At 42.0% G+C, this 144,179-nt stretch overlaps 2 protein-coding genes across 3 annotated transcripts in view; one reads left to right on the top strand and one right to left on the bottom strand.

Moving 5' to 3' along the window:
* Positions 1-35,094, bottom strand: part of LOC129703188 (endothelin-converting enzyme 2-like) — a 311,584-nt gene extending 276,490 nt beyond the window's left edge. Inside the window, exon 1 of one of the 2 annotated variants that reach the window (XM_055645376.1) lies at positions 34,612-35,094. In XM_055645376.1, coding sequence (XP_055501351.1) covers positions 34,612-34,644 — 33 coding nt within the window. In that variant the 5' untranslated portion in view covers positions 34,645-35,094. Of the gene's footprint in view, positions 1-5,049; positions 5,449-34,611 lie in introns of those variants that run through there. The other variant, XM_055645375.1, reaches the window with a different exon arrangement.
* A 28,597-nt stretch (positions 35,095-63,691) lies between these two features.
* On the top strand, positions 63,692-126,736 carry psmd2 (proteasome 26S subunit ubiquitin receptor, non-ATPase 2). The gene is made up of 21 exons (XM_055645373.1): positions 63,692-63,863; positions 71,892-71,948; positions 72,298-72,462; positions 78,638-78,759; positions 82,158-82,382; positions 83,357-83,515; positions 86,075-86,219; positions 88,771-88,831; positions 94,245-94,391; positions 94,471-94,577; positions 98,152-98,279; positions 102,275-102,362; positions 102,794-102,956; positions 107,675-107,776; positions 110,909-111,054; positions 111,751-111,834; positions 113,184-113,352; positions 119,330-119,424; positions 120,291-120,417; positions 124,589-124,707; positions 126,313-126,736. The coding sequence occupies exons 1-21, from the start codon at positions 63,741-63,743 to the stop codon at positions 126,493-126,495; spliced, it is 2,715 nt and encodes a 904-aa protein (XP_055501348.1). The 5' UTR covers positions 63,692-63,740; the 3' UTR covers positions 126,496-126,736.
* The last annotated feature ends 17,443 nt before the right edge of the window (positions 126,737-144,179 follow it).

Here is a 144,179-nt window from a genome sequence, read left to right as displayed (position 1 = left end):
TCGAACTTGAATGGCTGTGACTCGGGCTAATGCCAGGGATTTGATAATTGACTGGTTTGTTGTGGCCTACTGCTGACATATTTGATGGACACATTTATTTATGAATCTCATTGAAATGAATAAGCAGGTCCGTACACACACAGTAGCTCAGCTCGCGAGAGTGTTGATCCCGAATGACCCATGACCTGGGCATGTGCAGTTGTAATACCGAACTCGCTTATTACAATCATGATATTGTGCTCGCAGTTAATTATAGTAATTAAACTTAAAGTTTCAGCTGATGTTACTTACAGTATCTAATTCTATCCTGGAATTATTTTACAGACACATGATTGAGTGAAAGGTACACCATGGCACCAGACCCTTCAGCCTACTGAGTCCACACAAACCATTGAATCTACACACCCATACATCTTTCGAATGAGAGGGGAAACTTGGATCACCTAGTGAAGACCCACGTGGTCACAGGGAGAATGCGTACACTCCACACAGACAGGCAGCAGCTCCACTCGCTGTGCCACTGTGCCCCCTACCTGCCTGTATCAATAGCCCAAGTATCTCACCCACCTGGAGCAATATGACTAAATATTTTCTTAAAAGTTGCATGATTAATCTTTCAAAAGATCAAACAGCACTTTTAAAATCTGACAGCATTGAATTTGAACTATGCTGCAAGATGATCCAAACACGTTCCGTAAGGGTATCAAAAACGAACAAGCAGTAGAATGGCAGGCAGAAATAGACACAAAGTGCTGGAGTAACTCAGTGAGTCCGGCAGTGTATTTGGAGAAGGTAGATTGATGACACTAAGGGTCATAGGCATTCCATTTGTTTTTGGCTTGTCAGGCCAGGATTTAACTGGAAGGCTACTGCTCCCTAACAACATGCAGATGTGGCCAATGCAGATACTTTTCAGCCCGACACTTAAAATGCACATTGAGGGTTGAACAGGTGTCAACGATATCACGAAAAATGAACTCTATAGCTTACTCATGTCCACAACAATTCATCATTCCAATAATTTTGCAGTAATCTCGAGTAAGAGATTCCTTATATAAAATACAATGATTCAGCATCAAAGTCCAGGCCACTACCCCAAATGTCACCCATCCACTCCCTCCACGGATGCTGCCTGACACGCATTTTACTCCGGCACTACACATGTAACAATTATTGGAAAGGAAATGCTGAGAGACCAGGTAGAGTTGGGATTGCCATAGAGGGAGTACAGAGAAGGTTCACCAGACTGATTCCTGGGATGTCAGGACTTTGATATGAAGAAAGACTGGATAGACTCGGCTTGTACTCGCTAGAATTTAGAAGATTGAGGGGGGGGATCTTATAGAAACGTACAAAATTCTTAAGGGGTTGGACAGACTAGATGCAGGAAGATTGTTCCCGATGTTGGGGAAGTCCAGGACAAGGGGTCACAGTTTAAGGATAAGAGGGAAGTCTTTTAGGACGGAGATGAGAAAAAAAAATTCACACAGAGAGTGGTGAATCTCTGGAATGCTCTGCCACAGAATGTAGTTGAGGCCAGTTCATTGGCTATATTTAAGAGGGAGTTAGATGTGGCCCTTGTGGCTGAAGGGATCAGGGGGTATGGAGAGAAGGCAGGTACAGGATACCGAGTTGGATGATCAGCCATGATCATATTGAATGGCAGTGCAGGCTCGAAGGGCAGAATGGCCTACTCCTGCACCTATATTCTATGTTTCTATGTGATCAGTATTTTGACCACTTCTCTCTTTGGTGTAGTTTATTGAACATGTCAACAACAAATTAGTTTGAATTTGATGCAACTAAACAAAGCTAATAAATAGAAGGAAAGCTATCTCCAAGTCGGTCCTGTACATGTACTGAATCTACTTTTTGTACAGTATTGAATGGTCACTGGGATTTTCAGTTACACAGGATGTACTTCCTGCGGCCAATCTGCCACAGGCAATGATGGTCCAATTCTACACGGCCATCGTAGAGTCTGTTCTCACCTTCTCCATCGTGGTCTGGTTTGGCTCAGCCACCAAGCACGACACCGGGAGGCTGCAGCGAATCGTCCGATCAGCAGAGAAGGTTATTGGCTGCAACCTTCCCTCCATTGGTGAACTGTACACTGCAAGGGCCAGGAAGCGAGCGGGCAAGATCACCTCTGACCCCTCTCCCCCTGGCCGCAAACTCTTTGAATCACTTCCCTCTGGAAGGCGACTCCAGATTGTCAAAGCTGCCACAGCCAGACACAAAAACAGTTTTTATCCACGAGTAGTTGCTCTATTCAACAGCCAAAAATCTGTAGCCTCCCTTTGATCTGGTATTTTGTTGGTTCACATGCTTGATCAATGGTGTTTTATCATTAATGTTTTATTATTATTAATGTTTAGTGTTTTCTGATCATTCGTAACTGTCACTGTATGTCATGTTGTTACTTGTGGGCAGAGCACCAAGGCAAATTCCTTGTATGTGAATACTTGGCCAATAAATTTACTTCCTTAATGTTGAACAGATGATTTAGATTGTATGAAATTAATATAATTTCCATGAAATTGTTTGAAAAGACAACTGATAGCAGTTATGTTATTGTATCTCAAGCATTATTTTAAATATCTGTATATAGAAACGGTTTTGTGCATGTTGCCAAGGAAACCCAGCATATAATGTAATGAAATTGTTCCAACCAACCCAAGATAATTCCCCGAATCAGTATCTGACCTCATGACAAAGCACATCACTGTCCTCTGACACTGTGACTTCAACAATTTGAAATGTGGCGATTATAAAAATAGCAAGTCATGTTTCAGCTGTATAAAATGTTGGTGAGGCCACATTTGCAGTATTTTGTGCATTTCTGTTCATGGGAAAGATGTTGAGGATTTGGGGACGGTGCAGAAGTGGTTTACCAGGATGTTGGCTGGATTATAGAGTATTAACGAAAAAGAGGTTGGACAAACTTGGATTGTTTTATCCGGCACATTGACTGCTAAGAAGTGATCTGATCATAAGAAGTTTATAAAATGATGAGAGGTATAGTTAGTGTAGAAAGTCAGAGCCTTTATCCCAGGGTGGTAATGTCACATGCTAGGCAGCATATCTTTAAGGTGAGAAAGGAAAAGTTGAAAGGAGGGTTACAAGGATAATTTAATTTTCACGGAGAATGGTGGGTGCCTGGAATGCACTGCCCGGGGATGTGGTGAAAGCAGCTACGACAGCAACATTTCAAGAGGCATTTAGAAACATGAGCAGGCAGGGAATTGAGGGATTTTGACCATGTCGGCTCCGAGATTGGGGAATGAATTGCCTCTGCACGTTAAACAGGCCCCTTCTCTAGCTGTTTTTAAGTCACTCCTGAAGACATATCTATTCTCCATGGCCTTTGTAGACCAGTGAGGTGTTGAATTGTTTATTAACTTTATTTGCTTGGTTTTGCTGCGTTGTTTGTACTCGTGTTTTATGTTTTTTAATTTATTGTTTGGATTTTTGTATGTAATTTATGCGCCTCGTGTTAGTTGTATGTTCTGTTGTTCTGCCTGTTTTATGATGTCTTGCTTGTTTTCTTTTTTCTGTACAGCACTTTGGTCAGCTTTGGTTGTTTTTAAGGTGCTTAACAAATAAAGTTATTATTATTATTATTATGTATGTGCAGGCATATGTGCAGTTTACATTGGCGCCATTGATGTTATGGATGCAAGGGCTAAAAAGCTCAATCCTGTGCTGTATTTTTCTATGTTCTATGAAAGGTTGTCAGTCTGGAAGGTTAAATCCATTTTTTCTGGCTCCACGGATCTTGCTTGACCTGCTCTGAGCTTTTCCAACATTCTCTTTTATTCCAAATTACAGAAAATGCACTGACCTATACTTTACATTTGAAGTGCTTTTTTCTTTCTGTCCTCATTCATTTCCTAAATTACACCTCTTCCATTCAGATCAGCTGTAACTAACAAGCCTTCGTCTCTGACAGCCGAGACCACCAGCATTTCCATTATTCAGTCTCTCTTGGTCTCCACACAGCATTCCCTTCATCCTGACAATTTAATACATGCAGTTGTAAAGATCATTGGCCCAAGCGTTTTGCTCAGTTTATCTTTCCACCGATGCTACCTGAATTGTTAAGCACTTTGAAAAATGTCTGTTTTGATTTCAGATTTCTATAATTCATAGTTTTTTGTTTTTTGATGTGCGTCAGTGTGCCAAAAGTTGTCCACCAATTTATGAGTACTCAGAAAGTTATCTTCAAGAGCTTATTGCCATTTGCTTAAGGAAGGCCTTAACAAGCCAAACTTAAAAGGTTTCAACATATTTTCAAATTGATTTCCAATTCCAGACTGCAAATGTTATATAGTCTGACATAATTCAAACATCCATGATCATCTTGGACATTGCATGTTGGAAGCCTGGACCGACCGATATTGAGGTCCATTGGTTGGCAAGATTTTTTACTCAATACTATAAAACTATTGTCTTTTAAATCATAGTTTTCTTTCTGAACAGAAATTAACCATATAACCATATAACCATATAACAATTACAGCACGGAAACAGGCCATCTCGGCCCTACAAGTCCATGCCGAACAAATTTTTTTTTCCCCTTAGTCCCACCTGCCTGCACTCATACCATAACCCTCCATTCCCTTCGCATCCATATGCCTATCCAATTTATTTTTAAATGATACCAATGAACCTGCCTCCACCACTTCCACTGGGAGCTCATTCCACACCGCCACCACTCTCTGCGTAAAGAAGTTCCCCCTCATATTACCCCTAAACTTCTGTCCCTTAATTCTGAAGTCATGTCCTCTTGTTTGAATCTTCCCTATTCTCAAAGGGAAAAGCTTGTCCACATCAACTCTGTCTATCCCTCTCATCATTTTAAAGACTTCTATCAGGTCCCCCCTTAAATTCTTAAACCCCGTTACTGGCCTTACAAAGGTGTAGCTGGTGAAATGGTGATTACTAATATCAAAACCAGTGGGGAAAATATTGGGATATCACAGCGCAAGGTCACACATAATAGGGGGGAAACTACCCAACCTCAAATAATTGTAAAGTTTGCATTACCATTAGCGGCTCCACGAAATGTTGTTCTGAAGACGGCTTCATCCGGAATGGTGCCGGTGAGATACGGGATTGACAGCGTACAGCTGCGGATTGTCCGCTGTCTTCCTGGTGACCATCAGAGTATCGAACCAATGTGCAAGCGGGGCGAATTCTGGCTGTGGGATTAGTCGGCGCGAACTACCATTGTGCAGGTTTTCAAAATGAAAATCAAATCCATTGCGGCAGATTTGCGTTTGTGGGAGAGGGAGAGAGAGGAAAGGAAAGGCGAGCAACCATTCCCCAATGCAACAAGCGGATTACACGCCTGCAGACACTGACTGCATTCCGCAAACATCCTCCCCGCTGCCTGCCGCATGTTTACACAGGTTCTTGGTGTGGGGGGTGGGTGGGAGAGACAATCTCATTCCAACAGATCCCTCCTCTTCCATTCACGTCTCAACTGCAGCAGCTGCCGGCAGACTAGGGCAGAAAAGTTGGACATTCACTGCCCTACCAAGCGGTGCCACATAATATCGCGCTGGCCGACCGGCCGGGCTGCTATTGTTCCCTCGGAGCCTCAAGCGGTTCGTAGACTTTTAACACAGACAGGCGGTGTGTTTGTTCAAGCTCAAGGATCACAAACAATTAGTACGCCCCAGCTGAGGGTGTACAAAGGGACAGAAGTAAATGCCAAATCTAGGATTCAAATATGTTTAAAATGAATTAAATCATTTGCCAGCCATGGTGCTTGGTCTTCATAGTTCCTATGAAAATCACTAGAATTAGCTGTCGCTACTTGTCGCCGAGGAGCCTCTAACAAACTGGGCAAGTGTCGCCTGATATAATAATAATAATAATAATAATAATATTTATTTATATAGCACTTTTAAACAAAATCACTTTAAACCAAAGTGCTTTACAGAGATTAATTAAACTAATTGAACAGATTAAATGTCAATAAATCCATACAAAATAAAAAAGAAAAAGAAAAAAAGACACAGAACAGTACACTATAGAAATAAACAAGAAACGTCCCCCCACAGCAGAATTCACTGTGAGGGAAGGCACTAAAAATAATTTGATATTCAGTATAATCCAGCGATTACATATAGATAAACACAGAAACATGGAAAATAGGTGTAGACACATAGAAACATAGAAAATAGGTGCAGGAATAGGCCATTCGGCCCTTCTAGCCTGCACCGCCATTCAATATGATCATGGTTGATCATCCAACTCAGTATCCTGTACCTGCCTTCTCTCCATACCCCCTGATCCCTTTAGCCACAAGGGCCACATCTAACTCCCTCTTAAACATAGCCAATGAACTGGCCTCAACTACATTCTGTGGCAGAGAATTCCACAGATTCACCACACTCGGTGTAAAAAATGTTTTTCTCATCTCAGTCCTAAAAGATTTCCTCTTTATCCTTAAACTGTGACCCCTAGTTCTGGACTTCCCCAACATCGGGAACAATCTTCCTGCATCTATCCTTTCCAACCCCTTAAGAATTTTGTAAGTTTCTATGATATCCCCCCTCAACCTTCTAAAATCTAGCGAGTACAAGCCGAGTCTATCCAGTCTTTCTTCACATGAAAGTCCTGACATCCCAGGAATCAGTCTGGTGAACCTTCTCTGTACTCTCTCTATGGCAAGAATGTCCTTCCTCAGATTAGGAGGAAGCCATTTGGCTCTTCGAGTGATCATGGCTGATCATCCATAATCAATAACCCGTGCCTGCTTTCTCCCAATATCCCTTGATTCCACTAGCCCCTAGTGCTCTATCTACTCTCTTAAATTCATCCAGTGAATTGGTCTCCGCCGTCTTCTGTGGCAGAGAATTCCACAAATTCACAACTCTCTGGGTGAAATAGTTTTTTTCTTATCTCAGTTTTAAATAGCCTCCCCTTTATTCTTAGACTGTGGCCCCTGGTTGTGGGAACATTGGGAACATTTTTCCTGCATCTAGCTTGTCCAGTCCTTTTATAATGTTATACGTTTCTATACGATCACCTCTCATCCTTCTAAATTCCAGTGAATACGAGCCCAGTCTTTCCAATCTTTCCACATATGACAGTCCTGCCATCCTGAGGATTAACCTTGTAAACCTACTCTGCACTGCCTCAATAGCAAAGATGTCCTTCCTCAAATTAGGAGAACAAAACTGCACACAATACTCCAGATATGGTCTCACCACGGTCCTGTACAACTGCAGAACCTCTTTACTCCTATAGTCAAATCCTCTTGTTATGAAGTCCAACATACCATGAGCTTTCTTCACTGCCTGCTGTATCTACACATTTACTTTCAGTGACATGTAAAAGGACACCCAGGTCTCGTTGCACTCCCCTTTATCCTAATCTGACACCATTGAGATAATAATCTCCTCCTTGTTCTTGCTGCCAAAGTGGATAACCTCACATTATCTACATTATATTGCATCTGCCATGCATCTACCCATTCACTTAACATGTCCAAGTCACCCTGCAACCTCCTAGCATCCTCTTCGCAGTTCACACTGCCACCCAGCTTTTTGTCACCTGCAAATTCGCTAGTGTTGCTTTTAATCCCATCATCTAAATCATTAATATATGTTGTAAATAGTGGCACTCCACTCGCCACGGCCTGCCATTCTGACAGGGACCGTTTATTCCTACTCTTGGTTTCCTGTCTGCCAACCAATTCTCTATCCATGTCTATACCCTACCCCCAATACCATGTGCTCTAATTTTGCTCACTAATCTCCTGTGTGGGACCTTATTAAAGGCATTCTGAAAGTCCAGATACACTTTCTAAATGTGATATGTCTGAACGTTAGTTTAGGTGTCTCATGGTGTGTCTTGTGTGGGGGGTGGTGAGGGGGGTAAACGGGGGAACCGCCTTTGCTCGCCTCCTCAACAGAGAGGCGACTTTTTCCATGTCGCCTCCCTCACGGCCTAACAGCTTGGATTGGAGCCGCCTTTCCCAGAGTTGGCCCCAGAACTTCAGTAGCAGATGCAGCGTGGACTTTTCCATCGCAGAGCAGGCAGACACTTGCCGGGGGTTGCCCGAGAGGAGTGCTCCGATCGCTGGCCTGGTGACTTTGGCATCATGGGGCTGTGGTCTACGGAGCTTGTAGCTGCGGGTGTGGACTTACCATCCGGAGTCTGGGATCCCTTGCTGGGGATGCGCTGTAGAAGAGTTCCGACCGCTGGCCTGTGGCCTATAACATCCTGAAGCCGCGATCTCCGGTAGGAAAGTGCCGATTCGGGCACTCCAAGCCACGGAGTATGTTTGACCATCCCGACGTCAGAGGTTTAATCATCCCGACGAGAGGGCCTGTACATCGGGCCATCCGTAATGGCGACAATGAAGGATTTATAGCCCCGACCACGGATGAACAAATGCGGAGGACTGACTGAACTGACAGTGAAGAATGCTGTGGTGGATATTTGTTTTAATTCTATTGTGTATTGTGTATCTTTTTAAGTGTATTGCTGCTGGCAAATTCATTTCACTGCACCTTTGGGTGCATGTGATGAATAAAATTGACTTTGACTACATCCACTGGCTCCCCTTCATCCATTTTACTTGTCACATCTTCAAAAAATTCCAGAAGATTAGTCAAGCAGGATTTGCCCTTCATAAATACATGCTTTTTTTTTTTTTTTTTTTTTTTATAAATTTTATAAGAAGTTAATACAGCACAAAACAGTACAGTGGCACCTAATTTTAGGTGCCAACTATGTAATACCATAATCCATTCTATGTACAACCTCTAGTTTTATGTTATAAGAAGGAAGTAAGCAGAACAAGAAAAAGAAAACAATAGAAAGGAGAAAAAGTGGAAAAATAGATGGTAGAGAGTAGAAAAACGTGAAGTGTGTATATAAAAAATAAAAAAAGGAAGAGAGAAAGTGGAAAGTAGAAATAGAAGAGAAGGCCCCTTAAAAGAGAATTTTTCAAATCTGTATTCGGAGATGTAGCTCTATCCGCGTCTTGAACTGAAATCGGCAATCCTTACAGTACCGCTGCATCACATGATTCCAAAAAGTCGATGAAAGGAGACCAACTCTTTAAGAATTGGTCATATTTATCTATTAGTCGGAGTCTCATTTCTTCAAGGCGTGCTATGTCCATCATATTCCTAATCCACATTTTAACAGTTGGTGTGGTTGTATTATTCCAAAATTTAAGTATCAATTTCTTTCCAATTATTAACCCATAATTAAAAAAAACATTTTGATCTTTATTTAAATTGGTATCTTCTCCTATTATTCCAAATATAATCCATTCCGTTTTAGGTTCTATTCTTGACTTGAAAATCTTTGTAAATATATCAAATATATCACTCCAAAATTTATTCAACTTTGTACATCCAGCAAATGAGTGTGTTATATTAGCGTTTTGAAACAAACATTTATCGCATCTGGGAGAGACGTTTGGATAAAATTTATTCAACCTCGTTTTTGAATAATATAGTCTATGTAATAATTTGAATTGAATTAAATTATGTCTTGCATTAATAGAACAGTTATGTGTATTCATCAAATACTTTTCCCATCTATCCTTCGAGATCTTTATCATTAACTCTTGTTCCCAATCTTCCCTTAATGCTTCTGTTGAGGGTGATTCTCTATTTAATATATTATTATAAAAGTATGATATTAATTTTTGTGAATCAGCCTTAATATTCATTGCTTCTTCTAAAGGATCTAAAAATATAGTTTGAAATCTATGTGTATATTTCTTCATAAAGTCACATACTTGTATATATTTAAAATATTGATTATCCTTCAATTTAAATTTTAATTTTAATTGTTGAAATGATAACAGTTTGCCCACTTCATACATGTCCCCTACTTTCCTAATCCCCAGTCTATCCCATTGTTGATATGTGTTGTCAATGAGAGAAGGTTTGAATGCGGGGTTGTTCAATAGTGGAGTTAGTACTGATAAATTATTTAATTTCAAGGATACTTTTATTTGTTTCCAAATTCTTATTATATTGTGAATAATTGGGTTCTTCTTATATATTATACTATTCAATTTTATCGGTGAGAGCAGGATCGTTCCTATATCGTGCGGATAGCACTCCTCTTTCTCCATTCTTATCCACTCCAACTGCTGAGTGGAACTATCCAGCCAGTATATTATGTTCTTAATATGCACTGCCCAGTAGTAATATATAAAGTTAGGTAATGATAAACCCCCAACTTCTTTAGATTTGCACAAATGCTTTCGTTGAATTCTATGTGTTCTGTAGTCCCATATAAAATTAGTGATAGTGGAATCTAATTTTTTGAAAAAATATTTTGGAATATATATTGGGATCGCTTGAAACAAATATATTAATTGTGGTAAGAAAGTCATTTTTATAGCGTTAATTCTACCTATCAATGAGAGTGGAAGCGTTTTCCAAAATTTAATCGTATCATTCAGTTTATTTAATAGTGGTGTAAAATTGGCACTAAATAATGATTTGTGTCTACTCGTAATTTGAATACCCAGGTACTTGAATTTTTCTGTTGCAATTTTGAAGGGGAATTTTAGTAAGTGTCTCGAGTCCTGTGGATTTAAAGACATAATTTCGCTTTTATTCCAATTTATTCTATATCCTGAAAAAGAACCGAATTCCTCAATTAGTGTTAATAAGGTGGGTATACTCGTTTGTGTATTAGTAATATATAAAAGCATATCATCAGCGTATAATGAAATTTTATTCTTTGAGTCCTTACTGTTATATCCGTGAATATTCGGGTGATTTCTAATCCTTTCGGCCAGCGGTTCTATCATAAGGGCAAATAGCAATGGTGATAAGGCACACCCTTGCCTATTACCCCTTGATAAGTAAAATTTTGGAGATAGCGTATTGTTAGTTAATATTCTTGCCGTAGGTCTATCATAAAGTAGTTTAATCCATCTAATAAAATTCTCTCCCATATTAAATTTTTGGAGTACCTTGTATAAATACTGCCATTCTACTTGATCAAATGCCTTCTCTGCATCCAACGTGACCACTGAGATATCTTCATTGTCCTTCTTATGAGAGTACATTATATTAAAAAGCCTTCTCAAATTATTAAATGATTGTCTTTTGGGTATAAATCCCGTTTGATCCGTATTTATTAAATTGTTAATATAATTATTTAGCCTTCTAGCTAGAATCTTTGCTAAAATTTTCTGATCCGTATTTAGAAGTGATATAGCTCTATAAGAACCAGGCTCATCTAAATCTTTATCTTTTTTTGGTATAAGCGTTATTGTTGCTTCTGCTAGGGTTTCTGGTAGTTTATTTTCAGTAAAAGCCTGCGTGTATAAGTTAAATAATCTTGGTACAATTGACTCCTGAAATCTTTTATAAAATTCATTACTAAAGCCATCTGGTCCTGGGGTCTTCCCATTTTTCAATGAGTTTATTATTTGTTTTATTTCTTCACTAGTAATCCGTGCTCCTAATTGCTCTTGTTCTAAACTATCCAATTTTGGGAGCTTGCAATTATCTAAAAAATTTGTAATTTTACTTACATCTGTCTTTATTTTGGATGTGTATAAATTATGATAAAATTGGGCAAACCTCTTATTAATATCCTTAGGCAATGTTAGAAACTCACCCTTGTCCGATTTAATTTTTGTAATAGTTTTTTCCTTTTCTCGTTGCTTCAGTTGCCTCGCAAGCAGTTTATGTGGCTTATCCCCAAATTTGAAGTGAGCTTGTTTTGTAATTTGGAATAATCTTATTACTCTAGCCGATAATATTCTATTGACTTTATATTTCAGTAAAGTTATCTTATTATGTTTATTTATGGTTGGGTCAGTTGCATTGTCCAGTTCTAGTAATTTTATCTTCTGTTCTATCCGCTGAAGTTCTCTTTAAATACATAAGTTCTCATAAATACATGCTGACGTGGAAGAATCATTTTACTGCTATCCAAATGAGCCGTTATTACTTCTTTATTAATTGACTCCAGCATCTTCTCCACCACCAATGTCAGGCTAACTGGTCTATAATTCCCTGTTTTCTCTCTCGTTCCTTTCTTGAAAAGTGGGATGACATTAGCTACCCTCCAATCCACAGGAACTGATCCTGAATCTATAGAACATTGGGAAATGATCACCAATGCGACCACGATTTCTGCTACACCTCCCATCTCTATACGTCCCTAAGCATTCCAGGTCTAGTAAATACAGCTACGTTACACTTGCTCAAATGGGAAATAATATTTCTTGCACTCTGCTATTTTCCCAGGAGATAGTCTGTTTTTTACCAAAGATAGACACCAAAAGCTGGAATAACTCAGGCAGCATCTCTGGAGAGAAGGAATGGGTGACGTTTCTGGGCGAGACCCTTCTTCAGACTGATATTCAGTGTAATCCAGCGATTACATGCATCCATGGAAACATCCTTCCCTTCAAAGGAAAGGAATGGAACGTGCACTGTATTGTAGTAATGATATATACCACTGAAGAAGGGTCTCGACCCGAAACGTCTACCTGTATTCATTTTCTCTAGAGATGCTGTCTGACCCGCTGAGTTACACCAGCTTTTTCTGTCTATGGTTTAAACCAGCATCTGCAGTTCCTTCTAACACAATAGGAGAGGAGAGCCTTCCTTTTCCCGGCTCATTGCACTGATCCAATCAGCTGCGAGGTAATGCACAGGTCCCGCCATCACACTCAACGCTCGCCATGCAGGGAGATTGCACTCGAGGAAACGGCAGCTGCACGCAGCGTTACGCATTCGAGAGATGGATAGCTCAGAAATAGGCAAAATGTCTTATGGTGTAAAAGTACTTTACTTACACCATAAAATTAGCAAAGACCAAGATATGAGCATTCCAATCAAATCACTTAAATCAAGTGATCGATATTTTAGCACAGTATGTCCATTATATCTTTTAATGTAAATGTTTAAGTGGGTTAGAGATTCTATTAATTCAGTAAAGATGCATAGTGATGTTGGACTATTTTTTGTTGGCATGCATCAGAGAACAAGGGTGTGAAACAGGGTTTTCCTCAGCATCACGCTTGGAGAAGTTTTTGGTCGTACATTCTGAGGAAAGGACATGAAAAAGTAAAATAGATGAATACAAACGATATGTAACCTAGATAAGGTTTGCTATCATTCTCAATACTGCACCTAATTCCAAGTTCCAGTCAATGATATCATATTAATCCCAGATCAATTATCCCAAAAACTATGATCAATTTGGTGCAACAATGCAATGCCCAATTCACAATACGTGGGAACCCTATTCCCTATTCAGTTAAATGATACAGTACTAAATTCCCTGTTCAATTCATTTTGTGCTTAATTTTACTTCGGAGTCACGCAAGTGACTACGTGAAGAACCCACCCAGTGCGCAGGCGCGGCATTACGCCAGCAGCGCAACAGCGGCGGCAGCTGGAGCCAGGCTCTCCAGCTGCAGGATAAAAGACAAGACCTCAGGTAAGTGAGTCTTTTGTATTACAGAGTCGCTAGCATGGCTACCCGCAAGCGACAAAGCAAACGGACTGCCTGCCCAACTCCCCCCGAGGAAGGGTCGACATCTGGGCGGCAGCCACCGGCGGCAGAGGAGCATTTTCAGCGCTCCCGTACACCCGACCCCGAGCCGCTCCCTGTGCTGCCGACTTCAACACCTCGCACAGGGAGGAAATCCACCCGTAAAACGGACCGGCCGGTGGTCTCTGACTCGTCGGAGGAACGGGAACATTCTCCACCGGCTAAACGGGGAGACAGCCGCTTAAGCTGCATGAGGCAGCTCCTCGAACAAATGTTCGAGCAGGAGATGCAGGCAAGGCATCTCCAGGGAGGACGGGCTGAGGCCTCCTCCAAACCGTCACCTTACCCCTCTGCTCCCTCCTTATTTGAGGTCAGCAAGGGAGGCCAGGACTGGGCTGGCTTATCGCAGGGGCAGGCGGACGACTGCACAAGTATGCCAGGGGAGCAGGAGGAAGAAGAGCTGCTGGGTGTGGTCAACAGGTATGCGGCGCCCCCGAAGGCCGGGAGAATGCTGACCCCAAAAATGGCGGCCAGCATAAACCGGCTATCCAACAAGCCTCTCCAGGAAAAAGTAATCCAGGAGGCTCTCGAGACATACACGGCACCCGAGAACTGTGAGGCGCTGCGGGTTAAGACCGTCAATGGCCAGATATGGAGCCAGCTAGGCCAACATATTAGGAGCCAAGAGCTGAAAATGCAGCGCATCCTGAAGCTCCATACCGCTGCCATCACCGCCTTTGCTCGGTCCGCAGAGCACACGGACCTCACTACACCTCAACAGGATGTCCTAGCTCTGATGTGTAACACCCACTTTGAGATGAACAACTTAAGGCGGGAAAACATCAGGCCTGCCCTCAACCCCAAATATGCGGGGCTTTGCAAAGCTCCTGCGCCAGAGAAAGAGGCGCTGCTATTTGGGGCTGACCTGGGAAAAAGGCTCAAAGAACTTGATGAGGCGGCCAAACCAGTAGGCCTCATGAGGGCAGGACCAGCGCCGAGCAGGGCGAAGACACCCAGTTGGCAGCACCCCTCGGCATCCACCAGCAGATACCGGACTGGTGAAAGCCTGGCTACCGCTCCTCACTACCCCCATAGCTCTTTTTTAGAGAGGGGCCCAGAGCGGAGCCGTGGGAAGATACGCCGCCCCGTGACAGCACCAACAAAAACGCCCGCGAGCCAAACCCACCAACGAAGACGCTCCCAAAAATGAACATGGAGGTAGGTGGGTCTGGTTCCTGTCAACATACAATAACCAAGGGTGTTTTACTAACAGGAGGGCGTTTACGATTATTTAAACATGTTTGGTGTACTATCACTAACAACCAATACATACTCAACAGTATTAGTGGATACAAAATTGAATTTAAAACAGGCATAATACCGCCGGTTCAGCATATACCCCAAAGGGTATTCCTTCCCACTGAACTAGAGAAGGAGGAAGGACAGGCTGAACTAGATAGGCTCATGTCTAAAGGAGTCATTGAAAGGACCAGACATGAGCCATTGGAATTTGTATCAAATATATTTATTAAAACCAAAAAAGATGGTGGATGTCGCATCATCATTGATCTAACATCACTAAATCAATCTGTTGAGTATCAACATTTCAAAATGGAGACATTTGTCATTGCCAGACAACTGATCTCCAAGGGATACTTCATGGCAAGCATAGACATTAAAGATGCTTACTATTTAGTACCCATTCACAAGGATCATTTTAGATACCTGAAATTTATCTGGATGGGGCAACTATGGCAATATAGAGCACTGCCCAATGGGTTAACAACAGCTCCCAGATTATTTACCAAAATTCTTAAAGTAGCCATGAAAATATTGAGAGAACAAAAATACCTAGTCATGGCTTATCTGGACGATATTCTCATAATGGGGAGAACCAAGGAACTAGCTGTCGCAGCAGTTTCAGCTACTAAACAACTCCTTGAAACGTTGGGATTTGTTCTACACCCAGATAAATCGAAATTGAAGCCGTCAACTAATATGGACTATCTAGGCTTCACCATCGATTCTACCCACATGACTGTTACTCTGCCAAGGGATAAAAAGGTTGCATTAGCGCAAGCATGCAACAATTTAATCGCAAATACACAACCAAGGATCCGGCATGTTGCCAGAGTCATTGGGAGTATTGTAGCAGCATTTCCAGCTGCACAATATGGACCCTTGCATTACCAAAATTTACAAAGAGCAAGGACACATGCACTACACCAAAATAGGGGGCATTATGACCGAACAATGTATTTACCCACTGAGGCCATATCAGAACTTCAGTGGTGGTCAGAAAATATTTGGCACAGTTACAGTCCCATTGCCATCACTAATCCTAACATAGTCATCACGACCGATGCCAGTGCTTTAGGCTGGGGAGCTACTAACTCTATATCCAGCACAGGTGGCAGATGGACTAATCTCGAGACATCGCTACTACACTCACTAGGCATAAATTATTTGGAAATGCTGGCCGCCTTTTATGGGCTAAAAGCATATTCATCCAATATGCAGCACGTGCATGTTAGGTTAATGATTGACAACACAACGGTGGTGGCCTACATCAAGCACATGGGTGGCATAAAATCAGTATCATGCGACAAATTGGCTAATATAATCTGGCAATGGTGTGTCGAGAGACATATTTGGCTATCAGCTGCCTATCTACCAGGTAAGCTAAACACAGTGGCAGACACCAGGTCACGAAAATTCAATGATAACATCGAATGGATGTTACATCCAAAAATATTTGCAAAAATTACTAAGCAATATGGAACGCCAGATATAGATTTGTTCGCGTCTAGATTGAATCACCAGTTACCCATGTATGTGGCTTGGGAACCAGACCCAGAGGCAGCAGCGGTAGATGCCTTCACGCTGGATTGGGGAAATTTCTTCTTCTATGCTTTCCCTCCCTTCTGCCTCATCAGCCGGGTACTCCAGAAAATACAGTCAGACTCTGCTTCAGGTATTTTGGTCGTACCCGACTGGCCTACCCAACCATGGTTCCCAGTCTTTCACGACATGGTGGTAGAGTCACCTATGGTCTTTAACAGTCATCCACAGCTATTGACTCACCCAGTATCCGGCATAAGTCATCCATGCCATAAAAAATTAAAACTCCTGGTTTGTAGGTTTTAACCAGGCCTTACCAGGAACTGGGTTTATCAGAAAGAACAATCACCACCATGTCGGCATCCCTGCGAGACTCAACCAAGAAGCAGTACCTGACATACATCAAGAAATGGGAGCAGTACTGCTTGGATGCAGGGACGTCGTATAAGAAAGCCACAATCACGGACGTGTTGGAGTTCCTGGCCCATTTACACCATGACCAGAAGATGAGCTACAGTGCCGTCAACGCAGCACGAAGTGCCCTGTCTGCTTATCTTATGCCAACAGGACACCATAGCATCGGGTCCCACCCGCTAGTCATAAAACTCCTCAAGGGGATTTACAATATCAAACCCCCTACACCCAGGTATACCCATGTATGGGATATAAGTGTCGTGCTATCACACCTCAGAGGATGGCCACCGGTGGGATCCCTCAGTCTAGAGCAATCCACGCTCAAGACCCTCATGCTAATGGCGCTCGTCTCTGCACAAAGGGTCCAGTCACTACATCAACTACGACTGGACAACATGGTAACTACCCCAGACTGCATCACATTTACTATGCCGGGGTTAGTTAAACAAAGCAGGCCAGGTATGTCCAACTCGCCATTAATCTTCCGGGCCTACCCTCCAGAACCTAGGCTCTGTGTAGTGACCCATTTATACAACTATGTAGACACAACCCATACACTTAGAGGGAGTGAAAAAGCCTTATGGGTCAGCCACAAGAAGCCTTTTGGACGGGTAACCAGCCAAACTATATCCAGGTGGTTAAAACAGGTCCTGAAAGCTGCAGGGATTAACACTGATGTTTTTAAATCCCATTCTATCAGGGCAGCATCTACATCAGCTGCGGAACGGATGGATGTTCCCATCGACCACATCCTAAGCACAGCAGGATGGTCAAGGGAATCAACGTTCCGGATATTTTATCATAAACCGCTGATGCAGAAAGACTTGTTTGCAGAGAAAATTTTAGAAACTGCAAACTTATCATTTTAAGCCCAAGGGAGCTATTTTTGTTATTGTTTAATAAACATTTTTGTTTTCAAAAAACAAACAGATTCGTTGGTCTTTAGATACCACTTCCTCCCTCGATAACTTCGGCAGCGAGTGATATAGCTGTTACACGGTTTGAAATCACAGATCTTTGAAGTCTTCACGTAGTCACTCACGTGACTCCGAAGTAAAATAGAGAGATTAAACGAGTACTTACCAGTACGAAGTTTGATCTGTATTTTATGAGGAGTTACGATGAGGGATTACGTGCCCTCCGCTCCCACCCTCAGTATATGGATCAAACTCGAGCTGATGTCTCTTTAATCTTTACTATCTTTACTTCATATATTGTGTCTACCTGTGATTCCACACCGCTGCTTGGAAGTATGCCGCGCCTGCGCACTGAAATGAAATGAAATGAAAAAAATGGGTGGGTTCTTCACGTAATCCCTCATCGTAACTCCTCATAAAATACAGATCAAACTTCGTACTGGTAAGTACTCGTTTAATCTCTCTATTAAATGATGATGTATTCAATTTTCAATTCATTTAAATAATACAGTACCTAATTCAGAGAACATAGAATAATACAACTTAGCAACAGCCCTTTCGGCCGATAATGTTCGTGCCAAACATGATGCCAAAGCTAACACTTACTTGCCCGCGTATAATCTATATCCTCCATTCCCTGTACAACCATATTGCACTTGGTCCATATCCCTCCAAACCTGTCCTATCCATGTACCTGTCCAACTTAATGATGGGATAGTCCCAGCTTCAACAACCTCCTCCGGCAGCTTGTTCCATACACACACCATGCTTTGTGTGAAAAAGCTACCCTCAGATTCCTATTAAATCTTTTCCCCTTCACCTTGAACCTATGTCCTCTGGCCCTAGATTCCCTGACTCTGGGCAAAATACTCTGTGCATCTACCTGATCTATCCCTCTCATAATTTTGTACACCTCTAAAAGATCACCCCTCATCCTCCTGCGCTCCATGGAAAAGAGACCCAGCCTACTCAACCTTTCCCTACAGCTTACACCCTCTAATCCTGGCAACATCCTTATAAATCCTTTCAAGCTTGACAATATCTTTCCTATAACATGGAGCCCAGAATTGAACACAATATTCTAAATGTGGTCTCACCAACTTCTTATACAACTGCAACATGACCTCCCAACTTCTATACTCAATACTCTGACTGATGAAGACCAATGTGCCAAAAGCCTTTTTGACCACCTTATCTACCGGTGATTCGACCTTCAAGGAACCATACCCCTGAACCATACTCTGAGATCCCTCTGCTCTACAACACTACCCAGAGGCCTACCATTTACTGTGTGGGTCCTGTCCTTGTTTGACGTCCCAAACATCAACAAACTTGCTAATCTTGCGCTGATGTAGATGACAAACAGTAACAGGCCCAACACCAAACCCTGAGGCACACCACTAGTCACAGGATTCCAGTCTGAGAAGCAACCTTTCACCATCACCCTCTGCTTCCTTCCATGGAGCCAATTTGCTATCCATTCAGCTATCTCTCCTTGGATCCCATGCGATCTAACCTTCCAGAGCAACCTACCATGCGGAACTTTGTTGAAGGCCTTACTGAAATCCATATACACAACATCTACAGCTCAGCCCTCATCGACCTTTTTGGTCACGTCTTCAAAAAAATCAATCAGATTTGTGAGACACGACCTCCCACGTACAAAACCATGCTGGCTATCCCTAATCAGCCCTTGCCCATCCAAATGCTTGTATATCCTATCCCTCGGAATACTCTCCAGTAACTTTCCAACTACAGACGTTAAGCTCACCAGCATATAGTTCCCAGAATTTTTCCTGCAGCCCCTTCTTGAAAAGAGGTACAACATTTGCCACCCTCCAATCTTCCGGCACCTCTCCTGTATTTAAGGATAACTGATAAATTTCAACCAGGGCTCCCGCAATTTCCTTTCTTGTTTTCCGCAATGTCGTTGGATCCATGCTTGTATCCATGCTAGTGTCTTCCCTCTACCGTTGTGCCACCGTTCCACAGACCTCCAGCCTGAATATCAGAGCTTCAAGCACAACCCTCTGTCTTCCATCAGTAAACCAGTTAGGAATCCGTATGACCAAGTCACTGTTAATCCCGTGTATCTTAATCTGGATCAACATATCATGGGGATCTTTATCAAATGCCTTGTTAAAATCCATGGAGACACCATCCACCGTTTTCCCCACCTCGATCATTTTTGTCCCCTCCTCAAAATACTCAATCAAGTTAGTAAGACATGACCTGCTGAGTCCAAAGCAGTGCTGACCATCCCTAATTAGCCCATTCTCTTCCAAAATTGCTTGTTTAATTCTAAAATATTATGCCCAATATCATACACAGTTCAATAATGCAGTATACAATTTTCAATTCCGTTCAGTGATAAAAACTACCAATTTCTAAAATATTGTACCAATTTTGTTTTACATAGTTTAATGAAACTATATCAAATTTTCAATACAGAAAACTCCATTCTTGGTTTAGTTCAGAAATATTGGACCTAATTCCCAATTTAATTAAATGATACTATATCTAGTTCTCAATTCAGTTCAATGAAACAGTACCAATTCCTTGCTCAATTTAAAAACATTGTAACCTATTCCCTGTTCATTTCAATGAAACTGTATCCAATTTTCAATTGACCTCAGTGATACGGTACACAATGTCATTTGTGAGAAAAGAATAAGCAACTATAAAGTAAGTTGAGAAAGGTTTCTTTTATTGTAAGCTGAGTCTTCAATTGTTTACGAAGGACCTGCAGATGCTGGTTTAAACCGAAGGCAGACACAAAATGCTGGAGGAACTCAGCGGGACAGACAGCATCTCTGGAGAGAAAGAATGGTTGACCTTTAGGTCAAGACCCTTCTTCAGAATGATGTCAGGGAGAGGGAGGTACATAGATAATGAAGTGTAAGGTGTGAAAACAGGACAAAGGGAATGGCGATCAAGGAAAATGTAGAATTTTCTGGGAAAAAGTAACAACAAAGCAAACAGAGATAATGTAGTCGGAGACAGTACGACTGGTCGGAGAACTGGAAAGGGGGAGGGGATGGAGAGAGAGGGAAAGCAAGGGTTGCTTGAAGTTGGAGAAGTCCATGTTCATACCGCTGGGGTGTAAGCTATCCAAGCAAATATGAGATGCTGTTCCACCAATTTGTGCTGAGCCTCACTCTGAATAATGGGTGAGGCCCAGGAAAGAAAGGTCCGTGCGGGAATGGGAGGGGTTAGAGTGTTTAGCTACCCGGAGATCGGGTAGGTTTAGGCAGTCAGAGCGGAGGTGTTCAGCGAAATGATCACTGAGCCTGCACTGGGTCTCGCCGATATATAGGATTCAACACCTGGTACAGTGGATACAGTAGATGAGGTTGGAGGATGTGCAAGTGAATCTCTGCCTCACCTGAAAGGACTGTCGGGGTCCTTGGACGGAGTCGAGGAGGGAGGTATAGGGACAGGCAATGCATCTCCTGTGGTTTCAGGGGAAAGTACCTGGGGAGGAGGTGGATTGGGTGGGAAGGGACAAGTTGACCAGGGAGTTGCGGAGGGAACAGTCTCTGTGGAAAGGGGTGGAGATGGGAAGATGTGGCTAGTGGGGACTCTGTCCCTGTTGGGTGAGGAAGAGCAGAGCTGCAGCATATCGAGGAAACACTAGTGAGGGCCTCATCTATGATGGAATCAGATTTCATCTGAAGAAACGTCACCCATTCCTCTCCAGAGATGCTGCCGGTCTCGCTGAGTTACTCCAGCCTTTTATGTTCATCTTCAAATGTTTTTCTGCTCTGTGAAATCTTATGAGGTTAATTATGTTACATATCATCCAGTGGGCAACCGTCTCCCCTCCGTAGCCGCCGTCCCAAGGACTGCGTGCATCAGTAGGAAGACTCCAAAGGTACAGTAAGTATTTGGGAGGGCCAATCATACTGCTAGTCAAGCAAGGGGTTTGAGCTTGTGGCAAGATGTGGCAATGAGGTATTTTGCCAGTTGAATGGAGCAGTCTGCTCAGGGAACCCTGCCACAGGATCTATGGAACCATTGTCCAGCCGTGTTTGCTGGATGTTCCGTGCTGACCACTGCCAGGTGGCTTCTTGCTCAAAAGTGTTGACCTGGAAGAACCTTTCCCACAACAGACAGGTGGTATGGTAATTTCCAGCCGTCTGGCACATTGCGTGGCATCTGTACCAGTCCCGTGCTTTGCAACAATTGGGACAGGTGGAACCTCAGCTGTTAATCACACTTAGTGCCCACTTACCTTGGGTCTATATACTGCCTGATGCAGCCACAGATAAAAGTAGCTATCAGGATGAGGGCAACATTGGGAATGCTTTTGCCCCCATTTTCTGTGGAGTTTCTAATTTGGAAACCTAAAATTGGGGAATTCAATGTTCATGGAAGCACAGGTTTGTAGGTTAATTGACTTCTGTGAATTGTCCCTGATGTTAGGATAGAACAAGTGTACGGATGATCGCCGGTCGACACAGGCTCGGTGGGTCACAAGGCCCGTTTCCATGCTGTATCTCCAAACCAAATATACCATTGGGTTGGAGCATGCCAAAGTGGAATATGACATGCTTTCCCTCCAGTTTGCATGTGGCCTCACTCTGGCAATGAAGCAGATCCAGGACAGTAAGGTCAGTATGGGAATGGGAAGGGGTTAAAATGGTTAGCAACTGGGAGATCCAGCAGGATTTGGGGCTGTCCAAGAGCAAGTGAGATACAGAGATAGTGTGGGGAAACAGGACTTCACTGTACCAAGTCCTTGCCGACCATCAATAACATGTACACTAGTTCTACGTTATCCCACTTTTGCTTCCTATGCACTGGGGGCAATTTACAGAAGCCAATTAACCTACAAACGTGCTCGTCTTTGGAATATGTGAGGATACCGGAGCACCCAGAGAAAACCCACACAGTCACAGGGAAATTCAGTGAATTTATATTAGTGTACTAGACTAAGTGGGTCCCAGCATCACAAGGGGAGGGCTGGTCCCCCAACGCAATATTCCATCTCTCCGCCAATTCCAATATTGGTGGCAAATGGAGGTGGGATGGGTGCTTTCTGGAGCGCTAGTATGGATGTTGTGGGCTGAAGGGACTGGTTTCCAGAGGGCTAGAATGGACATTGTGGGTCGAATGGATTCTTGGGTTGGTGGCTCAGTCACTCAAGCCTGTTGTGCTGGCAGCTCACTCACTCACGGCTGGTGGGCTGGCAGTTGACACACAGCTATTCCTTAAAATTCCATTTCAAGCAGGGTGCAAGGCCACCAAATTCAAGTGCCGTTTCATACAATTTCAAGCAGGGTGCAAGGCCACCAAAGACAGCGAGTCGTGACCTCTCCCTCCTCCATCTTGCAGAGACTGCGCCACGTCAACACTTCTGGGATTTATAGTCCTCCCCTCTCCCACCAGAAGGGGCGTGTCCTTCATGGCGTGATTGGCAGGAGAGAGAACCTCAACATTTTTTAAACACTAATAACTCTTTTATTTTTCATCAATGGGGAAAAACCCTCGGCACCTAAAATTAATATACAGCGCAAACAAGAAGTGGTCAAGATTAGACTTTTAATTATATAGGAGGCAAGGCAACTTTAGCATTCTCAAACCAACTTTTCAATTAGGCAAGGCATTCTAAAACCAACTTTTCAATTAGGCAAGGCGACTTTAGCATTCTCAAACCAACTTTTCAATTAGACAAGGCAACTTTAGCAGTCTCAAGAGACTGACAGGCACTCAACACTTCCAGGTTTTATAGTCCCTCCAGAAGGGGCATGGCCTTCAGGAGAGAGAATCTCAACATTTTTTAAACACGAATAACTCTTTTATTTTCATTGATGGGAAAAATCCTCTTGTCCTGCTCAGCGGACAGGGACTCTGAGTAAGACGGTCAAAAATCACAGCCGTAAGTGGCAGCGTTTTTTCTAAAATCAATTTACAGAACAACAGGAAGTAGTCAAGATCAGACTTTTAGAAATATAGATATTGACATTTTTACTGCACAGATATACGTTTCATGTAATTAATAAGTACAGCACATGTAAATCATCAACAGTGGTAATTCGTTACTTATGCTTAACATGAAATGTTGGGACCACATATAATCACTTTTGTATTGAAACTCTGGAGTAAATGCATGTTTCAATTGCAGGAGATTTTTTATGTCAAGAAAATTAGGACATTTTTTTTTAATGGTCTGCCATACTTGTTGCTTTGATTTCTATCACATATTATATTTCTATAACTATTTACATAAATACACAGAAACATAGAAAAATAGGTGCAGAAGCAGGCCATTCGGAACTCCAAGCCATTCAATATGATCATAGCTGCTCATCTAAAATCAGTACCCCATTCCTGCTTTTTCCCCATATTCCTTGATTCCATTTGCCCTAAGAGCTAAATTTAACTCTCCTGAAAACATCCAGTGAATTGGCCTCAACTGCCTTCTGTGGCAGAGAATTTCACATTCACAACGCTCTGGGTGAAAAAGGTTTTCCTCATCTGTCCTAAATTGCCAACCCCTTATTCTTAAACTGTGACTGCTAGTTCTGGACTCCAACGTCGGGAACATTTTTTCCTACATCTAGCCTGTCCAATCCTTTAAAAATTGTGTACGTTTCTTGAAGATCCCTTCTCATCCTTCAAATATTCCAGTGAATACAAGCCCAGTCGACCCATTCTTTCATATGTCAGTCCTGCCATCGAGGGAACTAACCTGGTGAACCTACGCTGCACACCCTCAATAGCAATATTGTCCATCCTAAAATTAGGAGACCAAAATTGCACACAATACTCCAGGTGCGGTCTCACCCGGGCCCTGTACAACTGCAGTAGGACCTCTTGCACCTAAACTCAAATCGGGGGGGGGGGGGGGGGGGGGGGGGGGGGGGGGGGGGGGGGGGGGGGGGGGGAAGAGGGGGTAGAGGAGAGAGGCCAGGGGAGGGGGGGACAGGAGAGGAGGGGGGGGGGGGGGGGGGGGGAGGGGGGGGGGAGGAGGGTGAGAGAAGAGGGGGGGAGAGGAGGGGGAGAGAGGGAGGGGATGGGGAGAGGGAAAGAAAGGGGGGGGAGAGGACGTACGCGCGCACACACACATATATATATATACACACATATACATATACATATATATATACATATACATACATATACATATACACATATATATATATATACACATACACATACCTTTCTGTCCTGGGCCTCCTCCATTGCCAGAGTGAGACTACACGCAAACTAGAGAACAGCACCTCACATTCCGCAGCACAGAAATAGTCTCATGGACTATTTGAAGGCTTATAGTACACTCCCAACAAGATGATCAGCCCATTTTTATTTCTCAGCTCTCCCCATATAGCCTCTCTGAACGAACCATCAGTGATGTTATCTCAGGCTACTGCCATGATGCTTTCCTTAGTCAGTAAAGCAACATCCTCTCCTCTGTTTCTCCCATCTCTACCTCACCTGTACACTGAAACATTAAGCTGCCAGTCCTGTCCCTTCCTTAGCCAGGATCTGTAACAGTTAATTAAGTCCCAGTCGTACATGCCAGACTATATCGCCTTCACTGTCAGAACTCTCGCTTGAAATAAATGCATACAGCAATCTGTCCTAAAAAAATAATTTGGTCACAGCAAATAACTACACCATCTCCACTCCCTTTTCCCTCTACAAAGTCCTTAGATGTGTTATAATTCGCCTAAATCTATGCCTATCCTTCCCAGAGCTCCTTTGTCAATCCCTCTTTGCCACCCATGGTACTATATTAAAACTGCCTTAACCACAGTCACATGAGATGGTGATTAAAGTAATCTATTCCTCCTCATACTTCACAATTTAATTTGCTGCCTCTGATAATATTGATCTCAAGATCCTTGTCCAAAGCCTTCCCACTGGACAACACTTATTTGGTCCCATTCTTATCTGTCCAGTTATAGTCAGAGAATCATCCATAAGAGCTATTTTCCTATAACCACAGCATTAACCTCTCAAGTCTCTCAAGAATATAACTTTAATATTTTATAACTATAATATTTCACAACCATGTGCTGGTCTTTAGATTCGTCATCCAAAAACGCAACATTGATGAAATTCTACTTTACCTTACATACCCCTCTCTTGACCCTGTATTGTCACTAAATTGTCAGACTGCTCGAGTACCTGATGAACAGAATTGTTCTCAAATTTTGTATTGCATGGCTTTTAAAAAACAGCTTAAATCATGCCAAGGATAATTTGAGGATATCAAAAAGTTCCACAAAGATAAAACAAACATGGCCTGTGCAGCAAATGGCATGATGGCTCTCGGTTGGAAAAGGATGCACATTATTTCTACAGTAGGGATGCTGTGGGGTTTGATCAAGAATTGAACCAAAAAACAAAAGAAAGGCAAGGTATGGAGCATTAATTATGTTTATTTTGGTGTCCCTGTAAAAAAAACAATTTATACTACATGGACTACATGAAATTGAAGGTCAATGTTCATACCGCTGGGGTGTAAACTACCCAAGCGAAATATGAGGTGCTGCTCCTCCAATTTACAGTGGGCCTCACTCTGGCAATGGAGGAGGCCCAGGACAGAAAGGTCAGATTGGGAATGGGAGGGGGAGTTGAAGTGCTGAGCAACCGGGAGATCAGGTTGGCTAACACGGACTGAGCCGAGCCTGCGCTTGGTCTCGCCGATGCAGAGAAGTTGACACTTAGAACAGCAGATGCAGTTGGAGGAGGTGCAGGTGAATCTCTCCCTCACCTGGAAAGACTGATTGGGTCCTTGGATGGAGTCGAGGGTGGGGGAGGTAAAGGGACAAGTGTTGCATTTCCTGCGGTTGCAGGGGAAAGTACCCAGGGTTGGGGGTGGTTTGGGTGGGAAGGGACAAATTGACCAGGGAGTTATGGAGGGCACGGTCTCTGTGGAAAGCTGAAATGGGAGGAGATGGGAAGATGTGGCCAGTAGTGGGATCTCGTTGGCGGAATGTGATCATAAATTTGGACAAAAAATTAATGCAAGTTTTGTGATATTGTTCTGCTTCCAGATTAAAAATAATTCTTGTCTGGTGAAATTCTGATTGAAATGTATTCCCACAATCCTTAATAGTAAAGGAAATTCAGCTAACAGACACCACCAGTGAAATTGAAAACGGCTTTTGAGGAGTGGCGTGCCTTTAGCACAGGCGTCATTGATGTATTTGCGATAACCTCCCATTACAAGCCGATCACAACAGAAGAACATGGCATTTGTTAGAGGAATTGCCAAATTCTTCAGTCAGCAAAGATTTGCTGAGCAGCACATATTGAGTCAAATTAGTGTTGGGTAAAAGTCCAGACATTCTAGCCACAGTGAGCTTTACAGAATCTTCCAGGATCAATCAATGACAGAGTCATTGCAAGATGAATTAACTTCTGGGGGATATCTGTCATTGATTAATCAATTTTCAGGAGAGGCACTTTTTGAATTGAGTTTTTGGATGCCAAAATATGGAACAAATTTATGATCACAATTATAATAATCCTATGAGGATTGATTTCACTGGTTGCTTAATGCAAGATGTATTTTTGCCTTCAATGTATAAAGTTTACTGTGCATGTTGTCTCGTGTTGTAATTCCAGCTCATCTTTGCATATGGCTAGTTTCTCCTTTGGCCTACTTTTCTACTTGCTTTAATTAACTATGTTTTGTCATTTGGTAAAGAGTGTGGGCGATACTATAACATGTAGTTATTAAAATATTCAAGATCTCTACTGTTCTAATGGTTCTTTTATGTGTCAGCGAAGGATAAGCAGCATGTTACTATTAGGAATGGAAATACTTGGCGATTTTTTCAGTGACTGCCGGCATCATTGACTGACATATCAGGTCACTGAAAAATTTGCGGTGTGATGCAACAATGACGGGGCGTGATGACGTGTGACCCCCGTGCAGTGTTTTTTCAAGTGTCGCAACATTTTTTTTTGTTGCCGCTGGATTTTGAAATGTTCAAAATCTTTTGGTGACACTGATACGACGCCGGCAGTCGCCAAAAATATCGCCAAGTGGGACAGGCTCTTTACAGTCCTTGAAATTCCAGCCTCTGCAATCGTTTGTGCTTCAGCAATTGTATGTGTAACACTACGTTACATAAATGTGATCATTAATCTGTACAAGCTCCTTGTCAGATCTTCAATTAACACTTTCTCATTACACAATACTTGTCCCAAATAGCCTATTCTCTCAATAGTTCCTCAATCTGAGGAAGGACATTATTGCCATAGAGGGAGTGCAGAGAAGGTTCACCAGACTGATTCCTGGGATGTCAGGACTGTCTTATGAAGAAAGACAGGATAAACTTGGTTTATACTCTCTAGAATTTAGGAGATTGAGAGGGGATTTTATAGAAACTTACAAAATTCTTAAGGGGTTGGACAGGCTAGATGCAGGAAGATTGTTCCCGATGTTAGGGAAGTCCAGGACAAGGGGTCACAGCTTAAGGATAAGGGGGAAATCCTTTAAAACCGAGATGAGAAGAACTTTTTTCACACAGAGAGTGGTGAATCTCTGGAACTCTCTGCCACAGAGGGTAGTCGAGGCCAGTTCATTGGCTATATTTAAGAGGGAGTTAGATGTGGCCCTTGTGGCTAAGGGGATCAGGGGGGTATGGAGAGAAGGCAGGTACGGGGTACTGAGTTGGATGATCAGCCATTATCATATTTAATGGCGGTGCAGGCTCGAAGGGCCGAATGGCCTACTCCTGCACCTAATTTCTATGTTTCTAAAATACATATTAAGAAATTAATTTCTTATACACTCTATATCTGCACTTTTACTGCCAATTTGGTTTGTCCAGTCTATGTGTAGATTCAAATCACTAATGATTATACTTGTTAATGTTTTGATTTATTTGTTCTACATTATTATTGCTATTTGTGCGTCCATGTACACCAATCTGTTCTGCCCCTTGTTGCTTCTTAAATTCATCCAAAGCAATACTGTCTGGATTTTCTGCAGTAATATCCTGGGATTAAGATGCCAGGTATCACCGTTGAGCTCTCTGGAGATGTTGTGGGCTTATCACTGAAACGTCAAAGAAGGAGGGTGCCTACCTGATGACCCCCATGACATACCTACCCTACCTTTCACCACTCCAATCCCACTGCAAATAGCAAGAGTGCCGACTTATTACAGGGATTGAAACACCGTCCTATTAGCTCTACTACTACTTCTTTTCTATCTCCATGATATATGACAACTAAGTTGCCTGTGATAAATGACAACTATGTTCACAACACGTAAGTGTTAGGCAATGAATATATTCAACATCTGAGAGTCTAATCACCTTCTCCTGATAGCAATGGCAATACTAAACACAGAGTAACATCCTTGATGCTACCGTTAATGAGAATGCTAATTGCAAGAACCACAACAAACATAAATACAAAAGCTGGTCATAGGCTGATTATTATACTGCATCTCCAAATTCCTCAAAGCATTCAATCATCTACAAACCATAATATTCTGATGGGGTGAGATTCAACAGCATTCAAGAGGTACGACATCACCTGGGATCTGAACTTCCTGTACCATTCCACTACTAGTCTATCATTGCAGCAGGTGCTATATTCATAAAATCCATAATATGCTACTGGAATGGATAGAACATTATTGGAATGAATTCTCTAGCAATATTTCTCTTTGCTTAGTTTCACATATTTAGCATAACTTCTTTATCAGCTATATTATTGGGTGAATTTCCTCCGTTTATATAAATTAAAAATATGGCTTATTCATTCTATTGAAGCACTGCTTTTTAATAGGTTGCTTTCAAGATTTTATTTCAATAAAAAATGATATATAAAATGAAAAATATCTATTTTCCCCAAAGTATTCCCTTTTGAGCCTTCTCCACCTCTTTAACTTGTTTTCTCATTTAAAGCACTGCTTTAAATCTCTTCCTAACCCTTTCATCATCAGGCCTAATATTAGACCATAAACATAGGAGCAGAATTAGGCCATTCAGCCCATCGAGTCTACTCCGCCATTCAATCTTGGCGAATCTATTTTTCTCTCTCACCCCCATTCTCCTGCCTTCTCCCCATAACCTTTGACACCCTTTCTAATCAAGAAAGTGTAAACTTCCGCTTTTCAATGTATTGGCCTGCACAGCCATCTGTAGTAATAAATTCCACAGATTAACAACCCTTTGGATAAAGAAATTCCTTCTCATCTCCGTTCTAAAGGTAAGTTCTTTCATTCTCAGGCTGTCATTTGGTTCTTGCCTCTTCTTTTACTGGAAACATTATTTCCATGTCCACTCTGGGCATTTTATTATTGGTAGGTTTCAATGGGATCCCCCTCATCTACACTCCAGCGAGTATGGACCCAGAACTTCAAACACTCCTCATACATTAACCCAATCATCCCTGGGATACCTCTTCAACACCAGCATATCCTTCCTCAGAAATGGGGCTCAAAACTGCTAACAATATTCTAAATGTGGCCTCACCAGCACTTTATAAAGACTCATGGGCCTGTCCCACTGTATGAGCTAATTCAAGAGTTCTTCCGAGTTTTCCCCGATTCGAACTCAGAGAACTACGGTAATAGTCGCTCATAGGTACTCGAGGCTCTCGTGGACATTTTTCAACATGTTGAAAAATCTTCACGAGTCTTCACGAGCTTACCGCGTTTCCCCGAGTACCTGCCGTTAGCGTTACGAGCCGCTAAGAGACATCCCGAGCTCCGACGTACCCGCTCCGTACATTCTACGTGCTTACCACGAGTTTGATTTTTTTTTAAACTCGGGAGAGCTCTTGAATTACCTCGTACAGTGGGACAGGCCCTTCAGCATTGCATCCCTGCGTTCATATTCTGGTCCCCTCAAGATGAATGCCAACAATGCTAACATTGTGTTCAGTTCTGGGCACAATTATAGGAAAGATGTTGTCAGGCTGGAAAGGGTACAGAGAAGATTTACGAGGATGTTGCCAGGACTAGATGGTCTGAGCTATAGACAGAGATTGAGGAGGCTGGGACTCTATTCCTTGGAGCGCAGGAAGATGATGTGTACAAGATCACAAGAGGAATAGATCCAATAGATGTACAGAGTTTCTTGTCTAGAGTAGGTGAATCAAGAATCAGAGGACATAGGTTTAAGTTGAAGGGGAAAAGATTTAATAGCAATCTGAGGGGTAACTTTTTCACACAAAGGGTGGTGGATGTATGGAATAAGCTGCCAGAAGAGGTAGTTGAAGCAGGGACTACCCTGACATTTAAGAAACAGTTAGACAGATAGGACAGGTTTGGAGGAGATATGGACCAAATGCTGGTAGGTGGGACTCGTGTAGTTGGGTGTAGCTTGTATAGCTGGGACATGCAGGCCGGTGTAGGCAAGTTGGGCCAAAGGGCCTGTTTCCACACTGTATCACTCTATGACTCTATTGCATTTGCCTTCCTTACTTACCACAGATTCAACCTGCAAATTAACCTTTTGGGAATTCAGCACCAGCACTCTCAAGTCCATTTGTACCTCTGATTTCTGAATGCTACCCCATCAACACTATCTGCCCCTACCCCTAAAATCTCCCTTGTTAAATTATGCTTTCCACCCCCACCCCCCCCCACCCCCCTCCACCCACCCCCACTCGACCCCACCACACCCAGTAAAGAAGCCATATGAATTGTTGTCGTTGGATTTACACACATAATTTCCAGGCTATCATCCAGTTTCAAGTGATTTTTACAATGAAGCTCCATTTTGAAAGCAGTAAAATGGAGCTTCATAAGAGGATAAAATGTTTTTGTACACTCTATTTCCACAATCATGATGAATTTATAGCTGTTATTCAAAAAAATCTAAAACTGTTATTTGTTAGGGTTTATAAATTAATTAATATTTCCATCAATTTATACAATACAAATTATAAAATAAAATATTTCCTTTTATGGATAGACATGGAAATGTTTCAAATATTGAAACATTTGTGAAGAATGTTGGATTTATAGAAATAAATCATGCTTATCCCCAAACCAGAAAAAAATCATACGCCATTTCCCCAAGCTTTAAATTGTTTCCACACCTATCTGTTTTTGCAATACTGTTTTTGTGACAACCAGGTAATTATTTACTATTCAAGATGCTCCTATTAAAGAGCAGATAATTCATGTATGGAAAGTATAATAAATGAAATAATGATTTGCAATATCTTTTCAAAATTGGAAATGGACTATTGAGAAATGCTTACCTTTGCATGATTAAGTTCAAAAGTGATACGAGCAGAATTAGGCAATTCGGCCCATCAAGTCTACTCTGCCATTCAATCATGGCTGATTTATCTCTCCCACTCAACACCGTTCTGCTGCCTTCTCCCCATAACACGACCCCTGTACTAATCAAAAATCTATCTGTCCCTTAAAGTCTCACAGCTTTCTGTGGCAATGAATTCCAGATTCGCCACCCTCTGACTAAACAAATTTGTCCTCATCTCCTTCCGAAAGGAACGTCCTTTTATTCTGAGGCTATGACCTCTGGTCCTAGACTCTCCCACTAGTGGAAACATCCTCTCCACATCCACTCTATCCAAGCATTTCACTATTCGGTATGTTACAATGAGGATCCCACTCATCCTTCTAAAAAACAGCGAGTACAGGCTCAGTGCCTTCAAATGCACATCATATGTTAACCATTCATTCCTGGGACTATTCTCATAAACCTCCTGTGGACCCTCTCCAGTGCCAGCACATTCTTCCTCAGATATGGGGCACAAAACTGCTCACACTCCTCCAAATGCAGTCTGACCCATGCCTCATAAAGCCTCAGCATTACATCCCTGTTTTTGTATTCTAGTCCTCTCAAAATAAATGCCATCCTTACTACCGATTCAACATGCAAATTAACTTCTTTGGAATTCTGCACTAGCATTCCCAAGTCCATTTGTTCCTCTGTTTTCCGAATTTTCTCCCCATTTAGGAAACAGTCTATGCCTTTATTCCTACTACTAAAATACACGACTCCATTCTTTGCTGCACTGTATTCCATCTGCCACTTCTCTGCCCATTCTCCCAATCTATCCAAGTCCTTCTGCAGAGTCCTTGCTTGCACTACACTACCTGCTCCTCCACCTATCTTCGTATTATCTGCAAACTGGCCACAAAACCTCAATCTCCTCAAGCAAATCATTGATATACATTGAAGAGTAGCGGCCCCAGCACCGATCCCTGCGGAACGCCACTTGTCACTGGCAGCCAACTAGAAAAAGCCCCTTTTATTACCACTCTTTGCCTTCTGCCATCGAACCAACCCGCTATCCATGCTAGTATCTTGCCTTTGATACCATGGGCTCTCATCTTCTTACGGCACCTTATCAAAGGCTTTCTGAAAATCTAGGTAACCAAATTGTTATTATTTGTGTTTTTATTCTGAGCAAAAAAAAAGCAACCAAATTACATTAATACAATACAAGGTTAGAATGTCTTTATATTACAGGGACAGTCAGTCAGTCTTGTGATTCATAGAAACATAGAAATTAGGTGCAGGAGTAGGCCATTCGGCCCCCTTCGAGCCTGCACCGCCATTCAATATGATCATGGCTGATCATCCAACTCAGTATCCCGTACCTGCCTTCTCTCCATACCCCCTGATCCCCTTAGCCACAAGGGCCACATCTAACTCCCTCTTAAATATAGCCAATGAAACTGGCCTCAACTACCCTCTGTGGCAGAGAGTTCCAGAGATTCACCACTCTCTGCGTGAAAAAAGGCATCTCGGTTTTAAAGGATTTCCCCTTTATCCTTAAGCTGTGACCCCTTGTCCTGGACTTCCCTAACATCGGGAGCAATCTTCCTGCATCTAGCCTGTCCAACCCCTTAAGAATTTTGTAAGTTTCTATAAGATCCCCTCTCAATCTCCTAAATTCTAGAGAGTATAAACCAAGTCTATCCAGTCTTTCTTCATAAGACAGTCCTGACATCCCAGGAATCAGTCTGGTGAACCTTCTCTGCACTCCCTCTATGGCAATAATGTCCTTCCTCAGATTTGCAGACCAAAAACTGCACGCAATACTCCAGGTGTGGTCTCACCAAGACCCTATACAACTGCAGTAGAACCTCTCTGCTCCTATACTCAAATCCTTTTGCAATGAAAGCTAACATTTTTATTCAAATGGCAATGAAATGGCAGCCATGGAAGTGGTAACCTGTTACACAAATTAAAAATGCATGCAACTTTTGAGCCCACCTTCACTTTACGAGGCGAGTTCTATCCTGAAAAACACATTGGATCAGGAAAGAGGCGAGCAGAGCGCTCCCAAAGGCATTAATGCAAAATAAATGCAACGTTAAGATGACTGTTATGGAACACGTCTATTTATCCCAAGCCCATTAACCTCAGACTTTCTGATTAGATTCGTTTATACACATACATGGGATGTAATTAAGATGCTTATTTGAATTATTTATTATCGTTTTGAACGGCATCTGTATGGATTTATGTAAAACCAAATTGACACTAGACCTTATATTTCTCTACATCGGATCGAGATCAATCTATTGTACATAGGATTAACAAGATCAGCAAAAAATGATCGACGGTATTGTTTACAAATTAGAATTTAATTACAAAAACACTTATTCCGTTTGTCCAATGGTTGACAACAATGACCTTCATCGTTTGTGTGAAAAGTAGAATTTAAAACGGAATTATTAAGGTACCTCTTCATGCCCAAAGCATAAACAACAGACCTGTCAGTGTTAATTGTACTGTACCATTAAACCTCGTCGGCATCTTTGTGCATCGGCATTATTTACACGCGGCAAATTATTTGCTAGATCAACGGGCAGCTGGAAATGCGCTTTATTTCTCCGGATATTTTCGGGAGTGATTTACTCTTTAGCATGCACGATCTCACAATGGCTATAGCCCGCGCCATTCACATTGTCTATCACATCACATACAAGGTGCCAGAAAGCCCGGTTGGAACTTACGTTATCGTTGAGATTTTGTAGAGCAACGTTCATCCTGGAGACGTATCTTGATCTATCAAGCCACTAGCATTCCAGCGATGTAAACATCAGTCAGTGGCATGGCTTCTGGTATAATTGCTCCCGGCGAGATGTGGGCTAGCATCTATTATATATACAAAAATAAATAGATATTAAATAAAACGGCGACGTGCTGCTGATGAGTGAAAATAGGGTGCACAGAATGAGGATGGCCGCGCCTTGGAGGCCCAGCGGTCTGCTGAGGTGCTCTTCCAATCACATATTGCGCACTGGTTACTATGACAAGAAATCTATTGTGGCTGGGAAGGAGCCGGCAAGATCAGGTGTGGCAAAGGCATTTGTGGTTTAATCTGCATCATTTATTCAAATGAAAACGCAGCTGGATTTTGCATTGAATTCATCGTCACGAAAGCTGGGTGCTAAATTCAGATGAGGTTGAGACATATTAGTTGAAGTGACCAGGGGTCGATCGCTAATTAGGTTTATGACACTGATAGAACAAAGCTCGGTCAAGGGTGAAGTCAACTGCTATATTAGCACCGGGCGAATATGCTATATTTTGCTTTATTTTACAAATAAGCAAGTTCAATCTGACACTCTGACAAAATAATTTGCAACTGTTCAGTTAAACCAACAGAGCAGTGATATCGAACCCACTATCTGCCATGTCCCAACATCATCACCATTTCAATAAACTAAGCTTACCTTTTTCCTAAGGATTACTAACTCTATATTAAAATCCATATGTAAATGCTTCACAGCTATTATTAATGTGAAGATTGCATTATAACACAGAACATTGTAACCTGCAGGATGAGGAGCCAATAGAAAAATCCAAGGAAGATTTGTCCCTACTTTGGGTAAAATGGCTTTGTTCTGTGCCGTCGTTTTATATATTATAAATACAGAAATCAGATTATTGCAGAAAAGCTGCTGTTATAATATATTCCAATTGCCTTCTATGCTGGAAGACTGGTTTCAAACAAAAGGGGGAAATGTACATACCTGAGTCTTTCAAGTTCTTGGGAACCATCATCTCCAAGGTCCTTAAGTGGGGGGCTACCATCGACTCCACAGTCAAAAAGGCACAACAGAGGATGTACTTCCTACAGCAGCTGAGGAAGCACAATCTGCCACAGGCAATGATGGTCCAATTCTACACGACCATCGTAGAGTCTGTTCTCACCTCCTCCATCATGGTCTGGTTTGGCTCAGCGACTAAGCACGACACCTGGAGGCTGCAGCGAATCGTCCGATCAGCAGAGAAGGTTATTGGCTGCAACCTTCCCTCCATTGATGAACTGTACACTGCAAGGGCCAGGAAGCGAGTGGGCAAGATCATCTCTGACCCCTTTCACCCTGGCCACAAACACTTCCCTCTGGAAGGCGACTCCGGACTGTCAAAGCTGCCACACCCAGACAAAGAAAAGTATTTATCCACGAGTAGTTGCTCTACTCAACAGCCAAAAATCTGTAGCCTCCCTTTGATCTGGTATTTTGTTGGTTCACATGCTTGATCAATGGTGTTTTATCATTAATGTTTTATTATTATTAATATTTCATTTTTTCTGAGTCATTCGTAACTGTCACTGTATGTCATGTTGTTACTTGTGGGTGGAGCACCAAGGCAAATTCCTTGTATGTGAATACTTGGCCAATAAACTTAAACTTAGTTACTTAAACTTACTTAACTGAAAAATATATGAACTTTCGGGTTGTAAACTTCATTTGCAGAACCGAGGACCGTGATGATAAATCCCAAAGAAGAGATCCCACTGAAGACTTATTGTTTCATTGAAATGCTGTCCAGTATTCCTTATGTTTAAAAAATTAATTCACTTTCTTATGAAATGCTGCTTTTTATATTTTAAAACCAAAATCTGCAGAGTATTGTGACTGCAGTGTGATGAAAAAGATAGGAGAAAAATTGAAAGTAATCAATGAAGGCCTTTGCAAGTTGGTGACATTTTAATGACGCAGTTTAAAAATGGAAAATTATATAATTGAATTTAGCAGCAACGACCTTAAGAAAGATTGTGAGTTGTCCCGCAGGCAATTCACATCACAGCAACTGGCTACGTTTTGCAGATTAATGCAGTGCTTAATGTTTCAAATTTACGAAATCCATGACAACCAATCTCGACCTTTAAGAATGTTTTTATGACAGACACAATAACAGATAGGCCAATATCCATCTTTATCGTATGTGGGTTTACAGTTCAGCCAAAACAGTATTACCTCATGGCAGTAGAATTTGGAATTAAATATTTTAATATTGATGGCAATGTTATCGATTGAAAAGTCAATACAATTAAGGAATATGAGGATATCGTGCATATTTTAGGTAGATTAATTATATCGTAATCATTTGTGAAATAAATTGAACTATTTAAAAATGAAATCATGTTTGGAAGTGATAAGCCACGCTCTGGCTGCAGTCATTGCTGACTAATTTAAATTTAAGTTTGGGGATAATCTATATTGGTGTAAAACCATCAGCTCCCGGTACTTCATAGAAACATAGAAATTAGGTGCAGGAGTAGGCCATTCGGCCCTTCGAGCCTACACTGCCATTCAATATGATCATGGCTGATCATCCAACTCAGTATCCCGTACCTGCCTTCTCTCCATACCCTCTGATCCCCTTAGCCACAAGGGCCACATCTAACTCCCTCTTAAATATAGCCAATGAACTGGCCTCAACCACCCTCTGTGGCAGAGAGTTCCAGAGATTCACCACTCTCTGTGTGAAAATAGTTCTCCTCATCTTGGTTTTAAAGGATTTCCCCCTTATCCTTAAGCTGTGACCCCTTGTCCTGGACTTCCCCAACATCGGGAACAATCTTCCTGCATCTAGCCTGTCCAACCCCTTAAGAATTTTGTAAGTTTCTATAAGATCCCCTCTCAATCTCCTAATTTCCAGAGAGTATAAACCAAGTCTATCCAGTCTTTCTTCATAAGACAGTCCTGACATCCCAGGAATCAGTCTGGTGAACCTTCTCTGCACTCCCTCTATGGCAATAATGTCCTTCCTCAGATTTGGAGACCAAAATTGCACGCAATACTCCAGGTGTGGTCTCACCAAGACCCTGTACAACTGCAGTAGAACCTCCCTGCTCCTATACTCAAATCCTTTTGCTATGAAAGCTAACATACCATTCGCTTTCTTCACTGCCTGCTGCACCTGCATGCCTGTTTTCAATGACTGGTGTACCATGACACCCAGGTCTCGCTGCATCTCCCCTTTTCCTAGTCGGCCACCATTTAGATAATAGTCTGCTTTCCTGTTTTTGCCACCAAAATGGATAACCTCACATTTATCCACATTATACTGCATCTGCCAAACATTTGCCCACTCACCCAGCCTATCCAAGTCACCTTGCAGTCTCCTAGCATCCTCCTCACAGCTAACACTGCCCCCCAGCTTAGTGTCATCCGCAAACTTGGAGATATTGCCTTCAATTCCCTCATCCAGATCATTAATATATATTGTAAATAGCTGGGGTCCCAACACTGAGCCTTGCGGTACCCCACTAGTCACTGCCTGCCATTGTGAAAAGGACCCGTTTACTCCCACTCTTTGCTTCCTGTTTGCCAGTTCTCTATCCACATCACTACTGAAACCCCCATGCCGTGTGCTTTAAGTTTGTATACTAATCTCTTATGTGGGACCTTGTCGAAAGCCTTCTGGAAGTCCAGATACACCACATCCACTGGTTCTCCCCTATCCACGCTACTAGTTACATCCTCGAAAAATTCTATAAGATTCGTCAGACATGATTTACCTTTCGTAAATCCATGCTGACTTTGTCCAATGATTTCACCACTTTCCAAATGTGCTGCTATCCCATCTTTAATAACTGACTCTAGCAGTTTCCCCACTACCGATGTTAGACTAACTGGTCTGTAATTCCCCGTTTTCTCTCTCCCTCTCTTCTTAAAAAGTGGGGTTACGTTTGCTACCCGCCAATCCTCAGGAGCTACTCCAGAATCTAAAGAGTTTTGAAAGATTATCACTAATGCATCCACTATTTCTGGAGCTACTTCCTTAAGTACTCTGGGATGCAGCCTATCTGGCCCTGGGGATTTATCGGCCTTTAATTCATTCAATTTACCCAACACCACTTCCCAGCTAACCTGGATTTCACTCAAATATACATTTTTCATATTTCATATACATATATTTCATATACATATAAAAACATGCTACGGGTATGAAGCCAGGATTTTTTAATATTCAAATTAGAAAGACTTGATTGGAACCAATTGTTGAAGAGACTTATCCTTTTTTTCGAAGGACAACCATCAGTGCACAAAGCTGTTTATGTTTGGAAGTTTTAACTATTTGTTATTCTCTTCAATGAAAATGCAGTAAGTTCTGAATATGACGTTTAAAACATTAATATTTATCACCGCGCATAATAAAATGCGTTCTCAGTTCGACTAGTAATTATTTAAGGATAATTACATAAATCTGATCTGACTTTCAACAATCCGAGTATTCCATGTACCCTCGGTTGAAAAAAAATCTCATTTACAACGAAAGTGTAGTATTTGAATAGGAAGAATCAGAGCAACCCCGCAAAAACATCTCGCACCATGGAAATTCACTTCTCGCCAAACTGAAGTTATTCAAGAAAGTTGACCGATATACAAGGTTTGAATAAATTCAGCTTGATTATTCTCTTCAGAAAACAACGTTAATAGATGAAGCATGTGTAGTATTTAGCGGTAATTCATTTTGATCCCATTTGCTTCATGCGTCTATTGAACTGTTATGTCTTGTTAAATGCAGCCCATGTTTCAGTAAAACCTGCAAAACAAAAAACAACTCGTCCTTTCAAGGCAATACAACGTCCCAAGAGCTTTGAAGTCTGTAAAGTATTTTATGTGAAAAAATGCAAGGAATTTCAAAAACCTAGATACCTGGCGCAATTGGAGTCTGAAGAAGGATCCTGACCAGAAATATTCCTTGTCCATTTCCCTGCATAGGTGCTGCCTGAGTTCCTCTTGCAGTTAGCAATTGAATATATTATTAATCCCTGTTTAAGTAATGATGCTTTAGAATAAATATTGGTCAAGACAGGAGAACATTTCACACGTCTTGAGAAATATCATCAGATACTTTATAACCACCTTGCCCCAAAAATGAGTAACTCAGCAGGTCATAACGTTGAAGTAAAGATAAATTGTAGTAAACCAGGCTCAAGGCAATAAAACTAATCATGAGAGAAGAAGGGTTTTTTATTACACCCATTTGTCATACAAATAGGAGGGTGTTTTTTTAATTAACTAAGAGGAAACAGAAAGTTGAAGGTTACTCTAAGAGAGAGAAAACAAGCATGAATGAATACCAAGAAATATTGATAACTGATGAATTATTTCAAAAATGTAATATCTGCATGTAACCATTGAAATACATAGAAAATAGGTGCAGGAGGAGGCCATTCGGCCCTTCGAGCCAGCACCGCCATTCATTGTGATCATGGCTGATCGTCCCCTATCAATAACCCGTGCGTGCCTTCTCCCCATATCAGTTGACTCCACTAGCCCCTAGAGCTCTACAGAGTACAGAGTACAGCTCCCACAGAAATACAGAGTCTGTGGGAGCTTGAAACACTTTACTCACGATACATTTTACTTCATTCATCTCTAACGCTTCCAATCCCTATCTTGTCTTCTCTATCTCCATCTCCAGCCCAGGAAGTTGATTAGTGACCAAGTGCACAGGTTTTCAAAGTTAAACCCCTGTCTCACGGTGCAAGTCCACGCACGAGTGATCCCGAGTTAAAAACAAATCAAACTCGTGGTAATCACGTAGAATTAACATAGCGGGAACGTCGGAACTCGTGGAGATAACAGCAACACGTAACGCTAACGGCAGGTACTCGGGAAACTTGTTGAAGTTCATCATGTTGAAAGATTTCCATGAGTCAAATTTACTCTTGAAGGAAAAATGTGAAACTTTTAAACTCGTTGTAATACCGTAGTAGCCCGTGAGTTTACCGTAATGACTCGTGAGTAACTCATGGGTTTGGCCTGAGTGCCAGAAGTGAAATGTTGTCAGATCTTAATGGAAATTTTTCAGTGAAGGAGCAAAAAGATCTGAGAAACAGTGGCAAAAAGAATGAACCATGCAGTGTGGTGAAAGCCGCATTGCGAGAGTTAATTTACATAGAAACATAAAAACATAGAAAATAGGTGCAGATGCGGCCATTTGGCCCTTCGAGCCAGCACCGCCATTCATTGTGATCATGGCTGATCATCCACAATCAGTAACCTGTGCCTGCCTTCTCCACTTATCCCTTGGTTCCGTGACAATAAACTAAACTATACATCTTGTATCTGTGCACTGTGGACGCCTGATTCTAATCATGTATAGTCTATCTGCTGACTGGTAAAGCACGGAACAAACAAAAACTTCTCACTGTACTCGTACGTGACAATAAAATAAACAAAATATTCATCACTGTGCTGATTTCAGAAATATGTGAAATCCAAAATACTGGCACTGTGGCCAGTGGTAGAGTTGCTGCCTTACAGCGCCAGAGACCCGGGTTCAATCTTGACTACCGGTACTGTCTGTACGGGGTTTGTACGTTCTCCCCGTGACTGTGGTTTGTACATTTTCCCCGGGAGCTCCAGTTTCCTCCCACACTCCAAAGACGTACAGGTTTGTAGGTTAATTGGCTTGGTGTCATTGTAAATTGTCTCTAGCGTGTGTAGGTGTGCGGGGATCGCTGGACGGCACGGACTTGCTGGGCTAAAAGACCTGCTTCCGCCCTTCCGCCCTGTATCTCTATACTAAACTAAACTAAACCTCAAGAGAAAAACTTACTTTGCTTTTGTAATGGGCAGAGTCTGTGACAGTGTTCACACTATCTTGTGTCTCTGTCCTGCTTTGTTTCCTTGCCTGTTAACTGGCTAGAATTTGCAACGGTCAGCAGTCAGGAAATACTGACTAAAAAGGAGGGGAGCGGGGATTCAGCTACCAGTCTATGATGTAAGAGGGCAAGTTTCTTTGCAGGTGCAACCTTCTGCTCCGAGCTAAACGCTTCAGATACTTTTTTCAAAAATTCAGGTTCATAGAAAGAAATGTGAGCAACTTTGTTTAGTTTAAGGAGTGTCAAAATGAACAGCAGATACCCGTTTACACTGAAGATACACACAAAATGCTGGAGTAACTCAGAAGGTCAGGCAGCATCTCTGGGCAAAAGGAACAGGTGATGGTTTTGGGTCTGATGAAGGTGTCTCGACCCGAAATAACACCTATTGCTTTTCTCCAGAGATGCTGCCTGGCCTGCTGAATTACTCCAGCATTTTGTGTCTATGTACAGGTTTGTAGGTTCTTTTGTTTATTGTAGTTTACTTAGTGTACAGTGAAAAGCTTTTTGTTGCATGCTATCCAGTCAACGGAAATACTATATATGATTACAATCGAGCTGTCCAGAGTGTACGGATACAGGAAATAATGTTTATTGAGGGGGAATTGGTGAGCTTGACTTTCAATTTTATTTCAGCATGGTACTATTGCATGTCTTCTATGAATAATATTTATAGACTATGTTCTATATTCTACCAAAGATTGCATTACAAAGTGGGTGAGCCCTGAATGACAAGAACCTTTTACTGATAACATGGCTTATAACTCACCAAAATGCTGGAGTAACTCAGCAGGTCAGGCAGCATCTATGGAGAGCATGGGTAGTTGACGTTTCGGGTCAAGACCCTTCTTCAGGAGGGCCTACTCAGGACTGTTTGTCCCAAAACGTCACCTTCCCATGTTCTCCAGGGATGCTGCTGCCCGACCCGCTGAGTTACACCCACACCTTGTGGCTTAGGAACTGTAGATGCTGCTTTACTTAAAAAGACACAAAGTGTTGGAGTAACTCAGCAGGTCAGGCAGCAGCATCTCTGGAGAACATAGATAGACGGATGACATTTTGGGTCGGGACCGTTAACGTAGAAGATAGAACAGTTCCTTATATCTGCATTAACCTCGGAGTTTGTTTGTGAAATGCCTTCAGATCCCCTGTAGAGAGAGGATATCTCTCCCATCTGTGCATCAATTATAATCACAGAGCTCACTCCCTCTCGAGGGTCAATATAGTGTATCTCCCACTTCATCAGTTTCTGCCCTCTGCCTCAAAGTGCAACCAGGCTACAAGTCATCCATGTTAGCTTTAACCCGTCCTCTCTCTCACTATATCATTGCTGTGACAGACATACTGGGTGAGTAGAGAGACACACACTGCTATCCCTCTGGTCAAGGACCTTGCTGTCGGGGGAAAAAATAACATTAATGTTCAATTTACCTAATCTTTTTGTTAGAAGTTGACCAACGTTTTGATGAGAGATATATTAAGGGAATAAAACAATCTTACTAGACACAAAGAGCTGGAGTAACTCAGCCAAGCCGGCAGCATCTCTGGAGAGAAGGGTCGAAACTTTTTTTCAGTCTGAAGAAGGGACCTGACCAGAAACGTCACCCATTCCTTCTCTCCAGATATGCTGCATGGCTCGCTAAGTTACTCCAGCATTTTGTGTCTATCTTTGATGTAAACCAGCATCTGCAGTTCCTCTCGACACAAAACAGCCTATGCCTTTCAATGATTGATACCAGACCTTGAACAAATGCAGTTCAAATGGACTTTTGAATGCAATTTTGGAAGGATTATTTCTTGAAACAAACTGCTCTAAAAGTTTGAAGGAAGGAATTGCAGATACTAGTTTAAACCAAAGATAGACACAAAATGATGGACTAACTCAGCGGGTCAGGCAGCATCTCTGGAGAAAAGAAATAGATGATGTTTTGGGTCGAGATCGTTCTTCAGGCTGGGTCTTTTTATAGTGTAAAAAAAACTGACATCATTTTTACCATGTGATGATTTTTTTCCACACGTCTGTAGTCGTTGTTTGCTCAAGAGTAACTCGGGAGAGGAACTTGGTAACTCGGGAAAGGAACTTGGTACATCGCAGAAATGAGAAGTAAACAGCAAACTTAGACATACACGTGGGAACTCGTTTAAACTCGTGAACATAAACTTGGAATCTCGTAGACAACCACGAGTTTGATTTTTTCTTTCACTCAGGATCAATTGTAAGTGAATTCACACTGTGAGACAGGACCATTACCTTGGCTACATTCCTTCTCATCCAGCTTCTGGTGACTCCACTTCATTCTCCAATTTTCTGTGCCTTCATTACATCTGTTCTGATGGCAACACCTTGCCCAGAGTGGCTCCTACCTATTTTTACCTCAACTATGGTTTCCCTTCAATCATTGTTGACAGGACTCTCAATGGTATCTCTTCCATTTTCTGTACCTCTACGCTTATCGTCTTTCCTCCCATTTGGAACAAAGACAATGTTCTCTTGCTTCCACCTTTATCTAAAGTCTACACAATCAGCAAATCATTCTCTACAAATTTTGATATTAACACTGGCCACATCTCCCCATACTTCCTTTCTTTCAGTAGAATATTTCCATACAATTTACAAACATGACCATGAACTTGTAGTTTCCTGTCCCCTTCATTCTCCACCCCACTCCCACTCTTACATCTATGCCCTTGACATTCAACATAAAGTTCAAGGGACGCAGCTTATGCTCTGACTTGGCACATTACAGCTTTCAGGGCTCAACTTTAAATTCATTAATTTTGAATAATCGTTATGGTCTTCCATATTTCCAGTGTTCAGTAATTTTTTGCCTCGCTCTCCTTTCATAATTCAACTATCACATCCCAATTACACTTTTTCCATGTATTTCTCCATTCTCTTTCATCTGATACCACCACTACTTGTGTCGACACAAGGAGGTGCACATACTAGTGTACAAGAAGACAGAAAGACACTGAATATTAGGAAACAAATCAAAAAACTCAAATAAAATATGACATGGCTGTTGCCCCCAGAAGAACAATTGCACTCAGAACCCCCTCTTTCCTTAAAAGACGCAAAGTGCTGGAGTAACTCAACGGGTCAAGCAACATCTCTGGAGAACATGGATAGGCAACGTTTCAGGTCGGGACCCATTTTCAGACTAATGGAGATTGAATTCTTGTGTCAATCTGCCTCTCTTGGCTCTTCTCTTTTATTTGAAACTTAAAACATATTTTTTCCCAGTTCTGATTAAAATTAATTGATGTGAAACATTAATTCTATTTTCCTTGCTGCAGACAATGCCTGGCGTTTAGTGTGTTGTTAGCACAGCAATCTCTTGGTTCTTGGTCCTCCAAAATATTCCAAATGGAATTTAAACTGGAGGTGGACTCTGAATACAGCATCCAATTAGTTTGAATGTTGGTGAGTAATAGGATACTTTCATTTTCAGTTTAATCATATCGCTTTACTTTAGATTTAGTGATGTTTTCTTATACTGTAGCTATACTGTTAAATTGCAAGGATGCAAACAAGGAGCCTTACATCCCCAGATTATTGGATAACCTGGGACTGGATACTTGAAGTGTAGGAAGGAACTGCACATGCTGGTTTACACCGAAAATAGACACAAAATGCTGGAGTAACTCAGCGGGTTAGGCAGCATCTCTGGAGAAAAGAAATAGGTGACGTTTTGGTGCAAGGCCCGTCTTCTGATGGTTACCTGGAAAAAAAACCCATTTGTGACCCCAACTAACCGTGTCTCTAGTATAGAAACATAGAAAATAGGTGCAGGAGTAGGCAATTTGGCCCTTTGAGCCTGCACCGCCATTCAATATGATCATGGCTGATCATCCAACTCAGTATCCCGTACCTGCCTTCTCTCCATACCCCGTGATCCCTCTAGCCACAAGGGCCACATCTAACTCCCTCTTAAATATAGCCAATGAACTGGCCTCAACTACTTTCGGTGGCCGAGAATTTCAGAGATTCACCACTCTCTGCATGAAAAATGTTCTTCTCATCTCTGTTCTAAAGGATTTCCCCTCTATCCTTAAGCTGTGACCCCTTGTCCTGGACTTTCCCAACATCGGGAACAATCTTCCTGCATCTAGCCTGTCCAATCCCTTAAGAATTTTGTACGTTTCTATAAGATATATATAGAGTCCTGTGAAGTGCAAGTACACTTTGGTTATGAACTTCGGTGAGGTTAAAGTAACAGAATTAAGTGGTAACTTAAATGACAAATTGAATTAAATAAATATATTTAGACAGAAACTAGACTAAGTGGGACCCGTTGGGTCCCAGCATCTCATGGGAGGGCTGGTCCCCCAATGCAATATTCCACCTGTCCACCAATTCTAGTATTGGTGTCCAGTGGGGGGGGGGGGGGGGGGTTGGGTTGGTGTGTCTGGAGCGCTGGTATGGGTGTTGTGGGCTGAAGGAACTGTTTTCCACTGGTTTCCAGAGGGCTAGAATGGACATTGTGAGCCGCATGGATTCTTGGGCTGACGGCTCAGTCACTCAGACACAAGCACTCCTGCCATCACCCAGCGACCAGTCAATCAGGCTGTCCACAGCTGGAGTTAAAAAGGTCTTGGCCAGCGTCAATCCACGCAAAGCTGCAGGGCCGGACAACATCCCTGGACGCGTTTTAAATGACTGCGCAGAGCAACTGAAAGGTGTTTTTGTAGACATTTTTAACATCTCACTCAGCCAGGCGGTCGTGCCCAACTGCCTCAAAAGTACCATCATCATTCCCCTCCCGAAGAAGCCCAACGCAGCCTGTCTCAATGACTTTCGTCCAGTGGCTCTCATACCCATATTAATGAAGTGTTTAGAACAGCTGGTCATGCAGCACATCAAAAACTGTCTCCCTGCCAACCTGTACCGACTACAGTTCGCTTACAGAACCAACCGGTCCACAGAGGACGCAATCTCTACAACACTCAACCTCGTACTATCACATCTCGACCAGAAGAACACCTATGCCCGGATCCTCTTTATAGACTTTAGCTCAGTTTTTAATACAATCATCCCACAGCAGCTGGTGGAAAAGCTGAAGCTGTTGAAGGTGGACACTGGCACCTGCAATTGGGCCCTTAACTTTTTGATACAATACAATACGGTTTATTTGTCACATTGCACAAAAAGTGCAAGTGAAATGGATATGTCAGCAGCGGTACAATGATAAAGAGCACACACAAAAACACAATAAAAATTTAACATAAACATCCACCACAGCATTCATCACTATGGTGGAAGGCACACAATTTGGCCAGTCCTCCTCCATTTTCCCCCGTGGTCGGGACCTCAACCCTCCACAGCCGCCGCTGCGGGCGTCCAGATGGTAAGGACAAGGTACGAGTCCAGGTAAGTCCAGAGTCGGTTCTTCCCCACCGGAGACCGCGGCTTTAAGTTGGTGTAGGCCGCAGGCCGGCAGCCGAAGATTTAAAGTTCCCTTCACGCCGCAGCCAGAAGCACCGCAGACTGCAGGGCCGGCGGTTGAAGCTCCCCTCCAGGGGTGATGTTAAGTCCATACCGCTCCCACGGTAGAAGACGGCCACGGGCCGGCGGTGGAAGCTTCTTCTTACCCCGGGTCCCCCCCGAGGGATCCCGGGCTGTAGACGCCGCGCCAGCTGGAGCTGTGCAGACCGCGGCTTCAGGCTGCCGGCTGCTGGGGGCCAGCGAAACGGAGCGCTCCCCTCCAGCGAGCCCCAGCAAGGGCTCGCCCGCTCCACGTTGACAGTCCATGCTGCACCCGCCGCCGGAGCCCCGGGCCAGTCTCCGGGAAAGGCCGCGCCGATCCTCGCTGTTAGGCCACGGGGGAGGCGACCTGGAAAAAGTCGCCTCTCCTTGGAGGAGGCGACCAAAACCCCACTCACCCCCCCCAACACAAAACACACAAAGAAACATTAAAAACATACTTCAAAACATACTAAAAAAATTTAAAAAGTTGAAAATAACTAACGCGCTGCTGACAGGGCTGCCACCATTGCAGCGCCCCCACCGACACATGCAGTGGCAGCAGAGAGTCAGGGTGGGCAGACATACATCAAGAACCATCGCAGTGAGCACTGGCTCACCCCAAAGCTGTGTCCTAAGCCCCCTGCTGTTCAGACTGTTTACTCATGACTGCACTGCCAGACTCAACAATAATTATATCAATAAGTTCGCTGATGACACAACAGTGGTGGGTCCCATCAGTGACAACAATGAGTCGGCTTACAGGATCGAGGTGCAGCTGCTTACAGAGTGGTGCAGATCTCACAACCTCACCCTCAACGTGGAAAAGACGAAGGAGATGGTGATTGATTTCAGGAGGGCTGGCAAACACCATCATACACCGCTGCATATTGATGGTGCTGCTGTGGAGAGGGTCAGCAGTGTGAAGTTCTTGGGACTTCGCCTGGCGGACGACCTGACCTCAACGACCAACACCACAACAGTCATCAAAAGAGCACAGCAGCGGCTCCACCCCCTCCGGAGACTCAGAAAAGCAGGTCTCTGCACTGTTCACCTAACCATCTTCTACAGGGGCACCATCGAGAGCATACTGACCTACGGCATCACTTCCTGGTTTGGGAGCTGCAAGGCTTACGAACAAAGACAGCTAAACAGGATAGTGAAGACAGCCAGTAGGATCATTGGTGCTCCACTCCCTTTCCTGTTGGAGATCTATCAGAAGCGCTGCATCTGCAGAGCCATCTCCATCATTAAGGACCCCTATCATCCATCACACCACATCTTCTCCATTATGCCATCTGAGAAGAGGTACAGAGTATTAGCTGCAGAACCAGCAGGATGCTAAACAGCTTCTTCCCACAAGCAATAAAAATGGTTAACGGACTGTGTCCCCTCCCCATACATCATACACCCAGACATCTAACCTCGCCCAAACTTTGACAGCTAGACACCTGTCAAGGTAAAGTCACTGTGCGGTCTGAATGTCTGTTTTTAGTTCAATTTTAGGTCTATTTTAGATATGTTAATTTTAAAGTTGTATGTATTTATTCTGTTTTTATTAATTGCGCTGACAAAAACTGATGAGAAATAATTTTTTGTTTCTTCTGTGTATGCAAGTACTCAGTGAAATGACAATAAAGTTAATACTGATACTGATACTCAAGCCTGTTGTGCTGGCAGCTCACTCACTCACGGCTGGTGGGCTGGCAGTTGACTCACAACTATTCCTTAAAATTCTATTTCAAACAGGGTGCAAGGCCACCAAATTTAAGTGCAGTTTCATACCATTTCAAGCAGGGTGCAAGGCCACTAAAGACAGAGAACCATGACCTCTCCCTCCCTCATCTTGCAGTGACTGAGCCAAGCCCACACTTCGATGTTTTATAGTCCCTCTCCCCTCCCACCAGAAGGGGCGTGGCCTTCATGGCATGATTGACAGGAGAGAGAATCTCAACATTTTTTAAATACTAATAACTCTTTTATTTTTCATCGATGGGAAAATCCTCGGTACCTGATGAGCAGAGGGGGACTGAATAAGATGGCCAAATATGGTAAGTGGCAGTGTATTTTCTAAAATCAATATACAGAACAACAGGAAGTGGTCAAGATCAGATCTAGTAATATAGATGGCAAAGTGATGTTTGTTGCCAATACTATGAATTGATGAAAATCACTGGGATTTATGTTGACTACATCTACTGATAGAATGATGTTTGAATGGCGTTGACGAACCAAATGGCCGAATTCTGTTCCTATGTCCTATGAACTTATAGGTCAAGGAAATTCATCTCAGAGTTGATGGGTTGAAGCCTGAGATTTAGATACTGGAAGGGGGGATTTACTTGGTCACCAGAAGCAACCACACTCCCATTGAGTACTTTCTGTCAAAATTCTCAGTCCAGAGAGACAGTAGTCCAGAGAGTGACTATAAATGAGATAGATGTGGGGATTCAGAAGGTAGTGGACCAGGAACCTAGTGCTTGCACCCAAATACAAGGTTCTTGCAGTCTGTATGAATGAGCAGAAGCTATAAACTGACCATGGCACATCATGAAGGGAGTCTTTCGAGGTGGTTAGTGAAATCAAAGTGACTTATAATTAGCAGGGTAGATTTAGACATGAAATGACTGTTCTCTGCAGCTGCAAATATAGTTCCCACAGGCTGTGTTATCAGTCCAACACCAAGATTAAGGACATTTCCTTCAGACTGGAGACGAACTTGGAGTGGAAGAGACAAGGTTCCAATTGGAATCAATGACAGAAAAAAAGGATGTTCTTCTGTTGGAACATGAGCAATTGGAGTTTAAATTAAAAAGCAGTATGTCAAGGGATTTGAATTTGTGCTGACATAGCAGTGTCTTTGCTGGATAATTGGGTGTAAACTCAATGAAGTAAAATGGGTCAGATCAGAGTTAACAAGTTCAAGCTTTAGACTTGAGTTAATAAACTCTTGTATACAAAAATTGCAATGACATGTGTATAAATAAGATACAAGCTTAGACATGATTCTCTACCTCCAATGGACGCACAAGAGATTGCTGATGCTGGAATCTGCAGCAAAAACAATCTGCTGGAGGAACTCAAGAAGGTGAGCAGCATCTGTGGATGGAAAAGAATGGTCGGTGTTTTGTGTCAAAATCCTGTACCAGGACCGAAATGTTTATTTTAACTCTTTGTGCCATCTCCTTGGATGTCGCTCTGATCACTGTCTGATTGACCAGGAGAGGCCAATCCCCAGTATTATTGGTAACAGCTGGGTCCACTTAATTGGCCACTTGCACAAGTTGGCCCATTTGAACCTTGATAGCCTACTTCCTATAGAACCCAGGCATTCCTAGATAGAGGAGAGAAGGAAGAATGGGCATTAAAATGGGATGCCTACCTGCTAGCTGTTGCAGGTTTGAGGAAAACTGAACCCAGTGGTGCCACTGTGTGGTCAAGACTGTGTTGCCTGGGAAAGCCTGAAATGCCAGAACCTGCCTCCTGGCCACAGACAATGAGGGATTTCACATGTGTGTGTGTACACACTGACAGAGACATGTACATGTATGTGCATGCATATGTACAACCACCCCCCCCCCCCAAAGATAATCCAGAGACTTCCGGCACCACCTATTCAAGTCCAAAGCTGTTGCAGGAAGAAATCTGAGACTGCCAGTGCCTTCTCTTGAGGCAGGAGTGAACTGCAGGAAGGAGCCTAAAATTGCTGTGCCTCCTCCTTTGAAGACCAGCTGGAGCAAGCTTGAGATTGCCAGTGTCATTGCACATGTGCTCTGTTGACAAGGGACAGCGCCCCCATGTGGTTCTGGATTTTCTTACCACTATAAATAAAATGTATCACGTGATTTCACCCTACTACTGCCGAGCCTGGTGTCATTCATTGATGCCAAACTGGTGGTGAATGTAGGCAAGACTACACTGGCTACTCGCATGATGGGAGAAGAAATCCAAATGGAGCATTGCTACTATTTCCAAAGTGTTCTTGAGGTTGATTTATCTCTTTTTTCTGGATGTGCCACTGTATGTTTACAGATCTTTACAGATTTCCTTTATTGTCATTCAGACCGAAGTCTAAACGAAATTTCGTGCCTGCAGTCATACATACAATACAATAAAAAACAACAATAAACACATATTAACATCCACCACAGTGAGTCCACCTAGCACCTCCTCACTGTGATGGAGGCAAAAGTCTTAGGTCTGCAGTCTCTTCCCTCCTCTTCTCCCTCTGTGCTGAGGCGATACCCCACCGGGCGATGTTAAAAACAGTCCCGCGGCTCAATCACCGCGCCCCGGGGTGGTCGAAGCTGCCGCCCACTAGTCCTGCTGACGCAGCCGCTGGCCCGCGGCCGAACCCTGGACTCAGGTCACCGCCGCCAGAACGCCGTCCCAGCCACCGGACCACTGTTCCAGCCGCGAGCCGGATCGCCCTCACGTGAGTACCGTTACTGTCTCAGCCTCGCGCCAGGCCGCCGCTCCTCCCTCGGGCTGGGCCGCCCCGACATGGGCGCCGCTCCTCCCTCGGACTGGGCCGTCCCGACATGGGCGCCGCTCCTCCCTCGGGCTGGGCCGTCCCGACATGGGCGGCGCTCCTCCCTCGGGCTGGGCCGCCCCGACATGGGCGCCGCTCCTCCCTCGGGCTGGGCCGCCCCGACATGGGCGGCGCTCCTCCCTCGGGCTGGGCCGCCCCGACATGGGCACCGCTCCACCCTCGGGCTGGGCCGTCCCGACATGGGCACCGCTTCTCCCCCGGGCTGGGCCACCCCGACATGGGCACCGCTCCTCCCTCGGGCTGGGAGCGCCGTACCTCCCCTGTCTGGCCCCATCTTGTAGTCAGCGTACCATTCAGAAGAATTTCTCTTGAATAGGAAAGCTGGACATTAAATCTACTTCATTGATGATCCTTGGACTATCTTTGATTGGATTTTACCGGCTTGACCTTGCCTAAATATTATTCCCTTATCATGTATCTATACACTGTAAATGGCTCGATTGTAATTATGTATTGTCTTTCTGCTGACTGGATAGCACGCAATAAAAGCTTTTCACAGTACCTCGGTACAACTGACAATAAACTAAACTCAACTGCCTGACTGAAATCACCTTGATCCCTAATGCCACAGGACTGAGACAAAAAAGATAACAGATGAAGCCTGAGATCTCATTTGTGTTTTTTTAACCCTTATTTAACTAGCAATTTATGCATATAGACCCATCTGTGCCCATGTATAGCTTACAACTGTACCTTCTAGTTTATAAAGGCATTTCTAATTTTTCATACTGAAATGTCACAACAGCAGCATTGTTGTGTTAAATTTTATCTGCCACATGACTGCCCATACACCAGCCAAAGCCCTCTACATTCAGGTGCAACACATTTGCAAGTATTATTAGAAAAAGTTTTGGACCCAACACTGATCCCTGGGGAACTATATATTTCCCTCTGGTCTGAAAATAGCTATTCGCTATTGTCTTCAGTGAAATTTCTAAGCATGCTGATTCTGTACCTTTTTGTTTTATAGACTTCAATCTTATTGACAACCAACTGGACAAGATTTTATCAAATGATCAAGAGTTGATATATTGCTGGAAATTTCTGACTCCTGATCACTTCAGTTCCATCATCTGTTCCAGCTTGAACTTGTTAGATCCTCGCCTGGATCCGAATGTAATAAACACACTTCAAGAACACTGAATGTAAACGCTTTGTTTTATTCATCCGCCATTCCTTTTCATCCTGAAAACATGTCCTGACCTTTCTGACTACGAGAACACGAGATACATTTAAATATCACGTCAGTTACCATGACATCCCTCCCTTATCAAACAAAAAGGATATCCACATCATCACATTGTAAACTGAACATTCCAACACCATTCTGGATATGGCATTCGTTACATCGATAACGCATCATTTTCACATGTCAATATATCTCATAGTCCTCATATCTCTTGAGTGGTCTTCTCTGACATTTGGGTCTGGCCACTGCCTCTGACTGCGCTGGTACTGGATTATGATCTGTCATGTCCTGTTCCACCGATTCATCATCTCGATTCTGGTTTCACGTAGTCTCCGCTTCAGACTCGTGCATTCTTGGCTCCTCGATTTGGTAGCCTTAAGTCTGATCCCCCAGCCTCGACTTCAATAGTCAATAGTCAGATTTATTTGTCACATACACAATGAAGTGCAGTGAAATGAATTTGCCAGCAGCAGTACAATAAAAAAGAACACACAATACACAATAAAAATTTAACACAAACACCCGCCACAGCATTCATCACTGTGGTGGAAGGCACAAAGTTTAGTCAGTCCTCCTCCATTTTCTCCCATGGTCAGGACCACCAACCTCCACAGTCGCCGCTGCGGGCGGCCAGATGTGCAGACAAGGTAAGTCCCGAATCGGTGCTTCCCTACCGGAGACCGCGGCTTCAAGATGGTGCAGGCCAGCGATCGGAGCTCTTCTCCAGGGATCCCCAGCGAGGGATCCTGCTCTGGATGGTAAGTCCCCGAGGTGAGAGCATCGCAGACCACGGCTTCAAGCTAATGTAGGCCGCGGGCTGGCGGTCGGAGTTCTTCTCCTCCGGAGTCCCCAACGAGGGATCCCAGGCTCTGGACGGCGCGCCCGCGGCCTCAGGCTGGTGTAGGCCGCGGGCCGCTGGTCGGAGCTCTTCTCCTCCGGTGTCCCCAATGACGGATCACAGGCTCCGGATGTCACTCCAGCTGGAAGCTCTGCCGACCGCGGCTTCAGGCTGATGTAGGCCGCGGGCCGGTGGTCGGAGCTCTTCTCCACCGGTGTCCCCAACGAGGGATCCCAGGCTCCAGACGCCGCACCAGCTGGAAGCTCTGCCGACCGCAGTTTCAGGCTGATGTAGGCTGCGGGCCGGTGGTCGGAGCTCTTCTCCACCGGTGTCCCCAACGAGGGATCCCAGGCTCCAGACGCTGCACCAGCTGGAAGCTCTGCTGACCGCAGTTTCAGGCTGCCGCGGGCCAGCGATTGGAGCACTCCCACTCCGCGTTGAAAAAGGCCATGCTGCGCCCGCTGCTGAAGCTCCTGGCCCATCTCCGGGAAAGGCCGCACCGATCCTTTGTGTTAGGCCGCAAGGGAGGCTAAATGGAAAAAGTCGCCTCTCGCGCCTCTCGCCTCTCCACCCCCCACACAAGACACACTGAGAAACATTAAAAATACACATTGGGACATATTGAAAAAACAAAAAAAGTAGAAAATGACTAACACGCTGCTGGCAGGGCAGCCGGCTCGCAGCGCCCCCACCGACCTCCGCCGTACTTTGTTGGTTGCTTTGTTGGTTCACTTTGCAGTATCCCTGGACTATCACAACGGTGATATTTTTTCAAATACGATGTGTTTCTATCATATTTGACTCCTTCTGGCAATTGGATCGTCACCGTCTTCCCTTGTCTGGACACCACTGTGTATGGTTGTGGAAAGAAGGGGGTGTCCATTTTGCTTTGATTTTATCTCCTCACTAGCACCTCATCTCCTGTCTGCATAGAGCTTTGATGCCGCTTTCTTTTCTACATTATGATCTCTCGCTCCTTGATCATTTACCATGTCACTAACCCCTGGTATCTTGGTCTGGATTTTCCTTCCAAACAATAATTCTGCCAGACTCTTCCCTGTTGAGCTGTGTGGCGTAGCTCTATATGCTGTCACATATGATAAGAGCATCTCCTTCCAAACCTTGTCTTCTACTTGGGCAATTCTCAACCTCCATGGCATAACCTCACATTGTGAGCAATTTTGGGCACCATATCTGAGGAAGGATATGCTGGCTCTGGAGAGGGTCCCAAGGAGGTTTGCAAGAATGATCCCAGAAATGAGTAGGTTAACCTATGGTGAGCATTTGTCGCTGGAGTTTAGAAGAATGAGGATTGAAACAGAAACAGAATAGTGAAAGGCTTGGATAGACTGGATGTGGAGAGGATGTTCCCACTAGTGGGAGAGTCTAGGACTAGAGGTCTCAGCTTCAGAATTAAAGGACGTTCTTTTAGGAAGGGGATAAGGAGAAATTTCTTTAGTCAGAGGGTGGTGAATCTGTGGAATTCTTTGCCACAGAAGGCAGTGGAGGCCGTCAGTGGATATTTCTAAGGTAGAGATAGATAGATTCTTGATTGGTACAGGTGTCAGAGGCGATGGCAAGAAGGCAGGAGAAAGGGGTTAGGAGGGAGAGGGTTAGGGTTAATTGAATGGCAGAGTAGACTTGATAGGCCGAATGGCCTCTTTCTACTATCACATGTCATTCCACATTTTTCTCCATTCCTCGCCACCAAACTTTTCTACGAAGATTTTGTTTAGTTCCAACAACTCCTAAATGTCCCTCATGTGCCAATGTAATCATCTTTGTCCTCAGATTGTTGGTACTACGATCCTGTTTCCTCTCAGCACACACTTTCCAATTGTGAATAGTTCATCTCTGATAGCTGCATATGTTCTGTGTGGACATTCTTTCCAGTCACCTCTTTGGATCCGCTCTCTAGCATCTTGGAGTTCAGGATCCTTATCTGATTCTTCTTCAATTTCTCTTGTTCTCGTTGCTCTTGATGTAGAGTGTACTGCATCAAATCTTATAAATGATTCTGCTTCTGCCTCCAGTATATACCCTGTGGCTTGTCTACCTTCAGCAATCTGGATAATGAGTCAGCTCTATTGTTATTTCCAGCGATGTGCTTAAGAAAGAATTGCAGATGCTGGAAAAATCGAAGGTAGACAAAAATGTTGGAGAAACTCAGAGGTGTAGATCATTCTGTATTTGTACTGTTGGAGTCTAAGCATCAATCTTTCAATCCAGGCATATGGTTTGGATCAAGGGGAGTAGGTTGGCTCCAGTAGTTTGTGGTCTGTCCACAACTCAAACTCAATACTGTACAGGTATGCATGAAAGTGTTCACATGCCCACACCAAAGCCAATGCCTCCTTTTCTGTCTGGGAATATCTTCTTTCTATTTCCATCAATGACCTGCTGCATACACTATGACTCTCGATTGTCCTGCATGATTCTGTACAAGTACGATTCCTAGTCCCACCGGACTTGCATCTGTAATAACTTGCATTGGTGCCTTTGGATCATGGTATCCCAACATATGGGCACTCTTTTTCAACATCTGAAACTCAGTTTCAACATCTGAAATACAGTTCTTTGTTCTGGACCAAACACAAAGCGCACATTCTTCCTTGTCAACCTCCTCAGTAGCTCTGCGACAGTAGCTAGGTTTGGAATAAATCTTGCACAAAAATTCACCAAACTAAGAAAACTCCTTACTTCAGTTGCATCTCTTGGTTCTCGAACTTCTTCCACAACTTCAATCTTATCCTCAGGTGGAAAGATGCCATTATTGGTCACCTTGTGGCCCATAAACACCATTTCTGATATATGCAAACATTTGTCCGCATTCACTGTCAATCTAGCAGCCTTCAAACGGACTAGTGTCTGCCTGAGTCTCTCATGTTCCTCACATGTGGTACCATGAATAATGACATAATCTGAGATGTTTGCAGTTCCAGGAATCCCTTGAATTATCTTTTGAATGCTATATTGGTAAATCTCTGGTGCGGCAGTGACTCTGAACAACAACCTCTTATATCGGTATATTCCACAATGTGTGGCAATTGTTATTTTCCTTGACTCTGGGTCCAACTCCAACTGATGATAACCCCAATTTAAATCTAGTTTTGAAAATACTTTGCTTGTCGATAACTCTTGTCGGACCTCATCGACAGTAGGTATGGGGTGTCTCTCTCATATTATTGCCTAATTAACTCGTCTCATGTCCACACAAAACCTTATCTCTTCATTTGGTTTTGGTACTACCACAATTGAACTGACCTATGGTGTTGATTTTTCAATATGTTCAATGATATCCTGTTCAATGGGCTCTTGGATCTTAGACTCAACCTTTTTTCTTAGTTTAGTTTTTGTTTAGTTTAGAGATACAGCACGGAAACAGGCTCTTCAGCCCACCGAGTCCACACTGACCAGTGATCCCCGCACATTAACACTACCCTACACACACTAGGGACAAATTACACTTATACCAAGTCAACCTGTACATCTTTGGACTGTGGGGGGAAACCAAAGATCTCAGAGAAAACCCTTTGTTTTATTCGCTTTGTTTAAACGCTTTGTTTTATTCATCTGCCATTCCTTTTCATCCTGGTAACATGTGTCCGCTGACCTTTCTAACTCATAGTAACACGTGATACATTTAGATTTATAGAATGGGTCTAAGAATCTCTGCAATCTGAATGGATTGGATTGGATTCCTTTATTGTCATTCAGACCTTTCGGTCTGAACGAAATTTTGTTGCCTGCAGTCATACATATAATAATAAATAACGAAACATACAATAAACACAAATTAACATCCACCACATTGAGTTCACCAGGCACCTCCTCACTGTGATGGAGAAGTTTCTGTCTCTTCCCTCCTTGTTCTCCCTCTGTGCTGAGGCGATCCAGGCTTCCGATGTTGTGACCCCGCCGAATGATGGTGAATAAGTCCCGCGGCTCAACCGAGCTCCGCTAATGGGCCGGTTCAAGCAACCGTGGCCCGGGGTGGTCGAAGCTGCCGAAGACGTCGCCCTCCAGTCCAGCGAACGCGGCTGTAGTTGCGGGAGCTCCAGAAAACAGGTCACCAACCTGTGACCTGCGAGCTCCAGACGATGTCGTCCACTGGCCCGCTGCCGAGCCCTGAATTTAGGTCGTTCCGCCAGAACGCCGCCACAGCTCAGAAGCCCCGAAGCCGGGCCACCAGAATGCCGCCTCAGCTCCGAAGCGCCAAAGCCGGGCCACCGTAGCTAAAAGGCGCTGCTGTATCGTGTAATTATTTTTACCAGACGCATCGCAAATCTGTGTCCGGTAATTACCCAACGCATGATTTGGAAAATAGATTTTTATTTTTATTTTACTTTTTTCCCCCCATTCTATAAAACAGATGATGCACAGGTTGATTTCATGCTTCGGTAGGAATTGTGTGCACGCAGTAACTTTGCAATAATCTAAAACACACTCAGCTGCACCTCGTGTATTTAAACCATTCCAAAGTTACCTTGTGCACACAATTCCTACTGACGCACTCAGACCTGTGCATCATTAATATAATGACATCAGGTACCATGACAGAACTAACTCCACCTTTTATCAATTTTGTTCAGGAGAATTAGCATGAAATGTCTAGGAGAGGCAAGCCATCATTGAAATATCTGCATGCACAAATATTCTGACAGGACTAACCCTCACTTGGCTCATCTAATCCATGCCCCCAAACCCTCTTCATGAGAGGGAGTTGCAGAGCATAAGACATATCCAGGAAATTCCCATCTGTGCCATTTCATACTGCACAAAGTGATTTCCTGTACAGGATGCACCTGCACATTCTCCACTTCCTTGCCCTCATCTGCCTGCCATCTGGATGTGCCAGAGCTAGCTGTTCTGCCATCAGGGTTCTCCGCATGGGTGTCTTCCCCTTTGTATTGTGGAACTGGAGGGTGGGGTTTGGGGGTGGGGAATGATGTGTAATAAAGGAACTGCAGATGCTGGTTTAAACCAAAGATAGACACAACAAGCTGGAGTAACTCAGCGGGACAGGCAGCATCTCTGGAGAGAAAGAATAGGTGACGTTTCGGTTCAAGATCCTTCTTCAGACTGGTTAGGGATAAGGGAAACAAGAGATATAGACGGTGATGTAGAGATAAAGACCAATGAATGAAAGATATGCAAAAAAGTAACAATGATAAAGGAAACAGGCCATTGTAAGCTGTTTGGAGGGTGAAAATGCGAAGCTAGTGCAATGGGTGGGGGGGGGGGGGGGGGGGGGGGGGGGGGAGATATAGAGAGAGGGAATGCCGGGACTGCCGGAGAAATCACAAATGATGGTGGTTGTGACGATGATGATGGTGATGATGAGAGTTACATAGCAGTACTGTGGACAGGCTTGTAAGCTAATGGAGACGCCCAAGCAGCCTGCCGTTTATGCAACCAAGAGAGATCTGTGTTTCATGCATATATTGAGACATTCATTGCAGCGTTTGAATAGTTGAATAGGCTGTTCTTGTTGTACATCCACCCTATTCGCCTGATCTTTGGGGTACCAGGTATGAAGAAGATAGGCACAAAATGCTGGAGTAACTCAATGAGATAGGCAGCATCTCTGGAGAGAAGGAATGGGTAATGTTTCGGGTTGAGTCCCTTCTTCAGACTGAAGGGTCTCGACCCAAGACTTCACCCATGCCTCCTCTCCAGAGATGCTGCCTGTCCCGCTGAGTTACTCCAGCATTATGTGTCTATCTTCGGTGTAAACCAGCATCTGCAGTTCCTTTCGACAGGTATGATGAATGATGAACGGCAAGTCAGTCAGGAGACCTACTGGTTGGTAGGTCACATGCGTAGGGAATGGGCAGATGATATTTTGGGGTTGGCACCATTCTTCAGACACCATTTTAATATGAAGATGGCGATAATTAAGAGAAAGGCACCCTTTATTTTTTGACAGATACGCATCACAATCCTTTAACTTATCTGTTGGCTGCACCTTATTCTTACACATCTTCTACGCTCTCTTACACTAACTTTATCATTACAAACTATCTGCTTCATACAACATTTAAGAGAATTCTACATAAAAGCTGATCAAGAGAATCATGTCACTTTTAATCGTATTTTGCTAAACATGAATGAACCAAAAGAGATGCCACCCCAATTCATACCTTTATTTAGGTATGTTACAAAACTTACCTTCGGCGGCGCTGCAGTTCTGCCACTGGCCGTGTGCACGACTTTTTTTATAAACATCGCTGGACAATTTCAGCGCTGGAGAAAAATTAAAATCCGCTTCTAATGCCGTTAACGCCGATAACCGGGACGGATTTCACTTACGGGACAGCTAAAGGTAATCCGTTTATTTTACATATAAACGTGCTTCTTAGGATTACCTTAACCCAAATTTTACATTACGAAAAGGTGATTTAGGCCCCATACGAACCCGCAGTGTTTTTCCTGCCGATATGGGGTTTAAATTCACCACAACCGCAACGTTCCAATCGATCGCGTTCCACAAAATCCCACTCGCAAGATGATTGAAATGGCCATTAATTTACGGGAATTAAACACTAAATTCCTTCCATTTGGCCTATAAATTCATGACAATGAGATTTAAAAATCATGTTATATTGTGAATTCTTGTGTGAATGTTATTTGGACACTTAGGACATTTAAAAATGTTAATATTTTCTTAAGAAATTGATGATTTAGATCTAGTAATTGAATTTTGTAATTAGCTACAATTAGGTAACTGACTAATTATATACTTTAATTTCAGGTCATCCAAGTAAGATTGTTTCATATTTGTTTCAGAATGCTTCAATCTACAATAACTGAACATTTCTTTCAGTTCTCTTAATTTTTAAGAAAGTTATGGGCTTTTGACTGTCCTCGATCACAGCTTTTGTGTTGTCAATGGAAAAGCAATAGGGAACAAGATGCTAATTTCCGAGTATGAAAATGGCCATAACTTTTTTTAATGCTGAAGATATGAAAGTGAATTAGGTGTCAAATTAAACTTCTTTTTATGCTTTATCTGATGGGATAAATTGCAGACTTGATTTTTTTAATCTCAAAATTTTGTAACATTGCTACTAACTGTTAAGAAACAGTTAGACAGGCACATGAGGGTCTTGACTCCAAATGTCACCCATTCCTTCTCTCCAGAGATGCTGCCTGACCCGCTGAGTTACTCCAGCTTTTTGTGTCGATCTTCGGTGTAAACCAACATCTGCAGTTCCTTCCTACACCATACATGGATAAGGCAGGCTTGGACGCAGGCAGGTGGTAGGTATGTTGCAAAACTTACCTTCAGCGGCGCTGCAGTTCTGTCGCTGCGTAAGCGTGACTTTGGCGCCTTTGAGAGGGGTGCGGGTTTAAAACGCGATTTTCTCTAGGGTATTGAAATCGAGGTTGTTCAGCCTGCTTAGTTGCTGATGAAAAATCACTGCGACATTCGTTCGCTGCAGCTATTTTTAAACTAAATTGGGTTATTTAATTGTTATAGTAGATTAAAAATCATCCTCCAAAGCCGTGAACGCCGACAACGGGACGGATCTCATGTAGGGGACAAGGTAAGGTAGGTTGTTTATTTTTACATTAAAAAGTGCTTCTTAAGATCCCTTTATACAAAATTTTATGTTGCGAGTAGCTGACTTGGGGGCCCATTCAACCCGCAGTATCTTTCATGCCGACATGGGCTTCAAATCCACTGCAATGGCAACGTTCCAAACCATCGCATTCCAGAAAATCCCACTCGCAAGCTGATTTAAATGACCATTGAACACTAAATTCCTTCCATTTGGCCTATAAATTAATGTCAATGAAATTTAAAAATCATGTTTTATTGTGAATTCTTGTGTGAATGTTCGTTGGACACTTAGGCTATTTAAAAATGTTAATCTTTCCTTTAGAAATGGATAGATGTTTAGATCTATTAATTGAATTTTGGAATTAGCTACAATTGGGTAACTAAATAATTATATGCTTTAATTTCAGGTCATCCAAGTAAGATTGTTTAATATTTGTTTCAGAATGCTTCAATCTGTAATAACTGAAAATGTCTTTCATTTCTCTTAATTTTTAATAAAGTTATGGGCTTTAGACTGTCCTCGGTCACAGCTTTTGTGTTAAGTCAATGGAAAATCAAAAGGGAACAAGATGCTAATTTCCGAGTATGAAAATGGCCATGCCTTTTTTAATACTGAAGATATGAAAGTGAATTAGGTGTCAAATTAAACTTCTTTTTATGCTTTATCTGATGGGATAAATTGCAGACTTGATTTTTAAAATCTCAAAATTTTGTAACATTGCTACTAACTTAAGAAACAGACAGGTACATGAGGGTCTCGACTGCAAACGTCATGCATCCCTTCTTGATGAAAGAACATGAAGAAAGACTGGATAGACTCGGTATGTACTCGCTAGAATTTAGAAGATTGAGGGGGAATCTTATAGAAACTTACAAAATTCTTAAGGGGTTGGACAGGCTAGATGCAGGAAGATTGTCCCCGATGTTGGGGAAGTCCAGAACAAGGGGTCACAGTTTAAGGATAAGGGGGAAATCTTTTAGGACTGAGATAAGGAAAACATTTTTCACACAATGGAATTCTCTGCCACAGAAGGTAATTGAGGCCAGTTCATTGGCTATATTTAAGAGGGAGTTAGATATGTAGGTATGTTACAAAACCTACCTGAATCGTCATTGGGAATCTGCCCTCAGCCATGTCGGCGATTTTGGCGCTGTTTGGAGGGGGCGGGTTTAAAACGCGATTTTTACTAGGCTGTACTAATCGCAGATGTTCAGCCTAGTAAATCATTAACGAAAAATCGCTGCAAGACCCGGTCGCAAAAGGTATTATTAGTTTTATAGGCCTCGATAATATAGTTCTAATAGTTTAAAATTACTCTCTGATTCCGCAACATCTCGCAGCCCCAGGGTTTTATAAAGCAAACAATTAAAGGTATGTACCTTATTTTTACATTAAATGGGGCATATATATAACCCTATATATCAAGTTATCTATAGCGAATAGTTCATTTTGGGCTTTTTATATCCCGCAGTATTTTTCTCGGCATTTGAGGGCACTAATCCAGCGCTATGTCAACGTTCTAAACCAGCGCGTTCCACATGAACCCACTAGAAAGCCGATTTAAATGGGCATTTATTTACAGCAATTGAACACTAAATTCCTTCCATTTGGCCTATAAATTAATGTAAATTAGATATAAAAATCATGTTATATTGTGAATTATTTGTGAATAATCTTTGGACACTTAGGCTATTTAAAAATGTTAATCTTTCCTTAAGAAATGGGCTTTTGATTATCCAAGATCACAGCTTTTTTGTAATGCCCATTGAAAATCAATAGGGAACAAGATGCTAATTTCCGAGTATGAAAATGGTCATAACATTTTTAATACTTGAGATATGAAAGTGAATTTGGTGTCAAATTAAACTTATTGTTATGCTTTATCTGATGGGATAAATTGCAGACTTGATTTTTTAAATCTCAAAATTTTGTAACATTGCTACATGATCATATTGAATGGCAGTGCAGGCTCGAAGGGCTGAATGGCCTATTCCTACACCTATTTTCTATGTCTCCGTTTCTCTCCAGAGATGCTGCCTGTCCCGCTGATTTACTCCAGCTTTTTGTGTCTGTCTTCGGTGTAAACCAGCATCTGCAGTTCCTTACTACACCATACATGGATAAGGCAGGTGGGACTAGTAGCTGGGCCAATGTTGGTCGGTGTGGGCAAGTTGGGCCGAAGGGCCTGTTTCCACGATGTACCACTCTGTAACTCCACAGGCCATCCTTTCACCGGTCTCACATTACTTTTCAACGAACGTCTACACTTTCTCCCATGCTACTTTGTTTCTTTCTCTCCCCCCTGGTGTTCTCTTTCGTGTGCTCTTTGTTTTCGTCGCACAAGTATTTCGGCCGCCGTGCTCCGGCTTGTGACACTGACGCTGGTGCTGGCCCTGGCCCTGGTCCGTGCCCGGCTCTGGCGGCGGTTGGAGCCAGAGCGAGCACCAGCTCGAGCTATAACATCTTTGGCTCGAGCTGCCGGCGCGCGCGGCCACAGCGCGGACGGTTGGTGTTGGAGCGCGCTCCCGATCCCGCTCGCGGGCACGAGCACGATCTGCCGGGCCGGGCCGGGCCGTGTGTCCCGGCATCCACCGGGGCAGCTAGCTGTGCGCGGTGATGGAGGACTCTAGGAAAGGGCAGCAGCCGGCAGCCGCCACCACCCCACGCCGGGGTGACGAGAAGCCAGCCGCGGCCAAAGAGAAGGACAAGAAGGCCAATGGCGACAAGGAGGAAGAACTGGTAATATATCTGTCGGAGGGAGGGAGGGAGGGAGGGGAATGAACGATGGCCACGTCCGGCAATCGTGAGTTTGCTGTGTCACTGTGGATAACGCTGGTGGCTGCAGAGTGAGTGAGGCCCGAGGCCGGCCGGGGCCTTCCCTCCACCGCTGCCTCTCCTTCCCTTCAGCGCCCTTCCCCAGTCCACCCCGACCAGCCTTGTTTCAAATGCATTTCGCTGCGAGCAAGCTTGCCGGGCCCGAGCACCTGCGCGGAAACTAGGCCGCGATCATTGCTTTTTAACTCGTGTTGTGGTAAAAGTTTCTACCGATTAGAGACGTGCTGTTTATTTTGGCTGCAATTTTGCCTAATATCAAGAATCCAGTTTGCATTCAGAATGGTTCCTGAATGTAAAATCTGCAAACTCGCAAAGGTTGTTTAAAATTCATTTATAATGGGGTGTTGTGTTAGTATTCCTTTTTTTATGGAATCAATATTAACCATATTTGAACACTGCCTCTTATGCTGTTGGATACGATTTGTGCCTGTGGATATGACCATTGTAAGCGTAGTTATATGAATCAACAATTTTGGAATTTCATCTTTTGGAAGGTTCGTACTTTGTATGCAGCAAAACTTCAATGATCTAGTGCTTTTGGGACCTGCCGAATGACAAACACAGATTTTCTGTTAGATTAGAACAAGCTACCAGAGGAAGTGGCAGAGGTGGAACAATTATAATGTTTAAAGTACATTTGATGTGTACAGGGACAAAAAAGGAATATAGGCCAAGCACAGACAAACAAGTGCAGTTATTGATGAGTTGTGATGAAGGATCTGTTTCAATGCTGTGTGACTTTGACTCAAAAGAGTCATATTGAGGTTACTAATTAATATCTCAGCACCAAAGATAGACACAAACTGCTGGAGTAACTTAGCAGGTCAGACCGCATCTCTGGAGAAAAAGATAAAGTGATGTTTTGGGTTGGGAGCCCCAACCCGAAACATCACCTGTCCATTTTCTCCAGAGATGCTGTCTGGCCCGCTGAGTTAATCCATCAGTCTTTCTCTGGTATAAACAGCATTTGCAGTTTATTTTCATTAAATTACTAAACACATTTTAATTCACTTTTTTATGCACCTTACACAGTAATATAATGCATTTTCACTGGTAAGCTTGAAAGGAGCTAGAAATAAACAACTGATTCACACCCAGACTCCAGCCCCAAACCTAATAGGTTTAAGGTGAGATGGGAAAGATTTAATCGGAATCTGAGGGACAACTTTTTCATGCAGGATCGAAAATGACGGGAAGGTATACAATTTATGGCATGACCTTTATCTTTGATGCACAGAGGTATCTTGGGGTCAAGTCCACTGCTCTCTGGTAGTGGCAAAACAAGTAGATAGAGTGGTAAAGAAGTCATGTTTAAACTTAATATGATTTTGTTTAGGCTGCATTTGGAGTATTGTGTGCAATTCTGGTCACCCCATTACAAGAAGAATGCAGAGGTTTTGGAGAGGGTCCAGTAGAGGTTTACTAGAATGCTGCCTGGATTAGAGAGTATTAACTATAAGGAGAGGTTGGATAAACTTGGATTGTTTTTCTGGAACGTTAGAGGTTGAGAGGAGACCTGATAGAGGTATACATCATTACGAGAGGCAAAGATAGGGTAGAGAGTCAGATCCTTTTCCAAGGGTAGAAATGTCAAAGGTAAGAGGACATATCTTTAAGGTGAGGGGGAAAGTTTAAAGGAGACATGTAGGGTAAGATTTGTTTTACAGAGTGGTGGATGCCTAGATTGTGCTGCCTGACGTGATTGAGGCAATAAGGACTTTCAAGCATTTTTTTGATAGGTTCACAGACATACAGGGAATGGATGGATATGAATCACGTGCAAGCAGAGAAGATTAGTTTATCTTGGAATCATTTTCAGCTAAAGGGCCTGTTCTTGTGCTGCATTGTTCATTGTTTCAAAGTAGCCTCAATAGATTGTAAAACGTGCTCTCAGCTTTGACCTGTTGCATTACCTTCAGAACACTATAAAGTAATTAAAAGTCACTGACAAATCTTGGAATGGAGACATGCCCAAAACATTCAAATTAATAAGATGCAAGAATGAGGTTAGAAGTTTTGCATTGTCACAAGACAACAGAATTAATGGCAGAAAGTATGAGCACAGAAACAATAGTACTGGACACATTGTACAATTGTTTTTAGGGAACATCTTGATTTCAGAAATAAATAAATCTCATGATGAAATAGGGCAAATGTCTTGAAATGGAACATAATACAAGGACAGTTGAAATGTGTATCAAATGGATTTGTGAACTATCTGCCTTGAAACTTTTTTAATTTCATGCATATTCATCTGTCAGATATGAGTTAGTTTCACTCAAGGACCTGAAAATTTAACTGATAAAAATGTTTTATTTTAATAAACTTGTCATTTCAAGAACATTTACCAATCAGCCCTCAGTTCTTCTGGCGTTTTCCACAAATAAAAGAAAGGATTATGCATTGTAAAATCCTTATTGGATTTTAGGCTATTCAATGCTACACAATGCTCAGGTTTTTCAAGGTGGTCAATATATTTTACAATTTCCCACAATATTTAGTGGAGCACATTAAAATTAAAAAACATTTGCAACCCTCCAGTATAACTACTACCTAAGGAATTCATAATCTCGCTCACTTGTAAAACTTCACAAATGCTTCATTGTGGTCAGGTGAAACTTCCTTAATCTTAATTCAAGATTGCCACGAATGTAAAACGTTATTTAAGTGGACTCAGAATTTACTGGTATATAATTCACTTTGAAATATGCATCCAAAACAAATTGAAGCAACACAATCTGACATTTCCTCTCCAAGATAGGACGTGGCACCAATCAGTTACCCAGTATTATTTCGTTCAATTCATAGCCAAAGTCAGTTCAATGAATCTGTTCAGATTTCTATAAACTGTTTGCGAGTACATTCTAGTTATCCTCATGCTTACTTTTATCACATTATCTAATTTACTCAAACCCATCAGAACAATTAGGATAAGGCCTTTAATAATCCTTATTATATAAGGAAACAAAAAAGCAAACAGTGTCCTCCATAATGTTTGGGGCAAAGACTCATCATTTATTTATTTGCCTCTGTATTCCACAATTTGAGATTTGTATTAGAAAAAAAATCACATGTGATTAAAGTGCACATTGTCAGATTTTAATAAAGGCCATTATTCTCTAATAAAATCTGACAATGTGCACTTAACCACATGTGTATTTTCTGTTATAAATCTCAAATTGTGGAGTACAGAGGCAAATAAATAAATGATGGGTCTTTGGCCCAAACATTATGGAGGGCACTGTAGTAGCATAAGTTAACCAGGTGTTAATAAGTTAACCCGCTGAGTTACTCCAGCTTTTTGTGTCTATCTTATACTAAATCATACATACATCTGTCAGGTTTGATGTTTGTGTGGTTTCGTCTAGAACCAGCTAATTTCCATCTACCAATACTCTCCTCCGCCTAGCAGAGCTGGTCCTTACCCTGAACAACTTCTCCTTCGATTCCTCCCACTTCCTCCAAATCCAAGGCATTGCTATGGGCACTCGATTGGCCCCTAGCTATGCCTGCCTCTTTCCAGTAAGATCTTGACCACTTTTGACTCACTGCGATGTGATTTCCGAGAGAACGCCGCCACTTACGGCTGTCATATTTGGCCACCTCGCTCAGAACCCCCCTCTGCTAGACTGGACTGGAGGATTTTTCCCATTGATGAAAAATCAGAGATATATTAATGTTTAAAAAAAATTTGGCATTCTCTCTGTTGGTGGGAGGGACTATAAAACCCGGAAGTGGTGTGCCTCACTCAGTCTCTGCAAGATGGAGGAAGCGAAAGGGTCATGTCTCTCTGAGCTCTGAATAACACTGCACACATGTCTACTCAAACGTGAGTGCCCTTAATGTGGTTTGAAAATGAAAATATGGTTGCTTTGAAATGCTGCACAGCAAAAAAAAATGGCTGTTGTTGGTGGTGGTAACTGCTTTAAAAGACTGCACTGCAAAAAAAAAAAAAATGGTTGTTGTTGGTGTTGGTAACTGCTTTGAAAGGCTGCACTGCAAAAAAAAAAAATGGCTGTTGTTGGTGGAAACTTGACAACTTCCTGTTTGCACTGAATATTGATTTTAGATAAAACACTATCACTTACATCTGTGATTTTAGGCCATCTTACTCAGTTCCTCACCGCTCATCAGGTGCAGAGGATTCTTCCCATCAATGAAAAATAAGCGTGTTATTAGTGTTTAACAAAATGTTGAGAATCTGTCAATCACGCCATGAAGGCCATGCCCCTTCCAGTTGGAGGGGGAGGGATTATAAAACCCGTAAGTGTGGGTGTGGCTCAGTCTCGGCAAGATGGGGGAGAGAGAGGTCACGACTCTGTCTGTGCTGTGAATCGGCTGAACACACTGAATGTCTACTGAGCTGTGAGTGTGGTGTTTTGTGTGGTTTTATGGTGGTTTCAACCTGCTTGAAATAGTATGAAACTGCATTTGAATGTGGTGGCCTTGCACCCTGCTTGAAGTGGCATGAAACTGCACTTGAATTTGGTGGCCTTGCACCCTGCTTGAAATGGCATGAAAGTGCATTTGAATTTGGTGGTCCTGCACCCTGCTTGAAGTGGTCGGAAACTGCACTTGAATTCGGTGGCTTTGCACCCTGCTTGAAGTGGTCCGAAACTGCACTTGAATTTGGTGGCCTTGCACCCTGCTTGAAGTGGTCGGAAACTGCACTTTAATTCGGTGGCCTTGCATCCTGCTTGAAGTGGTAGGAAACTGCACTTTAATTCAGTGGCCTTGCACCCTGCTTGAAGTGGTAGGAAACTGCACCTGAATATGGTGGCCTTGCACCCTGCTTGAAGTGGTATGAAACTGCAATTGAATTTGGTGGCCTTGCACCCTGCTTGAAATGGTATGAAACTGCATTTCAGTTTGGTGGCCTTGCACCCTGCTTGAAAAGGTAGGAAACTGTATTTGAATTTGGTGGCCTTGCACCCTGCTTGAAATGGAATTTCAAGGAATAGCCATGACTCAACTGCCAGCCCACCAGCCGTTAGTGAGCTGCCAGCACATCAGGCTTGAGGGACTGAACTGCCACCCCAAAAATCCATTTGGCCCACAATGTCCATACTAACCAGTCCCTTCAGCCCACAGTACCCATACTAGCGCTCCAGAAAGCAGCCCCCCCCCCACTGGCCAACGGGGGTTGGAATTGGTGGAGAGGTGGAATATTGTGTTGGGGGACCAGCCCTCCCGTGTGAACATGGGACCCAACGGGTCCCACTTAGTCTAGTATTTCTCTATATCTGTCCTATCCATGTACCTGTCTATTTGCTGCTTAGATGTTATGATAGTCCCTGTCTCCGGTAGCCCGTTCTATACACAAACCACAAAAACGTTACACCTCATACCTATAAACTCTCCCCCTTCACTTTAAACCTATGACCTCTGGTTCTAGATTCCCCTGCTCTGGGCAAGTGACTTTGTGTGTCTACCCCATCTATTCCTCTTATGATTTTATACACATCCAGATGATCACCTCTCATTCTCCTGCGCTCCAGGGAATAGAGACCCAGGCTACTCAACCTCTCCCCGTAGCTCAGGCCCTCAAGTCCTGGCAACATCCTAGTAAATCTTCTTTGCACCCTTTCCAACTTAACAACATTATTCCTATAACATGGTGCCCAGAACTGACAACAATACTCCAGTCAGAGAGTGGTGAGTCTGTGGAATTGTTGCCACAGAAAGCTGTGAAGTTCAAGTCAATTCATATTTTTAAGGCAGAGATTGACAGATATCGTGCGGGCGTTATGGATAAGAAGGCAGAAGAATGGGATTGAGAGGGAAAGATAGATCAGCCATGGATGGTGGAGTAGACTAGCTGGGCCGAATGGCCTAATTCTGCTTCTATAACTAATGAACTTGTAGAGGTGTACAAGATCATGAGGGGGAATAGTTGGGGTAAATGCAGTCTTTTACCCAGAGTAGGGGAATCAAGAACCCGGGGACAGACATAGGCTTAGGTGAGAGGGGAAAAATGTACAAGTATCCTGAGGGGTATTTTCAAACTTCCCGAGAAGGTAGTTGAGGTAGATACTGACAACATTTAAAAGGCATTTGTACAGGCACATGGATAGGAAAGGTTTAAAGGGATATGGGCCAATGCAGGCAGGTGGGACTAATGTAGATGGAGCATCTTGGTCAGCATGAGCCAACGAGCCTGTTCCCGTGCTGTATGACTCTCTGGCTCCATAACTCCGCTGGTCACAGATCTACAGCTAAAACAACAACCTTCCACCACCTATGAGTAAGCCAGTTCTGAATCTAAACTAATAAGTCATCGTGGATCCCATGCACCTTAATCTTCAGTTTACCATGAGGGACATTTATTAAATGCCTTACTAAAATTTACAGAGAGATTATCCACTGCCCTACTGTCATCAATCATCTTTGTTACCACCTCAGAAAACTCAATTCAATTCATAGAAACAGAGAAAATAGGTGCAGGAGTAGGCCATTCGGCCCTTCGATCCTGCACTGCCATTCAATATGATCATGGCTGATCATCCAACTCCGTATCCTGTACCTGCCTTCTCTCCATATCCCCTGATCCCTTTAGCCACAAGGGCCACATCTAACTCCCTCTTAAATATAGCCAATGAACTGGCCTCAACTACCTTCTGTGGCAGAGAGTTCCAGAGATTCACCACTCTCTGTGTGAAAAATTTTTTTCTCATCTCAGTCCTAAAGGATTTCCCCTTTATCCTTACACTGTGGCCCCTTGACCTGGATTTCACCAACAATTTTCCTGCATCTAGCCTGTCCAACCCCTCAAGAATTTTGTAAGTTTCTATAAGATTCCCCCTCAATCTTCTAAATTCTAGCAAGTACAAGCCAAGTCTATCCAGTCTTTCTTCATATGAAAGTCCTGGCATCCCAGGAATCAGTCTGGCGAACCTTCTCTGTACTCCCTCTATGGCAAGAATGTCTTTCCTCAGATTTGGAGACCCAAACTGTACGCGATACTTCAGGTGTCACCAAGACCCTGTACAACTGCAGTAGAACCTCCCTGCTATACTCAAATCATTTTGCTATGAATGCTAACATACCATTCGCTTTCTTCACTGCCTGCTGCACCTGCATGCCTACTTTCAATGACCGGTGTGCCATGACACCCAGGTCTCGTTGCATCTCCCCTTTTCCTAATCGGCCACCATTTAGATAAAAGTCTACTTTCCTGTTTTTGCCACCAAAGTGGATAACCTCACATATATACACATTATACTGCATCTGCCATGCCTATCCAAGTCACCTTGCAGCCTCCTAGCATCCTCCTCGCAGCTAACACTGCCCCCCAGCTTCCCGTCATCCGCAAACTTGGAGATGTTGCATTCAATTCCCTCGTCCAAATCATTAATATATATTGTAAATAGCTGGGGTCCCAGCTTCATAAAAGGTGACCTGAAGGAATATCTTGAAGGCAGACAAAGGGAATTCTATTATCCCGTATCTTAATAGATGAAGACACAACCATAATGATGCAGTCGTTAGATTTGACGATAATTACGGTCAGAATTAGAGACGCGCGTTTATTTCAATTGGGCCTGGGGAATTAAAAGGGTAGAAATAGTTTAATTAGAAATAGCTAATTACTTCTAAATTGTTGGATTTCTTGACACAAAATCATACGGTTAATTGAGGAGGAGAGTTGGCCCAGTCTTGCATTGGTAATTTTCTAATTAGGGTCATAGTAATACAGCATGGAATCAGGCCCAAGCCGCCCAACATGCCCCATCTATACTAGTCCCAGCTGCCCACATTAAAGAGACCAGGTAAAATCTGCATCGATCCTTTCATTACTTTCAAGGTGGGTTTTCTTTTCAGGTTTCTCCTACGTTAATATAGTTACACTTGTTATATGCTACAATGTTTCATTTGCATGAGATGGTGTGTAGCTACTTCAACTTTTCATTTTTGTTTCCAATATGTTTTTAGTCTGATGAGGACAAGCAGTTGCAGGAAGAGCTGGAGATGCTTGTGGAAAGGCTGAGTGTAAGTCACATGTTCTCTTCCTTTGTATTAACTCAGAACTCTTAAAAAGCCAATCGGATCAATTTTCACTTAAGGGAGATGTAAACTGTACCACAAATAATAAGGTATTAAATAATTTAATATTTCAGCCTGATGTGCAAAAAAGACTTGGTGCACCAGTGTTTTATCTTTAATTTGCAAAGTTTCTATTCCATTTAAAGAATAATTTATGGCAATTATAAAAACTCTTATTTATTTTCTCTGGTGCTTTAAATATCTCTATTCTGTAAGAATTATTTGAAGTCCCTTGGGTAATATGTACATAGTTTAGAAGAATGTGTGTTATATTCCTGGGTATTTTAACTTATAGGAACCAAACACTGAACTTTACCGAGCTGCACTGGAGGAACTCCGAAGGCAGATTCGTTCTTCTACCACCTCCATGACATCTGTTCCTAAACCACTTAAGTTCCTTCGTCCACATTATGAAAAACTTAAAGAAATTTATGAAAAAATGCCGTCGGGAGAAAATAAGGTAACTTTTTTGTTAAATGGTAGGTATTTTTTCCAAAATATTATTGTAGCTTATTACTCAAATTTAGTGTAATGCTTAAAAATGCACAAAAAATGTGCAAATGCTGGAGATTTGAAATGAAACACAAAATGCTGGAATATCTCATCAGGCCAGGCAACACATGTGGAAAGAGAAACGGTTAACATTACAAATCTGGGATCCTTCCAACATTTGGTATGCTTTAGACACAGCTGTCAATTGTTTTCTTTTGAGGGGCAAGGTAACACTAATGGATATCTTTAATTAGATATGTTTATTCTGAGATTTATTTCTGACTGAATGAGAATACTGTAGGAAATACAGTTGGCATCGACACGGATTCTCCAAAGGTAATTCCTTTTCACAAAATATTTAGTATTCAAACACATGGCACAAACAGAAATATAATGCGCAAGTAGGTAAGCTGGTTGGTGAACAAAAATGCAGGTTGATGGTAAGATGATAGAGAGCTCCACAGAGTGATGTTTAGATTTAGACATGCTCAGTTTGGTTTAGAGATACAGCATGAAAACAGGCCCTTCGGCCCACCGAGTCCAGGCCGACCATCAATCACCCGTTCACACTGGTTCTGGGTTATTCCACTTTCTCATCTACTGTCTACACACTCGGGACAATTTGCAGAGGCCACAAGCCTGCACATATTTGGGATATGGGAGGAAATTCATGGCGTCACAGGGAAAACGTGTAAACCAGCTCTCTGTCGCTGTGAGGCAGCTGCTCTACCAGCTGCGCCACTGTGCAGCCCTCGAATGTATAGGGCAAACATAATATATTGTGAACTCTGACTCAAGATTTCAAGTTGTGAGCAGAGGGTTGGAAGAAATCAGGACAGAGACTGCGAGCATTGAAAGTGAAATTGTGAAACTAAGAAATTGTAAAAACAAAATCCATATAAAGATCAGTAGGAATTTTAGGTTTGAAATGCAAGGCATCAGAATAAATTAATATTGAAGATGCTTCAAAATTAAAGCAATATATGTCCTTCTCAGTTACATTTCCGATAATGAATCAACTTGATGGCCGGCAGCAGATGATCTCAGGAAGGGTGGCCCATTGTTGGCTGGGGAAGATGTGCTAACGAGAAGGATACAAGGATGCATCCTCCTTGGTATTCCATGTCTGTTTTGCTTTTACTGTGGAGAATAGGAAACTTGGGACAGTTAGTTGACATGTCTTGTGTGCAGTTGATATTACAGTCAAGGAGGTGTTGAATATCTAAAGGTGCATGAAGGTAGATAAATATAGGCCTGATCAAATATATCTGAGGGCACTGGAGAGCTAGAGAAGACATTGCAGGTGCTCTGGCTGATATATTATTAGATATGGAGGAGGTGCCGGAAGACTGGAGAGTGGCTAATGTTGTGTCTCTATTTAAGAAGGTCTGTGACTTGTCTATCTCGGGGATTGGTGCTGGACCCATTGCTGTTCATGGTTAATAGCACCAGTTTGGATGAGAATGCAGATGACACAAAGCTGGGTGACAGTGTGAACTATGAAGAGGATGCTATGAAGATACAGGGTGATTTGGACAGGTTGGGTAAGTGAACAGATGCATGGCAGATGCAGTTTAATGTGGATAAATGTGAGGTTATCCACTTTGGTGGCAAGAACGGGAAGGCAGATTATTATCTGAATGGTGCCAGGTTAGGAAAAGGGGAAGTACAACGAGATTGTAGCAGCAGATTTTTCATATCTTTCAGGTAATTAGCACCCTAGCCACTATTTGGATGAGAATGGATAAGGGGAATATCTTCGGTATGCATGCAAGCTGCCTCAGAGACCTTCAGAGCTTCTCCATTCATAAAGCTTCAGCACACAGTCTTTTGATGAATATCTTCTTTATTGTTGATAGAAAACAGTAAGATACATCCAAGGTTTTTCCGACTTGTTACGGCAATCTTCTTCGAACTCCAGCTCATTACTTCAGATATTAGAAAGCTCCTTGTGTCTCCGTAACAATGACATGCCATGACATGCTCGACGTGATCGAAGGATCATCCATCGTCTCTCCAAAACAAATCTAAAAACTAACCTTCTGCGCAAGCAGTTAAGCTACAAACACGCCCAAAGACACGTCTTAAATCTCACCCACATTATAACAGTCTAAAATTTAAAGGCACATGCCATCCACAATGACATGCAAAACAGGCCAAATGGCCACTACAGAGATCTGGGTGTCCTTGTACAGCGGTCACTGAAAGTAAGCATGCAGGTACAGCAAGCAGTGAAGAAAGCTAATGGCATGTTGGCCTTCATAACAAGAGTAGTTGAGTATAGGAGCAAAGAGGTCCTTCTGCAGTTGTACAGAGCCCTAGTGAGACCACACCTGGAGTATTGTGTGCAGTTTTGGTCCCCTAATTTGAGGAAGGACATTATTGCTATTGAGATCGTGCAGCGTAGGTTTACAAAGTTAATTCCCGGGATGGCTGGACTGTCATACAGTGGCTTGCAAAAGTATTCATACCCCTTGAACTTTTCCACATTTTGTCACGTTACAACCACAAACGTAAATGCATTTTATTGGGATTTTATGTGATAGGCCAACACAAAGTGGCGCATAATTGTGGTGGAAGGAAAATGATACATGGTTTTCAAATATTTTTACAAATAAAAAACTGAAAAGTGTGGCGTGCAAAAGTATTCAGCTCCCTTTACTCTGATACCCCTAAATAAAATCCAGTGCAACCAATTGCCTTCAGAAGTCACCTAATTAGTAAATAGAGTCCACTTGTGTGTAATCTAATCTCAGTATAAATACAGCTGTTCAGTGAAGGCCTCAGAGGTTTGTTAGAGAATATCAGTGAACAAACAGCATCATGAAGCCCAAGGAACATACCAGACAGGTCAGGGATAAAGTTGTGGAGAAGTTTAAAGCAGGGTTAGGTTATAAAAAAAATATCCCAAGCTTTGAACATCTCACGGAGCACTGTTCAATCCATCATCCGAAAATGGAAAGAGTATGGCACAACTGCAAACATACCAAAACATGGCCATCCACCTAAACTGACAGGCCGGGCAAGGAGAGCATTGATCAGAGAAGCAGCCAAGAGGCCATGGTAACTCTGGAGGAGCTGCAGAGATCCACAGCTCAGGTGGGAGAATCTGTCCACAGGACAACTATTAGTCGTGCACTCCACAAATCGGGCCTTTATGGAAGAGTGGCAAGAAGAAAGCCATTGTTGGAAAAAAGCCATAAGAAGTCCCGTTTGCAGTTTGCCACAAGCCATGTGGGGGACACAGCAAACATGTGGAGGAAGGTGCTCTGGTCAAATGAGACCAAAATTGAAGTTTTTGGCTTCAATGCAAAACACTATGTGTGGCGGAAAACTAACACTGCACATCACCCTGAATACACCATCCCCACTGTGAAACATGGTGGTGGCAGCATCATGCTGTGGGGATGCTTTTCTTCAGCAGGGACAGGGAAGCTGGTCAGAGTTGATGGGAAGATGGATGGAGCCAAATACTGGGCAATCTTGGAAGAAAACCTGTTAGAGTCTGCAAAAGACTTGAGACTGGGGCGGAGGACAACGACCCTAAACATACAGCCAGAGCTACAATGGAATGGGTTAGATCAAGGCATATTCATGTGTTAGAATGGCCCAGTCAAAGTTCAGACCTAAATCCAATTGAGAATCTCTGGCAAGACTTGAAAATTGCTGTTCACAGACGCTCTCCATCTGATCTGACTGAGCTTGATCTATTTTGCAAAGAAGAATGGGCAATCATTTCAGTCTCTAGATGTGCAAAGCTGGTAGAGACATACCCCAAAAGACTTGCAGCTGTAATTGCAGCGAAAGGTGGTTCTACAAAGTATTGTCTCAGGGGGGCTGAATACTTTTGCACGCCACACTTTTCAGTTTTTTATTTGTAAAAAAAATTTGAAAACCATGTATCATTTTCCTTCCACTTCACAAATATGCACCACTTTGTGTTGGCCTATCACATAAAATCCCAATAAAATACATTTACGTTTGTGGTTGTAACGTGACAATGTGGAAAAGTTCAAGGGGTATGAAAACATTTGCAAGCCACTGTAATGTTGAAAGAATGGAGTGACTGGGTTTGTATATACTGGAATTTAGATGGGTGAGGGGGGCTCTCATTGAAACATATAAGATTATTAAGGGATTGGATACGCTAGAGGCAGGAAACATGCTCCAGATGTTGGGGCAGTGCAGAACCAGGGGCCACCGTTTAAGAATAAGGGTTAGGCCATTTAGAACGGAGATGAGGAAAAACATTTTCACCCAGTTGTGAATCTGTGGACTTCTATGCCTCAGAAGGCAGTGAAGGCCGATTCCCTGGATGCTTTCAAGAGAGAGTTAGACAGAGCTCTTAAAGATAGCGGAGTCAAGGGATATGGTGCGAAGGCAGGAACGAGGTACTGATTGTGGATGATCAGCCATGATCACGGAATGGCGCTGCTGGCTCGCAGGGCCGAATGGCTTACTCCTGCACCTAATGTCTATCTTATACCGCACTTGGTTAAGTGCGGTATAAAGGAAACTTTAAAAAATAAAAAAACACGGACCAGGTCTTATTCCGAAGCCGAACTCTTTCACTTCACCTCCAAATGGCCGTTCCCAATACAATACAGATTTATTCGTCACGTGCACCAACTAAGGTACAGTGACATGAATTTACCATGCAGCGATACAATTGGGGAAAAAAAAAACAATACACAATAGAATGTAACATAAACATCCATCACAGCATTCTTCACTGTGGTGGAAGGCAACAAAGTTCAGTCAATCCTTCTCCTTTGTTCATCCATGGTCAGGGCCATGAACTCTCCGTACTCGCTGCTACGGACGGCCAGATGTACAGGCCCTCTCGTCAGAATGATCGGAACTCCGACGTCGGGACAGTCGAACACACTCCGTGGCTTGGAGTGCCCGAATCGGCCACTTTCTTACCGGAAACCGCGGCTTCAGGATGTTGTAGGCCGGTGGTCGGACCTCTTCTCCGGCGATCCCCAGCAAGGGATTAAGTCCAAGCCACGACCAGCTAGAAGCTCCGCAGACCACAGCCCCATGATGCCAAAGTCACCAGGCCAGTGATCGGAGCACTCCTTTCTGGTGACCCCCGGCAAGGGTTCATCCCCGCTCCACGATGGAAAAGTCCACGCTGCGCCCGCTGCTGAAGCTCTGGGTCCGACTCTGGGATAAGCTGCTGCAATCCAAGCTGTTAGGCTGCGAGAGGGGAGGCGGAGATGGGACATGGACAAAGTTGCCTTTCCATCGAGGAAGTGACTGAAAAACGTTTTTTCCCCCCTTTTTATTTTAATATATGGATTGGTTATACCAGGAATGTGTTGCCCGAGGTGGAGGTATCTATGGTAAGACCAAATGAGATGATGTAACAGTTAAATATCGATTATGTTTCTTTAAGAAAAAAAACTGCCAAAATGATGATGGGCAGAAATGGCCAATTTTGAAACACAGAAAAGAATAAGTTATCTAAAGTTGGAGAATTTGTTGTTGTATTCAAAATGCTGAGACGTATCCAAGCAGAAGATGTGTGTTTTTCTCAAGTTGGCATTAGGTAATTGTCTATTATTTAAACTATTTTACTTTGTCCTTTACAGCTATCCACTTTACAGTGAATTATCATTTATTCCGCAGGAACGTTTCTGATCTTCCAACTGTCTGCCATTTTAGTTCACCATCTGACTATCAGTGACATATTTATCCACAGAGGTTCAGTGCAAGCTTGAGGAACCACACTTTGTTCTATCTGCATGTTGCAGCCTTTGGGGCTCTGTTCAGTGTAACAATTTATAATAACATTTCCTGTTTGTATCATAATTGTCAAATTAAAGTGTAAGATTATCCATCTGCAGTGTTAACTTGTTTTCTCTCCACTGACTGCCTGATATTTTGGGTGTTTCCAGCAATCTGTAGACGTATTGCTAATTTTCAATGTCAGTTGTATATTTTCTCTTGCTTTCATCAACTCTGTTTCAAGGGCAATATCTCAAATAATAGCAATTTAATTCCACAGAACTGTACCCAATCTGGAATTGATATAAATGTAAATATTAACAAATATCTTTTCTACGGAGTCTTCTTTACGCTAAATTCCAAATGAAAGGTGAGAATGTTCAGGATAGTATTACTTTTTTCTCTTGCAGCGATTCTGTGCTGACATTGTGTCAGTATTAGCCATGACGATGAGTGGAGAACGGGAATGTCTGAAATATAGGCTTCTAGGATCTCAGGAGGAACTGGCTTCTTGGGGGCACGAATATGTCAGGTGTGTTTAACAAAATATTTATTTTTTGACTATTTAAGACTTTGTGGTGTTGTTTGCTTAGACTCCATGCATAGTTTCCCAAGGGACAGATATTAGAACAACATGATTATTACTGAGTGTTTAAGAAAGAACTGCAGATGCTGGAAACATCGGAGGTAAACAGAAATACTGGAGAAACTCAGCGGATGAGGCAGCATTTATGGATTACTAGACTAAGTACAGATCCGTTGGGTCTGTTCCCCCAACGTGCGGTTGTGGGGGGGGGGGAAGGCGGCATGTAGCGTCACACACCAACTATTCTCCCCCCCTGCACTCACGCTAATTACCCCCCTTGATATTATATTAATATTGTTAATTTGCTCCTTTTACCCCATAACCACCCTATCTACTGACGCCTAGCCCCCAACCTGCAGTCAAAACTAGAGGGGGGGGGGGGGGGTAGGGGGTGTAGAGAGTGAGGGCAGAGAGAGAAGGGGCAGAGACAGAGAGAGAGACAGACACAGAGAGCGAGAGAGACAGAGAAAGAGACACAGAGAGACACAGAGAGAGAGGGACAGAGAGAGAGAGAGAGAGAGAGAGAGAGAGGGAGAGAGAGAGAGAGGGAGGGCAGGGAGGGTGGGGGGGCAGGGGGTGTGGAGGGGAGGGTGGTCGGGTGTAGAGGAGAGAGAGGGGGGGGTAGAGGGAGAGAGAGAGGGGGAGGGATAGGGAGAGAGAGGCATAGGGAGAGAGAGGTGGGGAGAGGAGAGAGAGAGGTGGGGAGAGAGAAAGAGAGGGATAGGGAGAGAGAGGTGGGGAGAGAGAGTGCCTTTTTATAATAACTTATAATAACTTTATTTATAGAGCACTTTAAAAACAACCACTGTTGCAACAAAGTGCTGTACATGACTAATCATGGACAAGAAATTATTACACGACAATAAAAACATTAAAAGAAATAGTAAAAACAATAAAATTAAAAACATTAAAAGCACTAAAACAGGAGGAAAAGTCTCAAGCAGGGTCAAAAGCCAAGGAATATAAATGTGTTTTAATACTGGTTTTGAAGATGGACAGTGAGGGGGCCTGTCTGATGTGCAACGGCAGAGTGTTCCATAGCGCCGGAGCAGCAACAGAGAAGGCTCTATCCCCTCTGAGCTTCCGCTTAGACCTCGGTACCTCCAGGAGCAGCTGATCAGCTGACCTGAGGCACCGGGCAGGAGCGTATGGATGGAGCAGCTCAGAGAGGTAAGGCGGGGCGAGCCCATTTAGAGATTTAAAAACAAATAAAATAATTTTAAACTGAACTCGAAAGTACACCGGGAGCCAGTGGAGGGAGGCCAGAATTGGCGTTATGTGCTCCCTCTTTCGAGTTCCGGTTAAAAGGCGAGCAGCAGCATTTTGAACCAACTGGAGACGAGCCAGTGAAGATCGAGCAACTCCAAAATAGAGTGCGTTACAGTAATCCAGCCTAGATGTTATAAAGGCATGGATTACTGTTTCAAAATGCTGCCGCTCAAGAATGGGCTTCACCTTTGCCAGCTGCCTTAGGTGAAAGAAGCTGGACTTTACCACCGTGCCTATCTGATTATCTAATTTAAAATCACTGTCCATCCTAAAACCCAGGTCCAAAACTGTTGGCTTCACATACCGTGCCAGGGGATCGAAGTCAACAGGGGGAGGTTCACGGCAGCCATTTGGACCAAACAATATCACCTCTGTCTTTTCATTAAATCCTAGAAAGTTTAGGGCCATCCAGGACTTAATGTCCTCAAGACAAGACAGAAGTGATTTGACAGAAAAGGCATCTTCCTTCCTCAGTGACATATATAGTTGGGTATCATCAGCATAACAATGAAAAGAGATGCCATGCTTTCTAAGAATGGAACCCAGAGGAAGTAAGTACAGTGAGAAAAGCAGGGGCCCTAAAATTGAGCCCTGTGGAACCCCATATGACAGAGGAGCGGAGGAGGATTCAAAACCAGTAAGGCTTACACACATAGTTCTGTCTGCCAGATAAGACCTGAACCATCCCAGGGCACTGCCACAAATGCCCACTAGGTGCTGTAACCAAGATATTAAGGTACCATGGTCCACTGTATCAAAGGCGGCAGATAGGTCCAGCAGGACAAAAACCACATAATCACCATACTTCAACCCAAACCCAAACAACCATTTGCATGCAGTGCTTTTTTACCTCTAACCATATTTTCATTTTCAAACCAAATTAAGGGTACTCACAGTGCTGTAGACATTTGTTCAGTGCCATTCAGAGCTCAGTGACAGACTAATTGACAGAGCTCCATCTTGCAGGGATTAATTGAGGCACACCACTTCCTGGTTTTATAGTCCCTCCCTCCCCCCTGCCGCCAGCGGGGGCAGCAGAGAGAATGGGGAATTTTATAAAAACATTAATATCTCTCTCATTTTTCATCGACGGGAAAAATCCTCGGCACATATGCGGCGGAGGGGGGCTCTGAGCGAGGTAGCCTAAAATGACGGCTGTAGGTGGCGGTGTTCTCTCGGAAATCACAGCACAGAATGCTAAAAGCATTCAAGAACAGAGATTTAGTAATATAGATTACTGAGAATTAACAGAAAAACAAGAATAAATGCAGTGGGCTTTGAGAATATTATTGGTTCAGAGTGCAGGCCAAATAACTTGTCTGTATATGCTAATATTCTAAGTCGTGGTCAATAAATCCAAGTATGTTTTGATATTGATTTATTCAGGATCTTTACTGCAAACCTGTGCAAGCAGAATGAAGATAGACACAAAGCTGGAGTAACTCAGCGAGACAGGCAGCATCTCTGGAGAGAAGGAATGGGTGACATTTCAGGTCGAGACTCTTCTTCAGACTTTGTTCAGAGATGCTGCCTGTCCCGCTGAGTTACTCCAGTTTTTTGTGTCTATCTTCATTTTAAACCCGCACCTGCAGTTTCTTCTTACACAAGCAGAATGATCTGTGCTTGAGCTATAAATGAGTAAAATTACTTTGAGGGGTGGAAGGTACCAGTAAATAAACTTGATTTAGTCCATGTATTACTATCTTTAGTTTCAGCACTGCCTAATATTTTGATTCCTATCTTGTATTATTTTTGTTATTGCTATTTTGTCAATCCAACTGTTCATGGTGGTTATCATTCACTTTGGACCCATCATATTATATGGGAATGCCAGATTGTCCAGCCCAAAGCAACATTGCCTTCTGAAACCATGCATAAATGAAGTCAGTGCATAAATGAAGTCATTTTAATGACCCTATATGATAGCTTTCTGTCAACATTTTCCCCTTTTAGGTATTGTGTATCCGAAATGAAATATTGCAAAAAATATTTTCTGAAAGATTGGTACTAATACTTATAAGCCAATTTATTTGATAATATGAATTTATTATATTGAAACTATTTTCCTCATCTAGGCATCTGGCAGGTGAAGTTGCAAAAGAATGGCAGGAGATAGATGAGAGCGATAAGGCTCAACACGAGGAATTGCTCACCCTAGTAAAAGCAGTGATTCCGTATAATATGGCTCACAATGCTGAACATGAAGCATGTGATCTTCTCATGGAAATTGAGCGTCTTGATATGCTGGAAGAGTATATTGATGAAAATGCATATTCTAAAGTTTGCTTGTATTTAACAAGGTATGTTTCCTCTTTCTGCATCCATTGTGATATGAGATAGCAGTGGACAATTAAACTTATTTTGTAATTTTAGTTATGTTCTGATATTAATATTTATTCCCTGTTGACCTTGCAAAATGGTTATAGGATCATACTCTTTGCTTTCTAATGGAGCTGCACCACAGTAGTATTGCACCTTCTAACTCAATGAAAACTAGAAAATATATTCCAATTCTATATTCCACTTCACAAAATGGCTCCAACGCTCAAATTCAAACGTATTGCAGATCAAATTAGTCTTGAAAGTCGAAGTTGTTTGCCAGTGTCATTATAGCTTATATTTTGGTGTAACTCATTTGAGCCAATTTTGTCATATTCGTGTATGATTTGGAAATTTTGCCTTGCATGCATGCCAGTTTTATCCCCGAGTGGGAATTTGACAGGAAACTGAGTGCGAACTTGACGTCTGAAAAAGTGCCCTCCAACCTGAGTTACAATATTTGTTGCATAATGATATTATAGTTAGTAAAAAAAATATCAATCATACCATTTTGATTCTTCCATTACTTTATATATTATGATATACACCTCTTAAAGCGCAGCACAGTGGCACAGCTGGTAGGGCTGCTGCATCACAACACCAGAGACTGGGGTTCGATCCTGACCTTGGGTGCTGTCGGTGTGGAGTTTGCACATTCTCCGAGTGATCATGTGGGTTTCCTCTGGGTGCTCTGGTTTCCTCCACAATTGGCCTGTGAATTGCCCATGGTCTTTCGGGAGTGGAGTGTGAATAAAATTAGTGTGAACGGGTGATTGATGGTCGGCCTAGACTCTCGGCCAAATGGCCTGTTTCCATGCTGTACCTCTAATCTAAACTAAATCTAGTAGTTAGAATTTACTGGAAAGATGACCACAAAATGTAGTTGAATGTTTAAACTCTCAAAGTACGTTGCATTTTCAAATTTGTGTAAAATTATGATTATTTTTTTTTGCAGCTGTGTCAGTTATGTTCCTGATCCTGAAAATTCTGAACTGCTTCGATGTGCTCTGAGTATTTTCCGAAAATTCAATCGCTACCCTGAGGCTCTACGTCTTGCACTGATGCTGAATAACATGAAATTAGTTGAAAGTATTTTTGGATCCTGTAAAGATGTGTATGTAATTCCTTTATATCAGGTGTTATGGATGATGTAAAATCTCTTGGACAGCTGAGCTTTGGTTCTCTGGTTGCCAACAGTACTGTAAACCATTGAATACTGAGAACAATAGTAACATCCAATCTGCTGACATGGGCTTTTGGCACAAACGGATAAGCAGAATATTTTTATTGGTCATTGCTACAATGAGTGGAGCTTTACTCAATAGCACAGTAGGAAACTGGAGGTCGAAAAATGATTTTTTTTTTTTCCTTTAAGATAAAATCTCAAAGATTTTGAATGTTATTACACAATTAGTCATACTGCACAGAAATTCCCTTTGGCCTATTCTGTCCATGCCAACCTAAATGCCCCATTTAATCTAATTCTAATTGCCCATGTTTGACCCATATTCTAAACCTTTCCCAGTCTTGTACATTTCTAACTGTCTTGTGTTGTTATTGTACCCGTTTCAACCACTTCCTCTAACTGTACATTTGTCGCACTCTGAAAAAGCTGCCCCTCAGGTTCTTATCTAATCTTTTTCCTCTCACTTTAAACCCATACCCTTTAATTCCTGATTTCCCCAATGCTAGGAAAAATATTCTGCTTATTTATCCTATCTATTGCACTCATTTATTTATTTTTATATTTCTAATTCTCACCTACTCAACCTTGAGTACTGGCAACATTCTCATAAAACCGCTCTGCATTCTTTCCAGCTTTCCTATACCAGGGTGACCAACTGAACACACTACTACAAATGTTGCATTACCATGTCTTATATAACTGTAATATACCATTTCAACTCGATTCCCTGGCTGATGAGGGCCTGCAATCCGAAAACCCTTTCAAAACCGTACATGCAAACGTCTAGGCCAGTAAAACCAAATTGTTCAGCTATTGAAAGCCACTGCCGTCGTTTAGTTGCTTACTAAACAGATTGGATCTCTGTATGAATTTATGGATTTTTTCCAACATAATCTGTCTCCATGTGCTTGAAACTTAAATGTTTTAATGGAAGAAATGGGTAAAACATGTCAATATATTTCCAGGTTTTTTGGTAACTCCATAATTGTCAAAAGTGGATTTACAAGTTTTGGCATATGCCCTGTGTTTACAGATTAGATATTGATAGACTTCAAAGCATCTATCTCGTCAACCCTCTTTCCATGTTACTTTCATGGTAGAAATCCACCACTGATTTTCTGGCAACTGGTGGTCCAATCCGCCCCCCCCCCCCCCCGGCAGTCCTCAATAAAATGTAGCACCGTGGGTGGGTGAAGCGGCCGATCTTGCCAATATCGGGACTTCCTCGGGCAATCGGCGGGTCGAATTTGCCCCCCTGCAGCCGAGGCTCTGGAACGCTCCGGAGCCTGCGATCCGTTCCCTTAACCGACTTCTGAGGCTGTGTTTGCGGAGAGTATTTATCCTCCCTGGCGGATCATTTCAATACCGTTCGATTCTTCTCTAAGGCTGTGACCTCTGTTGGTCAGGCAAAATGGCTATCCAGCAAGGTTCTGTAACCACGAAAACCCAGGAACCATGGCTATATTGATTTTTTTTTCCATGTCCAATATGATTTACTGGGCACCCATTGATAATTCACTTATATGGATGGGCATTATTTATGCCTGCATTCCTCATTAGAGTTTAGATGTACTGAGCCCAATATTTATTGAGCATTTATCTTGTTATTTTCAGGAGGGACACTTTGTCAAGATTGCATCAGTTTCTAATTGATTTAAAGTTCATAATAATATGAATTAAAATACTATTTTCATAGTAAAATCTAACTTCTAAATGGCTATCCCACTCCCCCAACCCCCCCCAAGTAGGAACTGCTCCCCAAGCTGTCCATGGGCTTTTTAGCGTTCTATAGCGTTGCCCATAGCCAGATTAAAAAAGCAATGAACAGTTGACGCTTTATTGTTTGCATCAAGAACTGTTTTCCAGGAAATAATTATCAATGCACTGACCCAGATGTCACTGAAGTAAATGGAATATTACTTGACAGCAGCTATTCTAGGAATTACACAAAACAAAGTGCAAATATTAGATATGAAATACTGCCAATTACTCCAGCATTTTGCGTCTACATGCAAATATTAGTAGATTCTGTTTTAAGTAAGAACATTTCAACTAATTTGAGGAAATGGTTTCTACAAATATGAAGTGCATTGTTCCTAGTCCTACTATTTTTAAATGTGCAGGTGTATTACGTGTAAAAACCTGTAATAGCGTTTTTGTGAGTGAGCTGATGATTAAAATATGCTTTAGTGCTCGAACTAAGAATGAGAACATTTTGTCTTAATGCCCACATTTGATCTATTGAATATCCATATATATGATCAATATCCACATTTTTGGTTAGAAAAGGAAGATCATTAGGGGCTTTTTTGATGGACGATATAAAGAGCTCACAAATCTTTGACCCGTGTGCTGAATCTTTTGGAACCAGACTGGACATTCATTAGAGTTCATTGTCTTTTGGATGTAAAGGAAATAATGGCATTAAGCTGCCAAACACCAGTGAATGATCTTTGTGTAATATTGTTCTTTTAATTTGATCTACAGTATTATTCAGAAACAAGTAGCGTTTATGTTGGGTCGTCACGGAGTTTTCTTGGAGCTAAATGAGGATGTGGAAGACTATGAAGATCTGACGGAAATAATGTCCAATGTTCAATTGAACAGTAATTTCTTGGCACTTGCAAGAGAAGTAAGTAGCTTTTGAATTTAGCAAAATAAAACTTCAATTTGGGCTATAAACTGTAGCCAAGTGTATTCTGGAGTACGCTTAACCTGAATAAACGTGATATATGGTTGGATTATAGGATGTGTTTAATTAACAGAAAAACACATCCACCTAAAATGTATATAGAAACGAGAAACTGCAGGTGCTGGTGACCTTATAGAAGTGTACAAAATCATAAGGGGAATTGATGGGGGGAATGTACAGAATCTTATACCTCAGGTAGGGGAATCAAGCACCAGAGGACATTTTAAGGTGAGAGGTGCAAGATTTAATAGGAATCTGAGGGGCATTTTGTTCATTTGGAGAATGATGTGTATATGGATTGAGCTGCCAGAGCAGGAAATTTAAAGCAGGTACAATAACAGCATTTAAGAGGCAGGTGCCTGGGCCGGAAAGGTTTGGAGGGATAAGAGCCAAAATTCAGCTTGGATGGGCATCTTGGTAGGCGAGCAAAAGTTTGGCCGAGGGGACTGTTTTCATGCTGTGCGGTTTAATCACTCCAGTGGTTATCTGGATAGGGTTGGACAACATTTGATATTGGTTTATCATTGTCAAGTTCAGTGAAAAACTTTGCATATTATCCAGGTAAATCATACCATACACGAGTACAGGTATTGCAAAAGTGAAAGCAAACGGAGTACACACAATAGTGTTAAAGCTACAGAGGTGAAAGAAAGTATAAGACCCACTGCAAGATCGATTAGGAGATCTGGACCTCATCCCTAGAGGTCCATTCAGGACCATAATAATAGTAGGAAAGAAGCTGTTCTTGAATCTGGTGAAATGTGCTTTCAAGCTTTTTTATCTTCTAACTGATGGGAGAGGGAAGAAGAGAGAATGACCAGGATGTGAATGGGCTTTGAGTGCATTGGCTGCTTTCCTGGGACAACATGAAGTGCATAAGTCAATTGGGGAAAGTCTTTTGTGATGAACCAGGCGGCATTCACATCTGCAATTTCTTGCTGTCTTGGGCTGAGCTGTTGCCATACCAAGCTGTGATGCAACCAGATAGGATGCCCTCTACGGTGCACGTATTAAGTCATTGGAGATTAAGCTGGATAGAGTGCACAGAAGATTTGAGGATGCTGCCATGACTCGAGGACCTAAGTTGGGAGGTATCAGGCAGGCTAGGACTTTTTTTTGGAGTGCAGAAGGCTAAGGGTGATCTTGTAGAGGTGTATAAAATCATATGGTATTAATTGGGTGAATGCAGTCTTTTTCCCAATTTTGGGGAAATCAAGAACTAGAGAGCATAAGTTTACAGTGAGGGAAAGGTTTACTCTGAACATGAGGGGCAATTTTTTCATACAGAGGATGGTGGGATATGGAAGGAACTGCCTGAGGTAGTTGAAGCAGGTATAATAGTAATGTTTACAGATATTTGAACAGTTACATCGATAGAAAAGGTTTGGATGGATATGGCCAAACACAGGCAAATAGGACAGGTTTACATGGCTGCTCAATTGTGAGTGTAAGGAGTAAATGAAATGAGTGAGAATGCAGCCTTATAGGGCATCAGGTTTGAGGTTTATCATGCATGATGATTTGGCGTCCATCCTTGCAGTTTGCAATCTGAGTCGGGAAATCGAGGATCCAGTTGCAAAGGGTAGTGTAAATCCTGGGTATAGGAGTTTGGAGATGATTTTGGTTAGAATGATGGGGTTGAAGTCGAGAAAAAAGCTTGTCAGAAAATTGCTGACATTTAATGCATTATTGATTCTGTACATCAAGGAAAGTTGGTGTAGTTTCTTGGTAATTATTGGTGTGATGGTGTTGCCCTGAAGAGATAAGCATGTAGGTATTTCAATATCACACAATGTCATTTAAGTAAATCAGATATTAATTGCCACTAGGTAATATGAGAATTATGAAAAGAAAAATGCAAGTATTGGAAGTATTTTCTCGCCTTCTCAGTCCAAGAATGACTCTGAATCTTGTGTGCTATACCTGATGCAGCAAACCTTGGTATGTTTTGGGAATTATTTTAGTTACTATTCTAGGTAAGCCTTGTTAGTTGGGGAGATGAGCAGAAGCAGGGTACTTAGAGGCATGATCTACTCGCAAAAAGCAGGTTAGTTCAGAATTAATAAGAATTTGGCTCATAATCTGGTTGGGGAAGGACGGATTTTTGGGTTAAGGTCCCCAGGAATCGACATTATACACTCTAAATAAGGTGTCTGCTGGTATGGTTTGTACCACAGAAGGGAAAAGTTTACATTGTTGCTCCTGACTTCTGAAGCCAAGTACATTTGACTGTTATAAAACATTAGTTTGAATTCACATTGTAATCTTTTTTGTTTTCTGGAACCCAACAGAATTCAACCATCAAATGTTCTCTATTAGACTCCCCTATTTGCAGGTTTCATTAAAATCATGTTGAACTTTGCCTCAGAGATGAGGAAGAGCAGGTTAAAATGTAAAAAGAATAATGCCAAGCCTACTAAATAAGCATCATTGCAAAAACTGAAATCTGCAAACAAATTGGTGATTTAAGATGAATATGTTCTCTCCTTAGCTGGACATTATGGAGCCTAAAGTTCCAGAGGATATTTATAAGACGCATTTAGAAAACAACCGTAAGTTTCTAAACATTAAAACTTCAGAATGATATGGTTACACTTTTTTTTCCCCATTAGAGTTTGTTAGCACATTTATAATGCAGTAACACTTTGTTCAGATGGTATGCTGTATTTGTAAGTGAAACTGAAAAAGTTCATTTGTGATTTTCGATTTTTCCAGCATCTGCAGTTCTTTCTTAACCAAAAAAGTTAATTTATGTATAATGTTATCTGCCTTTTTTAATTATGCTATTCTATGGTGTCACAATTTACATTAATATGCAAAATTCAATAATGTGAGAATACTGCTAAAGAATTGGCAACCAGTAGTTATAACTCCCATCAAGTAAGATGGAACTAATCACAGGTAATTGCAGACCAATTAATATTGAAAATTGGTGGTAGGAAATATGCTAAAATCCCTGGTAATTAATATCCAAAGTCCAGATACAGAATAAATTGAAAAGAGTATACATGGATTACTCAAAATATATCGACGTTAATGGTCAGTATATTGAAAGCAGACTACAAAATGAAAAATTGAGTTAATTAAAGCATATTGGACTAGTAGAAAGTGAATTGGAGTTCTGCAGCCTTCAGCTTTTGAACCACTGTTCAACATATATATTGGAGGATTTGTGTCCAAATACAATTATTTTTGTGGATGACTGCACCTCAAAAGGGAAAGTTAAAACTGGATTGCTAAGTACAGATGAATGTTCAAGAATGTGATATAGTGATTCATTTTGATTGATGGGGAAAAGGCCAGGTATTCCGTAGAAACTGGGGGTATTAAATGGTGTAAGGAGCCGAGATCTGTGAAGATGACTGAAAAATCGGCAACAACCATACAGCACATAAACCATTATCTGACGTGGACACAAAATGCTGGAGTTAATCAGCGGGACAGGCAGCATCTCTGGAGAGAAGGAATGGGTGTCGTTTCGACCCGAAACGTCACCCATTCCTTCACTCTAAAGATGCTGCCTGTCCCGCTGAGTTACTCCAGCATTTTGTATCTAACTTTAATTTAAACTAGCATCTGCAGTTCTTTCCAAACCATTATCTGACGCTGGTTTCAGACTATTCTCTGTACTCTATTTTAATATCAAGTACAGCTTAAGGCACCAGATGCAGGAAAGACACTTGGTCTCGTGATGAACACCTTTACTACAGAACTAGGCAGGATCTAACTGATAATTTCTGTACCTCTATGATACATGTCAACTTAGCAATATAAAAAAATGACCAGGTATTCCCTGACAAGAGAGAGCATGACAAGTAAATTTGGTCTATCACCACCTCGTTATTCTACTCGTATTAGCAGAGAAGCTCTTTTCCTGTGCTATGCTCTACTGTTCGATCTTGTATGTTCCACACGACGGCTTGCAGTGTTTGAATGTGGACATGAGTTATGTTGTGGAGATGAGGTGATAGTACCTGCAACTTTTCATAGATTGTAATATAACCAGATTTTAGTGTTAATTTTCTCATCTATTTTTAATTCAAGGGGGGACTTTGCATGCCTAGCCAGCATTTAATTTCCCTTGAGAAGCTGGTAGTAAGCTGCCTTCTTGAACCACAGCAGTTTGGTGCCCACAATGTTGATAGGTGGAGTTCCAGGATTTTGACCCAGCAACAGTAAAATAAGTGATGTTTCCAAGTGGGTGTTGGGTGTGGCTAGGAGGGTAATCCAAGAGGTTGTGTTCACATGCTTTTGTTGCCCTTTGACCTTCAAGCTGGTAGATGTAGGGCGGTTGAAAAATGCTGTTGATGGAAACCTGGTGAGTTGTTGCAGTGCATCCTGGAGATGATACAGCTGTAGCTGCTACTGTACATTGGTGGAGTGACTGAACGGTTGTGTGTGGGGTGATTATCAAATGGGCTGCTATGTTCTATGTGGTGTTGAGCTTCTTGAGTGTTGTTGAATCTGCATTCATCCAGACAAGTGGAGAGTATTCCATCAACTCCTTACTTGAACATTGGCGGATAAGTTTTGGGGTGTTTGGAGGCAAGTTCAGGATTCCTCAACTGCTTTTGTAGTTGCATTGTGCATATGGCTCTTCCAGTTCACTTTCTGGTCAATGGTAACCCCTCGATTGTGATGGTGCGGAATTCAGTGATGGCAATGCCGCAGAATGTCACAGGATGATAGCTGGATTGGATACTGTTGCCTAGTTCTTGAGTGGTGTGAATGTTACTTGCCATCTATCATCCCAGGACTGGATATTGTCCAGATCTTGTTGCATTTGATATGGACTGCTTCAATGGGTGGGGGTGGGTGGGGGGGGGGGGGGGGGGGGGGGGGAGCAAACATTCGGAAACATTGCCCATTGCTTAACCTCCAGCAAATAATTTTACTTCCGACATGACAATTGAAGGACATACATTGGTGAACCAGCTGAATATGGTTGGGCCTAAGACAGTCCTAAAAGGATGGCCTGTGATTGGGGTGCTTAAGAGTTAACCACCACAACCACCTTCCTGTGTGCTAAGTTTGATTCCAACCAGCAGAGGGCTTTCTCCTGACTCCCATTGAATTCGGTGTATCCAGGCCTCCTTGATCAGGGCTCTCGCTTAACTTTTTTTCCCTGTTGCCAGCCGGGCAACCTTGGCAGCTTTTTAGGTTGCCAAATGACATTTTAGGTGGTCATTTAAGACGGCTTGCATGACGTGTGCTCGGACGAAGTCGGAATTATGCATTCACATATTATTTCTGCTTCAAATAAAGTCTAACTAACATATTCACCAATCAAGACATGCACACTGACAAGACATGTACCACAATGACATGCAGCAAAATTATAATACGGTATCTCAACCCTTTTTACACATTACCATTAATGCAGTTTTTATTATTTCTTTCCACTTCCAAACAAACATGTGGTTGGATTATTCAGCGTATGATCAACCTGTGTCAATAAATCCTGGACCTTGATAACATATATGCTTAACCATGCACACTACAGATTGATGCAAGCATGTTTTCTGTGAAGGACTGAAAATTATCATGACATGGCCATAGCATAGGTCGTTATTGCTATTGGTACAGAAACACTCTCGCTTCCCACATAATTTATCCACAACAAAATATACAGGTTGCAAGGAATTTTCTAAAGGCATTTTATGATAATAGCTGTTAAAACTGACTATACCCATCTGACAGGTTAAACATTACACTAACTAACAAGAGATGGCCAAAGGACATAAATGCAGCAAATGTTTGGTAATATATTTAAAGGTGTCAAGACGCCACATTACCGGACATTCAGATTAGATGTATGTGGCAATGAAGATACCCAGTTTGTAAGCACCATTTAAAAAAAAAAAAATTGTTGATAAACGCTTTTTCCATCAGTCCCACTTCAGAATTAACGTTAAAATTTCAACTGAAATATCTCCTGACCAAATTTGTGATGTACATGACTGACTGTTGAAGTAAAACCTGGATAAATCCAACGTATAGTTGTGAATGTTGCTCATTAAATAACTACAGTACTGATACTCCATATTAACAGCATTGATTTGCCATTAAAATGAATTCTGTAATAACGTGTCAGTGACAATCGACCACTGCTGCGGTTTTAATGTTTCACGTGTTCAAAATTTAATTAATCCATCTTTATGGATTAAAACAAATAATAACATTGGGAATTAAAACATATTTGATTGCATTCCGTTATCAAACATAGTCAATGTTAGCTGAAGACATTTCCAGCTCAATAGGGTTGGGGGGGGGGGGGGTTTGAATAAGTGGGGATTGGATGGATTGAGGCAGGGGGATTAGTGAGTTGGTTGGAGTAGGTAAAATTGTGAGGGGAGAGTGCGGGGGATGTCAGTGGGGTTGAATGGGGGGGATCTGTGCAGAATGGATGGGGGGAGCGGTGCAGGATGAAGGGGTGAGCCGTGCAGGATGGATGGGAAGGGGGTCATCTTTAATTGGACTTTATCTTGCACTAGATGATATACCCCTTATCCTGTATATGTACACTGTGGCTTGATTGTAAGCATGTATCGTCTTTTTGTTGACTGAATAGCACGCAAAAAAAAGATAGTTCAAAGGTCTCCAATGAGGTAGATGCTAGGTCAGGGCCACAATCTAACTGGTGAGAAGACAGTTCAGTTGCCTGATAACAGCTGGGAAGAAACTGTCCCTGTGTCTGGATGTATGCTTTTTCAAGCTTCTGTACCTCTTGCCCGATGGGAAAGGGGAGAGGAGGGAGTGACCAGGGTGAGACCGTGATTATGTTGGTGGCCTTGCTGAGCCATCGTGGTGTAGATGGAAGGAACTGCAGATGATGGTTTAAATCAAAGATAGACACAAATTGCTGGTGTACCTCAGGCAGGCAGCATCTCTGGATAGAAGGAATGGGTGAAGTTTCGGGTTGTGACCCTTCTTCAAACTGATTTGGTTTGCGTGATGGTCTTGGCTATGTCCACAACTCTACAATTTCTTTTGGTTATCAAACCATACTGGTTTGATGCATCCCAATAACATGCTTTCTACAACGCATCTGTAGAAGTTGGTGAGCATGTTGACATGCCGAACGACCTAAGCCTTCCAAGGAAGTGGAGGCATTGGTGTGCCTTCTTGGCCATTGCTGCAATGTTGCTGGTCCAGGACAAATTCCTGGTGATATTTATTCCTAAGAACTTGAAGCTTTTGACCTTCTCTAATTCAGCAATGGGTGTGTGTACAGCTTCACTTCCTGAAGTCAATCACAGTCTACTGTTTCTTCCTGACTTTGAGGGAGAGGTTGTTGTTTTGGCACCATGTTATGAGGTTCTCAATCTCCTTCCTGTACTCTGTTTTATCATTATTTGATATCTGGTCCACTCCAGTGGTGTCGTCTGTAAACGTGTAAATTGATTTGGGTTGGTATTTGGCTGCACAGTCAAGAGTGTATAAGGAGTATATTAGGGGGCTAAGAACAAATCCTTGCGGAGCACCAGTGTGGAAGATTGCCGTAGAGAATTATTTGGCACCTATCCTCGCTGATTGTGGTCTGTTGGTCAGGAAGTTGAGGATCCAGTTGCAGAGGTGAATGTTGACTCCCAAGTTCCTCGTGATTGGAGATGAGCTTGTGGTATAACATTTGTTATCTGGTATAACATGGTATAACATTTATGAAACAATGTTTGTTTGAGCAAGTAAATCCACTCTTCTGCACCATAGAAGCACATTGACTTGTGATTGTCAATTGGCCCTTGGAGAGAAAAGGAAATCTAGAGAAGAATAACAAAATGGAAAAACACTGTAATCATTAACAGTTCAGCTAGACAATATGAATGCATTTAGTGATATTAATATGATTAATTAATATAATTAAGCAATATGCTTAAAAAGAAAAATTATTCAAAGGACTAAATAATGCACAGTGTTTAATTATGCTAATATTAAATTGTGGGGTTATTTTTGTTAAAATTGCAGGTTTCGGCAGCACTGGTTCCCAGATTGATTCTGCTCGAATGAATCTAGCTTCTTCATTTGTTAATGGTTTTGTGAATGCTGCATTTGGACAAGATAAATTGCTGACAGAAGATGGTAATAAATGGCTTTACAAAAACAAAGACCATGGTGAGTATATCCTGACAGGTGTTGAAAAGCCATAAGTGATACCTGAGCTTGTTCATTAACCAGCTTTATCTTTTGCCAGGCATGCTAAGTGCTGCAGCTTCATTGGGAATGATACTACTTTGGGATGTTGATGGTGGATTGACACAAATTGACAAGTATTTGTATTCATCAGAAGACTACATTAAGGTGAGTCATGAAATTATTTTATGACTTTTATGAGTCCTAAAATTATTTGAGGTTGGGCCAAATAGCAGAGAGCACCTTCAATGCCATTTCACGACTGTGTAATATAGGATTAACTGTGAAAAACATCCCACAATTCATTCCACCTAATATATCCAATAAAGAATGCAAACTTAATGTGATTTTTATCGTCCGCTGACGTTCCCGTAATAAACATGTTGAAGAGGTAATGCTGGTTCCATGTTTACCTGTTCAGTGTCTTTTTGAGGCTGGTAATTGAATTAATTCCTCTCGAATTAATAATGTCCCTGGAGTCCAGTTTGTCAATTTTGGACTGGAGAGAATTGTTTTTTTTCCCAATTCAATATAACAATGGTCATGCATATGTCGGTATCATGTATTGCACATATTTGATACCTCAGATTTATGCCATGTAAACATTTCAATATCTATTGCACTGGTTTAAGTGTTCTTTTACTATTGGTTATTTTTCTAATTGGATGATAATTGCATTACATAACTTTACATTAATAGAAACATAGTAATTAGGTACAGGAGTAGGCCATTCGGCCCTTCGAGCCTGCACCGCCATTCAATATGATCATGGCTGATCATCCAACTCAGTATCCCGTACCTGCCTTCTCTCCATACCCCCTGATCCCCTTAGCCACAAGGGCCACATCTAACTCCCTCTGAAATATAGCCAATGAACTGGCCTCAACTACCCTCTGTGGCAGAGAGTTCCAGAGATTCACCACTCTGTGTGAAAAAAGTTCTTCTCATCTCGGTTTTAAAGGATTTCCCCCTTATCCTTAAGCTGTGACCCCTTGTCTTGGACTTCCCTAACATCGGGAACAATCTTCCTGCATCTAGCCTGTCCAACCCCTTAAGAATTTTTTAAGTTTCTATAAGATCCCCTCTCAATCTCCTAAATTCTAGAGAGTATAAACCAAGTCTATCCAGTCTTTCTTCATAAGACAGTCCTGACATCCCAGGAATCAGTCTGGTGAACCGTCTCTGCACTCCCTCTATGCCAATAATGTCCTTCCTCAGATTTGGAGACTAAAACCGTACGCAATACTCCAGGTGTGGTCTCACCAAGACCCTGTACAACTGCAGTAGAACTTCCCTGCTCCTATACTCAAATCCTTTTGCAATGAAAGCTAACATACCATTCGCTTTCTTTACTGCCTGCTGCACTTGCATGCCTACCTTCAATGACTGGTGTACCATGACACCCAGGTCTCGCTGCATCTCCCAATCGGCCACCATTTAGATAATAGTCTGCTTTCCCGTTTTTGCCACCAAAATGGATAACCTCACATTTATCCACATTATACTGCACTTAATTTAATGAATTAAACAAATGTGTCACACTGTTCCTCAAAGTAAATGTTTTGATTTAAAATTGAATTCCATTTCCAGTGGCTGCTTTTAACTTTCACAATGATTGCATAGGCTACTATATTTTTTATTTTAACATTCAGAGGCGTACATTATTAAATGCTGCTTTAGTCCTGTTTACTGTCTATTTCATGCATTTCAAAAAAGTGCATTGAGCAGAATTTCCAAGTTGAAATTTTTAATGACCTGGTAGCTGAAACTTGCTTTAAATATTTATATTATTAATTAATTATTAGAACTGCAGATTAGTTTTGTTTAGAAATACAGCACGGAAGCAGGCTCTTCAGCCCACCTAGACCACACCGACCAGTGATCACCCCGTACACTGACACTATCCTGCACACTAGGGACAATTTACAATTTTATCAAAACCAATTAACCTGCAAATGTAGGTAACCTGCAGATGTAGAGGTTGAGTAGAAAGCTTTTCTTTGGATCAAGCAGAATTGAAGATAATTTTCAAGTCTGGAGTTTGCTCCAGATATCGCTAAGGATATACGGTTTAATTTAAAAATACATTTTAAACCAGACATGTCCAGTACAATATATGGTTAACGATTGGAATATTTCAACCGTAATGAGGTGATTACTATTGTGGAAAAAAAGCAAACTGGGCTAACCTCCCCTTTAACTCGGACAATAAACATGTAGTACAAAAACAATTGTATAAAATGGCCAGACAAAAATGCTGGAGAAACTCAGTGAGGCAGCATCTATGGAGCGAAGGAAATAGGCAACGTTTCGGGTTGGGACCCTTCTTCAGACTGATGTGGGGGTGGGGGGGAAGAAGAAATGAAGGTGCGGACACAGTGGGCTGAGGAAGAGCTGAGAAAGGGAGGAGAAAGTAGGGACTACCTGAAATTAGAGAAGTCAATGTTCATACCACTGGGGTGCAAACTTCCCAAACGAAATATGAGGTGCTGCTCCTCCAATTTACGGTGGTCCTCACTCTGGCCATGGAGGAGGCCCAGGACAGAAAGGTCGGATTCGGAATGGGAGGGGGAGTTGAAGTGCTGAGCTACCAGGTTGGTTATTGCGAACCGAGCGGAGGTGTTGGACGAAGTGATCGTCAAGCCTACGCTTGGTCTCACCAATGTAGAGCAGCTGACATCCAGAGCAGCAGATGCAATAGATGAGGTTGGAGGAGGTACAGGTGAACCTCTGCCGCACCTGGAAAGACGGCTTGGGTCCTTGGATGGAGTCAAGGGGGGAGGTAAAGCGACAAGTGTAGCATTTCCTGCGGTTGCAAGGGAAAGTGCCAGGAGAGGGGGTGGTTCAGGTGGGAAGGGACAAATTGACCAGGGAGTTACGGAGGGAGTGGTCTCTGCGGAAAGCAGACGGGGGAGGAGATGGGAAGATGTGGCAAGTGGTGGGATCACGTTAGAGATGGCGAAAGTGTTGGAGGATTATTTGGTGTATGTGACGGCTAGTAGGGTGGAAGGTGAGGACAAGGGGGACTCTGCCCTTGTTACGAGTGGGGGGGGATGGGGAGTGAGAGCAGAGTCATTGGGTATGGCGGAGACCCTGGTGAGAGCCTCATCCATAGTAGAAGATGGGGAACCCCCGTTCCCTGAAGAATTAAGACATTTCCGACGCCCTGGTGTGGAACACCTCATCCTCGGTGCAAATGCGGCGTAGACGGAGGAATTGGGAGTAGGGGATGAAGCAGGGTGGGAAGAAGTGTAGTCCAGATAGCCATGGGAGTCAGTGCGTTTTTAGTGGATGTCAGTCAGTAGTCTATCACCTGCGATGGAGATAGTGAGGCCAAGAAATGGTGGAAATGGTCCAGGTGTATTTGAGTGCCGGATGGAAGTTAGTGAGTTGTGTGTGGGTGCAGGAGGTAGCACCAATGCAGTCGTCGATGTAGCGGAGGTAAAGTTCGGGGATAGGGCCACGGTACGCCTCGAACAAAGATTGTTCGACGTACCCTACAAAGAGGCAGGTATAGCTAGGGCCCATGCATGTGCCCACAGCTACACCTTGTATTTGGAGGAAATGGGAGGAGTCAAACAAAAAGTTATTAAGGGCAAGGACCAACTCCGCTAGGCGGAGTATCAGTGGACGGGGATTGGTTGTTTCTGCGGTCGGTTAAATGGGCAAGCCCTAACAGTCTATTATTATAATGTATTTATCAGATAAAAGTGCTAATTTATGAATGTATTCTTTTCCCCAGTCTGGTGCCTTGCTTGCATGTGGTATTGTAAATTCTGGTGTCCGGAATGAGTGTGATCCAGCTCTTGCTCTTCTCTCCGACTATGTCCTACACAGCAGTAATACAATGAGAATTGGAGCCATCTTTGGGTAAGTGTTCATTAAGGCATTGAAAGTAATTAGCTATCCTCAACTGCAGCTTGTTGATGCTGTACATGCATGATATCTTTTTCCAAGCATACGGAATTTGGAATTATTGTCCTGGTGCTGTTTTCATCATCTAAAATCAGTACCCCATTCCTGCTCTTTCCTTTTACCCTAAGAGCTAAATCTAACTCTCTTGAAATCATCCAGTGAATTGGCTCCACTGCCTTGTGTGGCAGGGAATTCCACAGATTCACAACTCTCTGGGTGAAGAACTTTTTCTTAATCTCAGTCCTAAATGGCCTACCCCTTATTCTTGATCTGTGACCCCTGATTCCGGACTTCCCCCACCATCGAGAACATTTTTCCTGCATCTCGCCTGTCCAATCCTTCAAGAATTTTATGTTTCTATAAGATACCCTCATCCTTCTAAATTCCAGTGAATACAAGCCCAGTCAACCCACTCTTTCATCATAGGTTAGTCCTGCCATCCCAGGAATTATCCTGGTAAACCTATGCTGTACTCCCTCAATAGCAATAATGTCCTTCCTCAAATTAGGAGACCAAGATTGCACACAATGCTCCAGGTGCGGTCTCACCAGGGCCTATACAACTGCAGTACGACCTCCTTGCTCCTAAACTCAAATCCTCTCGCAATGAAGGCCAACATGCCATTAGCTTTCTTCACTGCCTGCTGTACCTGGATGCTTACTTTCAGTGACTTGTGTACAAGCACACCCAGGTCTCGTTGCACCTCCCCTTTTCCTAATCTGAATCCATTCAGATAATCTGCCTTCCTGTTCTTGCCACAAATCGACAACCTCACATTATACTGCATCTGCCCACTCACCCAACCTATCTAAGTCACCCTGCAGCCTCATAGCATCCTCATCGCAGCTCACACTGCCGCCTAGCTTTATGTCATCCGGAAACCTGGAGATGTCAACTTTAATTTCCTCATCTAAATCGTTAATATAAATTGCAGCACCCCACTGGCTACCATTCTGAAAAGGACCCGTTAATTCCTACTCTTTGCTTCCTGTCTGCCAACCAGATCTCTATCCATGTCAATAAACTAGCCCCAATACCACGATGCTCTAATTTTGCACACTAATCTCTTATGTGGGATCCTGTCAAAGGCTCTTTGAAAGTCCAGATACACCACATCCACTGGCTCTCCCTTACCCATTCTCCTGGTTACATCCTCAAAAAATTCCAGTAGATGAGTCAAGCATGATTTCCACTTCATAAATCCATGCTGACTTTGACCGATCCTATCACTGCTTTCACGTGAATTTATGGAAGATTTATTTTGAACTGTGGTAGAGATGGCTAAAAGTGCATGAGCAGCCCAAGAAAACCAGAATGACTTTCCCTGAAACTAGACGTTTGTAAATGTTTAGCTTTGCATTCCTAAAACTTGCATTTCAATGCAATTACAGATTTCTAATGAAATAATTCAGTGCTGAAGATTTTAACTTGTCTTTTATTTCAGTGAAATTCAAATTATCCTTCCCATCCAATCCTAGCCTTATGTTCCCTCCCTAGTTTCCTGTTTCCATTTGAGAAATGATCTACATTCTTGAAAAATATTTATTGGAGAAATAAGCATGTTTTCCATGCTTTACATCACCCAATAACTGCTCTGCCAGATTTTTTGCAGTGCCGACAACCTAATTGAACATGAAGCATTCACTTCTGCCAGCAAAAAATAAAAAATATAGCAGGAGTTACACATTTCTTGTGAATATCCTGCTTGCTATTTCCTCAGGTTGTTACTAGTATAAGCCATACAATGTAGTCAGCAGAGATAAACTTTGGAAATTTACCGCAAGGAGATGTGGATGTTGAGAAAGGTTCATGTAAAGTGCTAATGATCCTGAGAGTTTTACTGTGCTTTTTAACAATTACAGTTTGGGTAATGTGTACAAGGGCTTGGACAAAATATCTTCCCTCTGAAGCCCCCAACTAGGAGCCAGGCTCTTGACGCTTTTATTATCCAGTTAAGGATGAGCAGATCAAATGATGTAGATTGCAGGCAAAAGAACTATGTTATGGTAATTCTAAGGGTTATAAAGTATTTTTTCTGATATAAAGATAATGATTTATAAATAGACCTGTGCAATGCTGAAATAGAAACATAGAAATGGGCCCTTCCGCCTATCAATTCCCATGTAATCGTCCACCTGCACTAATCCTGTATTTTCCATTGCCACCAGTCCTCAGGGATTATTTTGGATTTGGTAATTTTGGAGGTTGTAATTTGGAAAGTCCAATTATCCCTCTTGAGAATTTGCAAATAAATTGCATCAATCTCAGCAGATTTTCCAAGCTTGTTGTCAGTGCTATTTTTTTGTAGACAAAGGCATCATTCTTTTTAGTGTTATTAATGTATGCGGTGGATTGTCATTCTATAAACTGCTTAAGCTAGTCAAGGGCCTAATTTATTTAATTTATTTATAAACATTTTATTTTAAACTAATAATTTTTCTAATAAAAATCGGAAAAATGTTGAAATCTAATTGTTAAATTTTTAGGGTAGCCTGTATGCTGTAAGGATGCACACCATCATAAACACACTCTTCATCTTTCTGCTTTTCAGTAAGGATGATTGGTGTGAACAGTTTGTTTTGTAAAGAAAGTTTAATCAGCTTTGTTATTAGTGATGGTTATCTTCCAGTGGCTAGGGTATTGATTACAACTAAATTGGCATTGACTTTGAAGCCTTTCTATAGTTGCTTTGAGGCCGCATATATTTAACAGAGCAGAACGTTGGATTTCCAGCTATTGTATGAGAAACCCTGGGTTTTCTGCAGTTACCCATCATCATGCTGTTCAATATTCAAGATGGGTTTATTGTCATATGTACCAATTAAGGTACAGTGAAATTTGAGTTGCCATACGGCCACACCAAGTGAAAATCCAGCAATACCATTGCTGCATCCAAGTTCTGGGTGGTGTTGAACTCTGTCAGTAGTGACACAATATATATTCTACCATACAGAATGCTACCTGTGCATTGCTTTCAAATGCTGAGCAAAGCATCTGTAGATATTTGGGAATAGTGGGATTCTCTGAATTGCCACAACTGTGTCTGTGCAAATGGCCCTTGAAGTCTTCCAAGAGTTTTGAGGGTTTTTGAACAGAAATTGTGATTGTCAGAAAACACTGGAAATGCTCAGCAGTTCAGGCTGAATCTATGGAAAAAGAAATTATTGACTCTCAGATCCAGAACCATTCATCAGCACTGGGAAAGAATGAAAATAAGTTTGTTTCGGTAGCGGTGAAGGGGATTAGTGGGTAGTTTCATAGGGTGAAGTTTGACCTGCTGGACATATCCCACTGCCGCATCATTACCCACACATTCCACAACTATGTTTAATCTCATTTAAGATGCCCCATATGTGCCACTTTAGAACATCCATGTTCATCCTTTCATGGATATTCTCTTTGTTCCACTGTTTCCCTGCAATCTAACTAATGACACTGGGGTAGTGGGGAAAGCATTGAAGGATCTTCCAGGCACAGATAAGTAGCCATGATTTCTGTTGCTAGTTGTGAAATAAGAGCCGAGGACAGTGATTGAAAAAGTCATAAGTAACAGTAACCTCACCATACAGAACGATTTGGCTAGTCCATCACAGAAGGGTTTAAACTTGCAGTCCACAAAAAAGATAGCCAACATCTTTGCCTCATGCTGAAAATCTGTTATTTAGATGAAAACAGGGTTCACCCAACATAAACAAATGCCCTGTTATTAACCACAGTGGAGATCCATGAGCTCAACCTCCTTGGTTATAGCAGTGAACTACACGCAACAAAATCCACAAAGGACAATCTGGGCACCCTTTGCGCAATGTAATATGCTAGGTGAGCCAAAGAGCTGAAATGTACAGAACTGGAATAAACAGCTGTTAAGGGGCACAATTTATTCTTCCTTAATTTGTTTCCTTTGTACAAATTGCATCATTGTGTGTTTTCTTCAATTTAATGGTTGGCAGGCTTGGATTGGCTTATGCAGGCTCTAATCGGGAAGATGTATTGGCTCTGTTGCTTCCTGTGACTCGAGATTCTAAATCCAGCATGGAGGTACGGTAAACGAAACTCCCAATATTGATGATTTGAATTTTTGCTTTGATTTAACGCGACTGGTTAAGCCTCATTGAAATAGTGCTGCACAAAATTGAACAAGTTGGTCCCAAACTGGGATAATTTAAACAGTCAGTGATACTTGGGTTTGATCTGATTGTGAGAGCATATGTTTGCTACATATTACTTTTTGATACATGATAGAGTGGCTTAGATGCTATCATAATTAAAAATGGAGATTCAAGGATATATTGGGAATGACTACTGTGTGCAAATAATATGCTTGTAATGTTGCAATGAAGCTTAGCTTCTATTATTGAAGTAAGTTCTTGATTAACTGTCCTTTTATTAAAATGTATCAATTATGCTAAATTATTGACGTTTTCATATGTTGAGCAGTTATCTAATCCTTTAATTTCAAATATCTCTAGGTAATAGGTGTGACGGCTTTAGCATGTGGAATGATTGCAGTGGGCTCCTGCAATGGGGATGTGAATTCCACCATCTTGGAAACTATAATGGATAAATCTGAGCAAGAGTTGAAAGACACTTATGCGAGGTGGTTACCATTAGGCTTAGGTCTCAACCATTTGGGTAAGACTATCTATTGTGGCAATAAAAGTGCTCATTTACATTATTTTTGTTGATTGCCTTGTGAATATGATTTAAACACCGCCAAGGTGTGATCTGTTCTCTGTCTAATTAATTTATCTACAGTGCCCTCTATAATGTTTGGGACAAACACCCATCATTTATTTATTTGCCTCTGTACTCCACAATTTGAGATTTGTAATAGAAAAAAAATCACATGTGGTTAAAGTGCACATTGTCAAATTTTAATAAAGGTCATTTTTATACATTTGTTTTTTTCTATTACATATCTCAAATTGTGGAGTACAGAGGCAAATAAATAAATGATGGGTCTTTGTCCTTACCTTCCACCCCATCGGCCGTCACATACAACACATAATCCTCTAAAATTTCCGCCACCTCCAACGGGATCTCCACCACTAGCCACATTTTCCCATCTCCACCCCTTTTCGCCATCCGCAGAGACCCATTTATCTACCATAATGATGCTCAACAGCTTGTTCTCAAGCATCTAAGAATTCACCACTTTGCTAATATTTTATTTTCCATAAAAGCTCTAGGCAAAGCAGATATTAAATGTAATCTTCAAATTGACAGTGTCCTGTAGTGTGCCTTTTCATCAAAATATTTATTTGTAAGATTACCTCTTTTGACATCTGAGTTGTTTCTCTTCCTTCTTCAGCTTTAAATCGATTTTAACTTTATCTCCTGTCTTCATTTCTTAGTTTATTCATTTATTTTTATTGGCTCGCCCTCTAAGTTTTTAACATGAAAAGATCTGCAAGTTCCCAATTTCTCTTTAAATAAATTCCCACCATTACTTCACAATTTTGTATACATAATATCCTCTCACTTCATAAGTAATAAAGCTTAATACTTTCAAAGCAAATAAAATTTATAGTGCAAGATCAATGCTAACTATCCCTCTTTGCTTTCTCTCCAAGTTGGTAGTTCACGGTGAGATAAGAATAGAAATCAGCCAGTTTGTAAATAGTGTTACTTCATAGATAACTTCCAGTAAGCCTGTCCACCATGGGGATCATACAATACCGAAGACTTCAGTACAATGATTAATGGATGCAATCTAAAAATGAATTTTACCCTTGAGAACCAAAACTGTTATCTTCAGCTACAGTGCCCTCCATAATGTTTAGGACAAAGACCACATGGGTGGAAGGTTGCGACGAGGGGGAGGGGGAACAAGGGCGGTGCTGCGGGGTACCGAGGAGACACGAGTGAGGGTCTCATCTATGATGGGGGTGGGGAACCTCTGTTCCCTAAAGAATTAAGACATCTCGGATGTCCTAGTATGGAACACCTCATCTTGATGTGGTGTAGACGGAGGAATTGGGAGTAGGGGGTAGAATCTTTGCATGAAGCAGGGTGGGAAGCAGTCTGTCGCATACAACACATAATCCTCTGAAATTTTCGCCACCTCCAACGGGATCCCACCACTAGCCACATTTTCCCATCTCCACCCCTTACCGTCTTTCGCAGAGACTCGTCCCTCTGCAACTCCCTGGTTAACTCATCCCTTCCCACCCAAACCACTTTACAACGGAGCAATCTCCAGGTACCTTCACCTGCAACCGCAGAAGATGCAACACCTGTCCCTATACCTCCTCCTTCCACTCTGTACAGGGACACCGACAGTCCTTTCAGGTTAGGCAGAGGTTCACTTGCACCTCCTCCAACTTCATCCACTGTATGCGTTGTTCAAGATGTGGATTCGTACATCGGCGAGACCAAACACAGACTGGGCAATCGTTTCGCGGAACACCTTCGCTCAGCCCATGTGAGCCAACCTGATCTCCTGGTTGCTGGACACTTTAATTCTCCTTCCCATCCCTACACAGGCCTTTCTGTTGGTCTCCTCCATTGTCAGAGTGAGGCTAAACGCAAATTATAGGAACAACATCTCATATTTAGCTTGGGCGGTTTGCTCCCTTGCTCCCTATCCCTCTCCCTCTGCCCCCTCCCCCCCCCCCCCCCCCCCCCCCCCCCCCCCCCCCCCAAAACAGGTTAAAATGTCCTGTTTCCTTTATCATCGTCATTTTGTTTTGCATATGTTTAATTCTTTGTTCTTTATCTCTCCATATCACTGTCTATATCTTCTTTCCCTTATTCCTAACCGGTCTGAAGAAGGGTCTTGACCTGAAACCTCACCCATTCCTTCTCTCCAGAAATACTGCCTGTCCTGCCGAGTTACTGCAGCTTTTTGCGTCTATCTTCAGTTTAAATCGGCATCTGCAGTGTTTTCTTACACATTAACCATTGCTCGGCCCACTTGCCTAACTGATCAAGATCTTGCTGTAATATTTGATACCCATCTTCGCTATCTACGATACCACCTAGTTTAGAGTCATCTGCAAATTTACTAAACATGCGTTCAATATTTTCATTCAAATGGTTGATATAAACCAATTACAGCAACGGGCCCAGCCCCAATCCCTGAGGAACACCACTGGTCACAGGCCTCCAGTCGGAAAAAACTATTTTCCACCATCATTACATGCATCATTACATGAAGTCAATTTTCTATCCAGTCAGCTAACTCTCCCTGGATTCCATACAATCTAACCTTCTAGAGCAGCCTACCATGCGGAACCTTATCAAATGCCTTTCTGAAGTACGTGTTGATAACATCTACGGCTTCATCAACCTTTTTGGTCACTTTAAAAAATCTCAATCGGATTCATAAGACTATCTTCCACATATGAATCTCTGAAATTCTCTGCCACAAAATGCAGTTGAGGCCAGTTCATTGGCTATATTTAAGAGGGAGTTAGATGTGGCCCTTGTGGCTAATGGGATCAGGGGGTATGGAGAGAAGGCAGGTAAAGGATACTGAGTTGGATGATCAGCCATGATCATATTGAATGGCGGTGTAGGCTCGAAGGGACGAATGGCCTACTCCTGCACCTATTTTCCATGTTTCTATATAAAAGGTGCTGACTGACCATGCTGATATGCTCGGTCTCGTCGATGTACAGGAGACTGCATCGACAAAACAATGGATGCAGTAGATGAGGTTAGAGGATGTCTACGTGAACCTCTGTCTCAGCTGGAATGACTGCTGGGGTCCCTGAGTAGAGGTGAGCGAGGAGGTATAGGGACAGGCTGTACATCTGCAGTTGCTGGGGAAAGTACCTGGGGAGGGGATCGTTTGGATGGGAAGGGAAAAGTGAAGTTCTGGTAAATCTTTTCTGCACTCACTTTACAATGGAGCAATCAGACCTGCACACAATACTCCAAATGTGGCCTAACCAAAGTCCAATGAAGCTAAAAAAAAATCTAAAGGCCTATTAAGTTTACCTGATGTAAGAACCTCATAGCTCTGTCCCACGGTACGAGTTCATTCCAAGAGCTCTCCCGAGTTTGCCCTGATTCGAACTTGGAGATTTACGGTAATGGCCACTCGTCGGTACTCGGGGCTCTTGTGGACATTTTTCATCATGTTGAAAAATCTTCACGTCTTCCAGTGCTTACCTGCGTTAGCGAGTCTTCCCGAGTACCTGCCATTAGCACTAAGAGACGTCCCCAAGCTCCGAAGTAGCTGCTACGTTCGTTCTCCGTGGTTACCACGAGTTTGATTTTTTTTTTTAACTCGGGAGAGCTTTTGGAATGAACTCGTGGGACAGGGCTTGAAGAGTAGGCTATTCACTTCCTCGTGTATCTTCTGCCATTAAAAGCAAGGGTGATCTTTTAGTTAAGTGCCATTTGCCTGAACTCATGCCACATCCTTTAATTTGTTTATCTAAAATTGTATCAATCTCTAAATTAAATGTAATTAACAATGGAGATGCAGCCTTCTTCAGGAGACTATGCGAAAGATTCACCGCCCTCTGGGTGAACAAACATCTTCTCATATTTGTCCTAAATCGTTGTTTCAGATACCCCAGACAGAGAAATATTAACTGATTTATTCTTCAAATCCCATAACAATTTGAATGTTTAATCTTGCTTTGTATGTCAAACTGTAATCCTAGGAATAAATCTTGTGAATTTTTACAGAACTTCCTCCATAGCCGTACATCCTTCCTTGGGGAGGAAACATCTTTAGAGTGTATTTTTAGAGTTGTATTAAAAATCAAAGCAGATCGAGTTATCAAGATTTAATTATACAAGAGAAGGAAATGGGGAGATTTTCAAAAAGGTATAAGATTGGTGTGCTTGGTTAGAACTGTGTGTTTACATTGAGGGTGACTAAGGTAGACACAAAATGCTGGGAAGCGAAAGGATCGCCTTCCCAGTTCTCCCACTGGACTTGCTGTCTCCGCCTACATTCTATCTTTGTCCCGCCCCCTGGCATGTCTGAAGAAGGGTCTCGACCCGAAACGTCGCCCATTCCTTCTCACCAGAGATGCTGCCTCACCCACTGAGGTACTCCAACATTTTGTGTCTACCTTCGATTTAAACCAGCATCTGCAGTTCGTTCTTACACAGAGGGGGACTAAGGTGTGGATTGGTTGGGCCATATGCTTTTGTGTTGTTAGTTAATGTGATTATTTATTCCTGCATCTCTGAATTTTTCATTGAGGGTTCCCTTTTTAAAATGTTGATCAAGCATCATGCGCATCAATTAGATTTCTTATATTTGTGAGTTTTTTGTATTTCTACTTGTAATTTTGCATTAGTGACTTTCTTGTACACACAGAAATAGTCTTCAAAGTAAAGCCATCCTTCTGAAGAAAGTTGATGTTATATATTTGTGTTCATAGGAAAAGGAGAGGCCATTGAGGCCATTTTAGCTGCGCTAGAAGTGGTTTCTGAGCCTTTCCGCAGCTTTGCCAATACGCTGGTTGATGTCTGTGCATATGCAGGTTAGTTTGGTGGCAAATGCAACCAATTTTATGTTTTATAACAATCTTTTAAATTGAAGTCTGTTCTTGGTTAATGTATTTTCAACGTTTTTAGGCAGAATATAGATTCATTTAGCAAGAATAGAATAAACTTATTTAGTATGTTTTTACAACTCTAACCATGTGTAGTACCATGAACAGATCTTTGCCCTTTTAAAAAGTTGATCAAGCATCATGTGCCTCAATTGGACTTTCTGCATTTGTGTTTTTTCTTTGTGTTTCTTTTTGTAATTTTGCAGTATTAACTTCCTTATAGCATTATAAAATTGAGGTTTCCTTGCATATCAATCCTGTTTATTTAATTGTTAGTGTAATTAACTGTAATCTTGCAGGATTCACCCAAACACTGTCATTATTGTCGAGACACTAGACTGGATTAACTATGCTGACTCACTCGTAATATCAGCAGGTCTTCCTGGATTGGAACTCCTTCCTTGTGCAAGATGCAAACAATCCATTTTAGTTCCAAAAAGGATCAAGCAACTTGCATCCTTTTACTCATGGAAAGAAAGATTGTAATCCACAATGATCCCGCTAAAGTCAAGGCTCTATAATTCAGTGGTGTTTTATTTGTCACATGTGCAACTACCTAGTGAAATTCTCTTTGCACATATTACACATGCTGGCACCACCATTTTTGGTGCCATTATTCAAAGTGCGGTTGGCCTGCACGCTGGATGTAATGGAGCCGTTCCAGCGAACCAGTGTCCCTCTCCTCACCCGGACATTTTTGTCTCCCGGGGGCCAACCTGCAGAAGACGCTGGAGGCATTACCACGGCCCTAGCCCAGCGGATGTCTCCAGCGCCCAGTGGTCCTGCCAACCGACGAGCCTTCGGGTGGATTCCCGGACCCGTCGGCCAACGTGCGTTTGGGTGGGCTCCCGGTCCCAGCTACCGACAAGGCTTTGGGCCTAAAGAGACGGAGCGGAGGTGATCGCATCAAGACCTCCTTGCTCATCCAATAGCCACAGTTAAATATCCACTACTACCCTGGGAATGATAACCCACATTTCCCATTGAAGCCTTCCAGTTAATACCCTGGGTCAGAAAGTATAGGCTAATGTAGGAAAGTATAGTTTTGTGCCTTACCATCACCACCATCTCTAATGTTTAAGTGTTGGGTGCTAGCCAACTTTCTGCTTGTAGAATATTGAACCAGCAAGGCAAGAATCCAACAGTGGTAACCCATATTCCTACTCTGCTGCCAGGCAACAGCTCTGCACAATCCACAGTTTGTGGATGTGGCCTAGTCCATCACACAAACCAGCCTGCATCGCCTTCAACCTCATGCTGCCTAAATAAAGCAGCGGAATTAATCAAGGACCATTCATACCTCGGTCATTCCCTCTTCTCCCCTCTCCTGTCCGGCAGAAGATACGAAAGCATGCACCACCAGATTCAGGAACAGCCTCCATCCTGGTTTAGTTTATAGTTTATTTTTGAGATGCAGCGTGGAAACAGGCCCTTCGGCCCACCGTGTCCGCGCTGACCAGCGATCCCCGCATATTAACACTATCCTACATACCTGAACATCTTTGGAGTGTGGGTATGATCTCGGGGAAAACCCACGGAGGTCACCAGGAGAACGTACAAATTCCGTCCAGACAGCATCCGTAGTTGGGATCAAACACGGGTCTCCAGCGCGGCGCTCTCTGTAAGGCAGCAACTCTACTGCCGTGCCACCCTTGTGTTAGACTACTGAACAGCCCTCTTGTTAGCTAAGGATGTAGCCCTGATCTCCCAACCTATTACGTTGCGGCTGTTGTCCAACTACCTGCGCTCAGATCATAACCATCCATTCCTTTCCCGTCCATATAACTATCCAATTTATTTTTAAATAATAAAATCGAACCTGCCTCCACCACTTCCACTGGAAGCTCATTCCACACAGCTACCACTCTCTGAGTAAAGAAGTTCCTCCTCATGTTACCCCTAAACTTTTGTCCCTTAATTCTCAAATCATGTCCTCTTGTTTGAATCTTCCCTACTCTCAATGGAAAAAGCTTATCCACGTCAACTCTGTCTATCCCTCTCCTCATTTTAAAGACCTCTATCTAGTCCCCCCTTAACCTTCTGCGCTCCAAAGAATAAAGACCTAACTTGTTCAACCTTTCTCTGTAACTTAGTTGCTGAAACCCAGGCAACATTCTAGTAAATCACCTCGGTACTCTCTCTATTTTGTTGACATCTTTCCTATAATTTGGCGACCAAAATTGTATACCATACTCCAGAATTGACCTCACCAATGCCTTGTAAATTTTAACATTACATCCCAACTTCTATGCTCAATGCTCTCATTTATAAAGGCCAGCATACCAAAAGCTTTCTTTACCACCCTATCTACATGAGATTCCACCTTCAGGGAACTATGCACAGTTATTCCCAGATCCCTCTGTTCACCTGCATTCCTCAATTCGCTACCATTTACCATGTACGTCCTATTTTGATTTGTCCTGCCAAGATGTAGCACCTCACACTTATCAGCATTAAACTCCATCTGCCATCTTTCAGCCCACTCTTCCAAATGGTCTAAATCTCTCTGTAGACTTTGAAAATCTACTTAATTATCCACAACACCACCTATCTTAGCATCATCTGCATACTTACTAATCCCTATTTACTAATCTTACTAGTCATACTGTGGAGATGTGACACTATATCCTGCACTCATGTATTTTTCTCCTTTCTTTATCTGTTGTACTTGTGAATGGCTTGATTGTACTTGTGTGTGGTATTCACTGTATTATTATGCACATGACACTAATAACCCAGTAATACCAGATGGGCAGTATTGACAAGATAAATTCAGTACCATTTGTTTCAAAAAGAAAAATTACTTACTGGTGCATACTGCAGATGATTATGCATCCACTGTTACACTTACAATAATATAATCTTCAATATTGACTGAGTTACCCAATCCCATACTTAAGCTTAAGAATTCTTGACAATCAACCAAAGCTAAGCGCCGCATGCCTGCTATGTTGTAAAAAAAAGATGCATGTAGGAAGATTACAGTAGGGGAGGAAATTTAAAAGCTATATTCAAAACAATTTGTGGTCATATTATGAATTTCCCTTGTTGCACTCACAGGTTCTGGTAATGTACTGAAAGTCCAGCAGTTACTTCACATTTGCAGCGAACATTTTGATATAAAGGAGAAAGATGATGATAAAGACAAAAAGAAAGACAAAGATAAGGATAAAAAAGAAAATGCTGCAGATATGGGAGCACATCAGGTATTATGTGTGTGCTAATTCGCATAGAAGCAATTTAATTGGAAATGTTGCTGTAATCAATATCTTATGGTTAATATTGCCATTGGATGATGTAATTCTACCATGAAAGTCAACCATTGTGTTGAAATTGAAAATTGCTAAATGTTTCCATTTTAGTTCTTTTTTTTTAAACATAGAATTTGGGTAATGTGGAGATAGGATGAGATGTTAACTACTTATATTGGAATAGGCACGTTTGTTTTTAACTATTTATTCAAAAGTTCTTTATGAATGAAATGGGTCGTTTTATTTTTGGTGAAGTTGATGACTGGAAAATCTGCAAATTGATTTGTGGTTAATTTTTAAGAATCTTTTTGCGTTTTTGTACCCTATGAGTTGACCTGAAATGCGAGACAACCTCATGCAACAGATAAAGAAATGTCTTAAGCAGCTCTTGCAGTTCATTAGCAGCTAGGATTGGAATTACAGCTGTAAATTATGCATTTCCAACTTAAAACTAGTTCAGGAATATATGTATCAAAAATGAATATTTTCTAATTAAGGTTCATTTAAAATATTTTTTAGATTTGATTGCATATAATAATAATAATAATAATAATAATTACATGAAAAGTATTTGGAAATTATGCAGGTAGATTACATTTGAAGAGCTACATTGTAACAACCATGTACAAATGTTTTGTAATTATTTTTAAGGGGGTAGCAGTACTTGGTATTGCTTTAATTGCCATGGGCGAAGAGATTGGAGCAGAAATGGCTTTGCGCACATTTGGACACCTCGTAAGTTCCATGCTAAATTTAATAAATGCAGATTTAGAATTTTACCTTTCATTTTGAAAATGTCGTTTTAAAACCGTATCTTAAGTTAATTAATGAGGAGAGATATGGAGAAACACTCCTTCAATTATCAAATGGAATTTCATAGTTGTTCTAAGGCTTGTTGCCTTAATTGTTGAGACAGGTGGTATTTTAACAAATTCCAGGACTACGCCATTTGGCCCATCAAGTCCACTCTGCCATTCAATCATGACTGATCTATCGTTCCCTCTCAACTCCATTCTCCTGTCTTCGCCCCATAACCCCAGACGCCCTTACGAATCAAAAGTCATGGGCTTGCACTTTTACCATTATAATTGACTAGCAGAACCAGGTTTCCTGAACGAAGATGGAATTTAGACACACTCGCTCAATTAATTGCTGGTCAAAAAAAAACACTGGTCCAACCCAAACCACCCCTTCCCCACTTTTCCCTGCAACCGCAGGAAACGCAACACCTGTCCCTTTACCTCCCCCCTCGACTTCATCCAAGAACCCAAACCGTCTTTCCAAGTGAGGCAGAGGTTCACTTGCACCTCCTCCAACCTCATCTACTGTATCTGCTATTCCAGGTGTCAACGTCTCTACATCGGCGAGACCTTGACGATCGTTTCGCTGAACACCTCCGCTCAGTCCGTCTTAACCTACCTGATCTCCCGGTAGCTCAGCACTTCAACCCCCCTCCCCCTCCCGTTCCCAATCTGACCTTTCTGTCCTGGGCCTCCTCCATTGTCAGAGTGAGGCCCAGCGCAAATTGGAGGAACAGCACCTCATATTTCGCTTGGGTAGTTTACATCCCAGCGGTATGAACATTGACTTATCTAATTTTAGATAGCTCTTGTTTTCTCTCTCCATCACTTCCCAGTTCTCCCACCAATCGTACTGTCTCCAACTACATTCTATCTTTGTCCCGCCCCCTCCCCTGACATCAGTCTGAAGAAGGGTTTCGACCCGAAACGTCACCCATTCCTTCTTTCCAGAGATGCTGCCTGTCCTGCTGCAATACTCCAGCATTTTGTGTCTTTTGTCACTCTATTCCCATCTCTTGCACACTGCTCATTGCAGCTTTATAAAACTTGATTAGGCTGAATTTGAATTATTGTGTATACACCTCAGGACTCAACCCTTCAGCCTACAATGTTGTGTGAACATGATGCCAAATTAATCTCATCTGCCTCCAAGTAACTTGGTTAATATATTTAACTCTATGAACTATACTTATAGTAAGCCACCATAATTGTAAAGTAAGTTAATGCTAAAACTGGACAGAGCACAATCATTGTGTATGTTTTTCTGACACTGTTTATCTGTAGTTACGGTATGGCGAACCTACTTTAAGACGTGCTGTACCATTGGCGCTTGCATTGATTTCCGTCTCTAATCCACGGTTGAGTATACTGGACACTCTAAGCAAGTTCTCTCATGATGCTGATGCAGAGGTTTCTCATAATTCTATCTTTGCAATGGGAATGGTTGGAAGTGGTAAGTAATGTACAATAATGTTGCTACAACTAAAACAGTTCATTGGTGGAAATAGTAGGAATATGCCATGTATGACTTCAGATAGCTTAATGGTAAGCTGCTATATCACAAAACTGCATGCTTATGTGTTGAGGTGAGCAGAATAATTTAAGTGAGTGAAAATCTGATTCTATACTATCAATGTTCTAAACAGAATGTATGCTTATTATCTGGTTCTATACTATCTAAACTAGATTGGCTGGATAGGGAGGGGATGGGGGACCAAGGCAGGTGAGAGGATAGAATTTTGTATGAATGGTGATGAAAGAAAGTTTATTGGACAGATTAGGCAGGAGTATTGCAGGCAGTGAGGAAGTAATGCTGGTTTAAATTGCACTTGCGTTAATGCAAGAGCTCTGACAGGTAAGGCAGATCAAGTCTGGGAGAGGGTAGGTATGTGCGACTGGGATGCTTTGGACATTACAGAAACTTGGTTCAGAGAGGAACAGGACTGGCAGCTTCATGTTCCAGGGTACAGATGCTGCAGGAGAAATAGAGGGAGGGGGGGGGTAAAAGAGGAGGTAGTGTTACTTTATTGATTAAGAAGAATACCACAGCAATAATCCGAGATGACTTCAGCTGAGAAATAAAAAGGGGTTGATCACCTTGTTGGGAGTGTACTACAGGCTCTTAATTAGTCAATGTGAATAAGATGAGCAAATAAACCAGGAGATGTCCAGCAGCTGCAGGATTAATGTTGTCATAGTAAAGGATTTTAACTTTCCCCAATATTGACTGGAACTGTCATAGTGCAAAAGGTTTAGACGTGGCAGAATTTATCAGATGTGTTCAGGAAAGTTTCCTCAGGCAATATGTTGAGGCCCCTACACTGGAGAGGGCAATGCTTGATCTAGTCTTAGGAAATTGGGAATGGAAAGTGGTTGATGTGCTCATGGATGAGCCTTTTGGGACCAATGACCACTGTTCTATTAGCTTTAACATAGTTGTAGATAAAGACAAGGTGGGCCTGTGAGTAACAATGTTAAATTGGGGCATGGCCAACTTTGGAACTCGCTCAAGTTGTTTGGAGCAGGAGCAGGGAAAGGGACATCTGGAAAGTGGGATGCTTTTAAAAGTCTGCTGACAAGAGTTGAGGACATGCAATGTTCCTTTTAGAATGAAGGCCGAGGTAGGTGGGCGTAAGGTAGCTTGGATGAAGAGCAAAATTTAGCCTGGTCAAGAATAGGGAAGAAGCTTGAGACGGGTATAGGCAGCTGGGATCAAGTGAATCGTATGGACGAGTTTTGGGAACTGAGGAGCAAGCTAAAGAAGGAAATCAGGAAGGCAAAAAGGGGGGCAGGAGAGAGCTCTGGCAGATAATATTAAAGATACAGTTCATTCAAAAAGTATTCAGACCCCTTCACTTTTTCCACATTTTGTTACGTTACAGCCTTATTTTAAAATGGATTAAATTCTTTTTTTTATCACAATACCCCATAATTAAAAAAGTGAAAACAGATGTTTTGAAATTTTTGCAAATTAATTAAAAAGAAATGACTGAAATATCACAGTTACATAAGTATTCAGACTCGTTGCTAAGACGCTCACAATTGAGCTTGGGTTCATCCTATCTCCATTGATTATCCTTGAGACGTTTCTTCAAGTTGATTGGAGTCCATCAATGGTCAATTAAATTAATTGGACATGATTTGGAAAGGCGCACACCTGTCTATATAAGGTCCCACAGTTGACAGTGCATGTCAGAGCAAAAACCAAGCCATGAAGACAAAGGAATTGTCCGTAGACCTATGGGACAGGATTGTGCCGAGACACAGATCTGGGGAAGGGTATAAAACTATTTCTGCAGCATTGCAGGTCCAGAAGAGCACAGTGGCCTCCGTCATTCTTAAATGGAAGAACTTTGGAACCACCAGGACTCTTCATAGAGCTGGCCGCCCGGCCAAACTGAGCAATCAGGGGAGAAGGGCCTAGGTCAGGGAGGTGACCAAGAACCCGATGGTCACTCTGACGGAGTTCTGTGGAGATGGGAGAAACTTCTGTACGGATCAGGCATTTATGGTAAAGTGGCCAGACGGAAGCCACTCTTCAGTAAAGGCACATGACAACCCACTTGGAGTTTGCCAAAAGGCACCTAAAGGACTCGGACCAAGAGAAATAAGATTCTCTGGTCTGATGAAACCAAGATTGAACTCTTTGGCCTGAATGCCACCGCTCATCACCTGGCCAATGCCATACCTACGGTGAAGCATGGTGGTGGCAGCATCATGCTGTGGTGATGTTTTTCAGCGGCAGGAACTGGGAGACTAGTCAGGATCGTGAGAAAGATGAATGGAGCAAAGTACAGAGAGATCCTTGATGAAAACCTGCTCCAGAACGTTCTGGACCTCAGACTGTGGCGGAGGTTCACCTTCCAACAGGACAACGACCCTAAGCAGACAGCCAAGACAACACAGGAGTGGCTTTGTGACAGGTTTGTGAATGGCCTTGAGTGGCCCATCCAGAGCCCGGACTTGAATCCGATCTAACATCTCTGGAGGGGCCTGAAAATAGCTGTGCATCGACGCTCCCCATCCACCCTGACAGAGCTTGAGAGGATCTGCAGAGAAGAATGGGAGATATTGCCCAAATACAGGTGTGCCAAGCTTGTAGCGTCATACCCAAGAAGACTTGAGGCTGTAATCGCTGCCAAAGATGCCTCAACATATGAGTAAAGGGTCTGAATATCTATGTAAATATGATGTTTCAGTTATTTGGTTTTAATTACTTTGCAAAATTTTCTAAACACCTGTTTTTGCTTTTTCATTATGAGGTATTGTGTGTAGATTAATCAATTTTAGAATAAGGCTGTAATGTAACAAAATGTGAAGAAGTGAAGGGGTCTGAATACTTTCTGAATGCACTGTAATCCAAATGTAGGTAACACTTTGCCGCCCCACCCCGTCATGTACTATCCTGCCTTCCCTCCCCATATGGTTTATATCTCCAGACTTTGTCTATCCATTTGCCAATCAAAGATCCTCCTCACCTAGCACGTGCCAGGCGTTGTCCCACCCCCACCTTTGCTAGCTTTCTCCCTACTAGTACAATCGGTCTGAAGAAGGGTCCCGACTCGAAACATTGTCTATCCGTGTCTTCTAGAGATCCTGTCTGACCTACTAATGTTACTTCAGCACCATGTGTTTTTTATTGAAGTTTAAAAGGGTTTTGTGGAACAGGTATTTCACAGTGATCATTGAGTGCCTGGAATGTGCTGCCAGGGATGGAGGCAGATACATTGGTGACATTTAGATCATAAGACGTGGGAGTAGAATTAGGCCTTTCAGCCATTCCACCAATCAACCATGTCTTCAATATTTTTCCCTCTCAATCCCACTCTCCTGCCTTCTCCCATAACCTTTGATGCCCTTCCTAATCCAGAACCTATCATTCTCTGCCTTTATAATACTCTTGGCCTCCACAGACATCTGTGACAATGAATTCCACAGATTCACCACCCTCTGGCTAAAGAAATTCCTCCTCATCTCCTTTCTAAATGTACTTTCTTTCATTCTGAGGCTGTGCCCTCTGATCTTGGGCTCTCTCATTACTGGAAATGCCCTTTCCACATCCACTATTTCTAGGCCTTTCATTATTCGCTAGTTGTCAATGGTTTCCGTCTCCTTATCCATCTAATTTCCAGTGAGTACAGGCCAAGTGCCATCAAACACTCATCGTACATTAACCCAATCATCCCCAGTTTCATTCTTGGAAACCTCCTCTGGACCCTCTCCAAAGCCAGCGCATCCATCCTCAAATATGGGGCTCAAAACTGCTCACAATATTCCAAATGTGATCTCATGTGATAAAGCCTCAGCATTACATCCTTGCTTTTTTCTATTCTAGTCCCCTTGAAGTAAATGCTGCCTTCCTTAGCGCTAGCTTAACCTGCAAATTAACCTTTTGGGAATTCTGCACCAGCACTCCCAAGTCCCTTTGCACCTCCAATTTCTGAAAAGTCTCCCGATTTAGAAAGTAGTCTACGCCTCTATTCCATCTACCAAAGTGCATGACTGTACACTTTGCTACGCAGCATTTCATTTGCCACTTTTGTCCACTTTCCCAACCTGTCGAAATACTTCTGCAATCACCCTGTTTCCTCAACACTACTTGCCCCTCCACCTATCTTCATATCATCCCAAAACTTGATTACAAAGCCATCAATTCCCTCATCCTGATCATTAACATATAATGTGAAAAGTAGCGGACCCAACTAGTCAGCTGTACAGAACACCACTAGTCACTAGCAGCCAACCAGAAAAGGCCCCTTAATTCCTAATCTTTCCTTCCACCAATCAGCCAATCTTCTAACCATGCTACTATCTTGCCTCTAATATCATGGGCTCCATCCTGTTTCGCAGCCTCATGTCAAAGACCTGAAAATTCAAGTAAACAACGTACACCAACTCTCTCCTTTGTCTATCCTGCTTGTTACTTCCCCAAAAAATACTTCCAGCAGGGCAAGATCTCCTCTTAACAAAACCATGCTGAATTTAGCCTATTTTAACATGTGTTTCCAAGTACCCCGATAATAATAGTCTCAAATCTTACCAACCACTGAAGTCAGACTAACTGGCTTATAATTTTCTTTCTTTTGCCTCACTTGCTCCTTAATCGTTGGAGTCACAATTGTGATTTTTCAATGCTCTGAAACCATGCCTGCTTCTTGTGATTCTTGAAAGATCACTACTAATGCCTCCACAATCTCTGCAGCTATATATTTCAAAACATCTGGTCCAGGTGATTTAGCCACTTTTAGACTGTTTCCAAACACCTTCTCCTCTGTAATCATGACTGCGCTTGCTTCCGCTCCCTCATTCACTTGAATTTCTGGCACATTGGTGTCTTCCACTGTGAAGACCAATGCAAGACCAAACTCGTTCAGTTCAACCACCATTTCATTGTTCCACATTACTACTTCTCCAACGTCGTTTTCCAGCGGTCCAATTTCCTTTCTTGCATCGTTTTACTCTTTATATATTTGTAAAAGGCGTTTAGATAGGCACATAGATATGTGGGGAATAGAGGATTATAGATCACGTGCATGCAGGGGAAAGCAATTTTTCATGTGCAGCACAAACATTGTGGGCTGAAAGGCCTGTACCTGTGCTGCACTGTAATGTGTTTTTCCCATTAGTTGAAACCTTAAGGTGGCCATCTTCTTCTTAATGCATTGTGTACTTTGCCTTGTGGACGGTTCTTTAATCCTGAGTGGGGATATATGTCCTTTATTTGTTCATTTTGGGACCAACTAATTTTGAGACCTGAGGATTCAAATGTTGTAGTTTAGAGCCTTATATAGAAATAAGTGATGTTTTCAAAATTAATAGCCACTGTTAATACAGGCACTCCTCAAATCTTTCCCCGACATTCAATTTTAATTTGACTTGCATTTCATATCTTGCGCGATCCATATGTGGTGGGTCATACGTAACGTGTTGTAATAGAGTTAAGTTGTTTGCCCAGATGCCTTTCCAGAATATCTGTCCCCTTTTAGTAGTTGTGAATGCTGAGTAGTACTGCAAGCATGACTGATCCTGGAAACAGTTTACATTAGTGATCTAATGGAACTACTCCTTTATATCTCCTTTCTATGAGCGGGCTTTAAATAACAGATAATTTCTGCTGTTAAATTGTAATATTATTTATTTAAAACCATCAAAAACTATCTCCCTTTTTTATTTTGACTCGTTGAAGCTTTGAATATCTTGATCCAAATTATATCTGAACCTAATGTTGCCATTCCTTTAGAATTATTTATTGTCAACTTCAAAAACCTCATTTCAGTTTGTGAGTTTCAGTATATGCAAGCTTTCTTTGGTGAGCTTTGCTACCTCAAGATCACTGATGGGTGATTTAGATTTGTAAATCTTTCTGGTATAAATGTTTTGAATGACTATATTTGGTACATTTTGCTGCCCTGACTATCTTTCTATTTAAGGTACTAACAATGCCAGGTTGGCTGCCATGCTGAGACAATTAGCACAGTACCATGCGAAGGATCCAAATAATCTTTTCATGGTTAGAATAGCACAGGTGGGTGCCTGGTTCTCATGTCAGTAATTCATAATTGCTTATAAATGAAGGTGGTGAATGGTTTAAAGTGACATTGAAATCTACCTGTTGATTTGCAGCTCAATTAATTTGTGTGTCAACCAATTCACACATTTTAATCTATAATCAATGGCAAAATATATTTAGTTTTTAAATATTGTGGTGGTCATCAATTCAGTTACTATTCCCCTCTAAGGTCAGGTTTTGGGACACTATAATCAATTGGTGCACTCTGTTTATGAAATTTGAAGGAATCACTGTCCAAGCTCATCGACACGCCTCAGATGAATAATAGTTCATAACAGCAGAAGCTTTATACATGTGAAAGGAAAATAATTTTTGTACCTTCAAGAAAGGAGAGTTTTGTTTGAAGTGGTCAGGTGAAAATCCATAGATATGTGTTGGCGTAAATTAAAATTTTAATTTGTAGACTGGTGCTTTATTTTTTACAAAATGGTTAAACTACAAAATGTGTTTCTGGGCAGTGATGCACCATCATTGCCAGAGAGAGTATTCTTTCCCACATTGTCTTGGGCAATATGTCTGACATTAAATTAATACCGGGACATTAAATTAGGGTCTTTACTTCAAACTGCGATCATTTGATCAATTCTTACTTGGAGCACTAGGTGGAGGAACTTGTTTCACTAGAAGGAAAAAGTGGCAGTAGCCATCTTGTCCACTTGATAGACAGTGATACCGCACTACATTCATGGGCATTTAAAAAAAGACACATGCCTGGTGGGGCTAGAGCTGAAATTGGATTCATTGTCATTGCTGTACTGGTTCATCTTTAGCATTTTGATGTTAAAATAATTAAAAATGTTGTTTTGTGTTCCTGTGACTAGGGTTTGACTCATCTTGGAAAGGGAACACTCACACTGTGTCCATACCACAGTGACCGGCAACTGATGAGCCAAGTAGCAGTGGCTGGTCTTCTCACTGTACTGGTCTCTTTCCTTGATGTGAAGAACAGTAAGTTTTCACATTACTCAGTAAAGCTCCATAACTTGTAGTTAACAGAATTATTACTAATCTTCTGATGTCTGAGAATTGAAAGAATGTAAAATTGGAGCACTATGAAGTTGAAATTGGGTCCGAGTTACACACTTAGAAAGCCTTTTAAAGCTAACCTTTTCCTTTTAAAATCTTTAAATAAAACAATACCTCTAAATGCTGGATATTTTGAAGCCAGGGGTCCAACTACTAAAATAACTCACTGTGACATTTTGCTGAAATAGAAGCAGGCATGGGCCATTTAATGAAATTATGTTTGTTCCATTCTTTGGCATCAACTGAATTTCTCTTCCTGTCCCCTTATCTGATTCCTCTACTATTCAGAAACCTCAGTTTTTAAGTGTACTTGGATTCAGAGTGCAAAGTGCTCTGGCTGAGGAATTGAAAAGATGCAGATTCCTCCTTTCAGTTTTCACCTGATAGATATCATCATTAATTAGTGAGGCAATTTTTTTTTTTAATTTTCTTATAATAAAAAATATTGTATTAATTTCAGTCACCACACTTAATGAAAATAATACTTTCTATTACCAATAATATATTTACATCATTCCGTATTACTAACAGCTAGAGTTTCTGTAGATTAATGATTTGTACATTTGTTTAATTTCCCATGAGGAAGTAATTTTGGGCTATCTGCATATTATTCAGCATGATATTATACTAAACTGCAGTCCTTTCGTTACTTTACAGTGGAAGCAGACAGTTGACTAACTTTGAGCCAGGGTGGGGAAATTTGGTGAAAAGTTTTACTTTAGGCTTTTAACCTTTAGAGATAAATCATGGAAACAGGTCCTTCAGCCCTCAGAATCCGCACCGACCAGTGACCATCTCATATAATAGCACTATCCTATGCACTAGGGATAATTTACAATTTTACCAAAGCCATTTTATTAACAAACCTGGAAATAGGCACAAAATGCTGGAGTAACTCATTGTGCCAGACAGCATCTCTGATGAACAGGAATAGGTGACCTTTCGGGTCGAGACCCTTCTGTAGACTGTCAGGGGAAAGGGAAACTAGAGGTATTCAAAGGTTCAAAGAACAAATTAATGAAAGATATATAAAAAAAACAAATCAAAGCCACCGATGGTGATAACAAAGGGACACGAACAGTGAAACTAAGCAGGAAGACACTGTTTCACTGTTCGTATTCCCTCGTTATCACCTTTTCCACAGCCAACAAAAAACCATTGTGGGCTCCACCTTTCCTTGATCATCAGTACCGGCTTTGATTTGTTCTTGTCATACCTTTCATTAATTTGTTCATTATACCTTTTCATACCTCGTAGTTTCTCTCTCCCCAGACAGTCTGAAGGAGGGTCTCAACCCGAAACGTTACCTATTCCCTTTTCTCCAGAGATGCTGCCTGACTCGCTGAGTTGCTCCAGCATTTTGCGTCACTCTTCGATGTAATCCAGCATCTGCAGTTCTTCGTACACAACCTACAAACCTATATGTCTTTGGAGTATGGGAGGAAACCAGAGCACCGGAGAAAAACCACGCCATCACAGGGAGAACGTACTAATTCCGTACAGATTGCGCCCGTAGTCGGGATCAAATCCGTGTCTCTGGCGCTATTAGGCATCAACACCACCACTGCGCCATTACTTCGAAGTAATTTGATTTGCAACCCAGACTGACAATTGCTTCAGTTTTTTAGAATTCAGAAGAGAACTAAAATAATGAAAATGAAGTGGAAAGTGTAGAAATTTTGTGCTGGTACTTGGTATATCATTAATGATTTGTAATGTCATACTATACCTTTAGAGGTCCTAGAATCTGTCAATAGTTAACAAATATAAGATAATTCTAAACAAGGATTCTTTTAGGGACATTGTGTTAAATAGGAATAGTCCATGCAAGACAAATTATGATGATGTCAGACAAATTCCATCAACAATTCTATTTATAAGCAAATACTGGAAGTACTCCAAGTTGGAGAGAGGAACATTTATGTTTCAAGTTTCTGATTTAAAAAAATTGACAGTACTTATATTCTCTCCATAGATCCTGTTTGTTTCCAAGATTTTCTGGCTCATATCTTTCTCATATCTGTAGTGCTTTGCTTTTAGTTTATTTTTCAATCTTTCTAACTATTGCAACAAGCTCGCCAAGAATCTATAATAACATTATAAACAGTTCCCCAATTATAGTGAGAAATTATTTTGCTACACATGCTACCAGAACTTAAGGACTATTAAAATCAGAGTAATCACAAAAACAGCAGCGACTTCACCCCCTCCGAAGACTACAGAAAGCAGGCCTCCCCACCACACATCTACGGACTTTTTACAGGGGGACTGTCGAGAGCACACTGACATACGGCATCACTTCCTGGTTCGGGAGCTGCAAGGCGTACGAACGGCACCAACTGGACAGGATAGTGAGGACCGTAAGCAGGATTATTGGTGCTCCACTACCCCTCCTGCTGGACATATACAAGAAGAGATGCATCAACAGAGCCATCTCCATCATCAAAGACCCTTACCACCCATCACATGACTTTTTCACCATCCTCCCATCTGGGAAGAGGTACAGGAGCATCAGCTGCAAAACCAGCAGGATGCTCCTCAGCTTCTTCCCACAGGCTATAAGACTGTTAAATGAACTTTCCCCCCTGCCAAGTATCGCGCACAAACCCCCCACACTGCAGCAGAGCCACTGTTGTGCCGCTGCCGGTCGGAACGGCTGTTGAATGTTATTGAATGTGATTAGAGGGTTAAATTGTTCATGACTGTATTTTAATTTTAATTGCTATTTATCTTGTAACGAAAACTGAACGGACACTGGTTGAGAAACGTTTTTTTGTTTCCTCTGAGTATGCGAATACTCAGGAAATGACAATAAAGATTTACAATTACAATTACAATTACAATAAGCTTGCATAAAGTTTAAGCACCTGAAAATGTAAGGATTAGTACCTAGTGCATTGCTTTTTGCAACTAAGCAAAGGCACTTATTCAGAAAACTAGTTAATTCAGATGTTGGAAATCTGAAACAACCAACATCTAGGGAGAGAAAAGTAATCGCTTTCCTGGCCTCAGAACTGAGATTAATTGAAGATAATTTAAAATAATGCAGCTGCTGGAGAACAGCAATAAACTGGTGCTCCGATTAAGGATGATTGTCCTTAAACATGTTTCTCTCTCGAGATGCTGCCTGACCTGAGTACTTAGTGAATGTCCTTTTTAATTATAGCTAAAAGTGCATACATTTTAACGAACAAGAAAGGCAGGAGGGCAGAACAAAAGGGAAGCTCTCTGGAAAGATGAGATTAAATATGAAGAGGGGAGAAGAGTACAAGGCTACAACAGCTAAAGCAGTAAAAATGCAAACTGATGTGAAAATATAAAATAAATCACAGATTTCTGGTATCATTGCAAATTCTGATAGTAAATAATTATTGGGAATTTCAAGTCCTACGGGCTTTCATTATTTTCTTTCCCCAAAGTTTCTGCCAGACCTGCTGAGTATTTTCAGCATCATTTTGTTTTTGAAAACACTTGTTCCATTGTTAAAAGTGCTTGTGCTTCAGTTCTGTAAGATGAAATAGTTGTATAAAATAATTAAACTGGTTTGCAGTCAGTCTTACACACAAAAACTGCGCTGGAGGAACTCAGCGGGTCAGGTAGTCTCTGTGGAGGGAATGGACAGGTACCGTTTTAGCTCAGGACCCTTCTTCAGACTCTATGGTGCTGAGGCAGTGGTGAGGAAGTTGAGCTAGTATGTCCTGAATAATATTGAGCTTCCTGAATGTTGTTGGGCTACACATCCAGGCAAATTGAGGGTGTTCTGTCATACTGCGAACATGTGCCTCCTGAACACGTGTTTTTATCAGGTGCTTGCTGCAGAGCACCTCATTTCTGACCTTGTAGCTGTGGTATTTATGTATCGAGCCCAGTTAAATTTCTGGTTAATAGTGATCTCCATGATATTGATCATGCAAGACTGGGTTATGTTAATGTAACTGAATGGGGCAGACTAGACTTTATTTGAAGTTAGTTATTGTCATTTTCTGGTATTTGTGTGGCCTTGAAATTACTATCAGTTCATTCTTAAATCTGGGGAACGTTGCAAAGTTTGAAAATTTAGTAAGTTTAAATAAAAATACTTTTTTATTTACAGTAATTCTTGGGAAGTCTCATTATATTCTCTATGGACTGGTTGCTGCAATGCAGCCTCGTATGCTAGTTACGTTCGATGAAGAGCTTCATCCGTTGCCAGTGTCGGTCCGTGTTGGCCAGGTATGAATGTAGATACCGCTGTCATCTTTGTTTAAATATACATTTATCTCAGAATCCCTTTCTTAGAAAAGGTGTGATTCTCTTAAGGAAAAATACAAATGCTGCAGAGCATTAAGTTCTGTGCTCTTGTCAAGAATGCTGACCCTGTGCATTGGTCCAGATCATTTGTATTATTCATATAAATATCTTGTGTCTTCGATTGCATCTGTGTTCATTTGGGAAAGTAGAAGCCAAGATAAGTGTGGGACTGTAACATTGGTAAAAAAAAATCTCGAAAAGCCTAGATGAGAAATACAAAAAATCTTCCAATTTTAAACATTTATACAGTCCTTCATTACTGCGATATATATGGCATGAGTTGATGATGGCAATATCCAACAGAAGCTAGAATTTGGTTGAATGGACAGAGAAGCAACACTTAAGTATTTCCTTAATTTATTCTTTTTTGTTGCAAAATAGCACTTGTGTTGGTTAGAGTTACTTTCAAAAGAGAATTCCTTTTAACATTTGGACATTCAAATATTAATCAAGGTTTCACAGTCAGTTTATTGTCACATGTACTAATTAAGGTACAGTGAAGTTCAAATTACCATACAGCCATACTTTAAAAAAAATCAACAAGACCCCCAACTACATAAAAATTAACATGAACATCCACCATGTTCCTTACTGTGATAGAAGACAATAAAGTCCAATCTTCCTCTTTTATTCTCCCGCGGTCGGGGCAGTCGAGCCATCCGCAGCCGGGGCGATTGAAGCTTCCGCAGCCGGCGGTGAAAGCCCCCGCGTCGCTCCTGAGGCTTGGAGCTCCTGAAGTCGGTCTCTAACCAGAGACCGTGAGTTCTGCGATGTTAAAGTCCGCAGGCTCCCGTGGTTGGAGCCCCAACGTTGATCCCCGACAGGGTTCGCGAGCTCCGTGATGATAAGTCCGCTAACTCCCGCGGTGTAACTCTCGAAGTTGGTCTCCTGCAAAGGCCGCCAACTCCTCGATGTTAGGCCACAGTGCAGATGGAGATACGATACGGAAAAAAATTGTATTCCAGTCGTAGTTAGGAATTAAAAAGAGTTTCCCCAGACTCCTCCCCACCCCACACATAAAACAAGCTGAAGAACACTAAAACATACCTTTAACACATGCAAACAAACAACAAAGAAGGAAGGGACAGACAGACTGTTGGCGAGGCAGCCATTGCTGGTGCCACCATCAATTAAGTTAATTTCAATCTGCTATCCTTCATATCTAATTTAATTTCATATGTGTTTTTAGTAGTGAATGTTAAGCTATATAGTATCAATATCCCAAGTTTTTGCAATTCAGTGTATTGCAAGTTCAATGTCTGCCAAATGAAATGTTTAAAAATAGCAAATCTTGTCTTTCTATCCCACCATTTGCCTGAATGGTAGGTATTAAATTAGGAGTCATTACGACCTTTTAGATTAGAACTTAAAGAAATTACATTTGGATAATGTTCCAACAACATTATTATTCCTTTGTTTTTGTCAGCAACGGAAATGTTAGACAGGTTTAAGGGGGAAATGGAATAGGACTACGTATCTAAAGGTGAATCGGATCATTAAAAATCTATTGGCTTATTTTTGTTGCAGGCTGTGGATGTTGTAGGGCAAGCAGGAAAGCCCAAGACTATCACAGGATTTCAGACGCACACTACGCCCGTTCTATTAGCACACGGAGAAAGAGCTGAGTTGGCAACCGAAGAGTACATACCTCTAACCCCAATCCTTGAGGGGTTTGTTATTTTGCGCAAAAATCCCAATTATAGTGTGTAGTTTGTAGCTAATATTTGGCCCCTCTGTATATGGAGTTTTTTTTGGAAAAGAGTCACCCATAAATCTATGTCCGCAAGTACTGCTGGTCCATTGGTGAAATATTGTCAACCTTGCTCTTGAGCCAGTTTTGAATTTTGGTTCAGACTTCTATATTTTGTATTACTTTACCGCATGATGGATGTACTTCATTAAATTTTGTTATAATTCTACAGTATCTAAATAAACTTATTTCTGGTCCATAGATCTTGGTTTCTTGGCAGTATTAATATTATAGTAATGTTTTTCTATCAACATTCCATATTAAAATGTTATTGGTGCACATCATGAATAGCACAATCATTTCAAACTAATTGTCAAAAGGAGGGGAACTTCAGATCAGGTTTGAAAACGTATTTCAACGCCATCTTGTACAAGTACAGGTGCACAACCTTTTATCCGACGATCCAAATAACGAAAACCTCCGAATAGTGGACATTTTTTCGGTCCTTGAAGAAAGGTCCTTGAAAACGTTCACCGAGGGCGGCCCGCAGAGGTGACAGCAGAACCTCCGGTCGGTCCTCGAAGAAAGGGGAACTAAATCCCCATTCATAAAAGAAAAGGTGAGGGTATATTGCGCGGGAGGGTTAATAATTGACAATATGCTGCTGTCTGCCCGCTGAGTTAAAAAGTTCCCACGGTAGACTCGCGATACACAGTGTATCATGAGTCTTGCGTGGGAACTTTTTAACTCGGCAGGCAGGCGGCAGCAGATTGTCGCTCCCTTCAGTTTCACCCCACCTACACCCCTCTGCTTCCCGGCCATGTGTGTGACCCCTTCCCTCCACTCTCCAGCTCCCCGCCCATTGCACCGGCGCGGGGGCTTTGCACTGTCTTCACGTCGGCGATGCCAGCATACAATGGCAGTCACCGGAGACGTCAGGACCAATTGGACATCGACCACCAGGCCCGCCGCAAGCACGGAGATCCCAGAGACCCGCAGCCCAGCCCAGCCCCGGTCCAACTACAGAGGAACCTGGGTTGCGGATGACGGGGTGCAGCTCGGGGCGTCGTAGGGGCCCATCGGGGAATGGGTTCCTGTTGGTCCTGACGTCTCCAGCCACCTGCTATCCTCCGGGAACTGTACCGCCCTTGCAGGAGAGTGGGGTTGTTTGCAGTTGCAGAGAGAGGGGGCAAGGGCGGTACAGTTCCCAGTCTCAGCTCCAGTCCAGGGGGATGGCCGGAGACGTCAGGACCAACGGGACACTGACCCCCAGGCCCACTGCAAGCACGGAGATCCCAGAGACCTACAGCCAGCAGCAACTCCAGCCCAGCCCCGCTCCAACTCCAGAGGAACACGTAGGGGCAGAAGCTGATGGTGTGCAAGGTACGTCTTGTTCTTGGGGTGGCGGATGAGGGGGCGCAGCTCGGGCTGTGGGCAAACTGCCAATTGTCGCCGTAGCGGCCCATCGGGGAGAGGATTCCTCTGGAGTTGGAGGGGGAGGGGGGGGTATTGTGCTGTTTGATCGCCCCCTGCTATCCCAGGGACAGGGAGACACAGCGGCTTTTTAGACTGGTGGGCAATCACTTCCAAAGTTCTGCCCACACAGTCAGTACACCTCTCCTACACTGCATTTCATACAGACATTTATTCTGCAAGAAAAAACGACATTGAAGACTCAAACTCGCGACCGAGTAATTGGCGGGATCAAGGCGCAAACTCGCGACCTTGCGGATATGAGCCGAGCACTCTACCACTGAGCCAGCCATTAAAATCTACGCTAAAAAATTTCCATTCCGAAGGCCGACAAATTCTGAATTACGAAAAGTGTCTGGTCCCAAGGCTTTCGGATAAAAGGTTGTGCACCTGTAGAAGCAATGAATTGTTACCATGTTCTTCGTCATGCTCACCGTGTTCGCTAATCAAACAAATCTCGGATGCAAGTGAAAATCATTCAGAAAACAATTGACCTTAACTGCATCAACCCCTCTTCCTTTCAGTGCTGTGTGTTGTGAATGAAGAATAGGAACTTGAATTTGATGGGGTTTTATTTGTCCGCTGATAATTGGAGGTCCCCCCTGCCCTCTTTGCCACCCAATGATCCTACTGATATATTTCATATTTTAACAATTAATCGTTGGATTGACAGTATATTCAAGAAAGATATTTTGATTTCACTATTGCTTTTATAAACTTCCAAACCTGCTGCCTACTGGCATCTTGTATGGTTGCTTAGTTGAATGTACCAGTTAGCGATGGGACTGGCTATCTCAATACGAGTTGGAGGATGGGAAGAAATACGGTCATCAATGAAAAGCTTTGAGTGTGCGGGTTTTATCTATCTTATACTGACACTGGAGTAGGCCATTGGAATCCATTGCAGATCCCATGAAAGCAATCTCATTAGTCCCATTCAGTTGTATGTTCTATATGCCCAACAAAAGAGCTATTTCACAGTTTAATACAAGTTATCATAGAAATGTGAGATTGACGCTTTTGCCAAAGTGCACTTTTAATTAAGAAATGGTTTTGTCAATGACTATATGAAAACTGATCTAAAATTCAAATTATGTCGAAGGGTCTTGGGTGTTGCTTGGCAAGAGAGACCATCTGCATTTAAAAGAACAAAATTACTACAGTACTGCAGCAAGTTTAGCTATACTCTTATGTCTAATGAAACCCACAAATACTGCAATTATTTTACATAATTATCAATTTGGATTCTTTCAAAATATACCTTTAAAATTAACTCGGCTTCTAAAGTAATTACTTTTAATTTTTGACTTATTTTAACGTAAATTGTGATTTTGTATTGTTTGATCAGAATATATAATTTCTAAATGTCCATTCATGTCAATTTAGGCGCAGTGAATTTGTGTGCAATTGTGTTGGTACCATTGCATAATTATTCTAACACTACATGTTTGGTGTACAGTTATAAATTTAGTCCATAACTATGGTACTTTAATAGATCCAATACAGATTTAACTTTGCATTGCAAATAATATAACATGCAGCACAGAGATTAAAGGTTTACAATTTTCCAATTAAAGATAAACTAGTATTGTGGTAGGTATTATTTCAGATGTAAAGTTGAATTAAATTTACAGCAGGATTGATTATTGCATTGTTTATTTTAATGGTGATATTTCTGTTCTTGTAATTCCCTTATGTTTCTCCAGCCCAGAAAGGAACAATGGAGACTTGTAGACCCATTCCAATTGATTGCCAATTGTCCCAAACGTTTCTTAAGAGATGCGTCTTTTCCAGATCCCATAATCTAGCTATTTTCTTCATGTTTTCCAGCATCTGCAGTTTTTTTTTCCCTCTCCATTCATTCATCCATCCTTCATCTTTGAATGGCATTGACTCTGCTGGTTTACAAGGTGAATGCGCATTGTTCATTTAATCTTGCACTAAAATTATTGTTATTCGCTATAGCCTTGAATAAGCATGGGAAAGGTTGAGCATTATTCCTTTTATTTTCTAAAATCTGCAAAGTGAAAATGCATAAGATACAAGTAATCACTGATAATAGGATAACGGGTGCTGTCTGTACGGAGTTTGTTCGTTCTCCCTGTGATCTGCGTGGGTTTTCTCCGAGATCTTCGGTTTCCTCCCACACTCCAAAGACCTACAAGTATGTAAGTTAATTGACTTGGTAAATGTACAAATTGTCCCTAGTGTGTGTGTGTAGGATAGTGTTAATATGCGGGGATAGCTGGTCGGCACGGAACCGGTGGGCCAAAGGGCCTGTTTCCACGCTCTATCTCTCAACTAAACTAAAAGAAGTCCGATTACAGAGTGTAAGATGCAGCTCCTGAGTCTGGTGGTGCGTGCTTTCAAGCTTTTATACCCTTTTCCCAATGGGAGAAGGGAGTAGGAGGATTGACGTGGTGGAGGCAGTGTGAATAGCCGATGGTGGGGAGTTTGGTCTGTGTGATGGACTCGGCTACATCTACACTGTCTGCAAATTCTTGCGGTCTTGGGCAGAGATGTTCCTAAACCAAGCTGTGATGCAAACCAACAGTATGTTTTTTATGGTGCTGCTGTAGAGGTTTGAAACAGTCATTGGGGATATATTCAATGTTCTCAGTCTGCTGAGGAAGTAGTGCCATTGGTGTGCTGCCTTGAGAACTTTAAACGCTCAACCTTTTCCACTTCAGCACCATGCTGATTGGGGCATGTACTCCACATACATCCTGAAGTTGATAACTCGCTTCTTTGTTTTGCTGATATTTCTGCTTTCACAATTGATTTTGATGGTATCTTTAATCCGAGACAAATGTTTTCTGCCCTCAAATTTTTAAATGTTTTAAATATATTTTAAATATCTAATGTCAACAATCTGTGAAAAAAAATCACCACAGATTATCAAAAGGAAATGAAGTGTGAACATTTATTACAGCTATTAAATAATTGAATCCATATAGGTTAACATTTATTTCAAATATGTGGAGCAATTGCTGCTTTATGTTATTAAACACTATAAGCATTCTTGGAGATTTTGCTATTTACAGATTTTTAAGAATGGTTATCGTTTTTAATAACAAAGACGCACCTGACTTTGTTATGGAGAGCATTTTGTGTTCAAGTGAGTTTATTGTCATGTGTTCCTGATAGGACAATGAAATTCTTGTTTTGCTAAAGCACACAGAACATAGTAGGCATTTACTGCAAAACAGATCAGTGTGTCCATATACCATTATATGGACACACTGGATTTCCTTCCACTGCTTCATGTTGTTGGCGGCTTTACTTCCAACCAAGAGAAGAGGCACGATGTCACTCACAGCCGCCAACTGACGCGCTTCCCCGGACCGCACAGATCCCTGGCACACGGCGCTAAGGGACAAATTGCGCAGGGACTGAACTCGGCGTGAGAACTCTGTCGTGAGCGTGAGGGCGTGAGAAATTGCTCCAGGGCGTGAGTCTCACGCCAAAAGCGTGAGAGTTGGCAGCCCTGTATCTATGTAACCGCCCTATACAATTACTCTCAGAGCTGGCATTGACTATATTGGGCAAATGACATCCGAATGCCAAAAAATCAAAAATAAGATTAAGAACTTGTATACCAGTTTAATTTGTGGGGATTGCTTACACTGAGTTCAGGTTAAAACCCTATTCCAGGCTCGTACCTAAACTCTAAGCAGTACCGAGGTAAAGCTGTATGGAAGAAGAAGCTTTTATTCCAAAGTAGGCCTTTGCTTGTTCTGGTGATTCAAATAAAAGTTAAGGAACCTATGGCATTGTTCCAAGAGCAACAAAAGATCTTTTGGTTTCCTGGTATTTGGTTTGCCTGTTCAATGTCACCAGTCTTGGCTCAGAGGTACACTGAGTCAGAGGGTTGTGGATTTAGTTTGGAGCCTGGAGATTCCTCATAACCTAGAATGTCACTTCCATGCAGTGATAAGGGGACACCCCATCAAAAGTTTCCAATTCAGTTGGGTAGCAAGATGAAACTGTTGAGAAAAAGCTTCTGAGGTAAAATAAATCATACTATGAATGGCAACCAGAGACTTGAGCCCTTAGTAAGCTCGCCACACACACCACCCCATGCCTCATAAAGTATGATTTCATTGCCAACATGATTTCTGGGTGCAATGTTTCTCATAGAATAATGGCTTCATCCAGCAACAACTGATTAACTCTTGGAAATCTTGTCATGCTCTTAACTAAATTATCAATTTATAACAATGTGCTTGTAGCTTTCTTCCAAGTTAAACCTTCAGCCATTCCTCAGAATTTCCACATTAGCTTCTCGCCTAAATCATCTGCAGCAACATGGAAGAACCTTCGTAGGGTTACATATTATATTCCTAATATTCTGACCCAAAGCTACATATTTTGTTCTTCATCATAGTTAATTCAGCCCATCAATGCCAACCCTTCCATTGATGTTATCAATCTATTCCCCCATTTATTGACTGTAATGTTTTATCTCACGCTCAGCAACACTCGTTGATTCTCCCGCCCACCAATGCACAGTGAGATTAATAATGGCTAATTAATTCATCTTTGGGAAGTGAGAGACCAGTTAGTCTGATTTCTGTGGTTGGTCAGATTTGAGTCCATTATTAAGGATGAGGTTTCAAGTTACTGCAGAGCACAGTTTTGTTAAGGGGAGATCTTGCCTGACAAATATGTTGGAGTTTTTAGATGAGGTGAGAAGTAGAATAGAGAAAGGAGTGGATATTGTTTACTTGAGGTTTTTTTTTTAAGGCCTTTGATATGGTGCTGCTGCTAAACAAGATAGGAGCCCATGGTATTAGAGGCAAGTTACAAGCATGGATAGAAGATTGGTTGATTGGCAGAAGGCAAGAGTGGGAATAAAAAGGGGCCTTTTCTGGTTGGCTACCGGTGACTAGTGGTGTTCCTTTTGGAGTCGGTGTTGGTTAATGATTTGTATGAGGGAATAGATGCTTTTGTGGCCTAGTTTGCAGATTATTTGAAGATGAGTGGAGAGGCAGGTAGTGTCGAAGAAGCAGGGAGGCTGCAGAAGGACTTGGACAGGATGGGGAAAGTGGCAAATTAAATTCTGTGTAGCAAAGTGCACAGTCATGCACTTTGGGAGAAGGAATATAAGTGTAGACCGGCAGAGAGGAATCAGAAATCAAAGGGACTTGGTAGTGCTGGTGCAGGATTCCCCAAAAGTTAATTTGCAGGTAATGAAGCAGTAAGAAAGGCAAATGCAACTGCAACATTCATTTTGAGGAGACTAGAATATAAAAGCAAGGATGTAAAGCTGAGGCTTTATAAAATGCTGGCAAGGCCACATTTAGAATATTGTGTAGGAAGGAACTGCAGATGCTGGTTTACACTGAAGATAGACACAAGGTGCTGGAGTAACTCAATGGAACAGGCAGCATCGGGATAGAAGGAATGGGTGACGTTTTGGGTCGAGACCCTTCTTCAGACTGAGTGTCAGGGGAGAGGGAGATAAGGAAATGTAAGGTGTGAGAAAAGAGACATCAAAGTGGATGCAGTTCAAGGAAAATGTAGAATAGATCAATGTAAACTAGGAGAAGGTGACAACGAAGCATACAAAGATAATATTTAATCAGGGGACAGTCATACTGGTGAGGGAACTAAAGGGAGGGATGGAGAGAGAGGGAAAGCAAGGGTTACTGATATCACCTTTAACCAAATGTTGAGTGAGCTGCTGGACTGGATTTGCGTTAGCACAGAGAATATACTCCTGCATCTCACAGATATTGGCCTTAGACGGACGAACAAATCTTGTACCTCAACAGCCATACCAGCAGGCCAGATTCCCATCACTGGCCGTGCGAGGGTGTTAATGAGCCTGGCAGGAACGGTACCTGAATGTGACTTTCAACTTGCTCATTCTTTGTGTCCATTACAAACCTACTGACCCCCTCAGCTATCTAGACTACACTGTAGACAAAGCAAACCGATTTTGAAACCATCCATTGACATGAAAATTCTGCAATCTTGCCATATTAAACAATAGACAGGAGGAGGTGATCCCACAAAATCTCCACTGATGGTGGAGCCTAATAGAGGAGTACAAAAGATGAGCAGTGTTTGCAACTATCCTCAATCAGAAGAACACAATAGTTGATTCCCCATTCTCCCAAATCCCCACCTCCACTGACGCCAGTCTTCAGCCAATCCTATTCACTCCATCCAACATTAAAAATGACTCTGAACACTGGGAACAGCAATGGCCCTATGTCCCAAATGTAAAGCTGAAAAACCCATGCTCCAAAACGGATTCTATTACAACTTATTTCAGAAGTGTACAACCTTGTTTCTGCAAGTAAAGTCAGATTTACAGTGCAAGGGCAAGTGGGTGGGGTGACTGCAGGAGTTACTTGAACTTAGAGAAATCAACGTTCGTAAGCTGCCTGAGCGAAATATGTGGAGGGAATGGTTGTGGGTGGGAAGGGATGCGTGATCCAGGGAGTTGAGGAGGGAGCGGGCGGTCTCTGAGGAAAGCCTGAAGGAGTGGAGATGGGAAGATGTGATTAGTGATGGAATCCCATTGGAGGTGCGAAAATGTCGGAGGATGATGTGTTGTATGCAATGGCTGATGGGGTGAAAGGTGAGGACTAGGTGGACTCTGTCCCTGTTATGACTGGAGGGAGGGGGAGCAAGAGCCGGACGACAGGATACAGAGGAGACGTGTTTGAGGGCCTCATCTATGACGGCAAGGCGGAACCCGTTCCCCAAAGAATTAGGAGTAGGGGATAAAGTCTTTGCAGGAAGCAGGGTGGGAAGAAGTGTAGTCTAGATAGCTGAGGGGGTCAGTAGGTTTGTAATAGTCCTCAGTCGATAATCTATATAGTGAGATCCAGAAAGGGGAGGGAGGTGGTCCAAGTGAATTTGAGTGCAGGATGGAAATTAGTGGTGAAGTTAATGAAGTCAGTGAGTTCTGCATGGGTGCAGGAGATAGCGCCAATGCAGGAGCCAATGTACCGGAGATAAGAGTTCGATCAGATTAAGGGCAAATTGGATAGGTCAAACCTATTACTCCTCATTCACCTCTAAAGCAAGAGGCACGGCCATTATAATTCGGAAGGGCATACCTTTTAAATTAAAGAATTCCATATCTGATAAAGAGGGAAGATATGTTATAGTCACAGGAGAAATTTACAATACACCATTAACTATGATAAATATTTACGCGCCTAATTTTGATAACCCACAATTTTTTAGGAAAATAATAGATTTAATCGCAGAGCATAATTTTCAAAATATAATAATGGGGGGAGATTTCAATTGTGTTATAGATCCATATTTAGATAAATCAATAAAGCTAGGGAAGCGTCTTGTTAAAACCAAGACCTGTGAATTTTTAAATACTTATATAAAAAATAATAACATAGCTGATGTTTGGAGAATAGCAAATCCAAGTGGTAGGGAATACTCATTTTATTCATCAGTTCACAAAACTTATTCGCGAATTGACTATTTCTTACTGGACACAAAATTGATCCCGTATACGAATAAACCATCATATCATAATAGTATTATTTCTGATCACTGACCATTGACTTTTATACTTAAAATTGAGGGAATGCCTAGTATAAAGCCTTTTTGGAGGTTCAATGCACACATATTAAATAACCCGCAGGGTTATGAGTATATAAAAGAACAAACAAAACTTTTTTTCGAAATAAATGACACACCGGGTATTTCTGCACCGCTATTATGGGAAACCTTCAAGGCATATATTCGCGGTGTCATAATCTCTTACCAAAGTTTTCAAAATAAGGAAAATAAAAGAGAACTTCAGCGGATAGAACAGAAGATAAAATTACTAGAACTGGACAATGCAACTGACCCAACCATAAATAAACATAATAAGATAACTTTATTGAAATATAAAGTCAATAGAATACTATCGGCTAGAGTAATAAGATTATTCCAAATTACAAAACAAGCACACTTCGAATTTGGGGATAAGCCACATAAACTGCTTGCGAGGCAACTGAAGCAACGAGAAAAGGAAAAAACTATTACTAAAATTAAATCAGACAATGGTGAGTTTCTAACATTGCCTAAGGATATTAATAAGAGGTTTGCCCAATTTTATCATCATTTATACACATCCAAAATAAAGACAGATGTAAGTAAAATTACAATTTTTTTAGATAATTGTAAGCTCCCAAAATTGGATAGTTTAGAACAAGAGCAATTAGGAGCACGTATTACTAGTGAAGAAATAAAACTAATAATAAACTCATTGAAAAATGGGAAGACCCCAGGACCAGATGGCTTTAGTAATGAATTTTATAAAAGATTTCAGGAGTCAATTGTACCAAGATTATTTAACTTATACACGCAGGCTTTTACTGAAAATAAACTACCAGAAACCCTAGCAAAGCAACAATAACGCTTATACCAAAAAAAGATAAAGATTTAGATGAGCCTGGTTCTTATAGAGCTATATCACTTCTAAATACGGATCAGAAAATTTTAGCAAAGATTCTAGCTAGAAGGCTAAATAATTATATTAACAATTTAATAAATACGGATCAAACGGGATTTATACCCAAAAGACAATCATTTAATAATTTGAGAAGGCTTTTTAATATAATGTACTCTCATAAGAAGGACAATGAAGATATCTCAGTGGTCACGTTGGATGCAGAGAAGGCATTTGATCAAGTAGAATGGCAGTATTTATACAAGGTACTCCAAAAATTTAATATGGGAGAGAATTTTATTAGATGGATTAAACTACTTTATGATAGACCTACGGCAAGAATATTAACTAACAATACGCTATCTCCAAAATTTTACTTATCAAGGGGTAATAGGCAAGGGTGTGCCTTATCACCATTGCTATTTGCCCTTATGATAGAACTGCTGGCCGAAAGGATTAGAAATCACCCGAATATTCACGGATATAACACCAAGGACTCAAAGAATAAAATTTCATTATACGCTGATGATATCCTTTTATATATTACTAATACACAAACGAGTATACCCACCTTATTAACACTAATTGAGGAATTCGGCTCTTTTTCAGGATATAGAATAAATTGGAATAAAAGCAAAATTATGTCTTTAAAACCACAGGATTCGAGACACTTACTAAAATTCCCCTTCAAAATTGCAACAGAAAAATTCAAGTACCTGGGTATTCAAATTACGAGAAGACACAAATCATTATTTAGTGCCAATTTTATACCACTATTAAATAAACGGAATGATACGATTAAATTTTGGAAAACGCTTCCACTCTCATTGATAGGTAGAATTAACGCTATAAAAATGACTTTCTTACCACAATTAATATATTTGTTTCAAGCGATCCCAATATATATTCCAAAATATTTTTTCAAAAAATTAGATTCCACTATCACTAATTTTATATGGGACTACAAAACACATAGAATTCAACGAAAGCATTTGTGCAAATCTAAAGAAGTTGGGGGTTTATCATTACCTAACTTTATATATTACTACTGGGCAGTGCATATTAAGAACATAATATACTGGCTGGATAGTTCCACTCAGCAGTTGGAGTGGATAAGAATGGAGAAAGGGGAGTGCTATCCGCACGATATAGGAATGATCCTGCTCTCACCGATAAAATTGAATAGTACAATATATAAGAATAACCCAATTATTCACAATATAATAAGAATTTGGAAACAAATAAAAGTATCTTTGAAATTAAATAATTTATCAGTACTAACCCCACTATTGAACAACCCCGCATTCAAACCATCTCTCATCGACAACACATATCAACAATGGGATAGACTGGGGATTAGGAAAGTAGGGGACATGTATGAAGTGGGCAAACTGTTATCATTTCCACAATTAAAATTAAAATTTAAATTGAAGGATAATCAATATTTTAAATATATACAGGTATGTGACTTTATGAAGAAATATACACATAGATTTCAAACTATATTTTTAGATCCTTTAGAAGAAGCAATGAATATTAAGGCTGATTCACAAAAATTAATATCATACTTTTATAATAATATATTAAATAGAGAATCACCCTCAACAGAAGCATTAAGGGAAGATTGGGAACAAGAGCTAATGATAAAGATCTCGAAGGATAGATGGGAAAAGTATTTGATGAATACACATAACTGTTCTATTAATGCAAGACATAATTTAATTCAATTCAAATTATTACATAGACTATATTATTCAAAAACGAGGTTGAATAAATTTTATCCAAACGTCTCTCCCAGATGCGATAAATGTTTGTTTCAAAACGCTAATATAACACACTCATTTGTTGGATGTACAAAGTTGAATAAATTTTGGAGTGATATATTTGATATATTTACAAAGATTTTCAAGTCAAGAATAGAACCCAAAACGGAATGGATTATATTTGGAATAATAGGAGAAGATACCAATTTAAATAAAGATCAAACTGTTTTTTTTAATTATGGGTTAATAATTGGAAAGAAATTGATACTTAAATTTTGGAAAAATACAACCACACCAACTGTTAAAATGTGGATTAGGAATATGATGGACATAGCACGCCTTGAAGAAATGAGACTCCGACTAATAGATAAATATGACCAATTCTTAAGGAGTTGGTCTCCTTTCATCGACTTTTTGGAATCATGTGATGCAGCGGTGCCGTAAGGATTGCTGATTTCAGTTCATGACGCGGATAGAGCTACATCTCCGAATACAGATTTGAAAAATTCTCTTTTAAGGGGCCTTCTCTTCTATTTCTACTTTCCACTTTCTCTCTTCCTTTTTTTATTTTTTACATACACACTTCACGTTTTTCTACTCTCTACCATCTATTTTTCCACTTTTTCCCCTTTCTATTGTTTTCTTTTTCTTGTCCTGCTTACTTCCTTCTTATAACATAAAACTAGAGGTTGTACATAGAATGGATTACGGTATTACATAGTTGGCACCTAAAATTAGGTGCCACTGTACTGTTTTGTGCTGTATTAAATTCTAATAAAAAACAAAAAACAAACAAAAAAAAAAAATAAACAACAACAAAAAAAAAAAAAAAAAAAAAAAAAAGAGTTCGGGGATCGGGCCAATGTATGCCTGGGACAGTGATTGTTCGACATACCCTACAAAGAGGCAGGCATAGCTGGGGCCCATGTGAGTGTCCATAGCTATGCCTTGGATTTGGAGGAAATGGGAGGAGTCAAAGGAGAAGTTGTTTGGGGTAAGGACCAGCTCTGCAAGGAGGAGGAGAATGCAAGTAGAAGGATATTGGTTTGGTCTGTGTTTGAGGCAGATCCTTTCTACTCATGGTCCTCACTGTTCCATTTGCTCTTTCGCTGCTCCTTATTGTCACCTCATAGCTCCACCCTCACGACTCTATGCCCCATGTCTTGAGTGTTCAACTGATGACCTCAGCATCTCCCATATAATTATTTTAAGTGCTACAGTCTTGCTGTGATGGGTAAGAGGAAGGTTCAATCTAAGACCAGTAATCAGTTCGATGCATTTGAGACAACTAGTGACCACTCTCTTTCGCTTGGGCAGCAGATCCAACATCAGCGGTATGAATATTGATTTCTCTAACTCCAAGTAACCCTTTGTATCGCCTCTCTCCCCCACCCTCTTTGTCATACTAGTTTTGCTGTCGTTTTGTTGAGTTTCTCTGATTGTATGCTCATCATCACCTATCCCACAGCCAACAATGGCTATTGTGTATCCCACCTTTCCTCGATTATCCAGATTCAGATTCAGATTCAATTTTAATTGTCATTGTCAGTGTACAGTACAGAGACAACGAAATGCATTTAGCATCTCCCTGGAAGAGCGACATAGCAAATGGTTTGAATAAATAATAATAAGTGTCCGGGGGGGGTGGTGATTGGCAGTCACCGAGGTACATTGTTGAGTAGAGTGACAGCCGCCGGGAAGAAGCTGTTCCTCGACCTGCTGGTCCGGCAACGGAGAGACCTGTAGCACCTCCCGGATGGTAGGAGGGTAAACAGTCCATGGTTGGGGTGAGAGCAGTCCTTGGCGATGCTGAGCGCCCTCCGCAGACAGCGCTTGCTTTGGACAGACTCAATGGAGGGGAGCGTGGAACCGGTGATGCGTTGGGCAATTTTCACCACCCTCTGCAATGCCTTCCGGTCGGAGACAGAGCAGTTGCCAAACCATACTGTGATGCAGTTGGTAAGGATTATCATGGCTTTTTGCAAGTTTTCCACTAATTTGTCCTAAGTACCGTCTATATCTATCGTTCCCCTCTCCCCTGACTCTCAGTCTGAAGAAGGGTCTCGACTCGAAACGTCACCTAGTCCATTTCTCCAGAGATGCTGCCTGTCCCGCTGAGTGACTCCAGCACTTTGTGTCTATCTTCAACTACTTTCTTTCAATTGGACCATTCAGGTAAAACCCCATTCTCCTTATTAATCAGAGTGAAGGTCAAGCAATTTTAGAAGAGTACTGAGCTTCCCACTGAACAGAGCATTCAAATTAAAATCCATTCTTAAATCAATCAAGATTGGAAAGTTAACACCAGGAACATTGGGTGGTGATGGAGCGCTCGCCAGCTGGAAACCTCTCGGGAGAAGAATATATCTCAGAATGTACAGATTAGCTAGCATGGCAAGTGTAGGCAAGCAGGCCATTGAGATAGGAGCGGACCTCACATGGTTGTCTAGGGGCAAAGAAAAACGTGGGCATGAGGTGCAGGCAGGTTGGATGAGATGAGGATGTGTGCAGGAAGGAACTGCAGATGCTTGTTTAAACTGAAAATAAAAACAAAATGCTGGAGTTACTCAGTGGGACAGGCAGCATCTCTGGAGAGACGGAATGAGTGACGTTTTGGGTCAGGATGAAGGGTCATCCATTCCTTCTCTCAAGGGATGCTGCCTGTCCCGCTGAGTTACTCCAGCATTTTGTGTCTACCTTTGAGATGAGGATGCTTTACCTTGACATCAAGGGAGCACACAGTTGAATGTGGCAGGGTGAGATATAAATTGAGCCAATGGAAGGGAGGTTGGTTTGTGCGATGGTCTGGGCTACGTCCTCACAACCCTCTCCTCTCCCCCCCCCTTCTACTCTCCTCTCCCCTCCCCCCCCCCCCCCCCCCCCCCTCTCCCCCTCCCCCCCTCCCCCCCCCCCCCCCCCCTCCCCCTTCCCTCCCCCCCTCCCCCCCCCCCTCCCCCTCCCCCCCTCTCTCTCTCCCCTCCCCTCTCTCCCCCCCCCCCTCTCTAGGTGTGACTGCAAGTTGGGGGTTATGCGTCAGTAGATAGGGTGCTTATGGGGGTAAAAAAGAGCAAATTAATAATATTAATATAATATCAAGGGAGGTAATTGGCGTGAGTGCGGCGGGGGGGGGATAGTTAGTGTGTGTGACGCTGTATGCCGCCTCCCCCCCCCACAACCGCATGTTGGGGGAACAGACCCAACGGGTCTGCATTTGGTCTCGTCTATATCACTAAAAGTCTGATCTTGACCGCTTTTGGCCCAATGTGCTGCGATTTCCGAGAGAACGGCGCCACCTACAGCCGTCATTTTTGGCCACCTCGCTCAGAGCCCACGTTTGCCTTCCTGGACCAGAGGATATTTCCCATCGATGAAAAATCAGTGACATATTAATGTTTATTAAAAAATTGCCATTCTCTCTGCTGCCCCCGCTGGTGGCAGGGGGGAGGGACTATAAAACCCAGAAGTGTATAAAAAGTGACTATAAAACCCTCACTCAGTCTCTGCCAGACCCAGGAAGCAAGAGGATCACAGCTCTCTGAGCTGCGAATAACAATGATCGCACGTCTGCCCAATTGTTTGCCTCGGCTTTTTAACAAGTTTGTGTTCACAAAATAAATGTTGGTAGTCAGGTGGCTGCAGTCCAATTGTTTGCCTCGCCTTTTTAACAAGTTTGTGTTCACAAAGTGAATTTTGGTTGTCGGTGGCTGCTGCCCAATTGTTTGCCTTGGCTTGACTTTTTAAATTATTGCAACAGTTGGCTGCCTGCCCAAGAATCCATCTGGCCCACAATGTCTTTACTAGCTTTCTGGAAACCAGCACCTTCGGCCCACAACACCCATACTAGGGCAACAGAAAGACCCCCTCCCCCCCCCCCCCCCCCCCCCCACTGGCGAGCAATATTGGAATTGGTGAAGAGGTGGAATATTGCGTTGGTGACCAGCCCTCCCGTGTGATGCTGGGACCCAATGGGTCCCACTTAGTCTAGTAGAAACATAGAAAATAGGTGCAGGAGTAGGCCATTCGGCCCTTCGAGCCTGCACCGCCATTCAATATGATCATGGCTGATCATCCAACTCAGTATCCTGTACCTGCCTTCTCTCCATACCCCCTGATCCATTTAGCCACAAGGGCCACATCTAACTCCCTCTTAAATATAGCCAATGAACTGGCCTCAACTACCTTCTGTGGCAGAGAGTTCCACAGATTCACCACACTCTGTGTAAAAAATGATTTTTTCATCTTGGTCCTTTCCCTCTTATCCTTAAACTGTGACCCCTAGTTCTGGACTTCCCCAACATCAGGAATAATCTTCTTGAGAAGGAACATGATTCCAATAAACAGGCACAAATGAGTACATTAACATATTTAAATACTTTCCCTCGGTTTGACAACTATGCGGGGAACGGTTTTGTTGTCGATCATTATCCATTAATCTGAAGATAAACACAAAATACTGGAGCAACTCAGCAGGACAGGCAGCCCCTCTGGAGAGAAGGAATGGGTGACATATCGGGTCGAGACCCTTCTTCAGAAATGTGGAATGGATCATCGTTGGCTGAGGGGAAGCTGACAATGAGGCATCCACTCAGTAAAATTAATCAGGAGGACAGTGAAACTAGAAGAACTAGGGTGGGGGAGGAATAGAGAGGTAGAGGAATGCAAAGGTTACTTGAAGTTGGAAAAGTCAATATACCCACCACAGCTGCCCAAGCGAAATATGAGGTTCTGTTCCTCCAATTTGCGCTGGGCCCCACTCTGAATCCACAGTGTGTTCCAGGCAGGATAAGCCACTGCAACATCTCACCAGCTGGAGAATAATATACGACATTAGACACCTTGGCATGAAGATATCATAAAATTAAGAGGCAACAAATAAAATGCAACATCAGCTTCAATACCAATACATTATGTTCTCACATAACACAAGACCCAAACAAATATGTCGCAAAATGGCACAATGAAATTCTTACTTGCAGGAGCACAAACAGATATGTAAACATAGTACTCAGTAGGCACTATAATAAACAATAAAAATAAGTTCAATTTAAAAAACCCAACGTAATGCAAAAACTATATTAGTGCAAAATCTAGGATTATCAGAATTAATTTAAAAAATAATAATAAATGTCTACCTTCTAGTTGAAAAACGACCAAGAATATTGGGACTGCAACTCTTTTAAGTTACATACATTTTGTCCTCTATGTTCTGTTGTATAACTGAACATAGTTTTAATCAAAATATTTAATCACAAAGCTTTGTGGAAATTATTCAATGGCTACTCCATACAAAAAGTCAAAAGCATCCCAATGTTACAGTGTTCCCTGCAGGTTTCAAGTTTCATTATGTCTAATGTAACCGTAATGCAATGTAATCATTCATTCTTACCATCTTAACTTCCACAATCTGCCTCTAGGAAACTTCTACTTTCAAGGCTCAGCTAAGCCGCAAACAATTAGTCTAAAGAAGGGCCTCGACCCGAAACGTCACCCGTTCCTTCTCTCCAGAGATGCTGCCTGTCCCGCTGAGTTACTCCAGCCTTTTGTGTCTATCTTCAGTTTAAACCAGCATCTGCAGTTCCTTCCCACACAAATAAACTTCCTGATCTAATTGACCCTGAGCCAATAAAAGTTTTTTTGTAACAGTGAAAATGAGTGAAATGTGATCAGTGATGATGACATCAGTTGCATTAACAGTGTATTGAAGGCATTAGATACTTGACCATAGTGGTGAGTGGGGGAGGAGGGGCAGGTTTTTGGAACTGGGAAGTCAGAAATGCCTGGAATGTGGTGGTCCTGCAGAGGTGAATGGCAGGCTCAGTGTTGCTTTACTTCATGCAACTGTCCCTTCAATAGACTGGAAAGTCTGCAGCAGAAGTGCACTGACAGTCAGAGAAGGTTGTTGTGAAGGAGATGGATGGAGGGAAGGAATTGACTGGGGAATTCAGGTGGTCGGAATGTGTAACTACACAAAGGGTTCCTGACAGAGGGACTTCTAAAACCACACAGACCAACCCCCCTTCCATTGACTCCATTTATACCTGGCCATTCC

The sequence above is a fragment of the Leucoraja erinacea genome, chromosome 14 (assembly GCF_028641065.1).
Source record: "Leucoraja erinacea ecotype New England chromosome 14, Leri_hhj_1, whole genome shotgun sequence".
Classification (NCBI taxonomy): Eukaryota; Metazoa; Chordata; class Chondrichthyes; order Rajiformes; family Rajidae; genus Leucoraja; species Leucoraja erinaceus.
This window is presented reverse-complemented; position numbering and strand designations above follow the sequence as displayed.

Excerpts from the sequence above, each read along its gene's own strand:
- psmd2 (XM_055645373.1), top strand. The coding sequence starts at position 63,741 with ATGGAGGACTCTAGGAAAGGGCAGCAGCCGGCAGCCGCCACCACCCCA. Across the intron at positions 71,949-72,297 it reads TGCTTGTGGAAAGGCTGAGT|GAACCAAACACTGAACTTTA; the intron begins GTAAGTCACATG and ends TTTAACTTATAG. Across the intron at positions 119,425-120,290 it reads TCATGGTTAGAATAGCACAG|GGTTTGACTCATCTTGGAAA; the intron begins GTGGGTGCCTGG and ends TCCTGTGACTAG.